The 126,501-nt window shown below is 39.6% G+C and overlaps 1 protein-coding gene across 1 annotated transcript; it reads right to left on the minus strand.

The window, feature by feature from the left end:
- Window positions 1-58,639: 58,639 nt before the first annotated feature.
- On the minus strand, window positions 58,640-113,704 carry TMEM67 (transmembrane protein 67). The gene is given in 30 exon segments (XM_047783611.1): window positions 58,640-59,877; window positions 60,815-60,853; window positions 60,855-60,904; window positions 60,907-60,957; window positions 64,070-64,172; window positions 65,063-65,170; window positions 65,276-65,392; window positions 69,333-69,449; window positions 69,934-70,014; window positions 74,552-74,692; window positions 76,262-76,401; window positions 76,494-76,593; window positions 77,783-77,869; window positions 78,445-78,543; window positions 81,201-81,299; window positions 82,326-82,382; window positions 86,552-86,657; window positions 88,342-88,465; window positions 89,323-89,479; window positions 91,491-91,556; window positions 92,141-92,227; window positions 92,988-93,096; window positions 93,208-93,362; window positions 98,653-98,715; window positions 104,839-104,913; window positions 105,007-105,076; window positions 106,580-106,679; window positions 107,671-107,764; window positions 111,065-111,153; window positions 113,468-113,704. Coding segments are annotated over 30 exon segments (2,991 nt in total). The 5' UTR covers window positions 113,694-113,704; the 3' UTR covers window positions 58,640-59,796.
- Window positions 113,705-126,501: the final 12,797 nt, after the last annotated feature.

Here is a 126,501-nt window from a genome sequence, read left to right on the forward strand (position 1 = left end):
ATTCTGGGGTGTCTAGAATATTATGACTATGAAGTACCAGAAGAGTAAGTATTCCATTAATAAGAAGAATGGGAGAAATGAATCTAAGGCAGATAATTAGCTGTCTTTGCTATACCCAATATATGTGTCTATATATCCTGGACATTATTTATTTAGGCAAATATAACCAATCATAGTATATACTCAGTACCATTCATACAGCTCGTCCACCAAAATAATACATTTCATATGAAAAAAATGTACTCTGTATTTGGTCCTCCAGAATGAACTTGGTAGATAGTAAATAATGATAATTAAGAAAAACCACCTGAGGGGGGGGGGAGTGGGCAAAATGAAGAAGGGATCAAAGGCACAAATTCCGGTTGTGCAGTGAATAAGTCCTGGGCATGTAATCTACAGCATGGCAACTAGAGTTAATAATATTGTATTATTGTGTGTAATATTATATTGCATCTTTGAAAGTAGCTAGGAGGGCGTGAATCTTGAACATTCTCATTATGAGAAAAAGGAATTTGTAGCTACGTATGATGATGGATGTTAATTAGAGTTATTGTGCTGTTAAGAAAAAATGTCACCTGTTGTGCCATTTCTATAAGGATCAAGCCATTGGCCGCTGCAGTCACCCCCAGATAGCATTTCCTGAGGGGAAGTCAGGATGGAGAAAAACAGGAAACATTTTGTGCTTTGGGTATTTTGCCCCTATTTATTTAAGATGCCTATCTAAGGGAAAATTTCCAATGACCCCCAGGTTCTTGCATCTTCCTGTACAGAGAAAACCACTAACAGACATCTCATTAACCCGAGATGTCTGTTCAGAGTGATTTGCCATCATCTTTTGACGTTTGACTACATGCTTTTCCCAGCAAAAGGAAGTTCATATATATCCGCCATCCTCCCTCGCCTCTTCACAACTGTCCTGCAGACCTGGCTGAGAGGCTGTCTCCCAGGCTATAGTCCTCAGGAGGGTCCCCGAATAAAACTTAACTCACAGCTTTTACATTGTACAAGGATTTTTGTTTGTTTGTTTTGGCCATGCCTGAAGCATATGGAAGTTCCTGGGTCAGGGATCTAATCCGAGTCACAGCAGTGACCAGAGCCGTTGCAGTGACAATGCCCGATTCTTTCCATCAACAGTGGTGATCGTTTTGCAAGATAGAACATTGTAATATTAATGTTATATTAGATCAACTATATCTCAATAATAGAAAAGAGTTAAACAAACAAACAAACAAAAAAGGACACAGCATTTTCCTGATTAACCTGAAATATGTCCTCCATAAAGATCAGTTTTGTTATTCAGAAGGTAGATCTTGGGAGTTCCCGTCGTGGCTCAGGGGTCAACGAATCCGACTAGGAACGATGAGATTTCGGGTACGATCCCTGGCCTTGCTCAGTGGGTCAAGGATCTGGCATTACTGTGAGCTGTGGTGTAGGTCGCAGATTCGGCTTGGATCCTGTGTTGCAGTGGCTGTGGTGTAGGCTGGTGGCTATAGCTCCGATTAGACCCCTAGCCTGGGAACTTCCATATGCCTCGGATGTGGCCCTAAAAAAGACCAAAAAAAAAAAAAAAAAGAAGGTATATCTTGACACATATTTTCCACTGAAATGAAACACTTAGAGCTACATTATCAATGATTTTGTTGCTGTTTTTAGTGGCATTAGATCAGTGTTTTAGGTCAAAACAGTGAGGCCAAAATAAGCCAGCAATCTCAGGCTGGGTGGGAATTATAAATCCCCTCCCCCAGCACCTGTTTTTCTGTTAGAGAAGAATACCTTCCCTGCAAAGATTTTATGACTATGAAATGAAGAAAAATACATATGCGCAAGGGTTTTTGATTTTCTTTTTTTCCCCCTTTTTTTAATGTTAATCCCAAACTCCTAATTGATCCCTCACCCTTCAATTATCAAAATACACCACTGTTATAAGACTTTTAGGCAGTGAGCACATATGAAACCACTGATGTGAAAGATAAAGTAAAACACAATAGCAGTTGTGTTGGAGCTAACAGAGGGCTTTATAAATAGAAGGGCCATGCATGCACTGCTTGAATCTCAGGGTTGGAGATCCTGCAGGAGCAGACATAACCTCCACGAGCAGGGCCCCCAGGCAGAGTTGCTAGGTGTTCTCCAGACTCCTCCTCCCAGAGATCACCTGCATCATCTCCCACCTTGGAGGGAAGAGGAGAGAAGGGAGAGCCAGCTGGGGCTGGGCTGTCGGCTTATGGCTGAGGGACCCAGAGCCTAGCCAAGCTGGGTGTAGATTTTGGAAGCCGAGGCTGGGTCTGCAAAATTCCTACCCTGCCTAATGTGTCAGGTTGTGGTATCCCGGAGAAAGCCTCAAATCAGGAAGAGTGTGTGCAAGTGAAGGAGTCCCACGCCAAGAACTGGGAATGGAAGAGAGACAAAAATCAAAGCAAAAGGAGCTGGAGAACAAGAGCCTGGGAAGATAAATGGGAGAGGCCAGTTCTGGGGAATCTCCTCAAACCGGCTTAGGGCCTACAGAGGACATAGCAGAGACCTGGCTTACAAAACCATGTAGCCAGGGAATTCCCTTAGCAGCTCAGTGGTTAACGAACCTGACTAGGATCCACAAGGATGTGGGTTCAATCTCTGGCCTCGCTCAGTGGGTTAAGGATTGGGCGTGGCCGTGAGCTGTGGTGTAGGTCGCAGACATGGCTCAGATCCCGAGGTTCTGTGGCTGTGGTGTAGGCCAAGCTCCAATTGGTTCCCTAGCCTGGGAACACCCATATGCCAATGGTGTGGCCCTAAAAAAGCCAAAAAAAAAAAGGAAAGAAAACCAAAAACCCACCAGGCCAATGTGAAAAAACTCAAAGGAAAATCTGACCTTGGACTTCCCGTCACGGCTCAGTGGAAACAAATCCGACTAGGAACCATGAGGTTGCGGGTTCGATCCCTGGCCTTGCTTAGTGGGTTCAGGATCTGGTGTTGCCGTGAGCTGTGGTGTAGGTCACAGACGTGGCTTGGATCCTGTGTTGCTGTGGCTCTGGCGTAGGCCAGTGGCTACAGCTCCGATTAGACCCCTAGCCTGGGAACCTCCATATGCTATGGGTGCGGCCTTAAAGGACAAAAAGCCAAAACAAAACAAAACAAACAAAAAAGCTGACCTACATTGAGATCCCCCTCCCTTTCCCATAATTCTATTACTGAAAGCAAGAGTTGTTACTATAGTAGAACAACCACTTTTTTATCGAGGGTGGTGGTTTTCAGTCTATGTATAAATTTACATCGTGCATCCCAGAGGTAGGGGGAGAAAGAGGACTGGAAATCCAGCCTCCACGTGGCTCCAACAGCCATGCCCAGGTATGGGGCTGCAGCTGCCCACAGGGAAGAAGAGGCTCATTCTTTGCTCAAAGGCACTGAATTGTGTCCCCCACATCTTGCAGTTCATGTGTTGAAGCCTTAGCTATCAATGCGATGGTGGTTAGAGATGGGCCTTTGGAGGTTAATTAGGTTTAGCTGAGGTCATGAGAGTGGCGCCCTCACGATGGCATCAGTGCCCCTCTGAGAAGAGACACCAGAGAGCTTGCTTCTTGCCTCTCTACCCGCGCTCTCCAAGGAAAGGTCATTCGAGGACATGGCGAGAAGGCAGCTGTCTACAACACAAGGACAGAGCTCTCGCCAGACACCAATCCTGCTGGCACCCTGGTCTCAGATTTCCAGCCTCCAGAACTGTGACAAATCCATTTCTGTTTAAGCTACCCAGTCTGTGGTGTTATTTTATGGCAGCTAAACTTGACTAAGACGGGCACCTGCAGGCTGTTCCCATCACAAAGCCACAATACGGGATGATGGGAGAACTGGCCCCACCCTTGCATGCTGCAGGTGTCCCCAAACTAGGATTCGATTTCATTTATAAAGCATTTAACTAAGTTTTTAAAATTATATTTCCCCAATGCACTCAAGTGTATTATATATTTTTATTTTTATGAAGGTTTAATTGATTCGAAGACCATCAAACCAGATTATTCTGTCCAGGGACAGAGACCTCAGAATAAAGTTTCTTGCCATCTCTAAGCTCATATCGGAACTCTTTATTAACGTGTCATATATATACATTTTGTTGTTGTTGTTGTTGTCTTTTTAGGATCGCCTCCTCGGCGTATGGAGGTTCCCAGGCTAAGGGTCCAATTGGAGCTGTAGCCACCGGCCTACACCAGAGCCACAGCAACTCTGGATCTGAGCCACCTCTGCAACCTACACCACAGCTCACAGCAATGACAGATCCTTAACCCACTAAGCAAGGCCAGGGACCCGCGTCCTCATGGATGCTAGTCAGGTTCGTTAACCACTAAGCCTCCACAGAAACTCCCTTAAGGTGTCATATGTTTTAACAGTTATAGCTCCGCACTGGACTTCTAATAAGTTCAGACCTGCATGTAATTGAGCAAATGACAGGGGAGTGGTCTGCTGGAACTAGAAAAAGAACACCATGAGGCTAAGATGGGTCACCATGTCTCAGTACCTTGGGGATGAGAATGGAGGCAGTCTAGCACATACTGATCTGACCCATCTTTTTTCTCAGGCTAAAAGGATTCTTATCATGAAGGTGAGGACCTCAGACTATATGGCCAACTCCATTTGATATTTAATTCATGCAATAATCTCTCCTTGCTCTGAACCTATACTCAGTGTATTAGTTTGCTAGGGCTGCCATAATAAAGCAGCACAAACTGAGTGGTCTAAACAGCAGAAACGCACTGTCCACACTTCTGGAGAGACTAGAAATTGCAACATCAAGGTGGCTACAGGGGGAACCTTCCAGAACACAAGGTGGCTACAGGGGAACCTTCCAGAACGCAGAAGATCGGTAGCTGCCAGAGCTGCTCACAGAAACGCATTCCTTCCCATTCCCCCACATCAGCCTCAGCCTGCTCACTGGCTGTAGAAAATGGCAAAGGAAACCACTTACTGTGATATTTTGGAAAACACTCACCAAGGGATCTTCTAGAGACAATTTGGTTTCCCTGAAGCTTCTTCTCGATAGAGAGAATATGGGAAACAGACGTCAGAGCTCTTCTCACTGTCAATGAGTAACTTGTGCTGGGGAGTCTGCCAACCCACGGAACCTGTGCACGAAAGTAGAGGAGAAAGGGAACATTTTCATCATTGAAGAAACGTTCAACCAGAGTGTGATGTACATACATCACAGGAATCTGCTAAGAAATCGCAAAAGGGAAGGACAGCTCACCCTTTTATACAGTGAAGCAGATGCAACTCATTATTTACATGTTTTCAAGATAAACTAGTCTTCAAGCAACGGGACTAGGTAGCACCATTTGCCGCACATAGTAATTACTACCTGATAACTGCAGCGATCATCTATGTTAGCTTTTGGCTTTATTCAAAGGAGAAATAAACGTCTTATATCCTTTTCCCCCCAGTTTTATTGAGGTATAATTGACATATAATATTGTGTGAGTTTAAGGCATATGGAGTAATGATACATATATATATTGTAAGGTAATTACCAAAATGTTTAATTAACATTCATCAACACACGTAGTTACAAATTTTTCCAGTGATGAGAACTTTTAAGATCTACTTTTTGGGGGAGTTCCCACTGTGGCTCTGCGATGATGAATCTGCCTGGTATCCATGAGGATGTGGGTTCCATCCCTGGCCTTACTCAGTGGGTTCAGGATCCAGCATTGCCGTGAGCTGTGGTGTAGGTCACAGACATGGCTCGGATCTGGCATTGCTGTGGCTGTGGCGTACGTCAGCAGCTGCAGCTCTGATTCGACCCCTAGCCTGGGAAGGTCCATATGCTGTGGATGTGGCCCTAAAAAGCCAAAAAAAAAAAAAAACTAATCTTAGCAACTTTCAAATACACAACACAGTATTGTTAACTATAGTCGCCATTTTGTGCGTTACATCCCCATGACCTATTTATCTTATAAAACTTCTCATATCCTTGTGACAGGAGGTGGATTTGCAAGTTGAGCCAGGTGGCCCACCAAAATTAGGCTCCTAGCCTCCCACAGAAACTGGCTGCATGATCCTCCTTGATGAGTACATTTCAGAGCTGACTCCCAGGTTCCTGAGAAAAGTATTCTTGGGTCTTAAAGCTGGCAAGAGGCTTAGCTTTTAGAGAGGTTTACACTCATCTCAGAGGGGCAGAGAAAGAATTTATAATAAGTTTTCTAAAGTAAACTGAAAGGAAAGGGGGAAGGGGTGTGGGTCTCCCTTTTTGTACCAAGGATTTTTTTTCTTTTTTGATTTCTATTTACCCTTGTATTTGGCATTCAGATTTATACACCAATCCTTTCTGAGTTTTGTTAATATAATTCAGAACAGCTAGGCCCAGTTCACCATGAAAGCACAAGACTAACTGAGTTGCTGCATATAAAAATATAAGAGGAAGGTATTAAATGATGACGATTCTACCCTGTGAGATCCTGAGTGGCCAGTTGGATTTTCTACATGATCCTTCTGTCTAATAGCTTTCTGACTCCAATAGTTGTTAGACATTTTATATATTCAGGGTTTTTGTTTTTGTTTTGGCTTTTTAGGGCCGAACCCATGGCATATGAAGGTTCCCAGGCTAGGGGTCAAATTGGAGCTGTAGCTGCTGGCCTACACCACAGCCACAGCAACGCAGGATCTGACCTAGGTGTGTGATCTACACCACAGCTCACGGCAATGCCAGATCCTTAAACCACTGAGCGAGACCAGGGATGGAACCTGCACCCTCATGGATGCTAGTCAGATTGCTGAGCCACAAGGGGAACTCCTAGATATTCACTTTTTTTTTACGTAGTAAATCCAAAACCTATCCCAAAATTTGTTTTGTTCATAGGACTCAGTTTCTCTCTCTCCGTCTCTCTACCTCTCCCTCCTTCCTCTCTCTCTCTCTTTCTCTCAATCTCTCTCTATACTAAGAAAATTTGCAAAGTCCAGTGGGAGACCAGAGCTTAATTGTGTGGAAAACTTTAAGAAGCAAAGTAAACCACGTGCTTCTGAATTATCCATCCAAAGGATGACAGAACTGGGTGACATATACACAACCTGCCATCAGCCATTGGTGGTGAGGGCTACTCCCAGGTGTTAAATTTGGGGCACTTCCGGCTTACAGGGTTGTGGGAGGGAAGATGCCGAGAGGTTCTATAAAAAGTCCGTAAGTGCAGAAATGTAGATGTCTGTAGTTGGAAGTCTGACGGATAACATAGAAATGATAGCATTTGAAGGATGTCAGCAGTCACAGACGGCTACATGGTATACTATGGTATAAAACAGATCAACCTCTTATGTTTATGGAGCTTATTGTATTACTGTATTATGGAGCTTATTGGAGAGAGATTGAAAATAAACAAAAATACAGTAAATAAATAGGCTATATACTGTGTTAGGATGTAGGATAGGATAAGATATAGGAGTATAAGATAACAGAATGGAAGTGCTGTGTTGGAGGATGGCAGAATGGAAGGGCTGGGTTGCAGTATTAAATAGGGTGGTCAGTGTAGGCATCCTTGAAAGGGTGACATTTGAGCTGAGTCTTAAAGAAAAGGAGGAAATTATGCATGCAGATACCTGGGGACCACATTCTTGTCCAGGAAAGAGCCATTGCAAAGGCCTTAAGGCAGGAGTGTACCTGCATGGTCAAGGAACAGCACAGCCAATGTGCCTGGAGAGGAGTGAGCAAGGGAGATGGTAGGTGAGGCAAGAGGAGTAAAGGGGCCACGTCCTTGGGGTCTTGGGGGCTGCTGCTTTTACCCTGGGTGAAATGGGAACCCCCTACAGAATTTTCAGGAGAAGAGTGACATATCCACAGCAGACCAGTGGGCAGTAAGGATGGAGCCCATTTAGGAGGGTATTACAATGCTCCACCTAGAGAAGGTAGTGACTTTGCCCGGTTGGAATTGAGAGATGGTGGAAAGTGACCCGATTTTTTTGGTCTCTTGGGTTCATTTTGAAGGCAGCATCAGCAGAGTTTGAAGATCTGGATGGAGGGTGGGGAATAAAGGCAAGTCAAAGATGATGTATAATTTGGGATTGTATGAACAGAGTCACTACTAAGCAAGACCCTAAAGAAGGTGGCCTTTATACATTAAACGTTCTTGATACATTAAGAAAATTTGTTCTTTGCCTCTCCTCTAGTTTTTTATTTATCTTTTGACTTCACTTTTGCTATTTTTAAGTTTTCATTTCTTGTAATAAAATTTAAATCTTTTCGGAGTTCCCGTCGTGGTGCAGTGGTTAACGAATCGGACTAGGAACCATGAGGTTGTGGGTTCGATCCCTGGCCTCTCTCAGTGGGTTAAGGATCCGGCGTTGCCGTGAGCTGTGGTGTAGGTCACATACTCGGCTCGGATCCCGAGTTGCTGTGGCTCTGGTATAGGCCGGTGGCTACAGCTCTGATTAGACCCCTAGCCTAGAAACCTCCATATGCCGCAAGAGCAGCCTAGAAGTGGCAAAAAGACAAAAAAAAAAATTAAATCTTTTCTTTTTTTTCTCTGAGTTTTGTGTCTTGCCTTAAACCCAGCACTTACAAAATAACTCTTGCATATTTTATATAGAATTAATGTAGTCTTATTTTATAAGGTTTAAATCATTAATCCATCTGGAATTTATTTGTGTAAGGATCCAATGTTGATGGGTTTTATTTTCAGATAATTACCTTATTGTTTCAAGGATTTTATTAATGTTTTCCCCATTGATTTGAAATGCCCTCTTACTATATTTCAAATTTTCTTTGTCTTTGGGTTTGCTTCTGGTCTCTATTCTGTTCTGTGGATTAGTCCTTTCAAACTGCTTTAATTAGGATAGTTTTATAATATGTTTTAGGAGCTGAGAGAGTTCATTCTTCCCTTCTAACTCCTCGTTCTTAACATTTTAATATTTTATCATACGTATTTTAGAATCCACTTGCTGTTCCACCAACAAAAATGTACTGATGATTTTAGTGGAATAAGGTAAACTGGATAGGTGAATTTAAGGAGTAATGATATCTTTATATTTTTTTTCCTACCCAGGCCTTTGTTATGCTTTTTCATTTATTCAAGTATATTTTATGTTTCACAGCAATATTTTTGAACTTTTATGTTGAACCCATCCATTTCTCAAGTCTATCATTAGTTGTAACTTTTTGTTAAAATTAGATATTACATTCCACTATATTTCCAGCTTATTCGTATTTAGAAAAACTACCAATTTGTATACAGAAAAACTATTGATATTTACCGTGTTGACCTGGGTCCTGCTCCTCTTACTGAATATTGTCACCATTTAATAGTTTCCCAGTTAATTCTCTTGGATTTTCCAGAAATTACAATCATAATGCTTGCAAATAAAAATACTTGTTGTCATTCTCTCCACAATTTTTACATTTTTATTTAAGCTTTCCTCCTAATTGCGATAGCTAGTGCCTTCAGAACAATGATAAACAAAAGGATAGCAGACGTTTTGCCTTAGCTCTGTCTTAAAGACTGTCTCATGTTTCACCATATTAAACACAATGCTGTTTTTAGATTTGATTATTTGAAATTAATGATTATTTAAAATGTTTAGGCATTAATAAGTTACCCTTTTAAACTGGGCATTTGAATTTACTCTCTTATCAAAAAGTCTGAGAATGTTTATTTTCTTACATCTTTACCAGCCTATAACAAAATATAAAATATTTTTGCCAATCTGATAAGCAAGGAGTTCCTGCTGTGTTCCAATGGAATTGGCTGTGTCTTTGGGGCCCCGGGACGCAGGTTCAATCCCTGGGCCGGCACGGTGGGTTAAGGTTCCGGCGTTGCTGTAGATTCAGCTTAGTTTGCAACCATGGCTCAGATCTGATCCCATGGGGTGGCCAAAATAGACAAAAAATCTGGTAAATGAATAGTGGTTATTTTTATTTGTTTTCCATAACTGTGCTAAGATTTTAAGAGCGTATTTATTGGATAAACCTTTCACTTCCTTTATTTCAACTCCCTGTATGAGCCTTCGACTACATTTCTATTGGATTTTTCTTTCTTTTTTTTTGTCTTTTTGCCTTTTCTGGGGCCACTCCTGCAGCATATGGAGGTTCCCACGCCAGGGGTCTAATCGGAGCTGTAGCTGCTGGCCTATGCGGGATTCGAGCCGCATCTGCAATTTACACCACAGTTCATGGCAATGCTGGATCCTTAACCCACTGAGCAAGGTCAGGGATTGAACCTGCAACCTCATGGTTCCTAGTCGGATTTGTTAACCACTGAGCCACGATGGGAACTCCCTAGATTGTTCATTTTTTATCTGATTTTAGAAATTTTAAAATTACATCATGGAATTGCTTTTTGTCATATATTGTGCAAACACTATTTTACCTGTTTGTCTGTTATTGCTTCCACTTCTGTTGAGTTTTTCCTATACAGAAAATTTAATATTTATGCAAATTGGTCAAGCTTTCCTCCATGGTTTTTTTCCTTTAAAAACTATGAGAATAGTCAATATCTGAAATTCTCTGATTTCAAGTCCTGTCTCCCAGCCCAGCCCTGGCCTACATAGAAGTATTAGTCTGGCCTTATACTCAATAAGTGATGCCATAATCTGAGACTCCACTTCCACTTTCTTTGAATCAATGAAACTCAAATGTACTTTTTTCACCTTGATTTAACTGCTTTAAAGAAATCTAGTATTACAATGGGACATTATTCAGCCATAAAAAGAATGAAATGCCATTTGCAGCAATGTGGATGGACATAGAAATTATCATACTGAGTGGAGTAAATCAGACAGGGAAAGACAAATATCATATAAGATCACTTATATGTTGAATCTAATAAAAATGGTACAAAAGAACTTATAAAACCAAAACAGACTCAAAGATTTTGAAACCAAATGTCTGATTACCAAAGGGGAAATGTGGTGGGGGGAGGGACAAATTAGGGGGTTGGGATTAACATATACGCACTGCTATATTTGAAATGGATAGGTAACAAGGACCGACTGTATGGCACAGGGTAACCTACTCAATACTGTGTAATAACCTACATGGGAAAAGAAAGTGAAAAGGGTCGGATATATGTGAATGTATAGCTGATTTGATTTGCTCTACACCAGAAACTAAAATGTCTTTGTAAGTTAACTATACGCCAATAAAATTTATTCTTAAAATATTAGTATTAGCTTACTGAAGGTGTAATGGCATACAAAGGAAAGTTCCTGGGTCATGCCTAAAGTGATTAAGAAAACATTCAGGCACTACTTGAAAATACAGAGGCATAAGCAATAATAAAACTTGGCAAGTCACCCACTGAATTGCCATTTATTGCCCTGCAATTTACTTGAAACCAGTGGAACAAGCTCTTCCTAACACTTCATTCCTCTCCTTTGCACAATAGCTAGATTCTTGGTGTTTTTCAACCTAACTTCATAAAAACCATCTTTGGACTTCCCCTGTGGTTCACAACATAAAAACCATCTTTTATTCCCCTTCACAGTCCATTTCTAATTCTACTTGTTTTTTCAGCTTTCTCTAGTGCTCACTGTCTTTGCTGGGCTTCTGGTACACCAAGGCCTTTTATTTTCAGTCCTGTATGTTAGAATGTGGGGGTGAGGGAAGGATGAAATGAGCTGCCTTGAGAAGCTTTGAGTTTTCCAGATTGAGAGTGTTTCAGAGGAGCTGAGGACCCATCAGGAAATAATGGGGCAGGAATTCTAATGTTGAGTGGAGTTTGGATTACATGACCTGAAATATTCCTCTCAAAACAAAGACATTGTCTCCAAAGAAGACACACAGAAGGCCAGCAGGCACATGGAAAGGTGCTCAACATGGCTAATCTTCAGATAAGTGCAAATCAAAACACAATAAGATATCACCTCACATCTGTTAGAGTGGCTATCACCAAAAAGACCACAACAGGAGTTCCTGTTGTGGCTCAGTGGGTGAAAAGCCCAACATAGTCTCCTTGAGGACATGGGTTTGATCCCTGGCCTCGCTCAGTGGGTTAGGGATCCAGCATTGCCATGAGCTATGGTGTAGGTTGCAGACTCGGCTCAGATCCCACATTGCTGTGGCTGTGGTATAGGTTGGCAGCTGGAACTCTGATTCCACCCTGGCCTGGGAACTTCCATATGCCACAGGTGAGACCCTAAAAAAAAAAAAAGAAAGAAAAAGAAAGAAAAAAGAGTAAGGAGAGTCATCAAAAACCTAAAAATAGAAGTACCATATGATTCCACAAATCCACTGCTGGACATATATCTGAAGAAAACAAAAACACTAATTCGAAGAAAACAAAACACTAATGCATGACAGCATCGTTTACGATACCCAAGATAAGAAAGCAGCCTAAGTGTCCACTGACAGATAAATAAATGAAGAAGACATACACACACCACACACACGTGTAATGGACTACTACTCAGACATAAAAAAGAATGAAATTTTGCCATTTATGCAACATCATTGATGGACCTGGAGGGTATTATGCTTAGTGCAATAAGTCAGACAGGTTAGGATAAATACCATATGCTATCAACTATATGTGGAATCTAAAAAATAAAACAGGTGAAGGAAAATAACAAAACAGACTCACAGATATAGAGACCAAACTAGTGGTTACCTGTGGGGAGAGGGAAGGAGGGAGGGGCAATATAGGGGTAGAGGATTAAGAAGTACAAACTATTATGTATAAGATAAATGAGTTATAAGGATATATCACACAACACAGGGAATATAGCCATATATAATAACTTTAAATAGAGTATAATCTATAAAAATATTGAATCACTATGTTATACACCTAAAACTAATATAATATTGTAAATCAACTATACTTCAATAAAAAACAAACAAAAAAGATATTGTCTCCAATAAGCCTTGGCACATGTACACAGACTCAAAGACTCAAAACTATTCTGTAGAAGAGAGGAGTATCTAGATTAGCAAAAAAAATATGTATGACCTTGTAATTTCGGCTTGTTGGTTTGACAAGGCTCTTTTTAATTTCTACATTTATCCGGGGTCAGAGTTTGATTTGCTACATTTGGAAAGCCTAATGAAGAAAGAAAGAAAGAGGAAGACTGATAAAATGTACCTGGAAGGGCATAGATCAAAATGTTTCAGTGTTTATCTCTGAGATGTGAAATTATGGATGATATCAATATTTAGTGTTTGTTATTCTCCATGTTTCAGATTTTTGACGTGAAGCAAGAATTATGCTTATCATCAAATATCTGTCTGCCCAGCTGTTTATCTGTTTATATTTTTTTTTTCCTTTGACAGGCCTGAATACAGTAGAATCACTAATGATTGGCAGCAGTAGGGCTAGGGATCCTGTGAGGCAATACCCCGGTAACAGGAAAGAGAAGCTAAAAATGGAGAAGGCTGAAAGCCTGACACTGGGGCCAGGACACCAAGGAGCTATTTTGGCCTCACTCCTTGGTTGGCCTTTGGTTACTGTGATGTGCCGCAAGTCAGGTGTAGCCACTGAGGACATACCTTGATGTGACTAAAGTAGTCCCAACAAAATGGACAAGTGGCCTCAAATGACTCCTGCAAACAGCTGGTATGAGCTCAAGAGGACAAGCAGGGTGTGGCAGAGCTGGCGCTTCTCCAGCACTGAGAACAAGTTCTTTGTCAGCCACACTATGGCAAAAACTCAAATCTGCTGAGAAGTCGGCCAAACATGGTGAAAATAATCAAAAAGACTATTTGAAATATAGATTTACTCTGCTATCACTTAACCACATGAAGAACTTTAAGGGAATATGATGCCTTGAGATATCAGCCTATGGTAGTGTGAAGCCCTTATGATTATCAACACATTTAAAGACTAAGCATTCAGAACATCATTCATAATAGTTTAACGTGAGCAAAGGAAGTGGATAACAATAAAATATAGTGTCCATTGCAAAGTAGTCTATATGTCACCTTCATTTCATTATTTTTATTTATTTATTTACTTTTATAAATAAATTCCATTCCATATGGAAGTTCCCAGGCCAGGGATTGAATCTGAGCTGCAGCTGCAACCTATGCTGCCTGTGCAACAAGAGTGGATCCTTTAACCCATTAGGCCTGGCAGGAGATCAAACCCATGCCTCTACAGTGACTCAAACTGCTGCATTAGGATATTTTTTTCTTATAGCTTTTATTTATTTATTATTTATTTATTGCATTTTAGGGCAACACCCATGGCATATGGAAATTCCCAGGCTAGGGGTCAAATTGGAGCTATAGCTGTCTGCCTACATCACAGCTCACGGTAATGCTGGAGCCCCAACCCGCTGCCATGGATTGAACCCGCACCCTCACGGACACTAGTCGGATTCGTTTCTGCGGCACCACAATGGGAACTCCTGCATTAGGATTTTTAACCCACTGCAGCACAGAGGGAACTCGTATCTCATCATTTTTAATTTCTGTTCTTATAGCCATTGTAATAGTACAGGTATAAAACTGCATACATGTTTAGAAGTATACCTCAATAGAAACCCATGACATGTTACTGATAGATGGGCCCAGTGCCATGTGGGACAGGACAGTGTATTGTTCCAGTGATCACTCCAGTGATCAGCTACCTAATCTCTCATGTACCCACTGATAGGGAAAAAAAACTATTAGGCTTAAAACCAGGAGTCTGGAAGATATGAGATCTATTATTTGAGCTGTTCGTGCTTAGGGTAGATAGATGTGGGTATTTGATTATATTTTAGAGGGCATTCAAATAGATTTTGGAGAATTAGATTAGATGACTTTTATAGGTTTTTTAATCCGGAATTCTATATTCACATGATTCTTCTGTTTCCAATGTGTTTTGGTTCAACTTCTTTCAATGAGTTTATCTTATTCTGCCTTTTATTATATTGATTGATTGATTTGTCTCTTCTGGTAGTTAAATTCTTTGAGAGAAGAGGTTACATTGTATTTCTTGTTGTATCCACAAATTACACAAAACCACAGTTTGCAAATTGTAGGCATTCAATAAATGCTTGCTAAATTATAGCAAAATATTATTATCTTTAATAAAGCAAAAAATACTGTCTCATTACTGGGAGATAAAATAAATCATAATCCAAAGAAAACAGTAGATAAAATGCTCAGAGGTTTCAGATCACATATGATATTGAATGCAGGTCAATTTCAGTATTTTTTTGTTTCCTCAATACATTATTTTTTTTCTACTGTACAGCATGGTGACCCAGTTACACATACATGTATACATTCTTTTTTCTCACATTACCATGCACCATCATAAGTGACTAGACATAGCTCTCAGTGCTACACAGCAGGATCTCATTGCTAATCCATTCCAAAGGCAACAGTCTGCATCTATTAACCCCAAGATCCCAGTCCATCCCACTCCCTCCCCCTCCCCCTTGGCAACCACAAGTCTATTCTCTAGTCCATGATTTTCTTTTCTGTGGAAAGGTTCATTTGTGCCACATATTAGATTCCAGATATAAGTGATATCATATGGTATTTGTCTTTCTCTTTCTGACTTAAGTTCACTCAGGATGAGAGTCTCTAGTTCCAAACATGTTGCTGCAAATGGCATTATTTTGTTCTTTTTAATGGCTGAGTAGTATTCCATTGTGTATATATACCACTTCTTCCTAATCCAATAATCTGTCAATGGACATTTGTTTCCATGTCTTAGCTATTGTGAATAGAGCTGCAATGAACATGTGGGTGCATGTTTTTTTTCAAGGAAAGTCTTGTCTGGATATACACCCAAGAGAGGGATTGCTGGGTCATATGGTAATTCTATGTAGAGTTTTCTAAGGTACCTCCATACTGTTTTCCATTCCCATCAACAGTGCAGGAGGGTTCCCTTTTCACCACACCCCCTCCAGCGTTTGTTATTTGTGGACTTATTAATGATGGCTGTTCTGATGGATGTGAGGTGGTATCTCCTAGTAGTTTTGATTTGCATTTCTCTAATAATCAGTGATGTTGAGCATTGTTTCAAGTGTTTGTTGGCCATTTGTATATCTTCCTTGGAGAAATGTCTGTTCAGGTCTTTTGCCCATTTTTCCTTTGGGTTGTTGGCTTTTTTGCTGTTGAGTTGTATAAGTTGTTTGCATATTTTAGAGATTAAGCCCTTGTCAGTTGCATCATTTGGAACTTTTTTCTCCCATTCTGTAAGTTGCCTTTTGTTTTCTTTTTGGTTTCCTTTGCTGTACAAAAGCTTGTCAGTTTGATTAGGTTCCAATTTCAGTATTGAATGCATCATTCATTTATTAGAATGTTGTCCTTGTGGAGTTCCTGCTGTGATGCAGTGGGTTAAGGATCTGGTTTGTCTCTGTTGCATTGCCAGTTTGATCCCCAGCTGGGCGCAGTGGGTTAATGATCCGGCGTTGCTGCAGCTGCAGTGTAGGTTGGTAATGTGGCTTGGATCTGATCCCTGGCCCAGGAACTCCATATGCTGGGCGGCAGCCAAAAAAAGAAAAACAAGAACAACAACAACAAAAAAAACCACATTGTCTTTGCGTAGAGGGTAGGGCTGCCTTATTACAAACAGGTTGTGGCATTGCATGGGGTTTTGCCCTCCCAGTGATTATCAATCCATTTTATTGATAAGCAATGAGATCCTGCTGTACAGCACAGGGAACCATATCTAGTCACTTATGATGGAACATGATGGAGGATAATGTGAGAAAAAGAATGTGTGTGTGTGTGTGTGTGTGTGTGAGAGAGAGAGAGAGAGAGAGACTGGGTCACTTTGCTGTACGGTAGAAATTGATAGAACACTGTAAACCAACTATAATGTAAAAAATAAAAATCATTTAAAAAATCCATTTTATTGAGCAGTTACCTTGTGTCAAAAGCTGTGGTATCCACTGTGAGAATTATAATAAACATTAATTTAGTTTCTGTTCTTAAGGTGTCCAAGAATTCAATTCAGGAGATAAAGAAGAAGGCATGAACATGAAGTAGAGAATGCGGAAATGCCAGATATTACAACATCATAAATTGGTTCCAACTGAATGCTCTATTGCTCTGGGACAGAGGAGTCTCTGTGAGCTGGAATGACTCAGGGAGACTGATGGGGTAGCATGGCTTAGAGCTGCACTTTGAAGACACCGGCTGCTTCAGTATCTCTTGCTGGGGAATCAGCCCTCTTTTTGTGACCCCTCCAGGATATTTGCCATTAGAATTATGGATAAAAGCTGGACCGAAAAACAGAGTTTCTTGATAATCAGAAACGATAATATGCTTTGTTTGCTGCCATGATAAATCCCCCAACTCAATGTTTTTATTTATATAAGTGACAAATTATGGTTGACCTGGTATTTGAAAATTCCTTCCAGCTAAAAAATATCTGTAATTTTTTGAGAAAAGAAAATTTCCTGAAAGAAGGACAGATCTGTTGGCCTTGCCAGATGGTATGTGCAGGTGCAGCCAGAAGAAAGAAATGAAGCCTGGGGCATATGTGGAGAGCACAGCTGGGTAAGGAAACGCAAGCTCTGTGCTGGGTCTTCATGATCATCAGAGCTGCTGAGGGACCATCAGGAAGCCCTGTTGCCCTGGCTGTGGCTGAGGGCATCTCCAATATGGGTGCACCTGCTGATGCTGCTTAGCAGGCTTGTCCTTGTGAACTTGGGCCTGATTGTCACCTGTCTCTGCAGTAGCTGCAATGCTAAAACCACAAAGGGAACCCTCCTGGTTTCATCCTTCATCAAATCCATCTTGGCTGTGAGTTCCCACCGTGGTGCAGTGGGTTAAGAAACTGCAGAGTTGCAGGTCACTGCATAGGAGCTGGTTCGATCTCCAGCCCAGAGCATTGGGTTAAAGGATCTGGCATTGCCACAGCTGACATGTAGGTTGGAAGCTGTGGCTCATATTCAGTCCCTGGCCTCGAAAGTTCTATATGCCCTAGGGGCAACCCTAAAAAAAATCCATCTTGGCTGCTAGGAAGAGCCCAGATTTTATGCCAGAAACTCTCAAATGACAGTTCTGGCTTTGCCATTAATGGGTCAAGAGAGCAAGTGACCCTGAGCACAAGACATAGACAAGTAGAACTCAGGCAACCTGTATCATTTTTTCCATTTGTTGTTACCAGAGATGAGGATGGCCACACAGGAAATCACTTATCAGAGATTTTTGCGTTTTGCTTTCCTTTTTTTCATTTAACAAGTCCTAATTGAGAAATATTTACTCATTTATGTAACTTTACTTCAACTCAGTAATTCAACAACTTTGTATGGAATCTCTCATACATCAGGCCCTGTGCACTAAGCTTGCAATGTGGAGACCAAAACCACCCATCCTGCCCACTAGGTGACAGCAGTCTATGAGAAAGGCAGGATAAAACACAGCAATGACAACACACTGCAACAGGTGGATGCCAAGGGAACGCAGAGTGTATACTGGTAGCTCCTGGCTGGAAATAGGGGAAGAATTTCAGGGATGTGAAGGCTTGGATAAAACTGCAAAATCTGAGAGGTGGGATAGGAGAAGAGAACTCTGACAAAAGGACCAGCTTTGGCAAAGGCACAGAAGGGAATATGATGAATTCGCCTATGAAATTCATCTATGTGGCAAATATTTGTTGAACCTCTTTTTTTTTTTAATAGCCGCACCCATGGCACATGGAAGTTCCCAGGTCAGGGACTGAATGTGAGCTATAGCTGTGACCTATGCTACAGCTGCCACAATGCTGGGTCCTTTAACCCACTGTGCCGGGCCAGGGAATCAAACCCAGGCCTCCGCAGTGACCTGAGCTGCAGCAGTCAGATTCTTAACTCACTGAGCCACAGCAGGAACTCCTTGTCGAGCCCCTATTATGCCAGGTACTGGAACACAGCATGGACCCCAACGGACAAAGGACCTTCCACAAAGGAGCTAATGTTCTAGCAGGGCAGACAAACAAGAAATAATAAACATAAGAAATGAGTAAAGTATGCAGCATGTTAGAAGGTGAGACGTGTACAGAAAAGGAAAGAAAGAAAAAGCAGAGCAGGGTCATAGGCATGAGGAACACTCAGGTAATTTCATGCTTCTAAAAGGCAGGTGCAAGTAGAAGGTGGCTGGGAACCATCCTGAGTTGTTTCTCTCCTTAACTTCCGGGTTGCTCCTTCCTGGGTTAATCCATCTTCTAAGATTCTGCCTGAGTGAACTTCCTGAAATTGATCCTGCCAGTCCTCTGATGAGATCATTCAGGAGCTGCCCACTATTTTCAGGTTCAATTCTGAACCCCTCAGTGGGGCATGTCTGCTCTAACTTCTGCCCACCTCAAGCTTCACTTCTTCTGGGGCTGTGGATGTCTGTTGACTGCCTCCCCATCATCTATTTCCCCCTGCATTCTTCCCCTCGACCTAGTTTCAAGTAGAAGCCAATCCATGTATTCTATACCCTGACCAGAGTAAAGGGTTGTGGGGGCATCCGATCTAAAGAGATCCAATTAAGCTTGTACCTGAAATGTTGGGACAGAAGGCATTTCTCTTGCTCTGGACCACATTGCATGTATCCATGAGACCTGGAACTGGGGTAGACATTTTAGCTCTTGTGGTGAACCAGGTAAGTTAAAAAAGATGAAGGTTGGAAGAAAGAGACTGAAAAAGAGGCAGAGCCAGAGGCCAGTTGACAGAGATGACATTTGAGCCCTTTATCAGCAGTTCCTGAAGCAGCCTCAGCACCATCTGGCAATGGGTTAAAATGCAACTCCTCAGCCCCCACCCCATACCTACTGAATCAGAAACTACAGGGTGGGGTCCAGCAATTTGTGTTCTAACAAAGCACTGTAAGTGATCACAATGTTCATTCAAATTTGAGAAATTCTGATTTCCAGCAGTTACTTAAACCAAAAAATATGCTTTCTAGTTTAAATCAGTTTGAGTTGTGTCATCCACACTTTGAACCAGTGGGACTCAGACGGTGTAAATGCAACTTCATTGGTGTCCCGTACTGTCCCCATGAACATGTTCAGGATGGGCAGTCCTCTTATCAGGAGGTGAAATTTTAGATACGCTCCATAACGTTTCCATCCCTTTTTTCCCTATATTTTGTACACTGTGGCAAAATATACAGAACATAAACTAAATAAGAAATTTACCAGTTTAAGTATTTTTAAAACATACAGTTCAGTGACATTAAGTACATTCACATTATTGGTAACCATCAGCACCATCTACATCCAGAAATTTTATATCTTCCCAAACTCAAACTCTGCACCTGTCTTTTTTGATTTATTTTCCATTTTGGGCTGTGCCCACAGCATGCAGAGGTTACTGGGCTAGGGATCGAACACATGCCACAGCCATAACCAGAGCCACAGCCATGACAATACCAGATCCTTAACCTGCTGAGCTACCAGGGAACTCCTACTCTGTCCCTGTTTAAAACTAACTGGCCATCCCTCCTACCCCTAGCCCATGGTAACCTCTAATCTACTTTCTTTCTCTATAAACTTGCTTATTCTAGATACCTCATATAAGTGGAACTGTAAAATAACTGTCCTTGTGTGATTGATTATTTTGATTAGCATGTCTGCAAAGTTCACCCATTTTGTAGCATTTGTCTGCATTTTTAAGAGTGAATAATATTTCATTTTAAAGGGTGAATAATAGTCCACTTAATGGCTTCAAGAGAGTGGCCAAACGGCAGAATAGAAAGACCCTGAACTCACTTTCCATGAACACACCAAAATTACAACTTGTTACACAGCAACTGTCAAGAAGAATGATCTGAAGACCCTGTGAAAATACCTCCCACAACTAAAAGCATAAAGAAGGAACCATGGTGAGATGGGTAAGAGGAGTGTGGTGCAGTACAGTCAGGACCCATGCCCCCAGGTCAGTGACTGGAAATGTGAGGAATATTATAAACATAGAGGTCCTCACCAAGGAACAAGTGGTCCACACTTCATAAGGGGCTCCTCAGCCCAGGGTTGAGGAAGATGAACCCCAAGAATATCTGGCTTCTGTTCAGGAGACCCAGAGGACCATAGGAAATAAGACTCCACTTTTAAAGGATGTACACGTAATAGCACACTCTGAGTCCCAGCACAGGAGTAATAGTTTTAAGAGGGACCTGGTTCAGGGCCACTTTCTGACCTTGGAGAGCCTCCTGGGGAGGCAGGAGACAACGAGGACTCCCCTAGGGATAGAGATCTAAGAGAAGCCATTTGGGAGAGCATATCCTACCACAGTAACACCAGTGTTGGCAAGTACCATTTTTGGAATACTCCTACTAGCCTATAGTCTATTAGCACTAGGTACCTGGCCCCAACCACCTGTAAGTTTCTGACCCCGCTTCCCAGGCCACACAGCCAATATCGTGGGAAACCTACCTCACCCTCCAGTGGGCTCCCAACCACCACGTGGGGCACAATCTCACAGCCAGATATGCCAAGGGCCAGCCCCACCTACAAGTACACACAGAGTAGGCGGTCCTGCCACAACAGAAGGGCACATGCAAGCCATATAGGTGACATCTGTCAAGTATATAGATCTGGCACCAAGGGGCAGGCTGCTGTTAGGCTCCATAGGACATCTCCTATATAAGGCCACTTTTCCAAGACCTGGAAACATAATCACCCAATGTAACATGGAGCAATAAACACAGAGAATTGGGCAAAATAAGGAGACAGAGGAATATGTTCCAAAGAAAGAACAGAAAAAAAAAATCCCAGAAAAACTAAACAAAGTAGAGATATGCAATCTACACAATTAAGAGTACAAGGTAATGATCATAAAAATGTTCACCAAAATTGGAAGAAGAATGGATGAACAGAGGAAGAATTTCAAAAAGAGCTATAAAATATAAAGAATAACCAGACTGAAGAATACAACTACTGAAATAAGAAATATACAAGAAGGAATCAGATAACACAGAGGAACAGATCAGTCATCTGGAAAACAAATTAGTGGATATCACCCAAAATGAACAGAAAAAGAAAACAAATGAGGATAGTTTAAGAGACCTCTGGGAGTTCCTGTCATGGTGCAGTGGTTAGCAAACCTGACTGGCATCCATGGGGCCAGGACATCCCTGGCCTCGCTCAGTGGGTTAAGGATTGGGCATTGCTGTGAGCTGTGGTGTAAGTTGCAGATGAGGCTCAGATCCCGCATTGCTGTGGCTCTGACTTAGGGCTGGCAGCTATAGCTCTGATTGGACCCCTAGCCTGAGAAACTCCATATGCTGTGGGGTGCAGCCCTAAAAAAAGACAAAAAGACCGAAAAAAGAAGGAAGGAAGGAAGGAAGGAAGGAAGGAAGGAAGGAAAGAAAGAAAGAAGAAAGGAAGAAAGGAAGAAAGGAAGAAAGGAAGAAAGGAAGAAAGGAAGAAAGGAAGAAAAAGAAGAAAGAAAGAAAGAAAGAGGGAGGGTAAGAAAGAAAGAAAGGAAGAAAGAAAGAAAGACAGAAAGAAAGAGGGAGGGTAAGAAAGAAAGAAAGGAAGAAAGAAAGAAAGACAGAAAGAAAGAAAGACAGACAGAAAGAAAGAAAGAAAGAAAGAAAAGAAGAAAGAAAGAAAGAAAGAAAATAGACATCTGGGACAAGATCAAGCATACTAAAATTCACTTTATAGGGGCTCCAGGGGGAATATAGAGACAGAAAGAGGCAGAGAACTTATGTGAAGAAATAATAGATTAAAAACTTCCCTAACTTAGGGGAAGAAAGAGACATTCAGGTCTAGGAAGCAGAGAGATACTTAAATAAGATGAACCTGAAGTAGTCCACACCAAGACACATTATAACTGAAATGGCAAAACTTAAAGAGAGCATCTTAAAAGCAGCAGGAGAAAAGCAACTAGTTAGCTAAATACAAGGGAACTCCCATGCAGAAACTTTGCAGGCCAGAAGGCAGTGGCACAGGACATTCAAAATAATGAAAGGAAAAAACCTACAACCAAGAATACTCAACCTAGCAAGGCTATAATTCAAATTTGAAGGAGAGATAAAGACAAGCAAAAGGTAAAAGAGACTTCTCTAAGCAGAAAAGACCACAACCACCATTATGAAAATTATGAAAGGAAAAACCTCATTGTAAAGGCAAACACATAGTAAAGGAGTAGTAGATCCACTACTTATAAATCCAGTAGGAAAAATAAGAAACAAAATAGTAAAATCATCTTTAATCCACAATATGTAGTTAAGGGATCCACAAAACAAAAAGATATAAAATATGACATCAAAAAACTTTAAATATTGTGTGTGCTATGTGTATGTCTGTGTGTGTGTGTGTGTGTGTGTGTGTGTGTGTGGAGGGAGGTAAAAATGTAAGATGGCTAGAATGTGTTCAAACTTAAGAGATCATCAACTTAATAACAACAATAATTAGATATAATTCATATTATATATGTAACTTATGGTAACCAAAAGCCAAAAACCTATAATAGGTATGCACACAAAAAAAGATAAAGGAATCTAAACATTAAAGATAGAAATGAAGTCACAAAGGAAGAGAGCCAAAAAAGAAGAACCAAAAAATAACTGCAAAAACAATTAAGAAAACAGCAATAGGTACATACCTATCAATAATTGCTTTAAAATGTAAATAGACTAAATGCACAGATCAAGAGCCATACAGCATGGAGATTCTTCAAGAAATTAAAAATAGAACTGCCATAGGATCCAACAATTTTACTTCTGGACATTTACCTGAAGAAAACAAAAACAAGAATTCAAAAAGATATACACACAACATGCTCAGTGCATTATTATTTACAATAGCCAAGAAATGGAACCAACCTAAATGCCTATCCATAGATAAAGAGGATGTGGTATATATTTACAATGGAAAGTTACTTGGCCGTTAAAAAGAGAGAAGTCCTGCCATTTGCAACAAAATATATGGATCTAAAGTGTACTATGCTAAGTGATATGTCAGACAGAGAAAGACAAATTACCATACGATCTCACTTATATGTGGACTCTAAAAAAAAAATAAAAAAGCAAAATGAAAATAGACTGATACATACAGAGAGCAAAAGCATAGTTGCCAGAGGTGGGGAAAGCAGGAGCGCAAAATGGGTGAAAGGGATTAAGAGGAACAAACTGCCACTTATAAAATAAATCAGCCAAACTGCTGCAATGTGCAGACTAAGGACTATGATCAATAATACTGAAATAATTTTCTCTGGTGTAATTTCCAGGTTTACCGTGGTCATCATTCCATAATGTATGTGAATACTAAATCGCTATGAAGGACACCTGAAATGAACATAATATTGTACATCTACTATATTCCAATTGAAAAAAATAAAAAACAACAACAACAACAACACTGTGGGAGTTCTCCAGTGGCCTAGCAGTTAAGGATCCAGCATTGTCACTGCTGTGGTATGGATTTAATCTCTGGTCCTGAGAACTTCTACATAATGTGGGCACAACCAAAGAAAAAAAAAAATTCCAAAACATTGCATTTGTCATATTTACCATATTTTACTTATTTGTTGATGGACATTTGTTTTTTTCCCCCACTTTTTGGCTATTTTCATTCCTTTTTTTTTTTTAATTTTTAGGACAGCACCTGGGGCATATGGAAGTTCCCAGGGTAGGAATCGAATCAGAGCCTATACCAAATCCAAGCCGTATCTTTGGCCTATACCACATCCATTTGTGGGCTACACTGTAGCTTGCAACAATACCTGATCCTTAACCCACTAAGCAAGGCCAGCAAGCGGGAGCGAACCCGCATCCTCATGAATACCAGTCAGGTTCTTAACTAGCCACAATGGGAACTCCTATATCGCTTCTTGAGTAATGAACAATATTTCTATTTCTTTAACACAGAATAGTCCTGATTCAGAAATTAGGAAGCTCATTTCAATATGTTAACACTGCGATCTTGATTGAAAGTCAAGACTCTGAAAGTCTAGCCTCAGTCCCTCCCAGCTCTCTGCTCTGGGGTTGTGGAGGACGGCGTGTGGGCAGCTTTTTCTTTCCTAGTTCCTCTTGCCCTTCCGCACTGGTTGTAAGTCACACCTGCCCAGGACTAGCTCAGGAAGGAGGGAGGGGAGAGAAAGACCAAGAAATTCTTCCTTACTTATATGCTGGTTTTGCACTCTCTGGACCTAACTGCTGTATTGGGACATTTGTGTGGATTCATCAGAGCCTATAGCACCTGGAAGGGAGAGTTACTTTTAAAAGTCAGCCCTTGGAGTTCTCATCATGTCTCAGAGGTTAACGAACGCAACTAGCATCCATGAGAACAGGGGTTCGATCCCTGGCCTCGTTCAGTGGGTTAAGGATCTGGCATTGCCATGTGTGGGGTAGGTCCCAGATGCAGCTCAGATCTGGCATTGCCGTGGCTATGGTGTAGGCCGGTGGCTACAGCTCTGATTTGACCCCTAGCCTGGGAACCTCCATATGCTGCAGATGTGGCCCTAAAAAAAAAAAAAAAAAAAAAAAAAAAAAAAAAGACAATAAAAGTCACCCCTGATCTGCAGCTATAGGCTGCCATGACTCCTTCAGGCAAGAGCCAGGCTTCAACCCATGGTTCCAACCACTGCAGGAAACTCAGATTAGACTCCTCTCCTTGGGATGCGGTAAGGGCCTTTCTCCAGAAAAAATTCCTTTAAATCATTAATCTGCTCATTTTCATTTAAAACAATTTTTATTACGGTAAAAATACATAATATAAAATTTACCATTCTAACCATTTTTAAGTGGCACTGAGTACATCCACATTGTTTTGCAACATCCGGCATCACCATCTACCTCCAGAATTTTTACATTTTCCCAAGCTGAAACTCAACACCCATTAAACACTAACAGCCCATCCCTCCTATCCCCAGATCATCACCCCCAGCCAGCACTCTATTTTTTATCTTTGTAAATTTGCTGCTCTAAGGAACCTCACAGGAGTGGAATGTGCAATCATTGCCCCTTTGTGACTGGTTTATTTCACTTAGTGTAAGGTCTTTGCAGTTCATTCCTGTAGCACGTTAGAATTCTAATTTCCTTTTAAAGGCTTAGTAATATTCCATTGTACATGTGCGCCACATTTTGTTTAACTGTTCATTAGTCAATGGACATTTGGGTTGCTTTCCACTATTGATTCTTACAATCTTGATTGAAAGGCAAGACTCTGGAAGACTAGCCTCTGTCCCTATTATGAATATTCCTGCTAAGAACATGGATATGCAAATATCTGAATGCCTAATTTCACTTCAGATAACTTTTTTTATCACAAATCCACCTCACAAATTCTCTCTCACTCTCTACTCACTCCCTTTGGGATGAGGGGATTTTAGCGTCCTGAACACTGGGAATATTTTCTCTTGTATCTCCAAATCTCCGTTAAAATGTAACTTGACATCCTGTTATACAACTGAAAATACATGAGCTATTTATTGTTACTCTCTTGTGATAGTTCTTTAAGTATGAGTCATACCCTGACCTCAAAAAGGAAAGAAAACTCACAACCATTTAGAGGCCAAGGGCTGGGCCTCAGAAAGAGTTTTACATGTTTCTATGCCATTTAATTTGTGTAGCAACCCTGCCAAATGAGGCTCTTATCTTCTTTTCAGGTGAAGAAACTCAACTTCAGATAAGACAATTAGCTTAGTGTGCATGAGGTCTCACAACCAGCAAATGAAATCCAAACACTGATCTGTTGGTCTGCTAAGCAATTCCATAATCTTTTCACCCTACTCTAGTTTCACATCTAACTGGAGCGTGGAAACTCTGAATAAGTCAATTATAGTGTACTGATCATATGAAATCTTAAGAAAGGGAAATACCAGTTTGGGCTCTACTGATCTGAGGTCTATGCTTAAGATTGAACTTGATCTTAAAGCATGAGTAACATTTAGGTGAAGAGCAATTAGAAGGGAGGGCAGTCCTGGAATGAGGAATCATATCAGGCAATAGTCAGGAGGAGGAAATTAGAACAGAATATGTGAGAGACACAGACTGGACCTTCCTAACTGAGTGGAGGATGCCTGTCGGAGAGCAGTAGGAGATAAGTTTAGATCAGAAGAGCAGGTGCACATTAGAACAAAACTAGAAATCCCCTAGCCTGGGAACTTCCATATGCCCCAAGCGCTGTCCTAAAAAGAAAAAAAAAGGGGGGGGGATGAAAATAGCCAAAAGGTGGGAAAAAAAAACAAATGTCCATTAACAAATAAACGAAATATGGTATACATTGATCATATGCATAGATTTTGAAAGCAGTGTGACATAACACGTATGACATGGGGTTAGACTTGGACTTGAATCGCTGCCTGTCTTACTAGTGAGATCTTGGGCAAGTCATTTAAACACACTACCTTCAGTTTCCTTACCTGTATAACAGAGATGACTGCACAGGTGTTGTAAGAATTAGTGATAATATATACATAAAGTGTTTGTTCCAGACCCAGGCCTGGGAGGTAATAAGTGTTCAACATATGGTAGAGGTTGTTGCTGCCATTACCATTATTATTATCCTCATCCATGCACTGGATTGGAGGGAAGCAACGGGGGTTCCTAAACACAAGAATGACTGAGCAGAGATACTGGAAGGCTTGTCTGTCCAGCAACAGAATGGAGTCTGGATTGCTGAGGGTGACCCTGGAGGCAAAGGGGATTGTCAGGGATGCTTGGCTTACTGGGATGTGAAACCAGCAGCTGGAGCAGGTGGGAAGCACTGGAAGGAAGAGAGAAGAGCCAACTAGACGCTCTTCGAAGGAAGAGATGGCAGAGCTCTCAAAAGCTTGGAAGTAAATTACCAAGGAGGAAACAGAGTCCAAAGCAACCCACAATTTCTAGGGAGAAAGATGAGGAGGAGGAGGGGGACCCCAGTGTTGGGAACTAAAAATAAGGAAGGAGAACTGATTGGGGAGTGGAAATGCCACAGAGAAGCTGCTATGGTCAGTTCAGGGCTTCTCGAGATGGAGATGATGATAAGACATTAAAGTAAGACAAAACAATACATGGGGTGAGTGGGATTTGGTACTGGAAAAAGTGAGGCGGGGGGGGGGGGGGGGAAAGAGCATCTGAGAGATAGAGCAAAGCAAGAGTCAATCTGGGTTGAATGAACGGGCAACAGTACTCTTCATACAAAGAATTCTTGTTGTCTGAAGCCAGCAACAGAAAAACAGTACCCTTGTTTTGCTGTGGAGGCAGCCACAGAGGCCAGGAACCACGAGACCCTGCATGGCTGTCCTTTGCTTGCTTGGCCCCTGGAGACTACTGCATGGGGCAAAATGCCAAGTGGTCTGTGCCCGTGGCAGAAGGAGGGAAGATGGTATAATGAGAAGTGGCACATTTCCTCTGCTGGAGGACTCTGATCTTTGTCTACACGTACCACATATGACAGGATGTATCACAAAAAGTAATGCAACGGCACTGATCCTAATGCTAGGATGCTGACAGTCAATGTATATTCTGTGGCAATTACCTTAACACTTCTAGGTTGCTAGGATACTATTCAGAACCACTCAAAACTTTGTATTTCTTAAAAGTGTTCATGTAGATCGCCCAAGATTTTAACTGTGACCCATTATGTTTAAAAGCTAAAACAGAATTCATTCGCTTTAACAATAGTCACAAGGTTTTAGTCTTCATTTTTTAAACCATATTTCAGCCAAAATTTCCTAATGCAAGACTTATTCTCCGAGTAAAGGGTTTCTTTTGATTTCGAATCATGTCTGATTATTTCTATGTAAATCACAGTGTTGATTATTGTTCCAAGGAGCAAGAAGAGCATCCGCACGCAGGTACATTTATTATTCGAGTGAAACGGCCTGCATCTTTCATTGAATCCTTGATCTGTGGTCAATTTTATTGGTATTCTGAGTTGAAGCAAATTCTAAATGAAAGTTTTCAAATTTTATGCAAGGAATACAATAGCTTCAGAAGTGCCTTCTGGGTAGGGAGGGGTGAGAAAGAGGAAGTTTTCACCTTGCTTTTGTTGCGGAGCTATGCAGATAGCCAACTTGACAACAAACCTCAAAGCTGAAATTATCTTGTTTTTGGTACATGTTGATTATTGTGAGCTGATGATTTTTATTATAGAATTTAGGAGTTTCCCTGGTGGTGCAGTAGGTTAAGTATCCAGCATTGTCACTGCTGTGGCCCTGGTTGCTGCTATGACATGGGTTCCATCCCTGGCTCAGGAATTTCCACATGCCAAGGGTGCAGCTAAAAAGAAATTTAAATAGTAAAATTTTAGATTTACTGACAATGCCCCATTTCCCCTCAACATTCTTTAACATAGGAACACTGTGGTGTCAGAGTTCCCATCGTGGCACAGTGGAAATGATTCGGACTAGGAACCATGAGATTGTAGGTTCAATCCCTGGCCTTGCTCAGTGGGTTAAGGATCTGGTGTTGCCATGAGCTGTGGTGTAGGAAACAGATGCAGCTTGGATCTGATGTTGCTATGGCTGTGGCGTAGGCTGGTGGCTACAGCTCCGATTGGACCCCTAGCCTGGGAACCTCCATATGCCACAGGTACAGCTCTAAAAAGGAAAATAAAAAAAGAAGAAGAAGAAGAAGAAGAAACACTGTAGTGTGATTATTTAGCTCCTCATTCACTAAATTGTCAGTTCTGTGAAGAAGAGACCACATCTGCCTTACCAAGGTTTCCCCAGCACAGTTCCTTTGTCAAATTGTAATATGCACTCAGGACCTACAGGAATATCTAAACCTATGAATAGTGGCAAAAAGCTGATCCGTTTGACCAGTTACATTAAATGGTGAGATATGTTTCATGAATGTGTCAATACAATTTTTCCCATCACCCTCTGCTTTACCTTAGAATCACAGAAACTTAGAGTTACAGAGGCCTCACCCATCATTTAGTGCAGGGGTTTTCAACTTCAGATGCACACTGGAATCACTGGGAGCTTTGCAAAACCCTGATACCTGGGTCCCACCCCCAGAGATTCTGATATAACTGGTTTGGGAAGTGACCCAAGCCCTGGCGGTCCTTAAGGCACCTTGGGAGATTCTTTGTTTTTTTTTGTTTTTTTTTTTTTTGCTTTTTAGGGCCTCACCTGCAATATATGGAGGTTCCCAGGCTAGAGATTGAATTGGAGCTGTAGCTGCTGGCCTACACCACAGCCACAGCAATGCCAGATTTGAGCCATATCTGCAAACTACACCATGGCTCATGGCTTCTGAATCCACTGAGCAAGGCCAGGGATCAAAACTGCGTCGTCATGGATGCAAGTCAGATTCTTTTCCGCTGAGCCACGATGGGAAATCTGTCTCAGGAGATTCTAATGTGCAAAGTTGAGAGGCATTGCTATATTTCAGCCTGTGATAGATAAGGAAGTTGAGGCCCAGAGAGGTTCACTGACTTACCGCATGTCACACAGCTTGCTAGTGGCAAGAGTCAGAGATTCAAGTATTCTGGCTCCCAGAGCTTATACCTGTGTTTTTCAATCTTGACTCATTCACAAACCACTTACTCTATTGTTCAATATTCTCCCTTAAAGGTTCTTCTTTTTCAGCAGGTAACCTATTTGTTTTAAAAGAAAAATTTCTATCATTTGATAACTGGAAAATCTGTTTCACTTGCTTTACATAGATGTGAACCAAAACTAAAAGTGTTACTAAGTTTGAGCTCGATAAAATTGCCTGCTGAATATGCTCAGCCTGAAACTTGCTCTCTCCCTGAAAAGAACAGCAAGTGATATGAAGAAATAAATAATTGTCATGAAGTTGAGGCTTTGAGTCAAATAATAAATTCTAGAAAAAATCATTCTTTTATTAATCATAAATTCCATGTCCACACAGCACCTACAACTGCCTCAAAGGCCACATCCTCTGTGAAAGGCATCATTGGAGCTGTGGTTATTTTGCTGCTTTCTCTGCAATAGCCATTTAATCAGAGTGGTTAGAAATACATTAAAAGTAGAATTCAGGCATAGAAGGAATTGTATATAAAGGGGTAGAAAAGAAAGACCCACCACTTTTTTTTTTTTTTTTTTCTGGCCCCACCTGCAGCTTGCAGAAGAAGTTCCCAGACCAGGGATTGAACCTGGGGCCACAGCAGTGAAAGCACCAGATCCTAACCCCCAGGCCTCTGGGCAACTCCAGCAGCACTTGAAAAATGTCTAATTTGTAAAGCTCTTTACGAATTATTCAGTTAGCAAGTTCTGAGGCTGATTACAAACCAGGACACATTTACAAAGGGGTCTCTCCAGGCACAAAAAGCAAAAACACTGGATGGAATGAAAATAGAAGATAAGTGGATGGAAGATTCTGTTGGCTTCTCAACTAAGTCCGGTCTGATTAGACCACACTTTCTAAAGCAAATGTCTATTTTCTGAGGCCAAATTGACTTATCAAACCTGTGTAGCCTGGACCAGGGCCATGGGACAAATTATGAGGGATACAAGCCTGATGTATGTTTCCTCAAGCATGATTCCATGCCGAGGCAACATTTGCTGGAACAATCCTTTATGCTTTATGCCATAGCATGAGAACATACAGACACTCCCCCGGTTTCCTTTTTAGAGGACAAGCTCTCTGTCTGCTTTGTGCTGTTAAAAGTTGTCTAATCAACACTGGCCTAATGTTCTGTCCTTCTTGCAAAAAAGCCAGCTGGGATCTTTGATTCTATCAGGGGGCAAGTTATAATACGGCCACTTTCCTTTCAACACATTGGCTGGGAAATCTTCCCTGCCAGGAACTAAAAGGCTTTAATTTTATGAATCATCAAAGCTTTTTCTTATACATGAGGTAGAATAACCTTGTCATTTCTGTCATTTCAGAAGGTCTAATCCCACAGCCTCCCAGACCTCGGGATGTCACCAAATGGCATGTGCGTGGTGCGCCAAGAAGAACAAAGGCCAACGCTGCAGCGCTCTTCAAAGCCGGGCTGCGTCTTGCATAACACCCTGTATTAGAAAACCTCGACCCACAAAACGCTCACCTACTTTGTGGAGTTTAAATAGAGCAGAATGGTGCTCCTTTTTAAAGAAGTGCTTTACAGTTACCTTCCTGTCAGAATTCCAATTATTCTATGACTCAGTGGGTACATGTCTAGCTTTCTAAAAATGCCTTTTTTGGGTAAGGGTATGAAGTTTCTAGGAGAAGTTTGTAAAGGAAAAATTTATGTAACAATGCGAAGCTGCATCCCATACAGCTTATTTCATTATTGGAAATACAACGTTTTAAGAATTGAGCCATACCTCTAAAAGCGATAAACATTGTCTTTTTTGCATTTGAAAACATGATAATTCAGAGTTCCCTAGTGGTGCAGTAGGTTGAGGATCCAGTACTGTCACTGCAGTGGCTCAGGTCACTGCTGTGATACAGGTTCCATCCCTGGCCCGGGAACTTCCACATGCTGCGGGTATGGCCAAAACGAAAAAATAGAAAAGAAGACATGGGAGTTCCCGTCATGGCGCAGTGGTTAACAAATCCAACTAGGAACCATGAGGTTGCGGGTTCGGTCCCTGCCCTTGCTCAGGGGGTTAATGATCCAGCGTTGCTCTGGCTCTGGTGTAGGCCGGTGGCTGCAGCTCCAATATGACTCCTAGCCTGGGAACCTCCATATGCCGCGGGAGCAGCCCAAGAAAATGGCAAAAAGACAAAAAAAAAAAAAAGAAGAAGAAGAAGAAGAAGACATGCTAATTCACTTAGGAATTAGCTGACATGTAAGGCAGGGTTGATGCTATTTAATATTCATTTGTCTCAGTCCTTTGGATTTGGACTTTCCTAGAAGAAGAATCAAGCTAAAATTTCCAGAGGTTTGTTTTTCCTGGTTTCCACCAAACCTGAGTATACGCCCTTTCTCATCCGTAGGTATCTCCACCTTTTGAATGCACAGCTAGCCTACAGTCCCAGCCCCCCGGGGCAGGTTCACGTGGCCCGTGACTGGTTCTGGCCAGTGGAATGTGGACAGAGGGATGTACTTTTCAGGCCTGACCCATAGACACTCTCTCTGATCCCCACACCAACCCCTAAAAGGCCAAGGATCCAGGTGAGGATGCTGAGGCCGGGTCACTAGACAAATGGCCAGGTGCCAACCATAAATACCTGTGGTGCCCAACTTACTTTGAGTAACTGAGAAATATACTTTTGTTGTGTTAAATCACTGAGAGTTTAGAGTTTTTTATTGTTTCTCATAGTACCAACCAATATATCAGCCATTGTCCTTTCTTTCCTCTTTCTGTCTCGTTCTCTACTCTTTCCCTTGTTCCTCCTGCCTTTCTTTATCCTGTGATTAGGTCTTTCTGATTGAATAACCAGACCTAATCACTTTTATTGGATTTGGGGATTAAGGCCAACTCTGTTAACAGAGTTGAGATAATAAGCAGACTCAATTAATCGAATTAGGATAAAAAGTTCCACCCTTTCTACTTCTCAAAAAGCTTACAAGTTCAGGAGGTCCCTTCATGGCTCAGCAGAAATGAATCGGACTAGTATCTGTGAGGACGCAGGTTCAATCTCTGGCTTCACTCAGTGAGTTAAGGATTCAGCATTGCCGTGAGCTATGGTGTAGGTCGAAGATGTGGTTTGAATCGGCGTTGCTATGGCTGTGGCGTGGGCCAGCTGCTACAGCTCCAATTCGATCCCTAGCCTGGAAAGCTCAATATGCCATGGGGGTGGCCCTAAAAAGACAAAAAAAAAAAAAGCTTACAAGTTCATACTTAGCATAACCATTTTTTAAACAACTGAGTAAATGGTTAACATTGATCTCATTTAGAAATCCCATGAGAGCCTCAGGGTAAGTGTGACAAATGCGGTTATCTTGATTCTAATGACCCAGCAGATGTGCACATGACAATGCTCTTCTGATGAGGAAAAACCAAACACACCTGGAAATACATACTACATCAGGCTCTCAGCCAACTTCCTTTATTCAAACGGCACTGGGACTTCCAGTGGACATGGCATCAGGTAGGCCAGAAAAATGATTAGTACTGCGTATGACCGGGTGAGGCTTCCAAAAGAATTAGAGTAGCTTAAAAAAAAAAAAATCCAAAATGAAAATTCCAATCTGATTTTGTGTAAGCTGCTTTCTTTCGGACTCAATATGGCAATTAACCCTCCTCCTGCTCTTCTTGCTCTAAGTTGGTGATTCTCAAAGTGGGCTCAGGGCAGCCCATGTAGAGGTTGCCTCAAGAAGTGGGCTCCAGGCACCTTACTCCAGATGGGACCAGAAAAGCTTTATTTTGATCTATTCTGCAAATTGGGTTTTTGCATGGGCATTTATTTGTGTGCCTGAGTGGGGAAGATTTCTTCTCTTTAAAGGGTTAAACAGCATTGCCTGACATGTTCTACCCAGCTGCGACACCTACTCCCAAAGTCACACAGATCCCAGAAGCTGTCCAAGTCTGGATCCGAAGCACGCCTCTCTTCTGAGCCCCCCACTCACAGTCCCACTTTACTTCACCACCTCCAGCTGCTGGATGGATGCCTCATAGCCACCTCTTCACAATATTCCTGAAATAGAAGGCATTATCCTGCCTACTACCCTCTTCCTGCATTAATGACATCACCTCCACCTGATTACTCAACGGAGAACTCTGAATCATCCTGACCCCCTTTCCTTTCCCTCCCCGTATCCAGTCATCTAGTCCACTTTGAAGAATGTCCTAATTATCCGTTAACTGTGTCCTTCCTCTCCATCCTCATTGCCCCCGCCTCAGTGCAGGACCTCATCAACCTTCCTTCCTCTGGGCCACAACAACAGTAGTCCCCAGTGGCTCTCAAATCGCTCTGCTCCTGGCTGCACTGATTTTTCTGAACTACAGCAGAAATCATAATCGTTAATATTTCTTTTTAGCTTGGCAGTTAAAACACTGCTTTCGTGTACATTAAGTCTCACAACATTCCAGCAAGAAGACACTAGTTATTCTTCATTTAGAACAGGAATCTGGAGCTCCCGTCGTGGCGCAGTGGTTAACGAATCCGACTAGGAACCACGAGGTTGTGGGTTCGGTCCCTGCCCTTCCTCAGTGGGTTAACGATCCGGTGTTGCCATGAGCTGTAGTGTAGGTTGCAGATGCGGCTCGGATCCCTCGTTGCTGTGGCTCTGGCGTAGGCCGGTGGCTACAGCTCCGATTTGACCCCTAGCCTGGGAACCTCCATATGCGGTGGGAGCGGCCCAAGAAATAGCAAAAAGACAAAAAAAAAAAGAACAGGAATCTGAAGCCTCAGAAAATAATCTTGATCAGGCATCCTCAGAAAGTCATAGAGCCCAAGGATTATGCAGATGACATTAACCATATCACCAAAGACACGGCAGTCCTTGGCTTTAAGACCTTCAATTTCTCACTGTTGGAGTTCCCATCATGGCGCAGTGGTTAATGAATCCGACTAGGAACCATGAGGTTGCAGGTTTGATCCCTGGCCTCACTCAGTGGGTTAAAGATCCAGAGTTGCTGTGAGCTGTGATGTGGGTGGAAGGTGAGGCTCAGATCCTGTGTTGCTGTGGCTGTGGCTGTGCCGGTGGCTACAGCTCCGATTCGACCCCTAGCCTGGGAACCTCCATGTGCCTTGGGTGTGGCCCTAAAATGACAAAAAACAAACGAAAACAAAAAAACAAAAAAAAAAAACCCAGACCTTCAATTTCTTACTGCTGCCGGCAAAAGACAGTCCAGATCTTTTAGCACATCCAAAACAGCTCAGTCTAGGAGTTCTCTTGTGGTGCAGCGGGTTGAAGATCCAGCTTTGTCACTGCAGCGGCTGGGATCACTACTGTGGCATGGGTTCGATCCCTGACCCAGGAACTTCACAGGAAGCTTTAGTAGTTAATAGTGATCATTAATTCAGCAGTTAACTTTCTAGCTCTGGAGTTAGAACACACAGTCTAGTGTAAAACCTTGGATAAGTTACATAACTTCTCTAAACCTTGGCTTCTGGATGTGTGAAGCAAGGCTAATGATAGAGTCTATCCCACGAGGCTGTCGTGGGCTTAAGTAAGATTGTGCAGGTGCAGTGCTTCTCACACCGCTTCCCCCACAGAAAGTCCCCAGTGAATCTCAGCTATGGGTACCGATTTACCAGCTCATCCTGCTCCATTTACTCTTCCTCCTCCATCTGCCAGCAAGCCCTCTCTCGCTGTGATGTCCTCCATGAAACCCCCAATATCCCAGATGATAGACCCCCTGCCACTGTGCACTCAGCTCCACCGTTGGACACGTCATTGCATTATAAGACCCTGAAGACCAGGGGTGGACCGTTGCCTGGGCTGGTCACCAGGTCTTGAAGAGAGTCCCCACCACAGAGGGCTCTTCCCACAAGCTCTCGCAGGGTTCTTGCTTTAGGTGTCCTTTGATCTGTCTCTCCCCGCCGCTGCTGTCCCTTCTGACGTCAGAGTCGTTCTCTAGGCTTGCCTGTTCCTGACTTGCCAGGCCTGCTGTCCAGCTCTGGCAGTTTGATGGCTAGCTGATCTCAGCTCCGTGTCAGCCCTGAGTTCCTCTTAGGTGCAAAGCTTTGGCATCTGGTTTGTGTTCTTTCTGGCATCTGACCTCAGTCTGTCTCTAGTTTCAAGCTTTTCTGAGGCTGACAACTCCCAGGGACTGTCCAGCAAATGGTTCAGATGGGACGAAGGGGACTCTTATCACAGTGTTTCTCTTGCAGGGCAGAGGGATCTTGCCTTTGAACTTGGTAGATCCTCCGCAGCACCTGGTTTAGAATAGACCTTTAATGAGTGCTTATTGACTGAATAGACTATATTCATTCCCAAATAAGTGGCTGTGAATCCTGGGCACTCCTGCTGTATAAGTTCTTAAGACCACCTAGAGGCATCTGACAGTGAACTCAGTCCTCTGAAATTCCTCTTACACCACCAGGTTCTGATCAGTGGGAAGTAATCATAACTATGGTTATGTGTGAGGCTTTTATTCCCAACAGAATAAAAAAAAAAATGAGCATTCTACCTATAAAGTGTTTTTTCTTATTTTTCCCATTATGTAATGACAAACTTCACTTTAAGCATTTTCAAAATCGACTCTACTTTTTGCCAAGCACTTTGTTGATATTAATCCCTCATAGCTGTATGTAAATGCCTGGAAAGAAGTCTTATCTTTGTGTGCTTTTTTTTTTTTTTTTTGGTGGCACCTTGTTGAGCAAATTTATGAAAAGTACATGCTACAAAATATTTATTAAATTGCAATACACTATAGTTTTTCAAATTTTGTAGCTGAAAAATATTCACATTTTGTGATTGTATCAACTGTCGTGACTTTTGTTGGATACATTTTTTTTTTAAATCACTGAGCCTTAATTTTTTTAATCTGTAAACTTTGTTGTTGCCTAAATGATCAGTTTCCTCTAAATGCCAACTATCTACAGTGTTATAGTTCTGAAATACAATGAAAAACCCTGGTGTCTCTTTGTCTCAAATAATCTCAGAGCAGTAGACATATATTTCAACATTCTATCAATTTACTAAAAAAAATACACTTTGAAATTATTAAAATGTTAAAACATATGTTTTAGAAATGCATATGTGCATTTCCACATATGTTTTAGAGAAATGCAAAATAATACAACAGTGAGATACAATATTTTTGTCTGTGACTTAAAAATATTTACTTTAGGGAAATGCAAATTAATGCTATGAGATACCATAAATTGCCTAGCAAAAATAATGATTATCTCCAATGCTTGTAGTAGTATTAAACACCACTGGTAGGAAAGTAATTTGGTACAACCTTTATAGAGGATAATTTGACAGTACGTATGACCACACTTAAAAATGCATATTTAAAAAAAGCATATAAACTCTGAACTAGAACTATTCTTCTAGAAGTTTCTCCTTAAGAAATGATTGAGGGTAGATTCAAAGCTTTAGCTAAATAAGAGTTCTCAGCATTGAGACTGGAAGAAAAATGAAATAAATGTTTGTGAAATGGCTGAAATGCCATTTCTTCAAGAAGTTGGACAAATCTTTCAGGCAACTGTTCTGTGAAAACCGTGGGCTAGATACACAATAGGCAAACTCACAAACGCATCTTTCTGGGGCTCAAGTCTTTCAACTAGATCCTGCAGAGTATGGGGGTGGGGAGTGGGGGGGCTAGGCTGGGCACTTTCCTTTTCCCCCCTCCCCAGCTTCATTATGCGACAAACCAGAGGGAACTGTGCATCTAAAAATCTAAACCAGAGGTCTGAACGAGAAGAACCTGGATGAAGAAAGGGAGCCAGGAGAGGCAGAGAGGTAAAAGCGCGAGAAGGGAGGGCAAGAGAGGAGACCTAAGCAGAGCCACTCCCCCACCCCCTCAGAGGGGGCGAGCTCCGGGAAAGCGAAATGACTGACTGGAAAAGGAAAGCGCTCTCTTTTGCCACCTTCTGGTCACCACGTGTATATGCACCACCTAGACATTTCCTGCCGCTCATGGACTCTGCTCTTCCAACCGGTTAGAACATAATTGAGTTGAAAATGGAAAATAACCAAAAGGTCCAAAAATGGAAAATAGATTGAGGAAAATTTTATATAAGACTATATTTTAGGGAAGGAAAAATAACTTTCCCTCTACTCTTCCAAGTTCTTAGCTGTGACCCCTGTAATAAAGACAGATTCATGAGAGAAAAACAAACCGAATTTTATAACATGTATACGTCATGTACGCATGGTAGATACCCAGGGAAAAATGAGTGACTCCTTGAGGTGGTGCTTCGAATTCAGACTTAAATACTATTTTAATAGAGAAAGGGGAAGGGGATGTAGCCCTCTTCACAGGGAGTAAATGGTTTTTGGGAGAGATGACTGGGCGCTTTGAAGAGCAGATGGGAGGTACGATAGTCTGTGACAAAGCTCCGCTGGTCTCCTCCCCTGCAGTAAGAGGCAATCTTCCCCGGTTGATGAAACTCTCAGGGAGGGGACTTATCCCAATTGAGTTCCTTTTGGAGGATCTGTCTTTAGGCAGATAAAAGGAGTTCAGAGAAAGCCTCTCCCTGCATTAGCTGCTTTTCCAGGTCCTACCCATGAAAACAGTCAATATACCAAAGCAGCATATTTTGGGGTGGTATTTTCTGCTGCCTGTCTGCATTTACTAGCGTGAAATGGTATGCACAATATGTAGCCGATTGAAAAATGCAGGTGACCAAAAAAGTGCAGTCATTTCATTTCTGTAAAAAACATCAACACACGTGTCGTATTGTATACGTACAGTCACAGATGCAGCAAAAAAAAGATGACATGGTTCCCCTTAAGGGATCAACAGAATTCTAGGCATGGGGGTTAGATACAGATGCAAATAGGATAGACACAGCTCCTATGCATAAGGGAGGCTTCATTCTCGTGAGGGGTTATATAACTTTAAAAAGAAGCTAATAAATAAATAATATGTGCTGCGTTCTGTTGGCAGTGCCGGAGATGCAATTTTGTGAACAAGATGAATTGAGATGTTCCCTGTTCTGACAGAAGTCTCAGTCCTTCTGAGGAGGCAAGCAGGAAAACAGGTTAAGTCAACACCAGGAGCAATGCTGTGGAAGGGGAAGTGAGGATGCTGTGGGGATGAAGGGAAGGGGTGCTGACCTGAACATGGGGGTCAGGGCAAGCTTCTTGAGGAGGAAGTCCAAGCTGCGAGCTGAAAGATAAGGTAAGATTTAGCTGAAATATGGGGGGGAGGCTTTCCAGAAAGAAGCCATCACAGGTTGGAAGGCCTTAAGGAGGCAGAAAGGTGGGAGAACAGATAGGTACATTGGCTGGGTGACCAACAAGGTCATTCTAAGAACCTAGTCTGGAGTCTCTGGTGCTTAGAGTTTGAATGTAGACAGAGCAAGGAGACGAGAAGCTGGAGAAGCAAACTAGGGCAGACCATGAAACCCTGTTAAGGAATGTTTGGACTTGACCCTGAGTGACCTCTCAAGATCCTTGTGAGTAATTCAAGGGATTTGTAAATGGGGTTAATCTTAGAATGTTCCATCTTAAGAGGAAAACATTTTTAAAGTAATGATGTCATTAAAATCAATTTCTGAAGAATATTAATTACATGTGAATATGCTTATTCCATGTAGTTTTTTTAAAAAGTAGGCTACAAAAGTAATGTATAGGCTATGAAATAATGTACAGCATATAATGACATTGTGGAAGAAAGTATAATATTTATTACTTAAAATGTAAGAAATATATATCACTTTTGTGATCAGAAAAAAATATTTATATGCCTAAGAAGTATGATTTGGGAGTTTCCTGATGGCTTAGCAGGATCTGGTGTTGTCACTGCTGTGGCATGGGTCACTGCTGTGGCATGAGTTTGATCCCTTGCTTGGAAACTTCCATATGTCATGGATGCAGCAAAAAAAATAAAAGCAAAAGTATGATTGGAGATAGAGAGCAGTGTCTTAAAGGTCAGAAGTCTCCAGGCATCCTAATGAGGTGAAAGAGATACAGGCAGTGGGAAAAACTCAGACTCAACACTGAGGCCTGGATGGGACTCAAAGCCCCATGAGATTTTACTCTTATTTTTCTATAACAATTTGAATTGTAATCTGAGCAGCACTAAAGGAAGCTCTATTTATCTTTTGACAGCCTGACATAAATTTTCCTACTGGCAGATAGGAAATTTCACCTGTATGACTACTTTATATGCACATATTTTTGCATGTCTAAAAACATCATTTGCATATAATTTAAAACCATAAGTCACATTTATAGTTTTAGCTTTTTTTTTTTGTCTTTTTGCTATTTCTTGAGCCGCTCCCACGGCATATGGAGTTTCCCAGGCTAGGGGTCTAATCGGAGCTGTAGCCACCGGCCTACGCCAGAGCCACAGCAACTCGGGATCCGAGCCGCGTCTGCGACCTACACCACAGCTCACGGCAACGCCGGATCCTTAACCCACTGAGCAAGGGCAGGGACCGAACCTGCAACCTCATGGTTCCTAGTCGGATTCGTTAACCACTGCGCCACGACGGGAGCTCCATAAGTCACATTTATAAGATTTCAGGACCACATTGGTTGTACTCAACAAGCAAGGGTAAACAACTTGAATTATATCTTGTCTCTATTTAAACAATTATCAGACCAGCAGTGGGTGTCCTGAGGAGCCTTTGATCCCAGCTCTCTGTTGAGGATGCCTTGAGCCTAAAACAGAACTCCCTGGGGCTTCAGTTTTCTGGTCCACAAGTGAAGGAGGTAAGCTAATATTACTAAGGTCCACCAAAGTCTAATTGGGGGACTTCTTTTCCTCATGGTAAACCTTGACAGCTTCCTAGGATCATACTACAGATGGAACACTCTTTGGATGCTAATAATCTACAGGTTTTTTGATCTGTAGCCTCTCCTCTGTTATTCCAGACCTTCGGCAAAACATTAGCACATACAGTTGTCTAGTGTAAGTACTGTTGTTGTCTGTGTGAGGTTGGAAAAAATAATTTTCCAGGCTCAGAGCAGGAGGAAGAAAAGACAAGTATATTGAGGCAAGAAACACTGTCAACACAGTGGACTGACTTCCTGCTGATCAGGGAGAGTCAATCCTGGGCCCATGGTCATATGTGTCTTTATAGCCCAGAGACAAAGGAGAGAGTGGAGAGGTCTTACCATACACCTGCCGACTTGCAGATTTTTTGGGGAATGATGGGATCTTCCCATATATTTCTGGTTGGTTGGGGGCATATATTTCCCTTATAGGGGTGGTGTGAGGAGTGGGCCACATATGTCTTTCCTAGTAGGGGGCAAGGAGAAGTAGGCCACGTTGCTCAGGTGGGATGATAAGGGCCTGGCAATTCTTATCTTGGCCAGAGGCTTTTTTTTCTTAATTTGAAGTAAATTTTTTATTTTTTATAATGATTTTTATTTTTTCCATTATAGCTGTTTTACAGTGTTCTGTCAATTTTCAGCTGTACAGCAAGGTGACCCAGTCACACATACACATATACATTCTTTTTTCTCATATTATCATGCTCCATCATAAGTGACTAGATATAGTTCCCAATGCTATACAGTAAGAGCTCATTACTTATCTGTTCAAAAGGCAATAGTTTGCATCTATTAACCCCAAATTCCCAATCCATCCCATTCCCTCTCCCTCCCCCTTGGCAACCACAAGTCTGTTCTCCAAGTCCATGAGTTTCTTTTCTGTGGAAATGTTCATTTGTGCCATTTATTAGATTCCAGATAGAAGTGATATCATATGGTATTTGTCTTTCTCTTTCTGACTTACCTCACTTAGTATGAGAGTCTCTAGTTCCATCCATGTTGCTGCAAATAGCATTATTTTGTTCCTTTTTATGACTGGGTAGTATTCCATTGTATGTAAATATATCACATCTTCTTAATCCATTCCTCCGTCAATTGACATTTAGGTTGTTTCCATGTCTTGGCTATTGTGAATAGTGCTGCAATGAACATATGGGTGCATGTGCCATTTCAAGGAAAGTTTTGTCTGGATATATGCCCAAGAGTGGGATTGCTGGGTCATATGTATAGTATGTATGTATAGTTTTCTAAGGTACCTCCATACTGTTTTCCATAGTGGTTGTACCATTTAATTCCTTTTCTGGAGAGTTCCCTTTTCTCCACACCCCCTCCAACATTTGTTATTTGTGGACTTATTAATGATGGCCATTCTGAATGATATGAGGTAGTTTTGATTTGCCTTTCTCTAATAACTAGGGATGTTGAGAATTTTTTTCATGTGCTTGTTGGCCATTTGTATATCTTCCTTGGAGAAATGTCTATTCAGGTCTTTCACCCATTTTTCCATTGGGTCATTGGCTTTTTTGCTGTTGAGTTGTATGACTTGTTTGTATATTTTAGAGATTAAGCCCTTGTCAGTTGCATCATTTGAAACTATTTTCTCCCATTCTGTAAGTTGTCTTTTTTATGGTTTCCTTTGCTGTGCAAAAGCTTGTCCGTTTGATTAGGTCCCATTGGTTCATTTTTGCTTTTATTTCTGTTGCCCTGGGAGACTGACCTGAGAAAACATTTGTAAGATTGATGTCAGAGAATGTTTTGCCTATGTTCTTTTCCAGGAGTTTGATGGTGTCTTGTCTTATATGTAAGTCTTTAAGCCATTTTGAGTTTATTTTTGTGCATGGTGTGAGGGTGTGTTCTAGTTTCATTGATTTGCATTCAGCTGTCCAGGTTTCCCAGCAATGCTTGCTGAATAGACTTTCTTTTTCCCATTTTATGTTCTTGCCTCCTTTGTTGAAGGTTAATTGACCATAGGTGTCTGGATTTATTTCTGGGTTCTTTATTCTATTCCATTAGTCTGTATGTCTGTTTTGGTACCAGTACCACACTGTTTTGATGACTGTAGCCTTGTAATATTGCCTGAAGTCTGGGAGAGTTATGCCTTCTGCTTGGTTTTTGTTCCTCAGAATTGCTTTGGCAATCTTCTTTTGTGGTTCCATATAAATTTTTGGGTTGTTTATTCTAGTTGTGTGAAAAATGTCATGGGTAACTTTATAGGGATTGCAATAAATCTGTAGATTGCTTTTGAGTCAGAATATTAACTCAGGTAGTCAGTGTAGGAGCATGGGATCCAATGCATTCTTTGATATGGCCATTGATTAACATTTGTGGCTTAAGGGCTCCAGGGAATAACATCCCCACAGGCCTTGTTTACTATAGGGAGTGTACCTATGCCCAGATGTACAGTAATCTCTAATCCCCTGTGACTCAGTTTATGGGAAGAAAAGGACAAAGAAACTATGAGACCTATAGGACATTTCCACCCCTAAGACTCTATTGGACAAGGACTGATATGGATAATTGAACAAGGCCAATGGGAGAAAACCACATCTTTCTGGACCCCACTTTGATACCCACCACCATCTTTAAGGGATAAAAACCCCTATAAGACAATAGAGAAAGTGGGCTCTTCTCCCCCCTCCCAGCAGCCCTGCCTGGGAGCTATCTGCTTTCCTGTAAGAAAGACTTTGCTTGCTTGCTGCCTGTATGTTCATGGAGTTCATTCTTCAGCTGCCATGAACAAGAACCCAGATTCCGGTATCACCTTTCTGGTATCACTTTGGGTAGTATGTTGGCCAGAGGCTTTTTGGGTTTTATCTCCTTGAAGAGGTCTTGAAGTCCCACAAATAGTACTTCAAGGAAAGATGGAAGAGGGGTGGGGTTCCCATAGCAGTGAAGTGATAGAAGCAAGAACTGTGGAGGAGGAGGTGACATGAGGAGCAAGGCTTCAGCAGAACCAATCAAAGTCAGTGACTTGAAGACCAGAAGCTAACACACCTTCCATACATACTGATCCTCTGATGTGACTGATGCCACACACTAAAATATGTGCACCTGTTCACACGCAGCAGCTCACAGAAGTGTCTGATCCACCCCCAAGGGCCATCTCCCCTTACTTGCCACTGAGGTGTTTTCATTTAAATGATTGAGTTTAGTTTCAGATGCTATATATATGCCTCCATTCAGCGTGCATAAAACTAGGAACACTTAACATGTGACTATCACAGAAATAAATATACAAGATGTGGCTTGGATCTCAAGGGTCTGTTTTTATTCTTTTTTGCTCTGTGTCGACTGAGGAAAAGTGCACAACCTATAAGTTGTGAGTTAAATTTCATTCAGGGACTTAACTGAGGACTATGGGCTGGGAAACAACCTCTCAGACAGCGCTGAGAAACTGCTCCAGAGAGATAAGGGAGGAGCCAGATATATAGGAGTTTTGCTGGAGGAAAGAAAAGGGTAGTCAAACATCAAAAGATTACTGCTAATCACAAAAAAACAGACATGTCAAGTTAATGATTTTAGTGCTTTAGGAAGATGCAAGAGTCTGGGCACATGGAAATGGTTCCTTAGATATGCATCGTAACTATTTAGGACCAGTATCCAGAGCACAAAGTGTTTCTTGTTTTTCTCCATCCTGACTTCCCCTCAGGTTGCAATGCCAAGGAGGCTGCACGGCTTGCTGGCCTCAGGCAATGTTCATTTTCTGGGATGGCAGGGAACATTCCATTTCCACAGCTGTTAGCTTCCATGACCACCACAAACAAAAGAAAGCTCCAAACCTGTCTGTACTCTAACTGCACTTGTAAAAACAAAGTTTAAAGTACTAGATCATGAGACCATTCTGTGAGCCAGAACTTTCTTTGGTTATTCACAAAAATATGTGAGTTAATGCCTTTTGTGTGTGATGATTGTAAGTAGAACAAGATGGGGGGAAATTCTGTTAGCCACTGATGCAAGCATCCCTCCTGTGGAAAGATTGTGTTCCTGAGGAAAATGCCATTGTTGCCTGAGGAAAAAAGCTGAGTCTGCAGTGGGGGTTTGTCTACAAGGAGCTCCGTGAATTAGGGTGGAGAGTGGGGAGAGGAAGAAATGGAGAAGGACAAATTGAGAGAGATGTTGGGTGCTGTGTTGTGATTGGGGCCCTCTGCATCTTCAGAAAGTTAAAGCATACACACACACACACACACACACACACGCATGCACACACACTGCTCTGTGTGATTGCATTTCTCCTGGAAACCCTTAGGAGGACTGAGGGGCCAACCAGCCAGCACCTATGCAGTCACAGGAGGAAGAGCCCTTGTGACAGACAAGGGAGGACGAGGAATACGCTTAGTGAACAGAAGCTGAGCTACCGCAGCAAGTGTGTATACTTGGGAAGTGAATGGAGACAGTTACTGAAAATTTATATACGGAACAGATAATGGAAATGTCATGATTTTGAGGGGAGGCTTGAGCGAGAGAGCTTTTCCTGTCCAGCAGGGACTTAGGAGCACAATTCTTACAGGAAGAAGAAAAGTATGCTTATTGTCTGTTCTTAAGTAGAATGCACGCATTCCTTGAAACTGCATCATAAAGTGGAATCTTCAAAATAGAGCCTATTTTCCCCCCTAGGAAAATTATTACAACATAGTAGCATCCTGACCAAGAACTCAGCATTTCATAAACCATAAATGCAACCAACCACATGTCATGAAAATAAAGTATAAACTTGCATAATCACTTAAAACTGTAATATTATTCTCAAGTTCTCTAAAACAGACATAACTATAATACACACAAAATTTTATGAGACTCCAGTATGTTATAAAGTGAATATCTGTAAAAACAACTAGTGTAGCCAATTTAATATTAAATGTTAGTTATAATAAAAATTAAACAATTAATAATGCTATGTTTGCAACAGTAGGTATAAGCCTTCAGGGGATTATTCAAGAAAGTTTGAGCTAATGCTTTCTTTTCTCTTGTTAAATGTCCCTGAATTAAGCAATGCTGCTAGAAGTAAGTCAATTAATCCAAGATTCCTGAAGGAACAAAGTTAATGCTCACTTATTATTTGTTTTTCTTGTTGTCAAAGATGATGATGATGGCTGAATAGCTTTTTTTCTTTTTTTCTTTTTTTTTGTCTTTTTAGGGCCACACACAAGGCATATGGAAGTTCCCAGGCTAGGGGTTGAATTGGAGCAATGCCAGATCTGAGCTATGTCTGCAACCTATGCCACAGCTCACGACAACGTGGGATCCTCACGATAACTGCTCAGTTGATTCCCACTGAGCAGGGCCAGGGATCAAACCCGCATCTTCATGGATACTAGTTGGGTTCACTACCTTTGAGCCACAACAGGAACTCGCTGAATAGCATATTTAGAAGAGCAAAGAGGAAGGTATAAGGGGAGGGTTCCCCACTGTGTCACTGAGTATTGATTGGGTTGCCAATGGTCATATGCACTCTTAGAGGTATGACATTTTGGAGGGTATCAAGTGGAATTCCTACTATGGTTTAATTAGTGTGGATTGACTGGGAAGGAGTTGTTTAGGAATATGTATCAGTGGAGTTCCCGTCAAGGCGCAGTGGTTAACGGATCCGACTAGGAACCGTGAGGTTGCGGGTTCAGTCCCTGCCCTTGCTCAGTGGGTTAAGGACCTGGCGTTGCCCTGAGCTATCGTGTAGGTTGCAGACGCGGCTCGGATCCCGCGTTGCTGTGGCTCTGGCATAGGCTGGTGGCTACAGCTCCGATTCGACCCCTAGCCTGGGAACCTCCATATGCCACGGGAGCGGCCCAAGAAATAGCAAAAAGACAAAAAAAAAAAAAAGAAAGAAAAAGGAATATGTATCAGTCAGGACTGCATTAGGCTTCAAGTAATAGATACTGACCCAACTGCTCAAGACCCAGTGTGCTCCCCTGCTTTGCATCCTCATATTCTCATATCCTGCATCCTCATATCCTCTTATGTCAAGATATCTTCTTCATCTCCAGGTATCATGACCACATTCCAGGCAGGAAGAGGGGAAGGGCAAAAGTGTGCTAGCTCAGTTAATCCATTTTAATTTGAAAATCCATAGCTTCTCCAAATCACTATCTAATGGACTTCTGCTAATCTCTTATTGGCCACCATGAAACATGGCCACCTACACCATGGAAGCTGAGCATATTCCATCCCTAATGAAACCAGTGTTCCATAGTAAAGAAGAAGGGGAAAATGGATATTCCATAGACAGCTATTGATGTTATTCCCCAGGCTGATTTATTTGGGGTAGGAATTTAGGGCTTTGTGGTGGCATACTCCATGTTAGACATTGGGTTCCAGTGTCAAGGCCATTAGTATTTTTCATACATTGTCTGAGTTTAAACTTATGTGCTCCATATAAATCCTGCCCACATGCCCTCTCAAGATTATTATCTACCATTTTAAAATATACAAAACTAGGGAGTTCCCATTGTGGCTCAGCAGAAACAAATCTGACTAGTATCCATGAGGATGCAGGTTTGATCCCTGGCCTCGCTCAGTGGGTTAAGAATCCATCATTGCCGTGAGCTGTGGTGTAGGTCACAGACATGGCTCGGATCTGGTGTTGCTGTTGCTGTGACTGTGTTGTAGGCCCCTAGCTACAGTTCCAATTCGACCCCTAGCCTGGGAACCTCCATATGCTGTGGGGATGGCCCTAAAACGACAAAAAAAAAAAAGTAAAACTAAATTTTAGGTTAAATGACTTGTCCAAGGGCAAGTGGGCTCAATATGAATATTGATTATCTTCATTTGGCATTTTACATGGAGAAAGTTATCAATTGTGGATCTTGGAGTTAGAGGAGGCCCTAGAGATAGATCACTGGGACTTCAGATAATGCAACAGAAGCTGGGAGAGCATAACTGGTTTAGTCAAGGTCTAGTCACCAACAGAGATAGGACTAAACTTTAAGCTTTTTACTTCCAGTCTCACATCCTTTCCAAGATCTGCCTATTAAATATGTATCTATCCAACCTCTGAACTCATTTCTTTCATGTGCAAGAAGAAATGAGCTGTGTACTCTTCTAGGCAATGTACTAACAACTTTACATCTATCATCTCCTTCAATCCTTAAAATGACCCTCTCAAGACAGTTATCATCCAGTTTTGCAGATGAAGAACAGACTCAAAAAGGTTGAAGAGTCTGCTTATGATCACACTCAAAGGAAACAGAAGTGGGGAGTTCAGATCCAGGTCTTAGTATTCAAAGCTTTTGCTCTTTGCTACAATTCTATGCTGCCTCTTGATGCTAAGCACTGAGGGGAAAAAAAAAAAAAAGGGGTTAGATGAGGGCTTTTCCTGCAGCTTTATAATAACCAAAGAGAGAGGTCATAATAAGAGAAATGGGTTTGAAGTTCTGGTTTGGTCATCAGATCTCATAACCCTTTACCCTCTGTAGGTTAAAGCAACAGTGGTCTAGTAAGTTCCAGACGTATTGAAAATGTCAAAGTAATGAATCTTCCTGGCAGCTGGCATGGCTGTGCTAATATGCTATGAGGCCGCTGCAAAGGGTACATGGAATAACACCGAAACAGTTATTAAAATATTGGGAATTGAAATGCCATGCAAACACTGGCTACAATTACTCCCAATCAGAGCTGGCTTGAGAAAAGTTCACGAGTAACACAAGGGGAAAAAAGAGCTCTGTGATTTATTTTGAAACTATTTTTTAAATGTCCTGGTCTACTAACAGCTGTTTTGTCCTGCTGTGTCACTTCTGTCCTTCAGCTCCCCACAATGCAAAGAGGCTGCAAAAGAAAAGTGCCAACATGAAAACATGATCAGGATAATAGCCAATCCCCAGCAAGGAGCAAACCACTCCAAATAGAATGGGGACCTTGGCTTTGGCTTTGTGTTCTGAGTTTAGTCTTTCTCCCTTTTAGGTAACAGTCCTTCGAAACTGGGTGTGATGATAACTTTGAGGAAGGCTCCAGAAAATGAGAATTGTTCAGTGGATGAAACCACATTTAGCTAGCTAAACAGAATGAAATCTTGCTCTGGTTGCTGCAATGGGAAAGGGCAAAAATATGAAGTAGATAGAATCCAGATCTTAGTTTTTTCTTGCTTTGAAACAAACTATATGCTCAACTCTAAACAAATCCATTGTTAGCCAGTTCTGGCAATTGGCCAAACCTGACCCCTTATAAATGGAATTTCTCATACCTCAGGGCCTTTGCACGTGTTCCTTCTCTCTGGAAATCTTGACCTTCATTCCCACCCCATCATTCTAGCTGACTTCTGCCCATCCTTTATGTCTTAGAAAATATATCCCTCCCCAAACAGTCCTTACCAGTCTACCCAAATTATTTTAGGCATTTTAAGTTTTATCTTCTTATATCCTATAGATTTTTTTAAGTGCTTGTGGTAGGCAGAATAATGCTCCCTTCAAAAGATAGTCACGTCCTCATACAGATGGCCAAAAAACTCATGAAAAGATGTTTAACATCACTAATTATGAGAGAAATGCAAATCAAAACACTGAGGTACCACCTTACACCAGCCAGAATGGCCATCATCAAAAAGTCTACAAACAATAAGTGCTGAAGAGGGTGTGGAGAAAAAGGAACCCTATGACACTGTTGGTGGGATTGTAACTTGGTGCAACCTCTGTGGAAAACAGTCTGGAAATTCCTCAGAAAACTAAAAATAGAACTGCCACTTGATCCAGCAACACCACTCCTGGACATTTATCCAGAGAAAACCATGACTTGAAAAGACACATGTACTCCTATATTCATTGCAGCACTACATACAATAGCCAGGACATGGAAACAACCTAAATGTCCATCAACAGAGGAGTGGATCAAGAAGAGGTGGTACATATACACAATGGAATATTACTCAGCCATTAAAAAGAATGAAATATCAGCATTTTTAACAATATGGATGGACCTAGAAATTATCCTAAGTGGGAAGTCAGTCAGACAATGAGACACCAACATGTGGAATCTGAAAAAAGGACAGAATGAACTTCTTTGCAGAACAGATACTGACTCACAGACTTTGAAAAACATGGCTTCCAAATGAGAGACTGGGAGGTGGGGGATGCTCTGAGGGTTTAGGATGGAAATCCTATAAAATTGGGTTGTGATGATTGTTATACAACTATAAATGTAACTGAGTAGTAAAAAATGCTATAAAAAAGAATAAAATGGATAAAGGAGATGTAATAAAATTGAGTAATAATAATTAAAAAAAAAAAAGGATAGGGAGTTCCCGTCGTGGCGCAGTGGTTGGCGAGTCTGACTGGGAGCCATGAGGTTGCGGGTTCGGTCCCTGTCCTTGCTCAGTGGGTTAACGATCCGGCGTTGCTGTGAACTGTGGTGTAGGTTGCAGACACGGCTCGGATCCCGCGTTGCTGTGGCTCTGGCATAGTCTGGCGGCTGCAGCACCAATTCGACCCCTAGCCTGGGAACCTCCCATGTGCCGCGGGAGCGGCCCAGGAAATGGCAAAAAGACAATAAATAAATAAATAAATAAAATAAAAATTAGAACACTGTCCAAAAAATAAATAAATAAATAAATAAACATTAAAAAAAATTAAAAAAAAAGGATAGTCACATCCTAATCCCCAGAATCTGTGAATACTAAACCTGACATGGTTAAAAGGAGTTGGTAAATATCATCAAGTTAAGGGCCTCGAGATGGGGATTTTCTGGTGGCCCAGTATGATCACAGGAGTCCTTGAGAGAGAAAGACAAGGAGATTCAAGAGTCTGAGAGAAATTTGAGAATGCTACGCTGCTGGCCCTGACAAAAGAGGAAGGAGCCAAGAGCCAAGGAATGCAGGTGGCTCTAGAAGCTGGAAAAGATAAGACAGTGGTGTGTCCCCAAGAGTCTCCGGAAGGAACACAGCCCTGCCAACAACTTTGTTTTAGCCTCATGTGACCCATTTCAGACTTCTGTCCAAAGCTGTGAAACAATAATTTTGTGTGGTTTTAAGCCAATACATTGTGGTAATTTTTTACAGCAGCCACAGGAAACTAATAGAATTCTTACTACACTTGCACTCGTTTGTTATTCTGTCTTTTTTGTTCAACTATAAACTCCATAAAGATAGAGGTCTCATATCCTTAGCACCTAGTGCAGACCTGGCATGTGTACGTACTGAATAAATATTCGCAAATTGATTATGTTCCATAGAAGCAGCTGTAATGACATTACAAGATCACCTCCAGTCTTCATGATAATAGATAATAATCCTGACCAGAATAACTATTCATCTGTTCATTTGTTCATTCATTCATTCTCATTCCTTCAAACATTTGCTATTATTTTTGCAGTGCAATGCCAGACAATTGGAATAAGAGAGTAATCAAAACAGACCTGATTTTTCTCTTAATGATGAATGTTAGTAGTGCCACCTGCTACCCAGGGAACTTCCTTTTCTATTTCCTTTGTCTTTTTTTTGGGGGGGGGGGGTTAGGGCTGCACCAGTGACACATGGAAGGTTCCCAGGCTAGGGGATGAATCAGAGCTGTAGCTGCACCACAGCTCATGGCAACTCGGATCCTTAACCCACTGAGCAAGGCCAGGGATTGAACCTGCATCCTCATGGATACTAGTCAGATTCATTTCTGCTGAGTCACGACAGGAACTCCGGAACTTACTTTTCTGTTGCACAGTGCTGTGCACGTATCCAAAGTGATTGATTGTGGGGGGACTAAGAGGGAGACACAAATCTTTGGTGAAAAATGTTGGTTATATTTGCTGTGTCATTTAAAAATGGATTTATAATTTGAAGATATATATAAGAAAGTTGTTTTTAAGTTCACAGTTACTAGGATGTTGTTTTAGTAAGCATTGGTTCACTATGTCAATTCCATTAGTCACTCTCAAAGGAAAGGAAAGGAAACAGGTGCAAGTTAAAGATGATCAGATCAGCAGAGACCAGGCTCAGTGACAGGCTGTCCACAGCACAGTCAGGCTTTGGATGATTATTTTTTTCTGCTTCCATCAAGTAAAAGAATAAATATGAGATAGAGACTAGAAAAGTAATATCATAATAGCATCAAGAAGTACAAATATTGTGTTACAATATGGGGGAAATTCATACACGTGTAAACACACACATGTTGAAAACATCCCTTGTAATTTTAATATAGAATCCTCACTTTTGCAATAAAATAAACTCTAAGAGAAGCTTAAGAGAAGCAAATGGGCTTTATGGTTTTTAAACTATATGTCTTTTGCTGAAGGTTTAACATTGCCACATTAATAACATATAGCATTAACATACACTATAGTATGTCCTGTTTTACATCCTGATATATCACAGCATATAAAGAAAATATACAAAGTCCCATTTGGAGAGATAGTATTTATAAAAGAGGCAATACATACTCTGGATACATTTTTTTTTAAGATTTTAATGTAAATGTGTACTTTATTAAAATGAAGGGAATTCCATAATCATTACATTTTTAATGAGCTCTTTATTTCCCACTTAGGCATGACCTATTTTGTGATTTTTCTCCCTTTTTCCAGCATTCCGCTCCCAAATCCGGGCTGAAAAACCGCAGCTTTACATGTCAAGTACTCTCTAGCGGCCGAGTTGTAGTAATGGGAGGGACAGTAGAGGTGAGGAGCGGTGACAAAGTCGTGAAGTGCAGATGGAGGGAGCGGGGTCCCTGAGCCCTGCAGCCCTGGGAGCACAGCGCCAGGAGCGGCTTTCCCCGGGAATTCTGAGGGCGCTCTACCGCCATCTGCTGTTGTGGTGGCTTCAAACAGGGCAAAGACGTCGGGCTGCACAATTTTGATATGCTTGAAAACCGTACAGTCAGTTAAGACTAATTCCCCCTCTCTTTATATAATAAACATAGAAAAAAAAGTCACTTGCTCCACTTCGTTACCAGCACTTGCTATTTTAGGTTTTAGCCATTTTGGTGGTTTGGTAGTGGATGGTATTTTGATTTTATTTTGCATTCTCATGCTAAGGTAGAGCACTTTTCACTGTGCTTGTCAGTCATATGGAAACCTTTTTTGGAGAGCTGGATACTTCAGTTTTTTGGCTGTTTTCCCATTGAGTTGTCTGTCTTTTCCTTCCTGATTTGATGAGTATTTTACTCTGGATGGAAGTGCTTTGTCAGAAAAATTTTTTAAATTATATTTTATATAATAAAATATAATAAATTATTAAAATCTATAATTAAACTTAATTATAAAATAATTAAAAATTATTTTTCTCATTCTTATAATGGTATCATTTGACAGAGTTCATAATTGCAATGTAAATTGTAAATTTATATTTAATGTAAATATGTGTAATTGAAAATTTAATGTAGAATGGATTAGCAATGAGATCCTGCTGTGTAGCATTGGGAACTATGTCTAGTCACTTATGATGGAGCATGATAATGGGAGAAAAAAGAATGTATACATGTATGTGTAACTGGGTCACCATGCTGTACAGTAGAAAACAAAATGTATTGGGGAAATAACAATTGAGTACAATTAAACAAAAAAGAAAATTTAATGTAAATTGTGAAGTCCAACTTACTGATGTTTTCCTTTATGGTTGATCTTTTTTGGGTCTTATCTAAGAAATCTCAGCCTACACCAATGTCATGAACATACTCTCCAATGTTATCTTCCAGAAGCTTTATCATTTAACCTTTCACATTTAGATCTACCATCTACTTGAAACTGATTTTTGTGTAAGTGACATAAGCGTGAAGATTCATTTTTTTTCTGTTGTGATAGTCAGCTGACCTTTCCTCACCCCACTGCATGTCACCCTTGTCATAAATCAAGTGATTATTTATCTGTGGCCCTGTTCCTAGTCTCCATCCCCTGGGTCATTTGTTTATCCTTGGGCCACAGCCATGTATTGCGTTTGTAATAATGTAAGAGAAGCAAGGTTAATTTTAAAGCCCACAGATTGCTTTGGTTAGGCAAGTCTGTTCACTGCTACTTCTAGCACTCCCAGTAAAGTGTCTTAATACAGGTTCCCCAGGGACTGATCTGGGTCTTTCAGCATTAAATATTAACTGGACTTACTAGTACCACTACTAGTATTACTGCATCACTAACACCTACACCATATTTACTATGTGCCAGGCACTCTTCTAAGCACCACACAAACTCATTTAATCTTCCCAATAACTCTATGAAACTCAAAGATTAACTCATTTAATCTTCCCAACAACTCTATGAAATAGCTACTTTTTTTTTTTTTTTTTGGCCATTTCTTGGGCCGCTCCTGCGACATATGGAGGTTCCCAGGCTAGGGGTCAAATCGGAGCTGTAGACACCAGCCTACGCCAGAGCCACAGCAACGCGGGATCCGAGCCGTGTCTGCAACCTACACCACAGCTCACGGCAACGCCGGATCCTTAACCCACTGAGCAAGGGCAGGGACCGAACCCGCAACCTCATGGTTCCTAGTCGGATTCGTTAACCACTGAGCCACGACAGGAACTCCAGAAATAGCTACTATTGAAATCAAAACACCTCTGGCTTCAATCGAGACGAAACCCAGATTGGGACTTGAACCCATGGTTTTTAACTGGAATCACTTACCTGGTGTCAGGAATTACTGAGGTTCAGGCTCTTTGTGTCTCAGCACAAAAGGAATTCAGTGAGAGACAAAGTGGCAAGCAGGAAATAGATTTATTAAGATAGGACGCGTGTGAGGGATGGTAGCGGGCAGGCAAGGAGGCTCTGCTCCAAGGATTAGGTGGGCTACATTTTTATAATCCAAGCCAAGTAGGGGAGTGGGAAAAGACCGCCTTCGTCCTCGTTCTTTGAGTAGACATCAGGCTTACATCACTAGCTCCTCCTTCATATCATGTGAGAGAGTATTTGACCCTATGAGGTCAAAGTAGGACTATCACGATGCTTATTCAAATCAGCAGAATGGTGGTAATATATGCTAAAGTATGTTGAATCATCTCAAGTTTCTGTAAAATGAGGGTCTCCTACTTTGGAATGTCAGCTTTTCCTTAAATTCCTGTCCTTGGTCCTAAGGATCATTATCTTGCTGAACTTGAATGCAGGCCTCATTTTTCACTTAATGCCCTGAGGCATATCTCATGCTTTTATTTATGGCTTTATAGTTAGGTAAGCCTGCTCAATTCCATGACATTCTGATGGCTTTCTTGGGTGATCACTAACTTACAGTGGTCTCCCAAAGCGCCCTAGGTTTCCCTCTCTATGGTCCTCTACTGGAACTTCTACAATTACCTGTGTAGCTATCCTACTCTATCCCTATCACCATCATCCCCTTTTACAGATGAGGAAGACACCCCAAGTCACCCAGCCAGTAAGTGTCAGAACCAGAACTTGAATGCGGGCAGCCTGTCTCCAAGTCTGTGTTCTCGGCCACTACCCTCTACTGCCTTACTACCTCTCTTATAAGCAATGTATTTTCTGGTGAACCATGACACGCAGCTAGACAAAAGGGGGCAGAAGCACCAGTCTCCTAGTGTACAGATCATCAATTATACCAGAGCGATTTGACTATGGAAGGTCCTCTTTTGCCCCTCTGTCCACTTACTTTTTGGGGGTACTGAGTGTTCATGTGAAGGTAGGCTGGGAAACTGAGCTTGGTTAAACTCTATTCACTGTGGCTTGATATAAAAACCTCCTGTTTTCCTTCTAACCATCTCTCTCCAAAACCCTCACATGTACAGTTCTGTGTTCTTTTATGGGATAGTCAGTCAGATTCCACCACAAGAGAATCCACAGGTGAGACTCAAGAAAACAAAGTTTATTATACTCATAGGTCCCAGACACAGGAGGCTCCTATGCCACCCAGAGCCACACAGAGAAGCACCAGTGTTGGCAGGAGGCTGAGGGACAGGAGCAAGGGGAGAGTCTAGGCCAAGGCCTTTATTAGTTTCTGCATTTCTGCAGGAAAGCAAGGACGGACAGGGTAACAACTTAGAACTGGCCAGCTTGAGTCATGACAGCAGGCTCTAAGTTATAGGAGTAGTTCGTGGTTGCCTGGTACCTGGTCCTGGAATGACTAAGGCAGAGGGAGGCATATTGCCTCCTGAGGGATAAGGGCCAGAAAATGTAGGTATGGCTCTGGATCGGTGAGTGTGCTACTGGCTGCACCCTTTGCTATCTCTAATTGGCTGGTCCCAATAGGGCAGTCTCTCCCGAGCCATTATGTTTTAACATCATAATATACAGAATATTTTAAAAATAAGAATACATATATTCTGGAATCAAACTACCTGTAGCACCTAACGGCCCTGTTCTTCATCTCAAGGCATATAGTGTTCTTTGCTTTGATTGTACTTGTCTTGCTTACCTTTCAATCTTAGATCAAAAACCACTTTTTTGGGTGGTCAAACACTAATGACCACAGATACACAGTTAAGAGCTCTCCCACATCACAGCCTCCTTTCCAGATTGCTGTAATTATTGGTTAATATACCTGGTTCCTCTACTAATTGCAAGGCCCTTTTGAGGGGCTCAGGAGTAGGGGTAGAAATACTGTTTGAATGAATGGATAGATAAATGAACAAATGAAAGAAACTCTCCCGTCCAAAGGAAGTATTTCACTTTTACTCCTTTTTTTTCTAATCTGTGACCACAAACCACACTTACAACGTGATCTAACAGCTCCCTCTTGCCTTCTTTCCCTAAAGACTGTGACATTTACAAAGGCCTCCTCTTTGTTGAGACTGGGGTGGGGGGTTGCTGAGGCAGAAGTAAGGCCCAGGATTTTCACTGGTTAGTTACTGAAATCAGTACTCTCAGTGTTAGCAGCATGGAATTGATTTATTGAATGATAGAAAATACATTTGGGAGTTCCCATCGTGGCTCAGTGGTTAACGAATACGACTAGAAACCATGAGGTTGCAGGTTCCATCCCTGGCTTTGCTCAGTGGGTTAAAGATCCAGCGTTGAGGTGAGCTGTGGTGTAGGTTGCAGACACGGCTTGGATCCCGCGTTGCTGTGGCTCTGGCGTAGGCTGGTGTCTACAGCTCCGATTCGACCCTTAGCCTGGGAACCTCCATATGCCGCAGGAGCGGCCCAAGAAATGGCAAAAAGACAAAAAAAAAAAGAAAAAAGAAAATACATTTTAAGGTACATATTTCACACTAAAATATATAAAAATTCCACTGTTCAACGCTTACTCACTATTATAAATGTATCTTAATGAATTAGTTTTTACAAGTAGTAAGCCAAAGATATTATTTCCATTGTAAAGATGTGGAATAAAGCTCAAAGATGCCAAATGACTGAATGTAAAATCCCAAGTTTTTTGCCATGACGAAGGGCAAAATTCTAATTCAAATCCATGACTTCTGTTACTAAATTTGGAGCATTTTCCAATAAGCTTACCACTCTTCAACTTACACTTATCTCCCCTCAGCTCTTACTGTCGATATTTACAGACGACAAAAAGAATACACGTTTCATGCTTGCAAGCACTCAGTTAATGGTCCTTCTGAATGCTTCTCAGTCTAGGTAACCAGCAGAACCCTCTCCAAAGACAGTTTGTTAGGGCATCGGTATGACACAAGTAAAGCATCTTGTGACAGACTAATCTGCAGATTTTTTTTTTTTGCTTTTTAGGCATATGAAGTTCCCGGGCTAAGGGTTGAATCAGAGCTGCAGCTGCCAGCCTACACCAGCGCCACAGCATTTCGGGATCCAAGCCGCGTCTGCAACCTGCACTGCAGCTTCCAGCAACACCAGACCGTTGACCCACTGAGCGAGGCCAGGGAGGGAACCTGTGGATACCAGCGGGGTTCATTTCTGCTGTGTCATAACAGGAAATCCTAATCCGCAGATTTTAAGGGTCTGTGGATGTCTAGGGATACAAAACACATGGCACCTTGTAAAGATCCTCTAGGTGAACCTAGAGTTGTTTCATTATGAAATTACAAAAAGATTTATTAAATGTTTCTATGTCATCAGTAAAATTAGGGACAATCGGATGCAAAGTACAGTGAGTTGGTACTAGAAGAAAGTCTAGCAGAGCATTAGTCACATGATCCACCAAGTTTAAATGGTGGCAATATGAACAAAGGAATCAATAGTTATAGGAGTTCCAGTCGTGACTTCAGCGGAAACAAGACTAGCATCCATGAGGACGCAGGTTTGATCCCGGGCCTCACTCAGTGGGTTAAAGATCCATTGTGGCCTGAGCTGTGGTTAGTTGCAGATACAGCTCAGATCCTGTATTGCTGTGGCTGTGGTGTAGGCCACTGGCTATAGCTCTGATTTGACCCCTAGCCTGGGAACCTCCATATGCCATATGCCGTGGGTACAGCCCTAAAAAGAAAAAAAGAAAAAAAAAGTATAAAAACCTGAACACACTTTTACATACCTAACCAATATAAATATTGTACAAAATAACTTCAAGGTGATTTTTTTAAATGTCTTTCTCTGTCTTAATTTATCACAGGTGAGCCACTGATCCTATCTTTTTGAAATTTCCACTTAAAAAACATTCACACAAAATATTAACATCTCATATGCGGGATGAAAGCTTTCTTTCATAAGCTTCTGGGTAGGTGGCTTTAAAAATCCATTTCTGTACTTCGGCCCTTAAGAAACTGAAGTTTCAAATCCTCAACTTATGATCCTTGCCTCTCTCCCCTCAGCTATCCTCAAAACTCAGGAAAATGTAAAGGATTCAACTTTGGCAATGGCTGAGAACCCCACTGTATCATATTCCTAAATGCTATTTCATGAAATACATATTAATCAAACAGGAAGTTTTTATTCTATATTTTCAGTTCAGAAATATAAACAATACTGACATATCATTACATGTAAGTATTTACACAGCATTAACATAGAAGGCAGTAAGAAACATTGGTTTGGGGGTTAATGACCATTATACCTGAAATAAGGTGGCTTTCAAATTCATGGTGCACGAAGAAAAGGATTATTAGAGTATATTGAAAAAATGATATTATGGAAAATTACTAGCTACATGACTCAGGATTTACATTAATTATATTTTGGCTCCTCACATTTTTTTCCTTACTTAAAAAAAATACAAGGCTATTAACTTATGAAGCCTAAGTTTGCTTTCAATAAATCATCTTGTTAACATAACATGATCATTTACAGTTGATTAGTTATTTACAATTTTTAAACATAATTGAAGAGCAAAAATTTGGGAGTGCTCTTAAAATGTTAAATAATTAAAATGTATAAAAAACTGTATTGGGGAAAATGTCATACATTACAGCTCAATAACTGTAGATGATATTAGAGATATAAACATATTTCATGGAAAAAAGTATACTGACCTAATAATATAAGTATACAAAGGAATGAATAAACCATGTCATATGATGCCTATTAATTAAGTAGAGAGGCAAAACAGGCTAGGCAATTAAAATGAGGCAAACTAAATCAGCCCATCTACAATTTCAAATTTCTAAGTAACGTGAAAATATTTTCAACAAAATTTGAATTTAAAATATTTAAAACAAGAAAATACTGAATTGAAAACAAGACTTGAACTTGGGATCAAACTTTTTCAATGTGAGAAAGTATAGGCAAATCTAGATTGGGAACTGTTTTGAGTATTTAAAAGTGTTATGCTGAAAGCAACATTTAGGGTTTTTTTTTTTTTTTTTTTTTTGGTCCCACTGTCAGAGTGATCTATTTATGAGCTGGTGAATTAAATACCATGCAGAATAGGAAAGAAATATTTTCCATTATATCACATTATATATTTACAAAGTACACTATGTGTCTATAAGTTATAAAAATAAATCTTTTTCTAGATTAAAAAACAAATAAAAATAGAATAATCTATATTATAAGCTTTAAAAATATGGCAAACTAACCTGATAATCATGACTTTTTTGCCATGATTATAAATTAGTCTTTAGGCAGTAAACTAAATCAGAAATCTTTGATCCACCAATGTTTTGGATGCCAAATTCTTCTGTCCTACTGTATTACGAATAAATCTAAAAATCTGAAGAAAAAGCAAAACAATTTAGAATGAAAAAATACATATAAAGGAAATTAAATGTACACTTCAATTAAAACATCTAAATTAAGCTAGCTAATTCTCTCAACTATTTACTTTCATCTGACATCTGAATTCTATGGTGATACACAAAATTATTTCAAGACTACCATCATCTTTCATAATACTGAAGCAGTGTATGTCCTTATTCAGAACATATTTTATAAGTTAGTGATACAAATCCTCTCATATTCACGGCAACAGATTTTTAAATATTTGGCAAGGCAAGTTTCCTCTAAGAGCTATGGAAACATCAAAAGAACCGCTAGGAAGAGAATTGGTTTATAATTCTACATCTCTATCAAGAATGAATGTTATATCTTATTAACGCATATATTTCCGTGACATAGTGGGGAATAGTTGGGCGATATTACTAATAACATTTCTAGAGCAAATGTGGCTTTTCTTGACGTCTCCATTTCAGCCTCCACACCCATCCCTGCAGCTGTTTTTTCGTCCAAGCAGGTAGGGGACGTGTGCGAGTTATACGTTAAAGTTGGCTGAGCCTGAGTGAGATCTCCAGGGTTGGCCTTTTTGTCACAGTAACATCTGGTGCAGAGGGTGAACAGGACTCTAATTACTGCTCACTTTTCCCATCCAGGAGACGGGCAATTTAAATGTCTTCCTGCTAGATTCCTTCTACACTTGCTCAAAAAACTCCTCCCTTCCCTAAGACCCCCGTTATTTCACTGACCCTGAAGGAGACTATAGAATGAACTTGGTTGAAATGTTCTTCCTTTTTTTTTTTTTTTGACAGTGTTAATCATATTCTGAATCTTTATAAATTCCTTGTGAAAGTAGACATTGTTCCTCTCTGCTATAAAAATATTTACTTCTAACATATTTCTTTTAAAGAAACCCAGAAAAAAAATGATAAACTTACCTCTTGTTGTAGGTATGTAAGGAAAGCTGCTAAAATAAAAATTTTGGCAAGCCAAATCCACAACACAGAAGAAGAGCAGATCATAAATAGAAGAGTGGCTTCATTTCCATAATACAGAACACTGCTGAAAGAATAGCCTTCATCTGTTTAAAAAAAAAAAAAGTCATTTAAAAGATATAAATCAGAAATTTAAAAAAAGAGTAACTTGTGATAAATTTCTGGTGATAAAAGTAGGATATTTAAAAATAGCATAATAGAAACGAGTTAACTATAACAGTTCATGGCTATTGTATGTTAATTCTACCTCAATTAAAAAGAAAACAAATACTTTATAGTTTACAAAAAAATAAACAAAGGTTATTAAAATTTGCTAATCTAAAAGGATAGTCTAGGAACTCTGCTCAAAAAAAAGCAGTTTTAACATTTGCACCAAGTGTTGGTAATTGCTAGTAGTCTAAGTACACAGTCCACATCTTTCAACAACCAGAGAATGAACATCCTTTCTCTATTTCTTTCTATAACTAAAGGCTAAAGAATCTTAAGCTAGAATAAGCTAAAAAAAAAAGCAAAACAAAGCCAGCAAGGACTAGAATAGGGCGCTATAATTTGAGTTTCAAATAATCCCGTAAGGTTCTGCTCAGAGACCTCTTCTCTTTCACTCCCGAAGGAGGGATTCAGGATTTTAAGATTCTGCTGAAAGTCAGAGATCCTTTCACGAAGGGGTGGAGGGAAAGTACACATATATGAATCTTGCGCACAAGGTCAGGGAGAACCTGTGAAGCTGGCCATGGATGCCCAGCTAGGAACTCTTGTTTTATACAAGAGGACATCCGGCTTGCTGGTCATGTTCTTTTCTAATCCAGTGATAGTTACAGGGGTAATACTCAGTGTGTGAAAATTCAGACCATTCAGCCATGTCCTAACAAGATATGCCACTTCTGTATACAAACTTGTATCATATTTTAAAAAATAAACAAGCCTGCTCTCTGTGCTCTCCTGGGGGATCTGACACTGCCGCTGCTCCAGCAATGACCTCATTTCATGAGACTCCTGGCTTACTGTGCACCTTTACTTTCTCCCAAAATCCAGTCTCCCAGGTCCCTATAAGGCCTGACTGGATATCTCTTCCTAGATATTCCTCAGGTACTCGAGACACAACATATTCAAAATCAGATTCGGCCTCTTTCCCTCACATCTTCTCCTCCATCTGCACTCCCTGAGTGAAAGGAGCCACCACCAACCACCTAGTCACACGAGCTGGAAATTCAGATCATTTTTGACAACTCTCTCTCTCTCCTACCCCTTCTTTTCCTTAACATCTCTGGCAATTTTCTCTTCTTCTTTATCCCAATCACTACTGCCTTAGCTTATATTCTCCTCACTGTGCAATAAAGACAAAGACGTTGATGATGATGATTGTATTATTTAAAAAATGGTAACAATACCAGGTTCTTTATACATCATTACACATGTATAATCACAAGAACCTTTGGAAGGTTATACTTCATTTTACAGAGAGGACATTAAAGTTCAGAAAGGGCAGACAACTTCTCCAAGTTCACAAAACTAGTAGAGTTGGATTTTGAACCCAAGACCAGCAGACTTGAAAGCTTATTCTTAATGGCTAAGCTGTATTGTTATAGCCTGGCACCTGTCTAACGGAAACCTATTCACTACTGTCAAGAATGATTCTCCCAATTTATAAATCCGATCAGCTGAGGACTTTCTGATCACATCCATGTTCATTAGCAGTGGTTTCCAAATCATCCTGATTGTGTATGCCTATCAGAATAAAATGCTAAGCATGTATCTCACAATAGGCACATTTTATTAATTACGACTATATAATTTGTAAAAATATAAATTAAGAATGATGGAACTGCAAATCTACAAATAACATTTTAATATTTTCTTCTTATACCTCCACAGATCAACCTGCACACTCCTTGAGGGACAAAAAATTTTTTTAAAAATGTTTTTGGAAACAAGTGTTCTATTGATAGGATAAAGCAAAACTCCTTAGGGTGTCAGAAAGGCCTTTGGGACTCGGTCTCTGCCCTCTTTATCATTCACGCACTCCCCTCTCACTGTCCCACTTCAATCCAGCCTTTGATCATAAAGTTCATAAGTGCATAATACCCTTTCCTTCTTCTGCACAAATGTCATTGCCTTTCTTCCCTGGACCCTCCTATTTGACAAGAAAAACTTACTTTTAAGACCAAGTTTAAATTTCTCCATGGTAACTCTCTGACTTCACCCTGTGTCTAGTTAGAATTTTCTACTTTCCCTCCTGCACTCAGTGTAAGCTGTGTCTGCACAGCCTTCTATCCCACCATCACTCCACTCACCTACCACGTGCCTACCTTCCATAGTCTACTAAACACGATGCCCAAAGGAGGGACCACTAATGTGGGTATCCCAGGACTGGCACCACATGCGGCATGCAGTAACACGTGCACAAGTGATATCTAGACCAGGACATTAGTTAGATCATTTCCATTCTTCCCAAGCCAGGCAAGAGGTTCGGTCACATTGAAAGTGACTATACTACTTTTTTAATGGTAAAAGAGCAGGTTTAGTTACTATCCTATCAGATATCTAATTTTTAAGAATTTGGATAAAATGAAAAATCAAATTTTTCAAAATAAATCATGAATGTTATTCTTCTTTAAGTGTTTATAAGTGTGCCACCAAATGAACCTTCCAATAAAATCTGAACTTTATGTATTTGTTTTACTATCTCTGCCATGTGTACCACTGATTTTGAAATTCAATATTTTACTTTCTTATAAAATAATTATCATTTATATATTTGTTTCTTGCTACTGAAAACTACTGTAATTCTTTTATTTTTATTTTTTTTGTCTTTTTGCCATTTCTTGTGCCGCTCCCCTGGCTTGTGGAGGTTCCCAGGCTAGGGGTCGAATCGGAGCTGTAGCCCTCAGCCTACACCAGAGCCACAGCAATGCCAGATCTGAGCCGCATCTGCAACCTACACCACAGCTCTGAGCCATGGTAACGCCGGATCCTTAACCCACTGAGCAAGGCCAGGTATTGAACCTGCAACCTCATGGTTCCTAGTCGGATTCATTAACCACAGAGCCATGACGGGAACGCCCTGTAATTCTTTTAAGTTAACTAAGTTCATTATGTTTCCTATATAAAAGTATAAAATCAAAAAACAGTAACTACAAGCATGTTTCTTTCAAACTTGGAAAATAATAACCAAGTTAAGCAAAGGCATTTGAAGGATACCATTGTAAAAGATGCTTTTTTCCATCGGTTCCATGAACTCCATTCCAAGAATTCTTTCAAGAAGCAATTTATCTTTTATAAAGTAGTCCATTTCCTTATGAACCTAATATAAAAAGCAAGAGTCATTTCAAAAATAACAGTGAAATAAATGCTTTCCAATTTTTGTAAAATCTGAAGCAGAGAAAAAAAATGAATAGTACACAAAGCAAATCTGTCCTTCAAAAAGACAATTTACTATGCTTGACTTTATAACAAAATTCTCTTTAGGAATGTTTTAAATTTTAAATGTCATTATTAGTATTCAGGGCTAGATATTCTGAAAATCAGTTTATAAGCAGCTTTCAGGAAGACAACCATAATACAACATACATCTAAATGAATAATATGATAATATTTTGGTAACTGACAAAATTCCGGAACGGATATATTTTAAGGTAATCATCATGCTAATCAACATGAAAATTTTTCATTTTACTTTTACATAACTTAAATCCATCCCAATATTTTGTTATAACCTATAAGGGAAAAGCATCTGAGAAAGAATAGATATGTATGTATAATAATCACTTTATACCTGAAACTAACACAACATTCTAACTCAACTACACATGAATTAGAAAACAAACAAAAACCCACAAGGGTTCTAAGTCCACTGACTTGATTGAATTAAGAAATAATTAAAAAAAAAAATAGGAGTTCCTGTCGTGGCTCAGCAGAAATGAATCTAACTAGCATCCATGAGGGTGAAGGCTCGATCCTTGGCCTTACTCAGTGGGTTAAGGATCCAGCGTTGCCATGAGCTGTGGTGTAGGTCGCAGATGGGGCTCGGATCCCGTGTTGCTGTGGCTGTGGCGTAGGCCAGAGGCTACGGCTCTAGCTGGACCCCTAGCTTGGGAACCTCCATATGCTGTGGGTTCAGCCCTAAAAAGCAAAATAAATAAATAAATAAATAAATAAATAAATAAATAAATAAATAAATAAATGCTGATATACATACATGATCGATGAAGAGCCAAGAAATTTATTCATAGTATGATATGCTTTTATACTCTGCTCAAAAGTACTTGCTGATGAACTCAACAGTCTAGCAGGGCCATTTCTCTAATGTGAAAAGACACAAGGATAAATGCAACATGCCCTACATTGCTGGTTTTTAAATAACATGAAATATTGACAAAATATACCTGAATTGTACTTTATACAAACCCTTGTTAGTGTTTCATGAATTCTGTCATAGTGTTGTCTCATCTGGCTAGAAATTGCAATCTGAAAAGTCTGAGCATCTGTATTGGGTACCAACCCTCTTTGGCTACACAAATTTTCCTGAAAAGTTAAAAAACTTAAATTAAGATCAAGATTATGAAAATTATGCTTACTCAAAAATAAAATACAATATTCAATAAGATGTAGAAGCCAACTGAAAGTGAATTGGAACTATATTTGAGACAAAGAGATTCTAACATCATCCAAGGTTGCCCTCTCCTCTAAGTTTTATTAATTTCTATCTTGTCATAATCCCTTGCAGGTCTTTATATCATCTATTTTACTCAGACCTACTTTTAAAAAGTTTGTACTAAAGTTCATTATGTACTCATATTCTTAGCTTTTCTTTTTGATTAATTTATTGCTCCTTAATGTATGCCACAAAGTCTAGCCTTAGAATTAACTACTTTCATAAATGGGCTTTTTTGTTTTCTAAACACTTAAAATTTTTCTTTAATTGGAGTTCCTGTAATGGCTCAGTAGTTAATGAACCCAACTAGCATCCATGAGGATGCAGGTTTGATCCCTGGCCTCACTCACTGGGTTAAGGATCTCAAGATGCCATGAGCTGTGGTGTAGGCTGCAGATGCAGTTTGGATCCCCAGTTGCTGTGGCTGTGGTGTAGGCCAGCAGCTACAGCTCCGACTGGACTCCTAGCCTGGGAACCTCCATATACCATGGGAGCAGGCCTAAAAAGACAAAAAAATTTTTTTTCCTTAATTAATTCTAGTGAAAAGGTAGTGATGCATGACCCAGTGGTTAATGCTATGGACCAGATATCTCTTGACATGATCCAAATCCTGAGAACATATATATGTCTGTAGCATTTTGCCCTATGCCCCACCTAACCAATTCTCATTGATAGTTCAAGGCTCAGCTCAAGTATTCTTGCCTCAATTCTCCTGACTTTTATCTGCCTACTCTAGAGCTTAACATTCTCCTTCTTTGTCTAAAGCTAATCTGCAAACATAATTTAACACTTGGTTAATTTCTCTATTAAAATCCTCTCCCCCATTTAAAAAAGCACATGCTACTACAGAGAATTTATAAAATATGGAGAGCTATAAAAAAAGAAAAAAATCAACTATAATCTCAACACCAAGAGATATAGGTATTTCAAGGTAGTTCATTTCCGGTTGTTGGCTAGGTATATACAGAGATGGCATAAAACTGGGATTGTATCAATTTCTTTTTACTTAACATTAAATCCTGACAACTTTCCATGTCATTAGGTGTTCCATAAAACATGATTTTTGATGTCTACCTAAGATTTCACTGTTTAGGAAAATGAATTTACTTAATATTCTCTCGTTTTCCATATTTTTTTGCTGTTATAAATAACGCCTATGATGAAGATCCTGAAGCTAATTAGTTATTCACAATGCTAATTATTTCCTTGAATTATTAGATTCATAGAATTAGTGAGTCAATGATAATTAACTCTTAGAAAGCTCTTGGTATGTATTGTCAAATGCTTTCCAGCAGGCTTGTAAACATTTATCCTGAGACCAGTGCCCAGTTCACCATGTCCTTGATGCTACTAAGTATTGGCTATTTAAAAAAAGTTTGGTAATTAGAAGAAAGCAAAAATGTTACTTTTACATTCATTTCTTTTCATGATTTATGAGCCGAATAATTTTTAGAGTTTTATTAGTCTGTTTATTTAGATTTTTTTTGTCTTTTTTTTTTTTGCTATTTCTTGGGCGCTCCTGCGGCATATGGAGGTTCCCAGGCTAGGGGTTGAATCGGAGCTGTAGCCTCCGGCCTACGCCAGAGCCACAGCAACGCAGGATCCGAGCCACGTCTGCAACCCACACCATAGCTCACGGCAACGCCGGTGGTTCACCCACTGAGCAAGGGCAGGGACTGAACCCGCAACCTCATGGTTCCTAGTCGGATTCGTTAACCACTGCGCCATGACGGGACTCCTATTTAGATATTTTTAAAAATCTTTTTATCATTTTTCCATTGAGGTTTTAACTTAGTATTTGTTTACTGATTTACATGAGTTTCAAAATTGTTATCAATATCTTTGTCATATTTACTATGAGGGTTTTACCCTATGTCTTTTATTTCTATAACTGTTGGATATATGTGTTCTACATTAATAAAGTAAAATGCATAAATGTTCCTTTTTTTGATGCCTTCTATTTTTATGCTTAGATTATTATCTCACAATCTGAAATATTCTTTTCTAGGTTTTTATAGTTTCATTGTTTACATTTAACTTTTCAAACCAGGTGAGTTTCTAATAGCTAACCAACTGATCCAGTTCAATGTATTAAATCAATTGTTCTTCTCTGAGGTGTTATTATCATGTATTAAACTCTTGCAACTCACAAGTATAGTTCTTTAATAATAAATCATTTTGGATTTTCCTTTAAGTGTATATTATATATATATATGTGTGTGTGTGTATGTATATATATATATATATATATTTTGTAATTTTCTTATGGAGAGTTCCTGTTGTGGCTCAGCAGGTTAAGAACCCAACTAGTATCCACGAGGATGCAGGTTCAATCCCTGGCCTTGCTCAGTGGATTAAGGATCCAGCATTGCCATGAGCTGTGATGTAGGTTGCAGATGTGGCTCAGATCTTGAGTTGCTATGGCTGTGGCCGGCAACTGCAACTCCCATTTGACCCTTATCATGGGAACTTCCATATGCCACAGGAGTGGCCCTAAAAAGCACACACACACACACACACACACAAATTTCTTACAGAAGTTTTCTAATGCACAGAGTAGAGAGTACAGTAAACTTCACCCAATTTCATCAATCAGCCATGTTTTAGCACTTTTGCTTCATCTATCCTCCGAACTTTTTCTTATAAAGCAAACCCCAGATACTGTCATTTCATCTGTAAATACTCCTATTTCTCTAACCAATATGATCTTTTTTTAAAAAAGATCATGCCATTTTCATACCTAATAAAATTAATCTTTCCTTAATATAATTTAATATTTAGTCTATTAAATTTCCCAGATTTTTCCCAAAGATTTTTTTTTTATAGTTGGTTTGTTTGAATTGGGATTCAAACAAAGTCTACACATTGTATTCAATTGTTTATTTTTTCCTTAAATTTCCCTTACTACCTACTAGTTCTTCTACTACCACCACCTCTCCTTTTCTTTTCATGCCTTTGATTTGCTGGAGACATGGGGTCATTTGTCCTGTGAGACATCCCACATTCTGGATCTGGCTAATGGCTTCCCATGGTATTATTTATTTTGTCTCTCTATCGCTTCTATTTCCTGGAAGCTGGAAAGGCTTGATTACACTCAGGTTCAAATTTCTTAGACGAGAACATTTCATGGGTGACATTATGTACTTCCTGACTGTGTCATGACAGGAAGTACATAATGCCAGTTTTTGTAATTTTCACCTGATTTCTCATTATAAAGTTCCTCATCATCCTTCACTTAATTATTTTAGCACCCATTGATGACTGTAGCCTATGTGCATTAATCCACCAAGCACTACAAAATGGTGATGTTCTAACTCAGAATTCCTTTTACTTTCTTCTACCAGGAAGAACTTTCCCTCATGAATTATCTGGTTACTCTAATAAAACAAACTTCATGGAGTTCCCGTCATGACACAGCAGAAATGAATCCGACTAGGAACCATGAGGTTGCAGGTTCAATCCCTGGCCTCGCTCAGTGGGTTAAGGATCTGACGTTGCTGTGGCTGTGGTGTAGGCCAGCAGCTGTAGCTCCGACTGGATCCCTAGCCTGGGAAACTCCATATACCACGGATATGACCCTCAAAAAGCAAAAACATAAAAAAAATTAAAAAATAAAACACACTTCATGCAGGAACTGCAGGACAAAATGTGATTCATTCTCTTTCAATGATCAGGGTAAGGAGTTGGTATCTTATCAAGCTTCAGAAGTAATAAATGAGGATTTTCTTAAAAAATACTATTATAAATCCTAGATTACAAGAACCCACCTCTCAACTTAAAAAACAAAAAGATGTAAGAAAATATTCATACCGCTTCTCTTTTAAGATTCATATTCATTTCTTCCATATTAGTATCAGCATGCCCGTGTACTGATCTACCATGAATGTAATAACCAAAACATTTGTGGGATAACAGAAACACTGATATCTATAAAAAGAGAAGGAGAAGCAATTAGCAACTCATCTGCAAACAACAGAAATTAAGTTTTTCTTAAAACTGTTTCCTTTCTCTAAAAATAATTAGGGTTGAATTCTTGTAAACATACAAAAAGGATAATAAGGTAATAAAGGATAATGAGGTTATATTTAAAAAGTAGATGGAAAAGAGACTGAAGACACTTCCAAGAAGGAAGAAACAAGGTTGATATATGAACACTTTGCAGGGACTTTAGGCTGAGTCAACCACTTGGTGCATAAGGAATTCATAATTAAGAAACTACAAATAAAGAAGGAAAAATTAAGGCAGTAAATATTAACTTGTAGCTCATTATAACCATCCCTGAATTAACCACTAGTGGAAATTAGACTAAAAATCCAATCACAGCAAATCACTTTTAAAGCCTCTCTTAACGTACTCATGACCTTTAAAAAGGGGAAAATAACAATTGCAAGATAAGTCAGAAAGTACTTACATTACTCATACAGCATAAATCAACAAACTGTCGAATTTTATCTTCTATAAATCTCTCATAAAAGACAGCAAAGAACATGATCTGAAACATTAAGCCAAGTTCACGCTTATTAGCTTTTAGGATTAATCTTCTTTTATAGCCACCATGTAGCATCTTAAGGAAAAAGAAGTTCCAACCAAGAACATAGCGGCCGATAACAATTCCTGTGGGATAAAACCTTACTTATCATCTCTGATTCTTCTGTCAAAGGAAGAGTATTCTGGAATTGTGTTAAGATTCACTGAAGGAACTTAGTTTCAATTTTAAAAACTTTTCTGTCTCATTAAAATAAGATAGGACAAACACCAGGGGGAGGAAGTCAGGGGCTTTAAAAATTTTAGGATAAACCAATGCATTAATGGTCACATTCAGGTCTGGTTCTACAATTCTGTTCATCTCCTAAATTCCAAAATCCATTAGAAAAGTTGCTGTTTTTTCAAATTAATCTTCTCTGATAGAGTGGTACATAAAAAGCTTATGTCAAGTATTGTTTCAACTATAGACAATGTGTCAAATATTCAAATGGAATGGTTTCAGTGTTTGCCTAGATAGTTTTAAGATAGTTTTAGTAACAATACTACAAAGAGAAGCTTTATAAATCCAAAAAGTTCACACTTAGATAAGGTTCAGAGAAAGACGGCATGTCCTAACCACACAATTTAAAGCTGTCCCTGCTGTCCCCATTTCTAACTTCCACACCCCTCACCTCCATTTACTGGCTATCTTATCTCTCTGCTGATGCCCTTTAGAGGACCCCTCACAATTCATAACTTGTTCTTACTTCGGTGTGTCTTTGAGCTCAGCCCAGTGCCTGGTATATAAAACATACTCAGATATGTGAATGAATAAATAATGAATCATAGCAGCTGAGTATTGAAAAACACTCTACCTGGCATGGTGCCTAGTACATAAAATGTATTCAGATACATGAATGAATAAATCAATGAATCTATAGCAGCTGAATGTTGAAAACTACTTTCCTTAAATACTCTACATATATATTTTAAATTTTCTTTAGAGAATATGAAAAACACAACATTCAAGTTTAAAAACTAAAAGATACCACTTCAATTATGAAATTGAGTTTGGTGAAAAGGTGAGTTTGGGGAAATATAAGGCATGAACAATAAAGCCTAACATCACGAGAATCAAGAAGAGTTTGTGCAGACAAATTTATGGAACGGTCACAGATTAAAGGAACTCTTAAGGATACTTGAGGAATAAAGACTGATCATCTGAGAATGTGACCATGAGAGAAATACTTTCCTATCAAAGGACAGCAGAGTGAGAAACACAGAACGAGGTTTGTCAGTGGTGCCCCAAGACGCCTAGTTGCTGCCCCAAGAATCCTTTCCCCCTTCTCCTTTGTAACAGACCCCTTCTTTGGGTGGGCACGTGCTGGCCAGCTGAGAGATTGACAGTGCAGTGAGGTGTGGCCCTGTAACCAAATTCTGGCCGACGAGCTGTTGAAGATGCTTCTGTAAAGGCTCTCAAAGAGGAGAGCCATGGCACTCCCCTGCTAGGCAGGCCCACCAAGCTGTATGCAGGAGTAGACCCCGGCTCCTGTGGCCCTGGAGTTTGGGGCCACCCTTGCCCCACTGCCTGCCTCCTCAGTCAGTTATGCTGGAGCATCTGAGCTCGCTGCCCCATGCAAATGGATCACAAGGCCAGAGCTAGCTGAATAAATGTTTCAAGGAATTACTTTTTTTGCAATACTGGATTCATCTCTGTGGCGGACAGTTTCCATTGGACTGTCTACATAGTTTATGGCAGCATTTGCTTTTTCATGTTTGCTGACATGTCCTCCAACACCCCCTCAGGTAGTTACCTGTGCAAGATTCTGGCACACACAGACAAGAAAACCAAGGGAAAAGAAAAGCTAAAAGAGTCATGCCAGATAAATAACCAACTGGGGGTATTCAAGAGTCAGCTTTTCTACTGCCCCTGCTTTTGTGGTTATGTGAGATGAATTGAACTGTTTTCATACCTAAAACATTAGCTTGAAAACCACCTATGCTCAGCTGTATACAGATTTTGTTCTCTTCATATTTTACCTCTCAGTTGGGTTTTGATTTAGAAAACTTTAGACTTTCTCCTCAAAAGCTTCTTCTGAAATGGAGAACAGAAACCTAAGCATGGACTACAAAATAAGTTTCTTGCAGGTCTACAAAATAAAGTGGAATAAATGCCTCATATGTGATAATACAATTTAACTATTCAAGTTTTATAAATTACAGTTCAACTGTTTTAATGTTTTCAATTAAAACTCATGGTGGGGGGAAGGAAGGGGTGAGGTTTTCTTCCCTGGCTTCCCCTTGAAACTCTATCAGCCATGGACAGTGAGGTGACCTCAGAGATGAAGTCCTGGGGGGCAGAGCAGAACCCACAGGCTTCTGGGCCTGATGCTGCCACCCTGCTGGCCTTCCATGGCTGACCTCTGCTCTCCTTTCTCATGGGAGAGAGAAAAGTCACTTTTATTTCAGTGACTGCTATTCTGAGTTTTTTTAACTATTGTACTCAATCAAATAAGAAAAGCTTCAGATGGTTTCCTTTCAGTTCTCTACATCCAGGTGAATCTGATCTAGTCACAAAAATTTATAGGAGTTCCCATCATGGCTTGGCAGGTTAAGAATCCAACTAGTATCCATGAGGATGCAGGTTCCATCCCTGGCCTCGGTCAGTGAGTTAAAGGATCCAGAGTTGCTGCAGCTGTGCTGTAGCTGTGGTGTAGGTCGGCAGCTACAGCTCCACTTCGACCCCTAGCCTGTGCACTTCCATATGCTGCAGGTGCAATGCTAAAAAACAAACAAACAAAAAACCTTATATTGGTATATATAAAAATAAATATTTTCTTAATGTTATACTGATGATAAACATTAAACCCCACAGTATGCTGACAGATGGTAATTAGATTTATCATGGTGATCATCTGGAAATGTATACAAACATCAAAGCACTATGTTGTGTACCAGGAATTAACACAGTGTTGTAGGTCAATTATACTTCAAAAAAAAAAAAAAAAAAACAGACAAAGGAATAAACTCTTAGAAAAAGAGACCAGATTTCTGGTTACAAAGGTGGGGAATGGAGGAGGAAGGGGGGGGCATTGGATGAAGGCAGTCTAAAGGTACAAACTTCCAGTTTACTAGATAAATATATACTAAGATGTAACATACAACATGATAAATACAATTAACACTGCTGTGTGTTATATATGAAACTTATTAAGAGAATAAGTCCCTAAAAGGTCTCATCACAAGGGAAATACAGAGTTCTACTTCTTTAATTTTGTATCTGTATGAGATGATGGATGTTCACTAAACTTACTGTCATAATCATTTCATGATGTATGTAAGTCAAATCATTATGCTGTACATAAAAGTTACACAATGCTATATGTCAATTTTGCTCAATAAAACTGAAAGGGAAAAAAAAATCAAACCCCATATTCTTCTAATCCTATCTTATTTCAAATCCTAATTTCTGATTGTCAAATTGTTCCTCACTAGCTCTACCCTGCAGCTTCAAGTTTGAACAAGTCTCACCAATGTAAAATAAATGTGAATTTAAAGAGTTTACTCTCAGGTAACAGAATGATACCTGGATCCTGCCAATTCCTACAATTCTGCAGGAATTTTGGGATTTTCAATCCCCAAAATCTTTTAAAATAGACTTTGAAGGCAAAACTTTGCTCTCTAGTTTATAGAAAGTCCAACCTGCTCTTCCTAGAGGTCTCATCTTCCCTTGCTTATTAAAAAGTTAAAGAAATTTTAACCAAACAGAAGGGCTCTTTCCACCCACTCATGGATGTATCTGTAAACAAGAGAAAGAAGTGCAGAAATTCATGTTAAGTGCTATAGCTGCTGCTTCTTTCTTTTCTTCCTTTCATTCCCTTCTCTTTTTTTTTCTTTTTTTAAAGCTTTAAGAAGATAACAGAAGTAAGCATAGAAAAGATCCTCTACTAGAGTCATAGGATCTGAGAAGATTTATTTTTAGTTTCAGCTATTCCAATAAATATTTCAAAGAAGATTTCAGGAGGAGTACTGGTAATGTGAGTGAGGTTTAATGATATGTAAATAAATGCTAGACAATAAGTTATATGTCCAAAGAAAAGACTAAGGGTACCTTAGCAATTCCTATCATTTATAAATTAATCCTGTGTAGAAAGCTGCAGACTCTGAAAGACTCTTCTGAGTCCCACTACTGATAAAAATGAACTCTGAAATCAGATTGCCTACGTTCAAATTTCAGTTCCACCAATTTCTACTTGCATGGTTTTAGGCAAATATTTAACCTTTCTTTGCCTCAGCATCCTCATCTGTAAAATGAGGATACTCAGAGAATCTATCTCTGAGGGCTACTGCAAAGATTAGGTCAATCTGTGTAATGCAATTAATTAACACAGTGTTTAGATTATCACACCATGTAAGAACTAGCTATTAGCCATAATTGTTGTTGTTCTTGTCATCTTCTTAATGCTACAGAGGGTCATGTTGTAGTCAATATTTGAGGATTAGTATGTAAAGAGAGTTAAAAATACATAGAGGCAATATTGCTCAAAAGTATACTCTCTTGTTACCTGTATAATTCCAATGACTAGCCAAATAACAGTAGACACTGCATATCTCAAAATGCGGCTGTAAGGAGCTATGTAGCTAGCTGGGCTTCTGGAAAGACTAGAGGATGAGTCCATTAATGCTAAGTTCTTGAATCCCACAACCTGAAATTAAAAAAAAAACCAAACTAATAATTTAAACAGACATGGATAAAGAAAACTCCTCTGGTCTGAAAATGAAACACTCCTCTCAACTCCCTACTCCTTATTCCTCCCTTTCCTTTAGCTGAAAAACTTAAGTATTCAAAGTTCGTACAATCAGTTGAAAATCTAGATGAAAATAATTATCCTGTATTTTAATTACAAAGTATGTGATAGAAAATATTTAGCTAGTTCATTTAGTATTCTCTTCAACAAGGCTACAGGCCAAATATAACCTTATTATCATATACACCGACAAAGCTCAAAAATTTCTGTCAAAAGAATAAAGCTTTCTTCAGTAAACTACCTATGATCAACCAGCATTTCATGAATTTTTAGCATATGCCAGGCACTATGCAAAATATTTTTATACTGTAAAACTGTATTTTCCAAAGCGTCTTTTGAGGAAGATACCATCTTTGATAAAAGAAATCTGGTTTGTGTATTATATTCACTCACCTCCATGCCTTCTACCCTAAAGACTCTGGGAGGTTTTATGGTAAAGGAATGTACAGGACTTTACTGAATCCAATGTTTTCCAAACTTACTAGACTATAAAACTTCTTTCTCACATAACACCTTTTAAAGCTTTAAAAAACACTACTATAAATGAATTTTTGAGATAGTGTTCATATGTCGTAAGGACACACACGTTCTTTTAATTTTAAAAAAAGGAAAAGGAGGAGGAAAGAGGGTAGGAAGGAAAAAGGAAGGCAGACAGATAGATTTATGAGTTAATAATTCACATCTAACTTAAGCAGCTAATTCTTGAGAAAAACCTGTTGTTACCCATACAAACAGTTTCCTTATTTCACTCTGATATTCGATATTGATTACTTCCTTTAGAAATTCTACTCAGACCCATGGAATAACTGTAAAGGGCTCAGAAGCATGTACCCATTCACTGTGTCTCACTAAGCTGTAGCCTCAGCTCTTCACACAAAACACAGTCCATAGTCAGTGTTCGACGATAACTTTATTAGAAAACCTTTTAATAGTGGTTCTAATACAGGAGTGAAAATATGAATCATGGGGGGGCAGTTCTTGAAATACAGACACCTGGGCTCACGACAGAGCTACTAAATCGAACATAATCTCTGAGGGTGAGGTGAGGCATAGGTATTCTGCAAAAGCTCCCCAGGGGGTTCTGCTACAAACCAGTAATTTAAAAGCCACTCCTTACCTAGCGTAGTCAAATTCAAAAAGACGGAAAGCAGAATGGCAGTTGCCAGGGGCTGGGGACAGGGGAGAAGAGGGAGTTGTTTAATAGGTAGAGTTTTTGTTTGGCAAAATGAAAAGAGTTCTGGAGACTGCACAACAGTAGGAATTGTACTTAACAGTATTGAACTGTATACTTAAAGATGATTAATTAAGATGGTAAATTTCATGTATGTGCACTTTTTAATGACTTGACAAAATAGTTTAACTTTTAGAAAACTCTTCCACTGGGATGAAAACTTAGCTGGAATTACATTAAATTAACATTTATGAGGTACCCAGAAGTTGCACACAATTACATCAAACAGTTTATACCTCCAAAAGGAAGAGGACGGTAAGTACTTGAAAGAGTGGGTTAATTTTTCTCACAGTCTGAATTTCATTCCATTCATTTGCTACAAAATATGTTCTCCATATGCTCACGGGAACAGTAGCACTCCGAACACCACCCTCACCTGGTTGAGATAAAATGAGTAAAAAGGGTTTTACCTTCTTTGCGCTACAGGGGTAGCAAAAGAATTCTGGTACAAATGGCTACTTCCATTACCTTCAACGGCTTTAAGAATCTTCCCTTTAGGTCGCTCCCAATCGATGAAGAATATGTCTATGGTGATCTGGGAGAAGAGCTTATGCAAAAACTGCAGAGCCTGAGAATGATAAACAAAACACGGAAAAGTATCTACATTAAGCCTGTTATGAAACAAACTCTGATGCTTTAATAAACAAACATGCTGTAAGCACAAGAATATGTAATTTTCACAAGTGATAAGGCTACAACATCATTTGGAATCACCGGAAACTCATCAAATAGCATGGAATCACTAAGTTCACAGGATTTTTATACACATATTGATTCACCGTTCCTTCTTCTGTGTTTCTCTGAAATGGGGATATGAAAGGAGACACACTGCCCTCCCCTCACACAGGAATCTTGCGCAGACTCTTTCTCATGCCTTCCAAAAGCATGTTTTATTTTCTAGATCACATAACTTCTTTATAAGTAAAGGTGTTTTCAACTATAATTTGCTTACCGTTATTAATTTTTCTATTTCTGGTATTGACAGTTTCTGATTAAAAACACATTTTTCATGTATGGAATACATTTAAACTGAGGCACTGTCCTAGTTGGAGCGTTACTGATCAAACAAAGGATAAAAATCTAAGTATGGGATGATTCCTCTCTTCACGAAGCTCACAGATCAGTGGGAACAGCAGACTCTTAACCACAACTGGATGAGATCCACCACAGGGGCACATTAAGGAGCTTCCCGTCCATTGACACAACAGTCAAGTAGGGAAAGGGGTTGCCATGGAAAGAGGAGGAAAGGAATATGGAAGCAGAGAGAACTAATGCGGAGAGTTGAGCACTTTGTCAGCATGGTACCTTCTACTCTCAACTAACAGATTCAATTAAATAATTAAAAATTTTAAAGGCAGATTTTCAGAATGAGTTATTTATTATAAATAAAAGTAGACTTCCTAGTAAAATAGAATATGTGTTTTCTTCCAAAATTAGACTAAATTTTACACTAAAGATTTTGAAAGCATTTTCATGTTAAAGACTTAAGTGTTTATTAGCAGGGCCTTTTAAATTCAGGGATCTGTGCTTTGAAATTTACCTTCCAACAATGAGATCCTGCTGTATAGCACTGGGAACTATATCTAGTGACTTATGATGGAGCATGATGGAGGATAATGTGAGAAAAAGAATGTGTATATGTATGTGTGACTGGATCACTTTGCTGTATAGTAGAAAATTGACAGATCACTGTACACACCAGCTATAATGGAAAAAATAAAAAAAATTTAAAAAAAAAGAAAGAAAAAGAAACTTACCTTCAGAGCAAAAGCACATCCCACGTAAGTAACAAAACGTTTTTCTTGAGCCGGCGTTGGTAGCAAAACAGAGACAGACATCTGTGCCTGTGATAAAAATTATGCCGCTAAATATGATCATACAATATTTTTACTAACACTATTGATAACAAGAAAGCATAAAAGATGAAGGTGGTGATGCACTTGATAAACACAGGACACTCAGGGAATGGTGAGTTTAGCAACTTGCCTCAATACTCTTATCAGAAATACCTTCAAATAGGAGTTCCCATCGTGGCACAGCGGAAATGAATCCGACTAGGAACCATGAGGTTGAGGATTTGATCCCTGGCCTCGATCAGTGGGTTAAGGATCAGACGTTGCCGTGAGCTGTGGTGTAGGTCACAGACGTGGCTTGGATCTGGCGTTGCTGTGGCTCTGACGTAGGCCAGCAGTAACAGCTCTGATTAGACCCCTAGCCTGGGAACCTCCATATGCCACGGGTGCAGCCCTAAAAAGACAAAAAACAAAAGCCAAAATAAAAAGAAAGAAAGAAAGAAAGAAAGAAAGAAAGAAAGAAAGAAAGAAAGAAAGACCCCCAAATAAAAATAGTTCCTTTCTAAAAAGAGCTTAGCAGTTATTTAGGTATTGGCACTTAAGGTTAAATTCAGAAAATCACTTACTTTGAAGAAGATAAGCCAGTAAAGACCAGTTCCCAAAGTGATGGTAAAAAAAACATTGGCCAGATCACCAGCATAGTAAAACAAGAATTTCATAACGGTCTGCAATTAGAAAAGAGAATTACAGCTACAATAGACTCAATCTATTTATACTATTACCTTTAGTAACACATTATCAACCAAGTTTCTCAAGCTTGAAGCTTTGTTTCATGTATCCATGGATCACTTAGAAGACAACTGCAGCCACTTCCTAGTGGCCTTTAGGGTCCCAACCTTTCGATCCATTCTCAACAGCTTCTGTCCTTAGTCAACCCTTCTCATCTTTCAACCATCTAAAAAGTTACAAACCGCTCTTCCTAATTTTCTTCTAGTCTGGAACCCTTCTCCCCAAGCTATCCTCCATATTATTACTATCAGAGTTGGCTCCCAGAAAATGTAAATTTAATTTGCATCACTCTCAGTCTTCTTAAAAACATACAGTGACTCTCACTCAAATGTAAATTCCCCTGACCCAAAGGGTCCTCCCACAACCAAAAACCAAAATTAAAGTTTTAAGCATTATCTGCCAGTTCCAACTGCTTAAATCAACAACTGACCACTCCACACCTTCAAGCAAAATGTTTTGAGGATTATTATGGGCATTGTCTCATGAATATTATTCCCTTCTTCTTTCTGGAAAACTCTAGTGAGCTTTGAGGGCAGAGAACGGGTCTCTCTTTGCTCACTATCACATCCCCAGAGCCTGGAAGAGATCCTGGCATGCTGGGCATAGGCCATCAGAGACTATTTGTAGACCGCACAAGATAACCCAGCAGAAAGTTCACTTCTCTGGGAAGCCTTTATCAAGCCCCTCTCCTCTGATTCCTCGGCACTTTAGCTCTGGAGTCAGGAAGACATCACAGTACAAATAAGTGTACTGCCTTGCCTTTCTTATGTTCTTAATCTGCTAAATGGAAATAACCACCTCTTACTTGTTGCTATAAATATTAAATGAGGAGTTCCTGTCATGGCTAAGCAGAAACGAATCTGACTAGTATCCACAAGGATGCAGGTTCAATCCCTGGCCTCCCTCAATAGGTTAAGGATCCGACGTTGCCATGAGCTGTGGTGCAGGTCGCTGACGTGGCTCAGATCCCAAGTTGCTATGGCTGTGGTGTAGGAAGGCAGCTAGAGCTCTGATTTGACTCCCAGCCTGGGAATCTCCATATGTAGCAAGTGCAGCCCTAAAAAGAAAAAAAAGAAAAAACAAAAAATAAAACCCCAAATATTAAAAAGGATTAGATGAGAAATGAAACTATAAAGTTAATAGATTAAAACGTGGGAGAGTATCTTTTGATCTTGAGATGGGGGAGTTTTCTTCTTTTTTTTTACTTTTTAGGGCCACACTTGAGACATATGGAGGTTCCCAGGCTAAGGGTTGAATGAGAGCTACAGCTACCAGTCACAGCCACAGCCACAGCCACAGCAACACAGGATCTGAGCCATGTCTGTGACCTATACCACAGCTCACAGCAATGCCAGATCCTCAACCCAATGAGTGAGGCCAGGGATCAAACCCACAACCTCATGATTCCTAGTTGGATTCATTTCCACTGCGCCATGATGCGAATTCCAAGAGAGAGTTTTCTTAACATGATCCTAAAAGCACATGCCATAATATGAAAACCTAGTCAGAAGTACAATATTAAAATCAAGAGTTTCAGGAGTACCCATCATGGCGCAGTGGAAATGCAACCAGCTAGGAACCGTGAAGTTTCGGGTTCAATCCCTCACTTCGATTGGTGGGTTAAAGATCTGGCATTGCCGTAAGCTATGGTATAGGTCACAGACACGGCTCGGATCCTGCGTTGTTGTGGCTGTGATGTAGGCCAGCAGCTGTAGCTCTGATTGGACCCTTAGCCTGGGAACATCCCTATGCCATGGGTGCGGCTCTACAAAAAAAAAAAAAAAAGTCTAAAAATAAATAAATAAAATAAAATAAAGAGTTTCTGTTAAACAAAGTAACACATACATAAAATAACAAATAAATCACCCTTGGAGAAGAAATTTCAACATCAAAAACCAAAAGGGGATTCATATTCAGAAAATATTTAAAAACTCCTTAAAATAAGTAAAGTAAAAAACATGTTTAAATAAACAAGAAAAACTGGAAACTTGGGAGTTCCCATCATGGCTCAGCAGGTTAAGAACCTGGCTAGTAGCCATGAGGATGTGGGTTCGATCCCTGGCCTTGCTCAGCAGGTTGAGGTTCGGCTCACAGCCGTGTTGCTGTGGCTGTGGTGTAGGCCAGCAGCTGCAGCTCTGATTAGACCCTTAGCCTGGGAACTTCCTTATGCCACAGGTGTGGCCCAAAAAGCAAAAAAAAAAAAAGAAAAACTGGAAATTTAATAGAAAAATGGGCAAGTGATATAAATAGGAAGTTCATAGAAGGAGAAACTCAAATGATTAGCAAAACATATGAAAAGTAATCAGAGAAATGAAAATTAAATCAACAATGACATACCACCTATCCCACCAGATTGGCCAAAAATGGAAAGACTGGAAAAACCGCAAGGATTGGTGAGGCTGTGAGAAAACCGCAAGGACTGGTGGGTGTAGACTGGCCTACAGCAATGTGGGAGAGAAATGAACATACACCTCTCCTAATTACCACCCAGAGAAACTCAAGGCAACTTTTTACCCATTTTCTAGCTGGGTCTTCTTAGAAGAATATGAAATAGAAGATAAAAAATACACTTTAAAAATTCCTGCAGTCATACCTGTAAATCAATCATGGGACTTCCAATGCGTCTCTTCCACCCTGCTGTCTTCAAGAGAGATGACAAAACAGCTAGTCCACCCAATACACCCAAAGCAATCTAAAGGAAAAAACACTTTGGAATTTATGTGCTTTCTCTCATCAACGTTCAAAGATATTGTAAATAAAAAGTAAGGAAGTACTCAAAAGTAGTGGTGGAAGGTATGATAAAAGGACATTGGAGCCAAATTGAAGGAACTCCCAGTGGCCAAATCTGGGACAATGTGAGCAAGAAAATAGTAATGAATCATTATTGCTAGAATAAATAAATACTAATTAGTCCATACTGTTTCAAATAAATAATAAAGAAATCAATATGGACAAAGGGACAGCTCTTCCTTACAGAAGAACAAATATAACAAATATAGGAGAAATGACAGAAATACAAAACCACCATCCGTCAAATACCACAGTAATACTTTTTACCAGCGAGAATTATCTATGAATACTAATATTAGAAGGCAAAAGAATAATGAAGAGTGGGATGTTTGCATAATCTCATGTATCTCCCCACAAGGTACTTATTAATTATAAGTGGAAAAATACAGTGAACTCTGCAGACATCTTCTTAGCCACAGGATCAAAAGTCACATCACTGTTAATAAGATACACTGATATCAAGTATCTTCTGATACGATTCACTGAGAAGGGTAAGACATTATTTCTGTGGCATTTGTGCTATAACTACATTTAATCATGGGAAAATATCAGATGAACCCAACTGAGGCCCAAAATACCAGTGTTATGAAAGACAAAGAACAAATGGGGACCTGTTACAGATCTAAGGAGACTAAAGAGACACATGATGGCTACAAGCAATATGTGACCCGGGACTGGGTCCTGAACCAGAAAAAGGATGGTGAAAAAGTCTGTAAAATCCAAAGAGTATTTAGATTAGTTAACAAGACAACATCAATATCAATTTCCTGTTATGACCATTGTATTCAGTTATATAAGATGTTAACATTAGGGAGGCTGGGTGAGGAATATACGGCAAATCTCTTTAACAACTTGTCTACACATGAGAAACTTTTCTTAAAGTTAAAAAATGTACAGTAGATATTTCAACAGGTTAAATTAAACTCACATCTGTCTGGATATGTGCTTCTTTTTGATCCATTTCATATTCGACTGAGAAAGAAACCTGATATTTAAAAGAAAGCACATTAACCATACTGAAGTTTTATAACACAAAACTACTTTTACTATAAAAATATATTTGTAGCTGAATTTCACCATAAATGCCATACTTTTAAACTATCAATATTACTAGAGTTGACCCTCACTTATACATAAGCGGATATGCTTTGGGGAATTTTTTTTTTTTTTTTTTTTTGCTTTTTAGGGCCATACCTGCGGCACATGGAGGTTCCCAGGCTAGGGGGTGAATTGGAGCTACAGGTGCTAGCCACAGCCACAGCCACAGCCACAGCAATGCCAGATCCTTAACCCACTGAGTGAGGCCAGGGATTGAACCCACATCCTCATGGATTCCAGTCAGGTTTGTTAACCTCTAAGCCACAAAGGGAACTTCTGCTTTAGGGAATTATTCACGCTGCTTTAAATATTCCTTTTGAATACACATTAAAGAAGGAGGGGTTCATCAGGAACTAGGTTAGGTTCATTAACAGCAGTCAAACCAAACTAATCATGTTCCATTTTCTGATAGGTTTCTAATAATTGAGGAATGTAACTGATCTCGTGTATGAAGAATTTTGCAACTGGCTAAATAATCGCACCTTAAAAATTAAAAAGATTAATCAGGAGTTCCCGTTGTGCCCAGCAGAAACAAATCCAACTAGTATCCATGAAGATACAGATTCTACCCCTGGCCTCACTCAATGGTCGGGGATCTGGTGTTGCTGTGAGGTGTGGTGTGGTGTAGGTCACAGATGTGGCTTGGGTCCTGCATTGCTGTGGCTGTGTGGCTGTGGTGTTGGCCAGCAGCTATAGCTCCAACTTGACTCCTAGCCTGGGAACTTCCATATGCCGTGGGTGCAGCCCTAAAATGAAAAAAAAAAAAGATTAATCAAAGGGAAGAACAAGAATCTTAGGGACACCACTACATTGAAACAGAAGAAAGAGCCAGTGAAGGGTTAAGAGAAATAGGTGCATGAGAAGTAGGAGAGGGAAGATACCCAAGTCTTAGCAAAGTCATAGAACAGAGAATTTCAAGGAGTAGGTCAGGAGTCATGTCAAATGTTATATAACTGACCCCTGAACAATGCAGGGGTTTGGGGCACTCACTTGCATGCAAATGAAAATCCAGTTATAACTTTATAGTTGGCCCTTCATATCCACAAATTCAACCAACTTCCTGGAGCACTGTGTTAAGCATTTAGTAAAAAAACAAATCCGTGTATAAGTGGATCCATGCAGTTCAAACCTGTGTTGCTTGAGAATCAACTGTATAAATGCTGAGTGAAAGAAAAAAAGCCAGTGTATGTGGAATTCATTGCTGACTTCAAGAAAGGGGTTTCCAAAGAAGCAAAATGACAAGAGCCAAACTGCAAATGATGGAAGAATAAATGGTTGGGAGATCAAGTAAAGACACATGATAGCAAGCTAAAGAGCTGGCAAAATAGGGAAAGATCTTATTGTTTGGTCACTTTAGTTTGTTGTTAAGATGGAGCAACCTGAAAGGTGTTATAAGCAATGAATGGAAAGGGAGCAGCAGAGAAGCTGGCTGAAGCAAGGGTTGAGGGAAAAACAGCATATTGGAGAAAGTACCCTAAACAAGTACTGGCTGAAGATTCCTTTAATAAAGATAAAAGGGTCCTCTTTTCTTAGAAATAGAAACAAAAGGAGGGAAAGATAATAAAACAGAGATTCTGAAGTATTAAAGAGGAAATCTGAGAATTCATATTGATGGTTCTTTTTTGTTTTTGGTTATGCCCACACCTGTGGCAAATGGACGTTCCTGGGCCAGGAAAAGAATCTGAGCCACAGCTGCAACCTATGCCACAGCCACAGCAACACCTTTAACCTAATGCACCAGGCCAGGGATCAAACCTGAGCCACTGCAGTCAGATTATTTACCCACTGCACCACAGCAGAAACTCCACAATATTGGATGGTTTTGATCTACTCAGTAAACAGGAAGGTAGTTTATTTGCAATTGGTGCGAGAGCAGAGATGGAGCTGATGTTGAAAATTAACATAGAACTTTTGCAATACCTGTAGTGAGAAGTTAAGAAATGATGAAAGAACTGTGCATTCTACAATTATAAAGAATTTGAGTGGACTTTATCAGTATAGTTTTATGATTCCCTCAATACTTTCTCTATCTCTTATTTCCTAACTTGTCAAGGCTTAGTTTGGAATATTTTGGACAGGAAACATATTTAAAGAAAACACCCATAAATGAATTGTATTAAAATAAATATACTCTTAGTCACCCAAGAATGATCATTCCAGGAAAATTTAAACCAGGCAGTCTTCTGTAGTTACTAAGTCTGTTTCTAGATTTTCTTCCCTTCTCATTATAGTGTATACAATCTTTTTTTTTTTTTTTTTTGACTTTTTGCCTTTTCTAGGGCTGCTTCCCACGGTATATGGAGATTCCCAGGCTAGGGGTCGAATCGGAGCTGCAGCCACCAGCCTACACCAGAGCCACAGCAATGCGGGATCTGAGCCGCATCTGCAACCTACACCACAGCTCACGACAACGCCGGATCCTTAACCCGCTGAGCAAGACCAGGGATCGAACCTGCAACCACATGGTTCCTAGTCGGATTCTTTAACCACTGAGCCACAAAAGGAACTCTAATATAGTGTATACAATCTTAATATCAAATCAGGTAATACAAATGACACAAAATCTTTCAAAGTTATGTGCCCACATTTCATTTAATGAAAGCCTGAATCCAATAGTAGCTGAGTGTAGCTGAGTAGAAGTACAAGCACAATGGACACGTCAAACGTACTGGCTGAAGAACCAGAACATTAAAACTTACAAAAGTAAAACAGTAGAGATTAAAAGCTATTAATGAGTCTTGGAGGTAAGGAATGCTCACCCCCCAGTTCTCATGTTTCTCGAGGCAGAAGGGAAGGAGGAAGAGGTATAGAAGGATCAGCTCTGTTTTCTGGTTCATTTATTTTTGGTTTTATTTTGTTTTTTCCCTTTTTTACGGCATATGGAAGTTCCCAGGCCAGGGACTGAATCAGAGCTGCAGCTGAGCCCTACACCACAGCCAAGCAACAAAGGATCCAAGCTGTTATCTAGACTTATGCTGCAGCTTTCAGCAACATTGGATCCTTAATCCATTGAGCAAGGCCAAGGAATGAACAAGTCCGCATCCTCACAGAGACAATGCCACTGAGCCACAACAGGAGCTCCAGATCTGCTCTGATTTCGATCTCTTTCCTCTCCCCTCAAAGCAGGGACACTTCATCTACCTGGTGAGGTTGAGAGGAGGAACTTCGGATGTGTAGCTTGGCCTTTCCCAGGCTCATTCTCTTTGGTGCAGCCTAATTCCAGCATGTAATGGTCTCAATTCCATATACAGGCCTTCCCAGGCATGGAAGGGCTTTGGTTCTGTGGTTAAGTTTCATTGAGTTGGCAAAGAGTCAGAAGACTACTTGGCTGCAGGTCCAAACTGCATTCTCTAGTTCATGTTATTACTACTAGTTTTAAAGCTGATAAACTGAATCTTTTCTGCCTGTTGCAATGTGTTTCTATCAAGCAAGCAAGACTGGTGAGAAGAGGAACACACTTGCCCACTTAAGGCTGGCATTCCTGGCTTAATTACGCAAGGAGAAAATCTTATAGAAGCAAGGTGGCCAAAGGAGTTCCCGTCGTGGCTCATGGTAACGAACCAGGCTAGTAATCATGAAGATTCGTGTTCGATCCCTGGCCTCGCTCAGTGGGTTGAGAATCAGCGTTGCCACAAGGTGCAGTATAGGTCACAGATGTGGCTCAGATTCTGCATTGCTGTGGCTGTGCTATAGGTTGGCAGCTGCAGCTCCGATTCAACCCCGAGCCTGGGAACTTCCATGTGCCCCAGGTGCAGCCCTAAAATTAAAAAAAATTAAATTTTAAAAAATGGCCAAAGAGGACAGGAGCAGATGCTGCATGACTCAGCATACCCTGGGGTTCTCAATAGCGATGCCCAGCTGATGGTGACATTTAACTCTTGCTTTTTTATACTCAAGACCCATAATTATTACTAGTAAAAAAAAAAAAAATTGTCTTGACTACATAAAGTGCAGTCTTTTGACCATAATGCAAACTATATTGTCTTTCAACCATAATGCAAACTATATCAGTATTATATGAACCCACAGAGAGGCCCTGATTAGGAAGGAACTCACCTTCACAGATTGGCTGTTGGGATCGCTGACATCAATGTCGCTGTAGGCAATGGTAATTAAGGGAGGGTAGATGTTTCCATTTTTTGTGTTGGGTACAAGGCGGATACTGTTTAAAAGAAAATTCATTTCTAGTATAAATACATGGAGGCCCTGAAACATACATTAACTTATTGTTTCTTCTGAATGTGATTTGGAGAGTCTTAGTGATCTGAGAACCAACCAGTAACTGAAAACTAGGGAAGGTCAAACATAAACTAATGGTAACAATATAGGCTATCTGAAGTGGTCAAAAATTTACATCAAAGAGGGTAAAGTTTCATACCCTCTTTATGTTAAAAGAGGGTAAAGTTTCATACCCTCTGAGACAAATTAGAAACTCTTCTTGATCTAGGTCCTAAGACATTTACAAATGAAATCACTGAAGAACTCAGAAGTGTTAGGAGGTTTCTGGTGGCCTAGTGGTTAGGCTGCAGCCCAGGTTCAATCCTTGGTCTGAGAACTGAGATCCCATATCAAGGTGCTGTATGCCAAAGCCAAAAAATTTAAAAAAAAGAAAAAAAAAAAAAAGTGGAGTTCCCGTCATGGCGCAGTGGTTAACGAATCCGACTAGGAACCATGAGGTTGCAGGTTCAATCCCTGGCCTTGCTCAGTGGGTTAAGGATCCGGCGTTGCCGTGAGCTGTGGTGTAGGTCGCAGATGCGGCTCGGATCCGGATTGCTGTGGCTCTGGCGTAGGCCGGTGGCAACAGCTCCAATTCGACCCCTAGACTGGGAACCTTCACATGCTGCAGGATCGGCCCTAGAAAAGCAAAAAGACAAAAAAAAAGTGAGGGAAGTGTTACACTAAGCCTAAAGAAAAGCAAGAAAGGCAAATAATACACTGATTTTCAAAGAAGATGAATTCTTAACAATATGTGTCATATCTACTACTATTTGTGGCACACAGTGGGATACATTTGCTGAATTCAATGCATTAGTAATGTACAGTTTATCAACTCAAAAAGGAAGGTGCCAAACACAGTGGCCAGCATGGTTTCACTAAGATCAAGTCAAGCCTGACAAGTCTCAATTTTGTTTTCACTACGGACACCAAATTAGCAGACTGAAGGAGTGCTAAAGACCGTACAGTGGGACTTCAGCAAGGTATATGAGAATGCTTCTGTAGTGACTATCTCATAAAATTATTATGAAAAACAAAATGAAAAGATAGGGGGAAAAACAGTATATGTTGAAGTGCCAGAAAGATGAGGGTGTTGATTTTCATCGGTATATTCCAGGTGCACATCATAAAATATCAGCGTGGGAAAGCCAGTTAAGGCCTTAGAGATAGGAATCTCACACTGGAGGAGACAGGAGGGCTGCAGGCCACTACCCGAAAGCAGGGTCATCAGTAAAGTATCCCAGGAAGAGGGAGGCGTTGAAAAATAACAGAACAGTAGCTGCTAAAGGAGAGGGAGCCAGAGGAGGCCTGCCTTTTGCAACCACCTGGCAGGCTCTTTCTAACACCCGTGTCAGCCCATTTATCTTCACCTTCCCCAACTTCTCAACCTATTCTAATTTAGCAGGCCTACAGTGGGGCCTAGAATGTGAATTTTGGCCAAACACCTTCAGCTATTGTGACATAATCCTCACCTCTATTTGTGCACACTAATCTACATAGGCATCTAAAAACACGTTATTTATCATTCCAGTTGAGGTGCTGTTATTGTTTTCATCTGATAATTACTGATCAACACTTTCACTATGACATTTTCATATATGAAGCAAGCCGCATTTAGTGCAATTGTTTACCTTAGTGAGATATGGGTAGCAACTCGAATTAATCGTGGCTGACTTCCTAAGTCATTTTCTCGTCCACTTAGTGCATCCACTAAGAAGATACGCCGAGTCAGGAGCCACTTGCCAGAGTTGCTGTCTTTTATCATTAAAAAAAAAGAAAAAAAAAAGGTATTTAAATAATATCTTCTACTGTTCAAGATGGAGCTCAAGGAGAAGTTTACTCCACAAATTTAAAACATGACATTAGTACACCTTGTTTTAGATGAGATGGTTGCAAAAATAGCTACTGATGCAAGCAACTCCTGGTCATGGCTTTCTCTACCTGTACCTGAATGTCTTCTAAGTGTCTGGACTTTTCATCAGTTTAGAAGGATTTTCCCTGCAAATTTCCTGAGCCAATTGGATTTTATAACATGAGGAACAAAAAAGAAACTAATTTGCCCAAAATCAACTCAAGGACAGCTTGAAGAAGCCCTGATTTTACAGTTCTACTAATTTTTCCCAGGATATACTTTTAGCAATAATATAATTTCTTAATAATAAGCTTGACACATTTAGCAAAAATTTCTGAATATACCAGCAACCTTACTGTTTTATTTTTGGGCACGCTATATAAAACCTTATAATTAGGGAGTTCCCATTGTGGCTCAGTAGTTAACGAATCCGACTAGGAACCATGAGGTTGCGGGTTCGATCCCTGGCCTCGCTCAGTGGGTTAAGGATCCAGTGTTGCCGTGAGCTGTGGTGTAGGTTGCAGACACAGCTCGGATCCCGATTAGACCTGATTAGACCCCTGGCCTGGGAACCTCCATACGCTGCTGGTGCGGCCTTTGAAAAGGCAAAAAGACAAAAACCAACCAACCAAACAAAAACCTTATAATCAGAGAGAATCTATGACCTTTTTTATAATCTGTAGTTTACTAAATTATTATCTTGGTAGACTTATTTACGGATTTCAGCTCAGAGAAAGAGTGGTGTGGATGGATGTCTTACCTTGGTTCACAAATATTTTATTGTGCTGAAGATTTAAGTTTAACACAGGCACAGCCCAAATATATTGGTGTTGATTTTCATCAGTATATTCAATGTACACATCATAAAATGTAGGAGTGGGGAAGTCAGTTAAGATCTTAGAGATAGGAATCTCACACTGCAAAATAAAATAAAAAGAACCCAAATTAAAAATTAGAAATCATATGTATTATCTTTAAAGGTGTTTTTTAATTATAAAATGAAATATCTTTCAATTATCTTGTTTATGTGCATTTTCATGTGACTTTCAAAACACAAATACTATATACGACTCTTTCATAAGGATCCCACAACCCAGCTGGGGAGGGTATACATTCATTCACAACAGTAAGAATACTGCAGTGAAAAGGTAGGTTTAAAAACTCCTATCCTGTGAGGTAAGGTCCTCTTTCTCCTGATGCACACTGCTGTTTATGATTTGGCTCCCCTTCACAAAGCCAGGATTTCCCTCCAAAGCTTCCTGTCTATCTATGGTCCATTCAAACTGATCTATTTATAGTCTCTAAATATGCTATGCTCTCTGTCATTGCAAATGGTGTTTCCACCTGACGTTCTCTTCCCTACTATGCTCTCCTGGCAAACTCATATTCATTCTTTAAGCTCAAGTATCACTCACTCTGTAAAGCATCTCTTCATTTCCCCGGAACTACTAATGACCCCTCCTTTGGACCAAGAGGGTACCTTGTTCATACTCATAGAATAACACATCACATTCTTTGCAATTCTCAGTCTATATAGTTGCTTTCTCTATTAGGCTGTGAACTACTTGAAAGGTAATTGGGTTCAACGGAAAAAAAGACATGGTTTTTAAGCCTAACAGAACATTTACTTGATGCAAGACTTTGAGTAAATTACCTAATCTTACTGAGCACCATTTGCCTACCTGAAAAAAAAAAAAAATTAAGTGTACTTTATATAGTTATTTCATGGATCAGGTGAGATAACAATGATAAAATGCTGAGCACAAAGCGGCAGGCATCTTAACAAATGTTGATTCTCCTGGCTCAAGGTAGACATACAACATTTTTAAAAATAATATATAAATCATTTCAGATAATAAAAATAAATTCATGTTCATGATAGAAAATTTAGAAAATATAGGAGTCCCTCTGTGGCCCAGCAGGTTAAAGATCTGGCAATGTCACTGTAGTAGTGGGGGTAACTGCTGTGGCACGGGTTTGATCCCCAGCTCAGTCAAACAAAAACAAAAACACAAAAAGAAATTTTGGGGGGAAAAAAAAATCAACTGTTATCCCACCATCCAGAGATAAACTACTGTTATAAATGTTTATCTTCTTCCAATCTGTTTTCCATGATAGTATTTTTCATTGCGGTTTTAACAAAACTGCAATCAGTTTTGTTCTATGTTGTGTGTATATGGATTTTATCAAGAAATATTTTTGTAGGAGTTCCCCTCATGGCTCAGAGGAAACAAATCTGACTAGCATCCATGAGGACGCAGGTTCAATCCCCGCCCTCGCTCAGTGAGTTAAGGATACGGCATTGTGTAAACTGTGGTGAAGGTCACAGACATGGCTCGGATCTGGCACTGCCACAGCTGTGCTGTAGGCCAGTGGCTACAGCTCCAATTCAACCCCTAGCCTGGGAATCTCCGTATGGCGCAGGTGCGGCCGTAAAAAGACAAAAGAAAACGAAAAAAAAGAAATATTTTTGTAGACCAGTGAATTTTCTTCAAATGTTTAATGGCTCATAATATACCTTTGTACCACATTGCAGTTTTAAAATGCATCACCAAAGGAAGGAAGGTCAGGGAGGGGAGGAGGAAAGTATGGAAGGAGAGGAAAGGAAGTTCTTTTATTTGTTACTGGAGGGAAGAGGGAAGAGGGAGTAATAACACTTGATTGGTCACCAAAAATAAAATGATATTTTTACTTTATTCTAAAATGCTTAGAAGTAGACATTATTTTTAAGATCTATAGACCGAAAGGCAAATAAACAATCGATTATGATTAAGACTCTATAGGTGATAAGGCACTCTTTTTACACTGACGAAATTATTCACTGCTACAAAAAAATTACTAATTTCAAAAATTCAAAGATTGTTCAAATTATTGCTAACGTGAAAACTGAGGCTAAAATACAGACTATCTAAAATAATTCAAACTTACATTCTGTTGATAGGTTGTCCCAAAAGAATAAGCAGCATTTAGTCTTGTCTCTGTGTCTGGACAAAGCTACAGCAAAAGAATACAACTGATAAATCTCTCTCACAAATGTGTTCTTCCCTTTACAGTTAAGGGTTTTCATATGCTTTATAAAATACTTATTTAATGTATCAAGGCTATGAAAAGTTAAGTGAGCATCTTTGTTATGTCATAACTTAAAGTAGTTTTAAGAAATTCCAATTTAGGAGTTCCCGTCGTGGCGCAGTGGTTAACGAATCCGACTAGGAACCATGAGGTTGCGGGTTCGGTCCCTGCCCTTGCTCAGTGGGTTAACGATCCGGCGTTGCTGTGAGCTGTGGTGTAGGTTGCAGACGCGGCTCGGATCCCGCGTTGCTGTGGCTCTGGCGTAGGCCGGTGGCTACAGCTCCGATTCAACCCCTAGCCTGGGAACCTCCATATGCTGCGGGAGCGGCCCAAGAAATAGCAACAACAACAATAACAACAACAACAAAAAAGACAAAAAAAAAAAAGAAATTCCAATTTAAAGCACAAGAAAAAAAAAAACAACTCTACCATGCAAATAATGTGCTATTCATCTTTGCCTCAGTCAAAAATAAAACATCTTAGTAATTCTCAGCTAGAATTATACTCACCTGTAAAACACCTCCTTCTAAAGTCTGCCACTTGAGAAAATTTCCTCTTACATCGTAGGAGGCAGCAACAAACTTCAGTTTTGTATTCTGATTAAAGAAAAAACAAGAATAAAATAATGTCACATGCTCTTGAAAGTATATTTTATAATATATAGTAATACATGTTATTATACATAATAGTCTACAAAAAATTTGAGAGTATATATAATAGTCTATAAAATTTTTTCATTGTTCATTGATCCTTTCTTCTCCCAGAGATCAAATACTTAATTCAACTATCTTTACTCTGAAGCAAAATTAATCTAAGGATCTCTAAAATAAGTGGACTGGGTTTTTTACCCAAAAACTACCATTTCAGAATTGAGAGATAGTGCTAGTGATAGAGATAGTGCTAGTGACTTTTCAAACCTATTAAATGTGTGTGTGTGTGTGTGTGTGTAGATGTGGGGTAAATAGGAGGGGGCATAACCTATTCTTTCATCTCAAAGGTCAAAAAGTTGAAGGCAAGAGTCTGTGATGTGCTTAGAAAAGGGACAGAATTCCATTCAACCTTTGCGAGCCCTTTTTAAAAATGTATAGATACAAGACTGAGATGGCTTGGCACTTGGTGATGGAAACTATCCTTCTCAACCCCACAAGTACTACTTCCTGCCAAAACCATATAATCCAGAAATATCCATATATAGCTAAACTCTATGTTGTTTAGTCCTCAGCAGCTATATTGAGATTTAGTTTAGCAATTAAATTCTTTAAAAATCCATCAAGAATTGACTAGTAACATCCTTATTACCTTTTAAAATTATAAATTACAATGTAGTTATCCTTCAATAATATAGATGACTTGTACCTGGTTTTCCCCTTTAAAACTGAAATTTGTAGGAAGAGGTATACTACTGAGTACTTGAGGTGCTAATCCTAGCTGGTCTCCAAAGAACAGCCATGGAAGATTCTGTCTCCTGCAAACAATCACAATTGTTTTAATAATAAAATGTTTCTTGGTAATATTTGTGAAAAGTAATTGCACTGAACTTGATCGAAGTGACAGCTCATCATTAGAGTATCCTTACCAAAATGAAATGGAATGAACAGTGTGCAGTCCAGCAGTATTTTCAAAGATAAACTGAAATAGCTGACAGGCATCAAAAGTGGCAAAATGGTAAGAATTCATGTTCATCACACACATATTTCCAAGAGCTTGGCAAGATGTAAGATTGGCATACACCTACGAGAGGACAGTGGCAAAGAAATGTAATGTGGACTTTAATACCCAAGGCAAAAGTTGATATAGAAATCATGCTTAGTTTTAACTTTACCTATTCCACAAATTCTTTTTTTTGGATTAAGGTCTTTTGCTTTTAATATCTTTCCTCTAATTAAGTAGAAAAGAAATTTCCATATGGCAGATAATGTGTACATTTTTTTTTTTCCCTTTTCAGCCCACCGCAGCATATGTAAGTTCCTGGACCAGGGACTGAATCCCAGCCACAGCTGTGATCTACACCACAGCTGCAGCAATGCTGGATCCTTAGCCCACTGTACCACAGCAGGAACTCCCAATGTGCACATTTTTAACTGTAAATTTTGGGTGAAAATATAAAGACAAGCAACTGAAAGAACTAACTAAAACTTTTTTTTTGTCTTTTTTTTTAACCTTTTCTAGGGCCACATCCGCGGCACATGGAGGTTCCCAGGCTAGGGGTCTGATCGGAGCTGTAGCCGCCGGCCTACAACACAGCTCACGTCAATGCCGGATCCTTAACCCACTGAGCAAGGCCAGGGATTGAACCCGCAACCTCATGGTTCCTAGTCGGATTCGTTAACCACTGAGCCATGACAGGAACTCCAGAACTAACTAAAACTTTACAGCATGACATTTGAAAAAACAATTCTGTAGAATAATTATATTTGAAAGAATAATAATGTGTTCCTGTATTAGAGCTTATGCATATAAATCCAATCCATTTTGTTTAAGTAATTTGTTACATGAAAAATAAAATAAGGCCATTTGTTGAGGTTGGCCCTCAAACATCTTTCTCAGTCTCCCCTCTCAGGCCAGTGAAATTTTAGTTATTCAAAAAAAAAAAAAAAAAACACAAAAAAAACACTGCAAAAGAACCTGCCTCAACATAATAAAGGCCATATATGACAAACCCACAGCTAACATCATTCTCAATGGTGAAAAGCTTAAAGAATTCCTGCTGAGATTAGGAACAAGACAAGGATGTCCGCTCTCATCACTACTATTCAACGCAGTTTTAGAAGTCCTAGCCATGGCAATCAGAGAAGAAAAAGAAATAAAAGGAATCCAAATTGGAAAGGAAGAAGTAAAACTACCACTATTTGCAGATGACATGACACTATACCTAGAGAATCCTAAAGATGCTACGAGAAAACTGTTAGAGCGTATCAATGAATTTGGCAAAGTCGCAGGATAAAAAATTAAGACACAGAAATTGAATGCATTTCTATATACTAACAATGAAAGATCAGAAAGAGAAATTAGGGAAGCAATCTCATTTATCATTGCATCAAAAAGAATAAAATACTTGGGAATAAACCTACCTAAAGAGACAAAAGACCTATACTCTGAAAACTATAAGACGCTGATGAGAGAAATCAAGGAGGACACAAATAGATGGAAAGACATACCATGCTCTTGGATTGGAAGAGTCTATATTATCAAAATGACTATACAACCCAAGGCAATCTACAAATTCAATGTAACCCCTATCAAATTACCAAGGACATTTTTCACAGAACTCGAACAAAATATTTTAAAGTCTGTTTTGGAAGCACAAAAGACCCAGAATAGCCAAAGACATCCTGAAAAAGAAAAATGGAGCTGGAGGAATCAGGGTCCCTGACTTCAAACCATACTACAAAGCTATAGTCATCAAAACCATATGGTACTGGCACAAAGACAGAAATATAGATCAGTGGAACAGGATAGAGAGTTCAGAATTAAACCCACACACCTATAGTCAACTACTCTATGACAAAGGAGGCAAGAATACACAATGGAGAAAAGACAGCCTGTTCTATAATTAGTGCTGGGAAAACTGGACAGCCACATGTACAAGAATGAAATGAGAACACTCCCTAACACCATACACAAAAATAAACTCAAAATGGATTAAAGACCTAGATATAAGACCAGATACTATAAAACCGTTAGAGGAAAACACAGGCCACTCTCTGACATAAACAACAGCAACATCTTCGCGGATCCACCTCTTAGAGTAACGACAGTGAAAACAAAAATTAACAAATGGGACTTAATTAAACCTAAAATTTTTTGCACAACAAAGGAAACCCTAAACAAAATGAAAAGACAACCCACAGAATGGGAGAAAATATTTGCAAATGAATTGACTGACAAGAGATTAATCTTCGAAATTTATAAACACCTTCTGCAGCTCAATACCAAAAAAATGAATAATCCCATCAAAAAATGGGCAGAAGGGGAGTTCCCACATGGCTCAGTGATTAATGAATCTGACTAGGAACATGAGGTTGTGGGTTTGATCCCTGGCCTTGCTCAGTGGGTTAAGGATCTGGTGTTGTCATGAGCTGTGGTGTAGGTCGCAGATGTGGCTCGGATCCTGCGTTGCTGTGGCTCTGGCGTAGGCCGGCAGCTACAGCTCTGATTTGACCCCTAGCCTGGGAACCTCCATATGCCACGGGAGAGGCCCAAGAAAATGGCAAAAAGACAAAAAAAAAAAAGAAAAAAATGGGCAGAAAATCTAAACAGACAATTCTCCAATGAAGACATACAGATGGCCAAAAAACACATGAAAAGATGTTCAACATCACTCATGATTAGAAAAACACAAATCAAAACACTATGAGGTACCACCTTACACCAGCTAGAACGGCCATCATCAAAAAGTCTACAAACAGCAAGTGCTGGAGAGAGAGGGTGTGGAGAAAAAGGAACCCTATGACACTGTTGGTGGAAATGTAAATTGGTGCAACCACTGTGGAAAACAGTATGGAGATTCCTCAGAAAACTAAAAATAGAACTACCATTTGATCTAGCAGTCTCACTCCTGGGCATCCATCCAGAAAAATCATAACTCAAAAAGATACATGTACTCCAATATTCATTGCAGCACTATATACAATAGCCAAGACATGGAAACAACCTAAATGTCCATCAACAGAGGAGTGGATAAAGAAGATGTGGTACATATACACAATGGAATATTACTCAGCCATTAAAAGGAAAGAAATAATGCAGCAACATGGATGGACCTAGAAATTGTCATGCTAAGTGAAGTCAGTCAGACAATGAGACACCAATATCAAATGCTATCATCTACATGTGGATCTAAAAAAGGACACAATGAACTTCTTTGCAGAACAGATACTGACTCACAGACATTGAAAAACTTATGGTTTCCACATGAGACAGTCTGTGGGTGGGGGGATGCACTGAGGGTTTGGGATAGAAATGCTATAAAATTGTGTTGTGATGATTGTTGTACAACTATAAATGTAATAAAATTCACTGAGTAATTAAAAAGAATAAAAATACCTATTTGAATTAAAAAAAAAAAACACTGCAATAATCTTCTTTTTCCCCTTCCCATATCCACCTCATCAGTAAACCCTGTTGGCTCAATCTTCAAAGTATATCCAAAAGCTAAACACTTCTCTCATTTCCATGGCAGCACCCTTGTCCAGGGGTCCATTTTCTCTCATTGGGATTACTCTAGGACTCTCTTAACTGGTCTCCCCTGCTCTTGTCTTTGCCCCAATAAAATCCACCCTCCATGATAGTGTGAGCCTTTCAAACTTGAAGCTCAACCATGGCTTCCTTTGCACATAATCCTCTCCATCCCATCCAGTACATGCCAGGTCCTCACCATAGCCCCCCTCTTTATCCCTGAACTCATTTTTTCCATTTTCCCTGCTCACTCTGCTCTAGTCGCTCCGGCCTCCTTCCTGTTTCACAGGCATGAACACACCACAGAACTCCTGCTTTGGGACCTCTGCACTTGCTGTGGCCTCTGCTAAGAATGTTCTTCCCTTTGGTATTTACACAACTCCCTTCTACTTCCTTCAGGTCTCTACCCTCTCAAGAGAAGCCTGCCCTGACCACCCTCTGTAAAATAGTACTGCCTTCTATGCTCTATGTTCTTTTTTTTTTTTTTTTTTTTTGCCATTTCTAGGGCCGCTCCTGCGGCACATGGAGGTTCCCAGACTAGGGGTCAAATCAGAGCTGTAAACACTGGCCTATGCCAGAGCCACAGCAACTTGGGATCAGAACCATGTCTGCAACCTACACCACTGCTCACGACAATGCCGGATTTTTAACCCACTGAGCAAGGCCAGGGATCGAACCCACAACCTCATGGTTCCTGGTTGGATTTGTTAACCACTGAGCCTTGATGGGAACTCCCTATTCTCTATGTTCTTTATCCTGCTATGGTGGTCTTCATAGCACTAAGCACCCTTGACATTTACTTAGAGTATAATTCCATAAGGTATTTTTATCTGCCTTTTCCTGAAATAGGTTACTTGATTTGAGAACAGGGCCTAGCAAGCAAGAGGTTATCTATAAACATTTACTGAATGACAGTATGAATCAGTTTCCTGAAACACTCAATTTCAGCTGAATAAGTTGGACACAGACAATCTGTGTATAATGAAATGTGAAATGAATAACAAGAAAGGATTTTTTTTCTCATAGGATATGACCAAGGAGATATATCTACTTATAGAGAAAACTTTTATTAACTGGAAAAATGACACCACAATTTTTCAAAATGAAATAAAATTAACAGTAAATACCAGAGAGTACATGGAGAAAAGGAAATTACCATACAACCCAGCAATCCCACTCCTGGGCGTGTAACTGGCAAAAACCGTAATTCAGAAAAGATACATGCACCCCCAATGTTCATTGCAGAACTATTTACAATAGCCAAGATGTGGAGGCAACCTAAATGTCCATCAAGAGAGGAATGGATAAAGAAGACGTGGTACTATATACAATGGACTATTATTCAGCCATAAAAAAGAACAAAATAATGCCATTTGCAACAACATGGATGGACCTAGAGATTATCAGACAGAGTGAAGTCAGACAGAGAAAGACAAATATCATATGCTATCACTTATATGTGGAATCTAATAAAAATGACACAATAGAACTTATTTATAAAATAGAAATAAACACAGATTTCAAAACCAATCTAGGGTTACCATAGGGGAAACCATGGGGACGAGGAAGAAATTAGGAGGATGGGAATAACATATACACACTACAGTATAAAACAGATAATTAACAAAGAACCTACTGTATAGCACAAGGAAATCTACTTAATAGTTTGTAATAATCTATATGGGAAAAAAGAATATATATGTGTATATGTATACATGATTCACTTTGCTGTACACCTAAAACTAATACAACACTGTAAGTCAATTATACTCCAATAAAATTAAAAAAGAAAAATAAAAAAGCAAAATTAAATAAAATTATTTCTCCAAAATTTCAAACATACCCAACAAGCAGCTGCTGATGACTGCAAATACTTTGCAAACCATTCTGAAGTGAAAGACTTGCCCTGTAAACAAAAAGATGAATTTTAGTTTTAAATTCAAATAGAAATTCCTTAACCCTACCCTCTGAGGAAGACATTAATAGGCATTTGTTCAGTGGGGAATAACTAACATTACTTTCTCAATGTTATTAGAAAAATAGACTTTAATGGGAATATAAGAATAAATTCTAACCTATGTCAAAAGTTACAAATAAGACTACATTACAAAATCGTATCACTGAGGCAAAAGATATAAGGAAACAAAGTATGCCTATAATCAAAACAAACCTACTATGCCCATTTTGCTTAAACAAAAAACAAAAATCAAAGTGGCAAAAAAAAAAGAAAGAAAGAAAAACTAGACCTTTAGAATTGGCTAACATTTGCTGATTTAGGGTTATTACACTATATTAAATCGGCAAGTAATAAAAAGAAGTATTTGTGAATAATTGCTACATAACAGGAGATTGGGAATATACAGACTAATGTTTAAAATCTCCAAAGTGGTGATTCTCAAACAATGATGGTTATCAGAATCGACTGCTGAATTTCTAAGAACAGAAAATGCCTGGCTTCATTCTAAACCAAATGAATCAGAATCTCAAGAATGAGACCAAGGTACACATGCTCCCTGAAAGCTGAAGATATAAGCCTCTGGCTATGAACCACTGCTGTAAAGCTTATCTGCATATCTTGCTAAAAAATGTGATACTGAGAAGCACCATTCAGAGTAAATTCTTTGAAAATGGACAAAGGAGATAAAACCAAATTATATGAAACATGGTACCACAGCTGTCAAAAAATATAAAATAAAATGAGTCACTATTTTCAACTCTTCAATAAGCAAAAATTTTCATTCTGTAAGAAAAAAATATATGAATAGAAGGCTGAATAACACAAAAAAAAACATAAGTAAAAATGGGAAGCAATGAAAATACTGGCAAATGCATGTAAAATGAAGCCACAGACAATGCCAGTGATAAAGTTGCATGATCTTTTATAAAACAATATCCACACACTTTAACCCAGGAATTTAGAAACACTTAGGAAATTTGTCTTAAGAGAATAATCTCTCCAAAAGGAAAAACACATCTATGTGCATAAAATAGTGGATAGCAATATTATTAACAGAAAACCTAAATACTCAATAAATACATAATTATATAAATTTTAATACATAAACTAGAGTATTATATAACTATCTAAAATTATAATTACATTGGTTGAGCCTGGAACACGGTATGGAGAAACCAAGGTTGTGCCTAAAGACTAATGGAGACCTATCAACCTAACACAGGAACTATCTCTGTGGAAGTTCAAATTTGGGACAATTTGAGCTTTGAAAAGAAGAATAGCAGCAACTGCTGTGACTGATTATAACACTCAAGATACTATGAGTTTGCAGTAAAGTTTGAAAAAGAAAAGGAAGCAGTTTTTTTATTTTCATTTTTGCTAGGGCTGCATGTGGGGCATATGGAAGTTCCTGAGCTAGGGGTTGAATTGGAGCTGCAGCTTCTGGCCTATCTCAAAGCCACAGCAACACGGGATCCAAGCCACGTCTGTGACCTATACCACAACTCATGGGAGGGATCAAACCCACATCTTCACAGATACTAGTCGGGTTTATTACTGCAGAGCCAAAATGGGAACTCCAGGAAGCACTCTTTACAGAAAACTGCTAATTAGTAAATATAAAGGAAGTAAAAGAATTGTGAACTCATTTTGAAATAACCAACTTAATAATTGATTCAGATAAGGTTTATCAATGGCTGCTAAAATGGATATGCACAAAGTCTCAAAGTAACATCTTGGCCTAACTTATTAGTCACAGTACCTTTTCACTGGAGAAAAGCAGCAGGCAGTCAACACCATGACCAGGCAATCAAATTTAGCATCACCAATAACTGGACATTCTGATATTATCATCCATGTTATGATGCAAGACTATGTACCATACCTATGTTATATTCTTGCAAAAAGATGTTTCACTGAGTCTAATCATGAGAAAACAGTGAGAAAAATCCAAATTGTGGGGTGCTTTATAAGAAAGCTGTTCTTAACTCTCCAAGAGCCAATGTCATAAAAGCTAAAAAAGCAAAGGAAATACAAAATAAAAAAATCACAAAAGCAGAACAGAGCAAGAGTCTCTGTTCTAAATTAAAGGAAACTAAAAAGATTACTTGCAATGTGAGATCCTTCACTGGATCCTGCATACCCCTTGCCAAAAAATGTAGGGAGGGATAAAAGACTTAACTGAAGCAAGTGGGGAAATTTGGATATGAACAGTATATCAGGGATTTCTATTAATTTTAAACTTCTTCGGTGTGATACCAAAAAACTGCCCTTGTTCTTAGAAACTATGTAATGAAGTATTTAAAGTATTTATGAGTGAAATGTCACATACTTATTTTCAACTGGCTCAAAAAATATGAATGTGTACGTACATACACATACATTTATATATATACAAAGAGAGAGAAGGCAAATGTGGCAAAACATTAATAATTGCTTAATCTAGCAAAAGATATTCGTACATTGTTTTGTTTAATTTTTCTACATTTAAAAATTTTTCAAAATTAAAGCAGGTAAAAACAAAAAAATCAAAATGTAAACTCACTACCTTTGGGGAAAGGAATGGGAAGACAACGGCCCATATATTTGGAAATTCTTTATTGACTCTCTAGAGGAAGAATGGCCATCTCTCTTATGAAATTATATAAAAGTAATTACATTCCAATTCCATATCATCCAAGAAAACACCTGACCTATAATGTTCTTAGTACATTTTTCTTTTCTTTTTTTTTTTAAATTACTTACTGAATTTTATTACATTTATAGGTGTAGTCATACATTTTTCAATTAAGAAGAGTGTATGTTATCAAGTCAGTATAAGAATTTTTGTCTGTCAGCTAGAGCCTCAACATAAACTCAGAGATGATCAATCAGATTGATAAACTGGTTTATCAGTCTCATCTCTTGTGTGTTTAATCACTTTGAACCAGTCCCTTGGAACCTGACTGAACTACAAGTGCACTGATAAAACTGAGTTCTTACACCTTCCAAGCCAAGGACTGGACCGAGACAATCACACCACCTTAACTACATTTTGTTGACATGTTTCATACACTGGCTACATAGAACCAGTCTGAACACCAGGTATAAAATGACTTCAAGTCAGGAATTCAAAACTTCTCCTCAGGAAAGTGTCAGTGTTCAAGACTGGCATGTTTAGGGAGTTCCCATTGTAGTGCAATGGAAATGAATCCAACTAGGAACCATGAGGTTGTGGGTTCGATCCCTGGCCTCGATCAGTGGGTTAAGGATCTGGCGTTGCTGTGAGCTGTGGTGTAGGTTGCAGACACGGTTCGGATCAGGCATTGCTGCCGGCAGCTGCAGATCCGATTGACCCCTAGCCTGGGAACCTCCATATGCCTCGGGCATGGCCCTAAAAACAACAAAAAAAGACTGGCATGTTTAAATGAAATACATTAATCGAGTCAGACTAACTTTAAGACTGGAATAGCCTTTCCCTGCCTACCTTCCCTTCCTAGCAGAGAAGCCTGCAACAGATCTACTCCCATAGTAGTACAGGGGATGGAGGAGGTGGGGGATGGTATGAAAGACAGTTGGGTTACAGTGAGATGAGAAATTGAGGATGAGACCCAGAGTTCTCACTATGAGTCTCACCACTGTCAAAAGGAAAGGCTAACACAAACTCTGAGGTATTGCTTTGGAGTTGAAAATATCAGTATGAATTCATTTATTTTATTTTATTTTAATTTTTTTCTTCTTTCAGCCACGCCTGAGGCATATGGCAGTTCCTGGCCAGGGATCAAATCTGAGGCACAGTTGTGACCTATGCCACCGCTACAAGGAATGACAGATCCTTAACCCACTCTGCCACAGTGGGAACTCCCTGAACTCATTTATTTTAACAGATACACAAGAAACAGTTATATACATGTGTGTATGTACATACATAATGTGTGTATATACATTTCCAGCTATGTCTGCTAAAAAGGGCACACTAAGCATGGAAACTATGCTTTCTGAATACTATTTTTAAGAGCTTCGAAGAGAAACAGCTGATTCTGGGGCTGAAGCAGGAAAAGTACAAGTAAGGAAATGCTCAAAGAATGATGGGGATATGTCAAAAAGATATAGGAACCAACTCAAAAGGGCTTCTAATGGCCAAATCTAGGACAATTTGAGCATCAAAACAAGAAATACATATATTGGACTATTAAAAAATGAACAAAATAGGAACCCACACTGTTCTTAATGAACAAATAAATATATAAATGAGAAGGGGAAATTCTTCCTTAGAGTTGAATGTTAATAATGTGGAAGGAGGGAGTTCCCGTCGTGGCTCAGTAGTTAACGAATCTGACTAGAACCATGAGGTTGCGGGTTTGATCCCTGGCCTTGTTCAGTGGGTTAAGGATCTGGCATTGCCGTGAGCTGTGGTGTAGGTTGCTCGGATCCCGCGTTGCTGTGGCTCTGGCGTAGGCTGGTGGCTACAGCTCTGATTCGACCCCTAGCCTGGGAACCTCCATATGCCGTGGAAGCAGCCCAAGAAATGGCAAAAAGATAATAATAATAATAATAATAATAATAATAATGTGGAAGGAATGGTAGAAACATTTGGCAACCATCACAGTAGCAGCTGATAAAGGGAAGTGTCATCAGTGGAGACTAAAGCTATTAAGGTTTAGTGAAGAAGTGTAACTTTGGAAACGCTTCTCAAAAATATGAACCAATCACAAAGGGAAAATGGTAACTTTACAGCGCACATGGTGAGTTTATGGCAGGGGATCAAGGTTAACATCACCAGCAGTGGGACAGGGACAGGTGGGCATCATGTGCACCCTGATGTGACACAATGCACTGAGAACAGCACACCTTTTTTGTGGTTTCCTGCCAAGCATGACCTGACTATGAAGAAAGACCAGATGGACCCAGGTTGAGGATTTCGCTCTGGATTTAAAGCCTGAAATCTTTCAAACTGTCAAGCTCAAGGAAGGCAAGAAAATACTGAGGACCCGTTCCAGAAGGAAGGAAAATGAAAGGGACATGACCTCCAATTGATTAGTAATCTGAGACCAAATATGAAAAAGAGACATTGTGGGAATTTTTGGCAAAATTAACTAAATTTGAAAAAGGAAAAAGTGAAAATTAAAGGCCTGCTAATTTGATAATGGGAGGAATCACTATAACCCAGGACTGGAGAAGAAGGTCCCCAAAGACATGCATCTTATTACAGATGAGCTAATTTTTGGATATGATCTCATGCTCCCTATGTATACACCTATTTTGGCATTTTTTTTGTTGTTGCTGCTCTGCAAATACCTGGTACTTGCCAGTTAGGCCACAAGACTATAGCAGAAAAGAGGAATTTTTTCTTTATTCATGAGGATCCCAGATTTTAGCCTCATCAAGGCTATCCTTACAGCTCTCCTAGTTACTCTCATTTTCTGCTCATTAACTAACTTCTAGTTAATCATCTAACTTCTATTCTATTGACTTGGTGACCTCTTCAGTTCCAGTTCATGCACTTCCCATTGTACATCCCAGACCCTGTCATTACTGGCTTCTGCTGCAAAAGCTCTAAATCTATGCCCTTGTACTCTCATCAATAAATAAGGAACCATGGACTTCCTTTGTGGCTCACATCAGAACTATAAATAAGGAACCTTGCCAGATAAAAATAATCCTCAAATCTCCCATGACTACCATGTGCAGACACTGTGAGGTAGGTTATTATTACTCCCAATTTACAAATAACAGAACTGAAGTTTAGAAAGCCTAAAGATATAAAACTAATGACAGGAAATCCAGGGTTCAAATCTAGAGTCTTTGGTGCTCTTAACTGTATTAAGCTGCACTCTTTATAGGATCTATAAAGAATCTTTCCAGCTTAAACATTCTGAGATTCACTGAAAAAGAAACAAGCTAAGGGAGAGAAGAAGTATAAGTAACGAATAAATTATAATGCTGAGTTGTTAGTCTAATGTTTCTTATTGACTGATAATTGCTGCTTTAAAGTGATTTACACAAATGTTTCTCATTTTACCCCAAATTAAGGACCAAAGGAAGAAATGCAGAAAGATCCTTAACAACAGAACAAAAAAACTGAAGTATACTCACAAGCTCTCCATAACGTGCAGTTGAAATCATATGTGGGGGAAAATTCCCTGTGCTGCTGAAACATAATCCTCCTGTCTTCATATATAAATAAGAGGGAAAAAAAGTTAATGGAAGAGTATAAGCAATTTAATTTAAAAATATATACATTATAAATTTGATCAGCCTTACTAAAATGTTAGGCTCTGAACATGCACAGGACTTGCTGGTATTAATGAATGTTGGTTCACATCGGACACACCTGTCGATACAACAAAAATAGTTTTGAAAATATTAATGAATTACAGTAGCCCTAATCTAATCAAGAATTTGTCTTCCTGAACACTAGGTGTGAATAGGTTCATTCCATTAAGCAAATAGTTGTAATAAAGTAAACATATTAAAGTATTTTTTCATTTTTTAAAGTTTTATTGCATATTAAAAGTATGAACACTGATTTGAATAGTTTTATACTGTTCTTTGTATTACAAACCAAGGTATAAAAAAATAAAATCAACCAATAATAGGGGAATAGTCTTCTGAAACCACACATAATAGAAAACAAATAACACTGAATAGAAAAGATGGCTAAGTCACTCAATTAACAAAAGAGCCCAACAAACTCACATAATGAAACCCAATCCATTTTTATAAGTAGTTATATCAAATATACTTTAATTATTTCTCTGCCACAAAGCAAAAAGGTAATATATGCTAAAAAGACACATGTATCTATCCCCTCATCAAGCCCATAATCAACACTTTAAAAGTTTTTCATTGACTTTACTTATTTTAGGAAAAAATATTGTTCATTAATAAATGATATAGAGGGAGAGAAGGCATTGGATCCTGATGGGTTTCTATGAGTATTCATTACCTGCAAGATAGGACAGGTATGAGAGGAGGCTGGGGCATAGTACGCAGCTCAAACTAGGCTTGGGGAGGTCTACGAGGGGAAGAAAAAGGGGTCAGCCCAGTAGGCTGTGTTAGGATGCTGCAACTTAGGTCAGCCAGAGAGAAAAGATGATCAACACTAAGTATCCCCAGGAGAAGCTTCTCTAGTATTTTCTATCTTAAATTTGGGAATTGAAGAGAAAACAGTGCTTAGAGGAAGGTCAGCATGTAGGCTTCTAAAAAAATTGAAGAATTTGGAATAGGAATAATGTGGTTAAGTTAGAGATGGAGGGGTGTGTATATGGTGCACAGGTATGCATGCATAAACAGGAACAGGAAATGATAGAGAACAGGCCTATAAATCAGGGTACCTGGATATGGTAATTATCACTACATTCATTAATATATTTTTATGAAATACAATGTATATAGTACCCAGTATATAGTAAGTATACTGCAAATAAATGTTACTATTATATACTATATATTAGATTATAGATTATGTACAAAATACCTAATGACAAACAAAATAGCTATCTTTTACTGAGCGCTTACTCTGCAGTACTTACCTAAGACCCTTAGGTATTTATTTCTGAGCTGTGATAACAGCCTAAGAAGTAGGTGGTATATCCCCATATTAAAGACAAGGAGACTGACTTGCCCAGTGAAGGTCAAACAACCAAAGAGAGACTAAAACAAAATTTAAATCCTATTCTCTCTCATTCTCTGGGCCTCAGCTTCTTTACCTGTTAATATCTACTTCTATCTTTCCTTGGGTTATTGCAAGGAGCAAGAAATATGATTGGGAAGGCAAGACTCTACATAAATATAGGATGATATTAATGAAGTTAGCACCCAGCACACTGCTTACCTGGTTCCTAAAGCATTTGCTACCGTAAAAGAGTCCCCACTGTCATCACAGAGCTTACAAGTTGCTTGGGACAACAATGTTCCATTAACATCTCTTTCCACTAAACAATTTAGAAACAACAAGATATAACTCATAATCAACATATAAGCTTCTATACACTTAGTAAAACCCACCTGTAATATTATTCTAAACTTCTCATAATGCCTTATTTGCATAAAAGACAGGTCAAGCACCTTCTATTATAATAAATTATCGAAAAGTAAAGCCCTCCCCATTACCACATGAAAAATACAGAAACTAATTTCCAAATCATCATCATAAGTTAATATATTTTTCTCAGAAAATTTCTTACATCTTACCTACATGTCCTTGTTGTACTGGGTATGGGGAAACAAGTATTGACATAGACTGCTGATGTCTTTCACAACTTAAAAGGCTTTTGGTAGTATCTACTCAAATTGTAAATTCACACACCCTACAATACTACAGTTTCATTTTCAGATACTTAACCTACAGAAACACTCGTACATGTGTATAAGAATATTCATCAAAACAATATTTGTTAGGAGTTCCTGTTGTGGTTTAGTGGAAATGAATCTGACTAGTAACCATGAGGATGCAGGTTTGATCCCTGGCCTTGCTCAGTGGGTTAAGGATCCAGCATTGCCATTAGCTGTGGTATAGGTCACAAACATGGCTCGGCTCATGTGTTACTGTGGCTGGGGTGTAGGCCAGCAGCTGTAGCTCCGATTAGATCCCTAGCCTTGGAACTTCCATATGCTGTGAGTGCAGCCACAGCATAAAAATAAAGCAAAAATAACAACAACAACAACAACAAAACAATATTTGTTAGAAAACGATCTAAATAGAAAATGCTAATGATATACTATGGAGCAGATATAAAAAGAGTGAGGCAGATCTAACAGATCATATTGTTAACTGAAAAAAGTATGCTGCAGAACATTATTTTTGGAATATTTACATAAAAATACCATTTATATGTCCTGTGGTTACAATGGACATGTTTGTATTAAAAACAGAAAGAAAGAAAAAAGATTCTAGAAGGACACATTCTAGAGTCTACTTCTTACCCAAGATATGGCCAGTAGGACAGTGGCATTTTCCTTCTGCAGTTAAGCCATCAGGGCAAGAAATACAGTTCCAGCCATCTTCAGTAACACCTTTCTAAATTGAAAAAAAAAAAAAAAAAGATTATTTTCCCCTTCTTGATTAACTTTCTCCTTAATTGATCATGTAAGTTCAAAAAGCCACAACAGTGTATAATTTGCAGGCAATATGTAAAAAATTATATACATATGAGCCATAAAAATTTCCTAAAGAGCCAATTTGTGGTAAATTTCAAAAATTAAGCTATATATTACTGCCATGTACTGAGTGCTATTAACTCCAGACAATAGTTCTTTCTTCCTCATGATTTTCAACTCAAAGAACTCCTTACTCTCATAATTAATATTGTCATTCAGTTTTTCCATTTACAAAGATAAAATGCAACAAAATTCAACAGGATTTAATCAATAGACAGCTAGCTAATAATTGTCTTATCTGTTTTGTTGTTGTTGTTTTGTTGTTGTTGTTGTTGTTGTCTTGTCTTTTTAGGGCTGCACCTGAGGCACATGTAGGTTCTCAGGCTAGGGGTCCAATCAGAGCTGTAGCTGCCGGCCTATGCCAGAGCCACAACAACACGGGATCCAAGCCACATCTGCAACCTACACCACAGCTCACGGCAACACCGGATCCTTAACCCACTGAGTGAGGCCGGGGAGCTAACCCGAGTCCTTATGGACGCTAGCCGGGTTGGTTAAGTGCTGAGCCATGATGGGACCTCCCAGTCTTAACCTGTTCTAAAATAATTATTCTAATTTTTTAAAGTTCAAATATATTAGCTTTAAAAATTAAGTTGTGATCAAAATGGATGAATTGTATGAAATATACTTAAATTTGTTTAAATTATGAGATCTTTCCATATATCCATTAATAGTTTGTACTAGTAAAGGTTTTTTATAAAATATGACATCATCCAAAATTTAGCTTATAATATGGTTTAGAAAAAACCTGAGGTAAAATACAGTAATTTTATTACAAACATGGATGTGACCAAAATTAATAGAGAGCAATGGTAATAACAAAACAATTATCACAGACAATTTTAAATTTTGGTTAAAAAGACTGGACATGGTGTATAGCACTGGGAACTATATCTAGTCACTTATGATGGAGCATGATAATGTGAAGAAAAAGAATGTATATATGTATGTGTGACTGGGTCACCTTGCTATACAGCAGAAAATTGACAGAACACTATAAACCAGCTAAATGGAAAAAAAATCATTTTAAAAAAAAGAAAAAAAAAACACATCCCTCTAAATATGAGGATGCCATTTAGGCACTGCAAAAAAAAAAAAAAAGACTGGACACATCAAGAAATGCTCCTATATTTATTAGTACATTTATGCATATAGGACTTTTTAAAAATTATGATGACTTAATAATGTCACCTAAAATAAATCTGCTTTGGCATGATTTCACATTAGTAGCTTTTGTTTTTAGTCTTTTTAGGGCTGTGCCTGTGGCACAGGAAGTTTACAGGTTAGGGGTCAATTTGGAGCTGTAGCTGCTGGCCTACACCACAGCCACAGCAACGAGGGAACTGAGCCATGTCTGTTATCTACACCACAGCTCACAGCAAAGCCAGATCCATAACCCACTGAGTGAGGCCAGGGACTGAACCCATGTCCTCATGGATACTAGTCGGGTTTGTTTCCACTGAGCCACAACAAGAACTCCTATTAGTAGCTTTTTATCATGGATATTTCAGCCAGGGTCAATATTTCCAAAAATACAAAATATCAAAATGATCATCGAACCTATAAGCAGGAATTCCATCATGGCTCAGTGGTAACCAATCCAAACTGTATTCATAAGGACGTGGGTTCGATTCCTGGTTTTGCTCAGTGGGTTAAGGATCCACCATTGCTGTGAGCTATGGTATAGGTCACAAATGAGGCTCAGATCCTACATTGCTGGGGCTGTGCTTTGACCCCTAGCCTGGGAACTTTCATATGCCGCAGATGCGTCCCTAAAAGGACAAACAAACAAACAAACAAAAAACCCTATAGGTAATAGTCATAAACCAGGACAAGTGGCAAATATTAAATTCCCAGATTTAATTTTCTTTAATACAGATAATGAGAAGAAACATTATTATAAAAGTCAGAACTGGGAGTTCCCATTGTGGCTCAGTGGAAACGAATCTGACTAGCAACCAAGAGAATGCAGATTTGATCCCTGGCCTTGTTCAGTGGGTTAAGGATCCGGCGTTGCTGTGAGGTGTGGTATGGATTGCAGATACCGCTCAGATCTGGTGTTGCTTTGGCTGTGGCACAGGCCAGTGGTTAACAGCTCCGATTCAACCCCTAGCCCGGGAACCTGTGGGTGCGACCCTAAAAAGACAAAAAAAAAGTCATAATTGGACTCCAATTTATCCAAAATGACTGGAAGATATTAAGAATCATAATATATAGTAACTATTAATTTTCCAAAAATTATTATATAATGAAGTTATAAAACAGAAATGGATTCATGTTTAATTATGAATTTTAGTGATGCAATTGGCATTTCACAAACTTATCACACCTTACATATCATTACAAACATGAATTATTATATAAAATTGGTCACACTGGAGTTCCCATTGTGGCTTCAGCAGAAATGAACATGACTAGTATCCATGATGATGTGGGTTCCATCCCTGACCTCCCTCAGTGGGTTAAGGCTCCAGCATTGCCGTGAGCTGTGGTGTAGGTTGCAGACGCAGCTTGGATCCTGCGTTGCTGTGGCTGTGGCATAAGCTGGCAGCTGTAGTTCTGATTCGACCTCTAGGCTGGGAATTTCCATATGACACAGATGCAGCCCCTAAAATGAAAATAAAAACTGTTGACACAATAAGTTTAAGATATTGAACTCAATCACTCAATCTGTACCAAAGGATACACACATTCCAAACTGCTTTATATATGCATTATTCATTCATCTATTTTCCTTTATAACTCAGTTTCTCTATGAAGTAAAATAAAGACACACTAATTTTCACAGCTTTGTGTTTTTTTAGATTTCAGACTTTTAAAAGTAAACCAGTATCACTGTTTTTTCCAAGTTTGCAAAATTTCACTGATCTCCACAAATTTACTCTAGTAAAAACAAAGTTACCTTAATAATTTTAAATTTGTGGGAAAATATGAGAGTACAGCATTAAACTGTAGTTTAAAAAAGAAAGATATTGGAAGTTCCTCTTGTGGCTCAGTGGGTTAAGGACCGAATCCCCAACCTACTGAGCAAGGCCAGGGAATTGAACCCAAAATCTCATTGTTCCTAGTCAGATTTGTTTCTGCTGTGACACAACGGGAACTCCTATATTCCCTTCCCCCCCCCACCCAGTAAGATTATATTTAAATAAATACTCCATACCATGCTTTCTGGGCACTTCTTACAAATAATATCAGGTCCTCCATTATTAGAGATCATCTGAAATCCTGGTAGACACACACATGAAGTTCCTAAAAAGAAAAGAGCCAATTTTGACTTTAATAAATACAATTCCAAGATAGGAAATTTTTAATAATTCTTAAGATCTTCAGAATCAGTAGTTGAGAGCAAGACAGTGGAGCAGGAGTTCCCGTCGTGGCGCAGTGGTTAACAAATCCGACTAGGAACCATGAGGTTGCGGGTTTGGTCCCTGCCCTTGCTCAGTGGGTTAACGATCCGGCGTTGCCATGAGCTGTGGTGTAGGTTGCAGACGCGGCTCGAATCCCGCGTTGCTGTGGCTCTGGCGTAGGCCGGTGGCTACAGCTCCGATTGGACCCCTGGCCAGGGAACCTCCATATGCCACGGGAGCGGCCCAAAGAAATAGCAAAAAGACAAAAAAAAAAAAAAAGACAGTGGAGCCAATACTGCCTGGGTTCTAATCTTGATTCTGCTACTTAGTTGTGTGACTCTGACCAAGGTACCGAACTGCTCTGAGCCTTGGGTTCCAATTTGGTAAAATGAGGACAACAATACTTACCTCATGGGGTTAATAAGAGTATTAAATTAGTTATTATATGTAAACATCTTAGAATATGCCTGGCGCACAGTAGATATTGTGTTTGCTACCATTTTAGGTGCAAGTGCAAGCATAAGCAAACTATTAAATTATAACTTTTAAACATAAAATCAAACTCGATTAACTGCTATGGCAAATTTTACACTTCCTTTTTTCTTTTTTTTTCTTTTTAGGGATGGACTTGCAGCATATGGAAGTTCCTGGGCTAGGGGTCGAATCAGAGCTGGAGCTGCCATACTACACTACAGCCCATGGCAACACCAGATCCTTAACCCACTGAAGGAGGCCAGGGATCAAACCCATGTCCTCATGGATACTAGTCAGGTTTGTAACTTGCTGAGCCACAACAGGAATTCTGGAATTTTTACACTTCTATTCTACCCAACCATACACATATATACTCAATGAATTCAAATTTACCTGGTCAAAACAAAACCTTATTAGGAAAGTTATCTTTATTCAAATAAGTCATTGTTTTCCTCTGTTTGGAAAGACAGTAAATTTTATAAGATAATCACTATTCGACTTGATGGATAGGTTAGGACAGCACTCTCTAAAAAGGCATTAAGTGGATACAACATCCATAGGTATACATATAGTAGAATGTTTATTATACTAGGGTTCATAACTATGAAACTAACCCTTACACTTTAAAGTCCGGGAAACGCTTTCTCATTCATATTTTCTCACCTGACCTGTCCTACAGGATAATTTAAATAAGGACATATAAAATTTGAAGATGGCAGAAAGTTAATACCATGGGTGATCAAGTGGAGATTAAAAACATCCTTGACTTCAGGAGTTCCCGTCGTGGCGCAGTGGTTAACGAATCCGACTAGGAATCATGAGGCTGCGGGTTCAATCCCTGCCCTTGCTCAGTGGGTTGACGATCCGGCGTTGCCGTGAGCTGTGGTGTAGGTTGCAGACGCAGCTCGGATCCCGCGTTGCTGTGGCTCTGGCATAGGCTGGCAGCTACAGCTCCGATTCGACCCCTAGCCTGGGAAACTCCATATGCCGCGGGAGCGGCCCAAGAAATGGCAAAAAGACAAAAAAAAAAAAAATCCTTGACTTCAGAATATGGAAATACTTATTCTGTGCAGTTTAGTGAGGACAACCAGGGACCAAATGATAAACGTTTCAAGGAAAAAAAAAAAGCTTAATTTAAAGAGACCTTAAGGGCAATTAGTAATATTCAACACTAAAAGGGCTAGATCCTAAGAAAATTTATAATATTACTGACATACTGTATAGTGGAAATACATAGGTTGAGACTGAGGGTCATTCATTTCCTTATCTGTAAAATGAGAAGACTGGGCCTGATTATGGTTAAGATCTTTTCCAGCTCGAAACTTCTGGGATTTGAAAAGCAAGGAAAAAAGCGATCAAAATGTACAAGCCCTAATTTGCATTCCCTCCCCAATTTGTCCTGCCACCTGCTCCTCTGCACTTCAGATTACTTCTCTATTTTTTTCTTCCTTTGGTATTCAGCTGTTTCAGGTGCCTCCCTAAAAGACTTCCCGGATAAGGAGTAGGGGAATGGAGGCAAAAGTTAATTACTGGCGACGGCCTACGGACCAGGGTTTTTTCATCCTCATATGTTGTGCGCAAGTTGCAATCCTCCAAGGAAACCCTTTTCTCGGCTGTTGGCAGTTAACCTTTCTGAAATATTCTTTCCGCAGACGAAAAGGTGTTTCAACGACCCTGGGGTCTGGGGACAGAGCCAAGGTGGGAGTGGTACTTTAGCCAGGGCCCACCCGGAGCCATCTCACCTCGGGCATCCTGCATCTGGTTAGCTCCACACGGCACACAGGAGAGCGCGGAGATATCGAAGTACTGGTTGTGACCGCATGTCTCTGGTTGCTGGAAAGGGAAAAAGAAGGTCTGAGTCTGTGAGACTCGAGGCACTACCAATAAGAGGAATACGGTCACAGTTGCTACGGAGCGGACAGACCAGGCAGCCATTGCCACCCCAGGACCACAGCTGCCCGTCACCATGGTGAGACGCTAGCAGGCCGCGCAGTATACGCGCCCATCAGCCTCCGCGACGACTTTGCAGAGCTGATTGGACAACTGAGGCCCGGATTCCGGAAGTGTCGGCCACTGCTGCCTGGTTGCTAGGTTACCAAAGCCGTGGGAAGCTGGTCTGGGTTTCACGCAAGCTAACGCGGGAGCCTGGCAGGCGCGACAGGCTGTTTAAAATGTTTGCTTCAAACTCTGCTATGCCACCTATTAGCAGGACGCGAAGTTAATTTAGGAGGTCGCGAAATAGAATAGCACAGCAAAGAAAATATCTGATTTTAGCACACAAACTGAGTGTTATTTCATTAATCTGTTAAATGACATTTACATCAAAATTTATACAGAGTAAGTCAGAGTTCCCGTTGTAGCACAGCGGAAACAAATCTTACTAGCATCCATGAGGACGCAGGTTCTATCTCTGGCTTCACTAAGTGGGTTAAGGATCCAGCTTCCTGAGCTGTGGCGTAGGTCGCAGACGCCTCTCAGATCTGGCCCATTGCTGTGATTGAGCGGTAGGCCAGCGGTTACAGTTCAGATTGGACCGCTAGCCTGGGAACCTCCAGATGCCATGAGTGCCAGCCCCCCCCAAAAAAAAAATTATACACGGTATGTCATTATCGTATTAAAGGAGACATCTCAACAATGACTTTGTCAAAAATACCTTCGTCAAAAAAGGAAAAACACTGATTTGAAATATGCAATGTCGGAAGATTGGCACTAAAAAAGATCTTTACTGACGGAATTTTGTGTTTTTTTCTTTCTTTTTTCTTTTCTTTTTTTTTTTTTTTGTCTTTTTACCTTTTTCTAGGGCCGCTCCCGCAGCATATAGAGGATCCCAGGCTAGGGGTCTGATCGGAGCTGTAGCCACCAGTCTACACCAGAGCCACAGCAACGCAGGACCCCAGCCGTGTCTGCAACCTATACCACAGGTCATGGCAACACCAGATCCTTAACCCACTGAGCCAGGCCAGGGATCGAACCTGCAACCTCATGGTTCCCAGTCGGATTCGTTAACCACTGCACCATGATGGGAACTCCTGTCTTCTTTTTTTTGAGCATAAGAAATCATGTATAGAAGATGAGATCATCTTTACTCCAGTTGTGAATTAAAAAAAAAGGAATCTATTTTTTTAATCAAATGTACACATAAGTGAATATTGTCTTTCAAAATAGGCACTCTTAGGAGTTCCCTTTGTGGCACAGCGTAAGTGAATTCGACTAGCAATCATGAGGTTGCTGGTTCCATCCCTGGCCTTGCTCAGTGGGCTATGGATCTAGCCTTGCTGCAAGCTGAGGTGTAGGTCACAGATGTGGCTCCAATCCAGCAATTCTGTGGCTGTGGTGTAGGCCAGCAGCTGTAGCTCTGATGCAACCAATAGCCTGGGAACCTCCATATGCTGTGGGTGCCCCCCACCAAAAGACAAAAAAACAAGTGCTTGGAGGCTCTCGGCCCCCAAACATTTTAGAATTGTCCTCAAAGCCAGTATCTGGGTCATAAAAAAAATTATTTTTTAATATTTACATTCCCTTTCTGCTTCTGTTGTATTCTATTTATTTTATTGTTGTATTTTGTCCTCCTCCCACACCCAGTAAAAGCTGGCATATTTTGAAGACACCTTATTCATCAGTGTTAGCTTGAAATGACTTTTGGCTTTCTCAGAAAAAACACAAACTTTGTAATAAAAACAATGATTTATCACTATTAAGGGAATACATGTATGTAATATTCTCAATATGTGTGGTAACATGCATCTAGGAAAGTTAGCTAACTTTAACTATTAGCCACCATTAGGCCTAGTATTCTTCATGTGACCTTCCCACAAAGATCTACATTCACTCTGTCACTAATATCTGTGGCACAGAAGGTGTATGTTCTGAAAACTGTTCCTTTAAGAGGAATTTTAAAAAATTTTCTGAATAATTACCATGCTGTTGGAGTGTTTAATCTGAAGTAGAAATCACTTATATGAATATAATTTTTGAAAAATACATAACTTTATGTTAACTGAGTCAGAAAGGGTATGGTCAGAATAGTTGAGATAAGCCTGCAAAACTTCCTATGGGGGAATTTTAACTCTAATCTTCCTTAATGAAGTACACACTGTTATATGCTCTGTGGGAGTGATTGGGGCAATAATATTTACTTATTATCTACTATATAACTAAAACAATAGAAGAGCAGGTTCCTTGTGTTCCACATTGTGCACTGTGTTAGGCACTTGACAGCATGAACCTTAACGCTTCATAATAATCCTTTGAGGGAATACTATCTTTTTTTTGCATCCTTTGACAAAAAAATTTAACTGAGGATAAAAAAGTTACATTTTAGGAAGTGGTGAAACTAGAATTTATCTCCATTTGACCAACTCCAAAACCTGTGGCATGTGGAATTTCCCAGGCCGGGGATTGAACCCAAGCCACAGAGCAACCCAGGCCACTGCAAATGACAAGGCCAGATCCTTAACCCACTGCCCCATAAGGGAACACCATTAGTTACCTTTTAGAGTGCTGTTTTATTACAGTGATAGGGTTAGAGGCAAGTCATAGAGCAGTACTGATAAAGAGCAACCATCAGATAGGCTATTTTAAGGAACTTGGCATTGAAGGGAAGGCAAAAGAAGGGGATGAACTAAAAGAATTTTAATATTTTTAGGGTAAGGGGAATATGTACATTAGTGGAGATGAAAGGAAAGGAGTAGTAGAAGAGAGATTCAAAATAAAAAGAGGAGTAATTGAGTTCCTGGGAAGGGGTCAAGGACTTGGATATGAGTAGAAAGAGAATCATCTAAAGGGAGGAGAGTCATTCTTTCTCAGATTGTAAGAAAAGAGAAAGATGAGTGAAGCCATTAAGAAATCCTGGGCTGGAGATCAGAAAAATTAAGCCAGATCATTTTTTTTTTAAGTGAAGAACATAGTTAAAAGTAAGAAGTAGAATGGATAATTGAAAGGGAAACCATGTGGCACTGAAAACTTGCAGCAAGTCTAAATCTTGACTGCAAGGCTAGATCATGTTGGATTGGGAGCAGATAAAAGGTAGGCTAGGAAAGTCCTCAGGTCAAGAGAAGACAAGTACGGGAGTTCCCATTGTGGTGCAGTGGAAACAAATCCAACTAGGAACCATGAGGTTGCAGTTTCCATCCCTGGCCTCCATCCGTGGGTTAAGGATCCAGCATTGCCGCGAGCTGTGCTTAGGTTGCAAATGCGGTTCGGATCTTGTGTTGCTGTGACTGTGGCGTAGGCTGGCAGCTGTAGCTCTGATTAGACCCCTAGCCTGAGAACCTCCATATGCCACAGGTGCGGTCCTAAAAAAAAAAGAGAGAAGAATGGTTTAGTTATGTTGAACATGAGTTGCCTACTCAGGTAGACAGGTATTGCAGAAATGAATGTGGAGGTCTAAGTCTTGAAGAGTCTGGAACCAGAAATGGGAATCACCTTAAGTGTTCTAAAGACTATTATGTTTTTGGTGGAGTTACTTCTGTGGTGCAGTGAGTTAATAATCTGGCATTGCTGCAGCTCTGGCGTAGATGGAAGCTTCAGCTTTGATTTGATCCCTGGCCTGGGGAACGTCCATATGCCACGGGGGCATCCAGAAAAGAAAAAATAAAAAAGACTGTTGTGTTTTTGAATCTTTAAAAATGAGTTGAGAGACATAATCACTAAGAATGAGAGCCCTAGTTAAGAAGTCAGAAGGTAGCTCATCTTTGATGGGGAGTTCAATCATTTTTCAAGCATTGAGTACTTCTAAGGCTTTCCCTCAGGGGCCTCATAACCTGGTAGAGAAACAGTCAGAGAAAAATATAATTAACATATTTTGAGATAACTGCTCTAATGAGACTGTAGAACTTGAAGACAGGATTAACCCTGCCTTGGTGGGTGGGAGGGAGATTGGTGAAGAAGTCACAGAGGAAGAGACACCATAGGACAGGACAGGTAGAGGGACCAGCAGAATAGACCCAGAGGCATGAGTGAGCAGCACACTGGCAAACACCATGTATCTAAGTATCCCTGAGGTGTGGGGTGTGCATGATCAGTGGCAGGAAATAAGGTTTGAAAGGTAGGAAGAAATAAAAATGAAGTTTCTTGAATGCCTGTGTTTGCCTACCATTGTTTTAAGCTTGTTAAGGCTTTAAACTAGGGAATAATATAAGCAGATTTGCATTTTAGAAAACATCCTAGAAAAGAAGTATATGGAAATCTTTAGAAGTAGAAATCACTTGTGAGGCTAAAGAAGAAATCTAGGGTCTAAATTAGGGCAAAGGAAGAAGAGAGAAGCAGGAGAAGATAAATGAAAGAGTGGTATAGGATGAAGCAATGTGAGAATTTCATGACTTGGGTAGAGGAAGTAAAGGAACAAAAACAAAGATCACCCCCAAGTTTCTGATTTGATAGCTGGGTGGACTGTGACATTAAAGAAACATAGAAATTCCTTGGGGCAAATAAAGGCTTCTTACTAAATACAGAAAAAAATTACAGGTAGAAATTCAACTTAAAGGAATTTTCCAATATGTTGGCAGAAGTTAGGACCATGGATAATAATTGTAATAATTGATATGAATTGCTTGCTTTCAATGTGTCAGGCACTGCAATATCTCATTTGATCCTAAGTTCGGACCACTCTCATAACCTTTACTGTGTAAATGAGAAAACCAAGACTTAGAATGTATGTACAACTTTCTAGGGTCACATTCAGATCATGATTCTAACCCAGGCAATTTGATGTCATGATTTTAACCCCAATTTTTTACTGGTGCTCTTGAATCCCTGGATGTGCTTTCCTAAGCATTAATAAATATAAGGGAAAGGCAAGTGAATCCATGAGGACAATGATTAGTTAAAATACTACAAAGAACATGAAGGACACATTCAAAGTGTGGAAGTGGAGGTGTGGTCTGAAGGGGAATTAGTGAGGTCAAGATCCTATAGTTGGGGCACTTTGTGTGATGAGGCTTGCACTCTTTGTCAATCTCCAGGCTCTTAATGACAATGCTTACTAGGTATAAATAACCACAGCATCATATTCATTATGTTCCAAACTGGACTTGGCTTCCATAATAGAACACTCTCCTGGTTTTCCTCCAGGTTATTCCTAGAATAAACTTTTGGGTTATTCCTACTCTCTGCCCTTTGAAGATCCAGCTTTCGTTGGCTATTAAATGTGGAGTCCCTGAGGGCTCAGGCCTAGACCTTTGACTCTTCTCATTCTTAAGTTTCCCAGGGGATGTCAGCCATGTCCATGACTTCAATGTCCATATTTTTGCAGATGATTCATGTATATATGGAGGCCAAATAGCTTTTCTGAGCTCTGAACCAGTATTTCCACTGTTTCTTTAAAGATTCCATCTTTAAATCCAGGTGTCCAAAACCAGCTTATGTACCCAATATTCTGTGATAATCTATGTGGGAAAAGAATCTGAAAAAGAATGGATATGTGTGTATGTATAATTGAATCACTTTGTTGTACGATAGAAATTATCCTAACCTTGTAAATCAACTATACTTCAGTAAAGCTTTAAAAAATGAAAAAACAAAACAAAACCAAAAATGATTTAGATCTCTGTCCCTTCCTCCATGTCTAAACTTGTCCTCTTCTAGTGTCCTCTATCTTAGTTAATGGCAACATCATCCAACTTATAATATAGGCCAACAATCTAGGAGTGTGTTCCTTTGCCTACACCTGTGGCATGTGTAAGTTCCCAGGCCAGGGGTCCAACTTGCACTACAAGCTGATGCAGTGACAATTCCTGATCCTTAACCTGCTGCACAGAGAACTCCTAGGAGTCACTTTTGTTGCTTTCCTTTCCTTCATCTTCCCATCCTAGTCCATTAGCAAGTCTTCTTGCTTTTTATCTTCTAAACATCTCTTAAACTTATTGTGCAATTGTCCCTTGAATTCTTTCACTTTTCATAACCTCTACCATCACTGCTACTTTAAAATACAACACCCCTGCCCCAATTACAACAATGGCTTCTTTTACACATAATTTTTCATAATTATCAATTGAGTGTCTGTTATGGAAGATGAAGATCTGCTTTTCTACTACATTTTCAGAACCCTTCCATCTTTCTAGTATATCTATTTTAAAATTTCAGTTTGAATAGTAATCACTTTTACATTCTGACTACTTAAATGCTATTCACACTTCAGTCATGTACCATACCACAATTTTTATCTTTTTCTTATTTGAATAAGTGCCTTCTTTGCATCTTTAGTTATCATATGCTATCATTAAAAAAATCCTCAATTCTTCCTCAGAATTATTAATCTCCTTTCAATATATTTATCACATTTAATATGTGCCAGGTTCTCCTCCAAATGGTTTTAATCCTCATAATAGCCAATTGTAGTAGGTATATTATCCCCCAATTTGTCGATGAGGAAATTTAGGAACAGGGAGAGACAGTAAGAACTGGTATAAGGATCTAAGCATTTTTGTTCTTTTTCTTTTGTTTTGCTTTTTAGGAAAATATTTTATTTATTTTTATTGAGATGTAATTGATATATAACATTATGTTTCATATGTACAACCTAATGATTCAATATTTGTATATATTGTGAAATGATCACCACAGTAAGTCTAATTAACATTTATTACCACATAATTGCAAAAATATTTTTCTCGTGTTGAGAACTTTTAAGTACTTGGCAACTTTCGAATATACAATACAATATTATTAATTACAGCCACAATGATGTAACATACATCCATGTTATAAACAGAAGGAAGAAGGAGGCAGAGAAGGGAGCAATGAGATCTGAAACAGGTTTATGGACCAACAGAGTGGCCGGGAGCACTGAGCAGAGAGAACTCAGGCTCACAGCCGCTTAGGGAGCAGCTAGTTATATAGAGAGAGCAGTAGTTTCTATTTTCAGCACAGGGAAGATACAAGTTATGTGACAATTGAACAGTTTCTCCAACTGCTCTTGTCTTGCAGCTTTGTGTTTCATTTTGTAGTTACCACCTAACAATCCATATATATATGTGTGTGTGTACATATATATATATATATATATATATATATATATATATAAAGTATATACTTCTTTATCCTTTCATTCACTGATGGATGGATGCTTAGGTTGTTTTTATTCCTTTGCTATTGTAAATAATGCTATTATGTATACGGAGGTGCATATATCTTCTTGAGATGGTGTTTTCATTTTCTTCAGATAAATACCCAGAAGTGGAATTGCTGGATCATATAGTTCTACTTTCAATTTTTTTTGAGAACACTCCATACTGTTTTCCAAAGTGGCTAATCAATTTACATTCCTACCAACAATCCATAAGGGTTCCCTTTTTTCCATATGCCAGCCAACACTTATTTCTTGTCTTGTAGATAATAACCATTCTAACAGGGGTGAGGTGTTATCTCACTGTGGTTTTGATTTGGATTTCCTGAACGATTAATGATGGTGAGCTCTGTTTCATGTGTCTGTCAGCCATCTGTATGACTTATTTGGAAAAGCGTTTATTTTTAAATTGTAGGCTTTTTTTCCCCTACTGTATTGTATAAGTGGTGTATATATTTCAGAAAGTTACTTCCTATTAGATATATGATTTGCAGATATTTTCTCCCCTTTGGTAGGTTGCCTTTTCATTTTATTTAAGGTTTCCTTTGCTGTGCAGATTTTTTAGTTTGATGTAGTGCCACTGGTTTATTTTTGCTTTTGTTGCCTCAGGCATCTATGTTCTTAACTGCTATGTTATGTGATCTCTCCTTGAGGGAGTAAACCAAGACTGAAGAGAATATTAGACTATTAAGCTGGAAGAGGAGAAGAATAGTCACGTTAAAGAGAGATCACAGGCTTGGTGGATTGTGTATCTTCTTCTTTCTTGGCTTACTTTCTTATTTGGGTAGAGTACATGTTTCAGCAGCTTCCTGAGAGGGTATGTAAGATGTCAATTTTTAAGACCTTGAATATCTGAAAATGTCTTTATTCTTCCCTCGTACTTACTTAGTAGTTTACTTGGATATGTCATTCTAGTTTGAAAATAAGTTCCCATCGGAATTTCTACAGCATTGCTTCTTTTTCTTTTGTCTAACACTGCTTTTGAAAAATCTGTTGCCATTTTATTTTCACTCTTTTGTGGGTAATTTGGTTTTTACTCTCTGAAAGTCTTTAGGTTGGCCCTCTGTCCTCATTTTCCTTAATTTTACAATGATGTGTCTTGAAGTATTCCATTGTCTTCTTTTTTATTGAGTACTTCTTGGATCTTAATCTTTTGAAGATCATCTTGCCTTGTATCCTTCTCTCTCTTATTGGACTCAGACCTCCTGGACTGTTCCTCTAATTTTCTCATATTATCTCTTCCATTTCACATTTTATTTTGTTTTGCACTATTTTCTGGAATTTTTTTTAAGCTTTGCCTGTCAAACATTCCCTTGAATTTTCCATTTCCGCTTTATTAATTCAATTTCTAAGAGCTCTTTTTTTTTCTTTCTGACTATATCTTATTTATAATATCCTAGTGTTCTTTCATCGATGCAATATTTCATCTCTTTCAGGACATTACTGATAGTGTTTTAAAGTTTTCTTTTGCCTGCGTAATTGTTTCTTCAAAATTATGTTTTGTGTTTGAGAATTTCCTTATAAATCTGGTGACTCTTTGCTATCTATGTATATGTGTATTATATACATGTATATTATATGTATACTCAAAATACCATGTAATATATGTATATTATAGTGGAACACACTGAAAGGCTAGTTAGAAGCTCTACAAGGATAGGTAGGGCTTTGTGGCTGGGCTAAAAAATGTGTAGGGTGAATTGCCTGGGCTAAATCATATGGTACCCCCGCCCCCCAGTATTGTTTCTTTTTTCCTCTCCTGTTGTGCTGATCAAATTCCCCAGAAATAAACTTCTCCCTGAAAGATTTAAGCCTGGCAGCCAGGTTTAGGAGGGAGAGTGTGAGTTTCATACTTGACAGAATGCCCTTTTCCATATAGAGCCCCTGATCTCATCTGTACCCACTGTCCCCTTGTCATACTCTAACCTTTACTCTTCTGCTTTGGTGGGGGAGAGACAGGTTTCCTGTACTGGAAGGAAAGAGTCTTAAGTGTGTATCTTCAGTACATTATAAACTGATGTTCAACCATTACTGTTTTCTCCCTCTTCCTCTACAGAAGACAGCGAGGCTTCCTAAGCCTTTGAAGACTTGTTTGTACATATTAGGTTGCTTCTTAGCTTTTCCACTGTCAATTTAGGATTCCACCTTCTTGGATTTGTTTTATTGCTGTTGCCTCCGACCCTATCATCTTCATTCTTGTCAGTTTTTGCTTTTTGTGAAAGTTCCCTCACAGTATTTTATTTGGATTTCTGAAAGGAGTGGAAGTAAGTACAGCTCAGACTGTCACCTTAAACTGGAAGTCAAAATAACCTGTTAACCTCTCTTCATGTGCATACTCTTGCCACCCTCTAATCCACCCTACAGACCTCAGCTGGAGTAATTTTTTGAAAGGCAAGTCACCTCTTTGCTTAAAATAGTTCATTGGTTTTCCCGTGGAAAGCTCAAAGTCTTTAACATGAACCGTAACCCCCAGCAGGGTCTGACTTCTTCCTGCAGCCTCCTATTGTCCTGTGCCCTCCTGTGTACTCTGCCCACACTGGCTTCTTTCATTTCTCTGAATGCCACTAAGCCCATGCACTTCTATGCCTGGGGCACCACTCCTCCCTCCCCTTTCCCAGCAATTTCCCTTTACCTTGTTAACTCTTCTGCTTCTTCCAGTTCATCCATCACTTCTCTTCCCACCTTCCATGACCAGGCCAGACTCTCTTATGAAATACTCTCAGAGCAACATGTATTTCCCTTTTACAGCTCTTATCTGTGTGGTAAATTTACATTTAGTCGAACAATTCTTTCATTAATTTTTCTCTCTTCTCCTGGACTGCAAGCTTCATGAGAGCAAACACCATTTCCATTTTTGCTCACCACTGTCTCCTTAGCACCTGGAGTTGTGTGTGATACATTATAAGAATTTAATATACATTTGTTGCAATGGAAAAAAAAATCAAAACTTGCTTCATTCCTTCATTCTGTAGTTAATTGCCATCTTCCAAACTCCAAAGGGGAGTTCAGTGCTCTCTCCCCTCTTTCCATCCCTGGGAAGGAGGCAGAGGACCAATGTAGGTTAGACCTGAACCACAACTCTGGCTGTAGTCCTTAGGGACAGAATTTCTTTATGTGTCCACGTGACATGACGTCAAGCAAAATACATGCACTGGCTAAAGATTTCAGGGGAAGACTCCCACACTTCTGCCCATTGCACAAAAAAATACAATGCACTTGAGTCCTGAATGGGACAACATTTTACTTAACATGGAGAGAGACAGAGCATGATCAGCTTCAAAGGTGGGCATTGGTCCCCTGTAGCCAGCAGTTCTCTCCTGGCTGCTGACACAAGGTAACTGGCCTAGGCACTGCATCTCATCCATGCTGAAGTTAAAGGAACCCTGTCCCCTCACTTTAGAGGACAATTATAACAGTGGGGTTGGTCAGATGCCATATGATGCACATGTTTTAAGCAAAGACAGAAGAATATTACTCATTGAGTAAGGATATTCCCACATAAAGTGATAAACCAGGCATAGTCTATATGTGCTCTTTATTTAGTTATCTTCATTTTTTTAAAATTTTTCTAAACTTTCTACCATAAGTAGGCTTTTTTTTTTTTGCCTCTTGCCTGCGGCATGTGGAAATTCCTGGGCCAGGGATTGAACCTAAGCCACAGCAGTGCCAAAGCCAATGCCAAATCCTTAACTGCTAAGCCACTAGGGAACTCTCTGAGTAGGCTTTTTAACCTTTGGTGGGGAAGTGTTCCAGACCCAAGGTCCATTCTTGTGTGTGTGTGTGTGTGGGGGGGGGGGTTACACCCATGGCATATGGAAGCTCCTGGGCCAGGGATTGAAAACGAGCCAGATCTGAGACCTCCACTGCAGCTGTGGCAAAGCTGGATCCTTTAGTCATTTGTGCTGGCCAGGGATCAAACCCAAGCCTCTGCAGAGACCCGAGCCTTTTCCAATGCAAGGTCTTCTGGACTTTGGTTTTCTCTCTTTGGAATTTCTCTCTCTCTCTGTTTTTGCTTTTTAGGGCCACACCAGCAGCATATGGAAGTTCCCAGGCTAGAGGTCAAATTGGAGCTGCACCTACTGGCCTACGCCTCAGCCACAGCAAAGCCAGATCCGAGCCATGTCTGTGACCTACAGCACACTCACAGCAACACCAGATCCTTAACCCACTGAGTGAGGCCAGGGATCAAACCCATGTCCTCATGGATGCTAGTTGGATTTTTAACCTGCTGAGCCACAGCAGGAACTCTTCTGTTTGGAATTTCTCTGTAGATTCTTGGCTCTTCCTCTTGCTTCTTCCTATTGTTTTATGTTCCTCATTTTTGTCTTTCAGAAGCTTTAGCAAGGTTCTTGACACAGAGTGCATGCTTAGTAAATGCCAGTTGAATTGAATGCAGGTCAGGACATGCAAGAGGGTCCATGGAGTTGAAAAGATGGAGGGACTCTGAGATTAAGTGATGAAAGTCTTTTCTTGTGGATGTTGTAGAACTAGGGAGCTCTGAAACTGTCTGACACTAAAATCATTCAAGAGGGTAGACAGTGCTACAGTTGTGGTAACATGCTTAGGGAGGCTAACTAGTTGCCCAGGCAGAGCCACAGAATGGCCATGGCTCAGTGTGGTTACCATTTTCAGGGTATAGTCTTCTGTTTTGCTCTCCCAGAATCTCTCTCTCTCTGTTCTCTAAAATGATTAGGTTTTCATGTTGACACACTAAAGGTTCAAGGTACTGTTCAATAACCAGAATACCATTCCGTTAAACCCAGTAAACTTGACTGATTTTCTTCTTTTGATTGTAATGGGGGTAGTCATCAGAGAATGGCAGAAGGCAGACTAGAAAAGACAGTCATTCATTATACTCTTCTGTTTTGAGAAAATACGTGTGAATAGCAAGGGGATGGTCATCTACAAACCACAAAGGCAGCTGGCAATACCTGTCTAAGCCTCTCCAAGGGAAAGCGTCTGATCTAAGTACGCTTGTTCAGATGGGCCTTATAGTAAGTTGCTCATTAAATGTTAACTGTTATTTTTGTTAAGATGGGTGAGATGGGTTTCTTAGGTACCCTTAACTGGAAGACACTTGTAGAGATTGGGTAACTCGTGTTCTATTTTCATGCTTAGCAAACAATCCTCTCATCTTTTGACTCCCTATTGAATGTGTTTATAGCCAATGAAGTGCTGGTCAGCTTGAGTTGATCTTAGGTTCACTTTACTAGTGTTTCTTCTTGTGAATTAATATTGACAATATTGACATTTTGGAGCATGGTTTCTGTGTGCTTGTTTAAAGGGAGTTTGCCTCAGAAGACAGAATCCTCTCCTTGTGTAATACAGAGCAGTGTTCTCTGGAAGCAAAACATTATGGTTCAATTCCTGGCTTGTATTATCTCTGTAACCTTGGGTAAGCTAAGTAATCTTTTATGCCTAAGTTTCTCTTATTTGAGAAATAGGAAAAATAACAGTACCTACTTCCAAAAGTAGATGTAAGAATAAAATGAGATAGTGCAAATTAACTGGCACATAATAAACCCTCAATAAATGTTAGCTTTTAAGTTCAGTTTCTTGAGCTTGCTAGGCTAGGACCAAACCTTAAAAGTTTGGGAAATAAGATAAATGTTACTAGAAGTTCCATCATGGTGCAGTGGGTTAAGGATCTGGTGTTGCTGCAGCTGTGGTGCAAGCTGCAAGTGCAGTGTGGGTTTGATCCCTGGCCTGGGA

Source organism: Phacochoerus africanus, chromosome 6 (genome assembly GCF_016906955.1).
Source record: "Phacochoerus africanus isolate WHEZ1 chromosome 6, ROS_Pafr_v1, whole genome shotgun sequence".
Taxonomy (NCBI): domain Eukaryota; kingdom Metazoa; phylum Chordata; class Mammalia; order Artiodactyla; family Suidae; genus Phacochoerus; species Phacochoerus africanus.